The sequence below is a fragment of the Ptychodera flava genome, chromosome 15 (genome assembly GCF_041260155.1).
Source record: "Ptychodera flava strain L36383 chromosome 15, AS_Pfla_20210202, whole genome shotgun sequence".
Taxonomy (NCBI): domain Eukaryota; kingdom Metazoa; phylum Hemichordata; class Enteropneusta; family Ptychoderidae; genus Ptychodera; species Ptychodera flava.
In genome coordinates this window covers 28,379,385-28,501,280 of record NC_091942.1, presented here as the reverse complement: position 1 = coordinate 28,501,280, position 121,896 = coordinate 28,379,385, and the positions used below count along the sequence as shown (strand labels likewise).

Sequence of the window (121,896 nt, the reverse complement as noted above, 5' to 3'; positions counted from 1 at the left end):
ATAGTATGGAAAAAATATAGTAAACTCGGACGAGTAAGGGACTCCCACGAAATACACATGCCTAAATAAGGACTTGTTTTTGATGCCAAAAAACACGTTGAGAGAGAATAGATTGTTTGTCTGTCTGTGTGTTTACGGTGGATCGAGCGATTTCGCAGTTAAACTTTTTACCATATATGGAAGTGTAGAGCAAGATACTGTCAACGATATGTTGAAACCTTGCAAAGAATTATGGGATATACCGGCTTGATCGACTCAGATGGCCGCTGCTTTCCCCCCGTCCGTGATTCGATGGTTTATACGAGCGCATACTCGCTGGTAGTACCATCGAAAAATATTTGTCTTTGAGATATATTTTTTAATTTGAAATTGACAGCTAGCGACAGGAGACGCTCTCTGCCACATGATCAAACAGGTGGTTGTTCCTTACATTTATGATTTAGGTTGATCGGCCAGGTTTGCAAATGATTCACTCGCATATGATGTCAAAGGTCACATCTTGACTCAAGTCTTGCACAATCATTGTGTAGCACGCCACCACAGACTATAACGATAGCTATTATGGCATACACATTGTGAATTTGAAAAGCAAAAAGTCTCTGTACTAACAACATATTTCCATGTCTATCTTTGCGTTCGTCATGAATTTTGTACGGTCACTGTGACAAGTAGCACTCGCTTACCATTTCGAGACCAAAAGACTATTGGTTTATGCAAGTATACAGTTCTAAAAATTAATCCATTGTCTGGGACTTTCTTGCAATTATCCCCCCCCCCCCCCCCATTTTCTACAGTCAATTGAACGAGTGCGCATACTATCTCGTTTCTCCAATTCATAGTACGCCTTCTTGGCCAGTCGTACGTCACTGGCGTATTTTAGCTGTGGTTTAAATTTTGATAAGGATGTTATCGATCTAAATTAAACGCTCCGTTACTTCCAGTCTCTTTTGATCGTCACATGTCAAGTATTGTGCGAAAATAGTTGAGAATCCATCTCTCTTTATGTATTTTTACATTTTTTTAGATTGCGTTTTACACTAAACCGCTGTATCGTTATTTTTTTGGGGGGGGGGGGGGTGTTGACAGCCATCACAGTGTCGCCCAGCCTGTACAGGGTTATACGAGAGCGGCAGAGTCAACGGCCTGCAGATTTGTTTGACAAATTGTTTACATTTATACAATCCAACTCAAATAGATCTAATGTAAAGTTTCCGATCAATATGTTTTTATTTATGTAGCGAAACAGCGGAAACGTTTGCCATATATGGACAAGTCTTGAAAAATGCTCATCTTTGCATAATAAATCGAGGTCTAGCTGAAACAGCAGAGCATGGGATTCTTCAACAAGTAGTCTTAGCTCAACAGTAGTTGACGCTGTAAACAGGAGACCATATACAATTCATCAGGTAAAAAGTTAGCCTATGGATTACCGCTTTAGTGTACAATTCTTTACTCTTGGAATTTCGGTGACACATACTCCCGCTAAGATCAAGCACAATAGTCTCTCCCTTCTTCAACCGTTACCTGAGTGCAGGACGAGGAGTTTCCCAGAAGAAAGTGAAAACCAATCCTTCCAATTTTGATTTATTACTTTATTCATGAAAAAAATACGTACAGCTACTTAAGAAACCATGACAAAAGACGCCCGCGCCGTGGTTTCGCCGTTCGTTACTAGTTTAAAACAAAATAGGTACTTCGTTTTTCACCAGATTGTACGAGGTTCATAGTTTAAAGTTATGAGCAAATGAGCCAAGAAAAATAAATAGGATTAAAGTATGATATATATTGAGATCGAAATGCACATTATTTGGACATGCTACTGTAAATCGAGAATCATTTCAATCTGAAAAACAAGCACTGTACAATACTATAAAGCTTAAAATTCATCATCATTCGCTTTACAAAAAGCATAACTTGGCGCACAGGTTATGCTTCGCTTTGAAACGCAATCAGCAAAAATCAAATACGTTTTCCGTAAAGCTTTGAATTTCACGTCATAATCTGATGTGTCCTTTATATTAAATAGTTATGTTATCACAAAATATGTCCCCGAGCCAACCAGATGCAAAGTGGGACCTTTGTTGCATAGGTTCATAACCCCAAAACGAAAACACTTAATAAAGTCTTGCGTAAGTTTGACAAATGAATATAAGATAAAATGTGAGTCTATCAAAAAAGTAAGTGCTAGCTATGTACAAATCAGACCCATCGTACCTGTGAAAATCATCTTAAATACAAACCTACACCTTAACTTTTTAATCTGTAGAGTACACTATATCTGAATAGTTATGTTACTGGAATAGGTCACACAAATGTCCTTCCACGAGCAAAAATTAAAAGGTTGATTTCTACGAAACATCCTGTAAGGTAGAATTTCAAATCATATTATTTTACCATGTTCCAAAGGGTTGTAAATGTCGTTGTAAATTGAAATATTAAACATTTAATTGCGATCCCAATGTTTTTAAAAGCATTTTCTGTGAACGATGGAAGGACCGCATTCATCGTACTCCTGTTTGCTGATCCACATCTGTTGGAAAGTTGACAGTGAAGACAAGATGGAGCCACCGATCCAGACGGAGTATTTGCGTTCGGGTTGCGAGATGATCTTGATCTTCATGGAGCTTGGCGCAAGGGATGACATTTCTTTATGGATTCTGTCGGCAATGCCTGGATACATAGTGGTACCACCGGAAAGCACAGTGTTGGCGTAGAGGTCACGTCTGATATCCATGTCACATTTCATGATACTGCCGTAAAGTGCCTCGTGTATGCCAGCGTTTTCCATTCCTGTTTGGTTAGAAAGAAGGAATAAAATAGTCATACATTATGGCTTAGAAGGGTAATTTTGTGGATATACAGAGAAAATTCAGATGCTGGATATTTTTAGTGTAGTACTCGAAATTTGTGGTCAAAATGCTGCACCCGTAATGTATTTTAATTTAGTCTTAAACCATATAAGATAATCGCAATCATATCAATCCATAATTCGATAACACTTGGTCAAAATTTGTAATACATAGTCAATAACATAAACACAAAACAGCACAGACCAGACAGTAAAGCACCAAGAACAGAGGTTCTATGAAGCTCCGAGGTTAACCTGTTTATTCGTCGAATTGTGGTATATATTCATCTTTGAGATCGATCTACACGATAACTGCACTTTTACTTGTACTTCTGAAAAATTTTCTAAACAATCCATGTATCGCAATAATTTAACCAAACTGTTCCCTTATCCTACACTTTTCATCATTTTTTATGATGGTAACTCAATTCTCACCTAACAAGGCCGGCTGGAACAAAGCTTCTGGAGTCCGGAACCTCTCGTTGCCAATGGTTACAATATTCCCATCAGGCAGTTCGTAACTTTTCTCCAGTGATGAACTTTGGGCGGCGACTTGCAACTCTCCCTCGTAGTCCAATGCAACGTAACACAGCTTTTCCTTCATGTCACGTACGATTTCCCTTTCAGCTGTGTGATTAATAAAAGAGAATTATTGACCTTAAAATGAGCATAATAAAATATGAATGATGGCGTTCTTACTTTTACGGAGTCGCTCAGCAAAACGGACCCAGACAATTTTCAAATTCAACGTTCAGAAAGACTTCGGTTCGAGTATTAAAGCAAAACGTTTTGCCTGGGATCCTACAGTCCTTTTTTACATGACATTTTGAGCGAATCGGATGCCTGCCACATTTTTCGATTTTCATTTACCTGAAAACTTGTACAGAAACTTAGAAGAAATAGAACGGAGTGTCATTCACAAACCTGTTGTTGTGAAGCTGTAGCCTCGTTCACTCAGTATTCTCACGAGATAGTCTGTTAAATCTCGTCCAGCCAAGTCTGTTCTCTGTATGGCGTGCGGCAGAGCGTAGCCTTCGTATATTGGCACAACGTGCGTCACACCATCACCGCTGTCCAGCACGATACCAGTGGTTCGACCCGAGGAGTACAGAGACAGGACTGCTTGGATGGAGACGTACATGGCCGGCGTGTTGAAAGTCTCGAACATTATCTGTAAGGATTGGCAGTTTATACGATAGTTACTCGACTGAGCGATCTGTCAACTGGATACTGCATGACACAGTACATAACTTGTGCTTATCCAAGTTTACAGATAACATTTTCAATAACTGGTTTGTCATTACCATATATGATCTCAAGTTGACTAACTAACAGCATGGTTATGCAAAGAGCACAATAACCTTCGATGGTCAGTCGATTCAACGATAGTTTTCTCAGAATATGTGTCACGTCAAAGTGATAATCTGTCAAATTAAATTTTTATATTTATGCCAAACACTGGGACCTGCTTCTGGGAACTCTTGCAAGGATATTAAAAATGATATCAAACTTCAGAAAAAAAGGGAATTTCTTCCCCGCCCACAGTAAATATCGATTTTTTCTCCCCGCCCACTGATTAGTTTTTAAATTTGCCTGCCCGCTGAAAAACTGCGCACGAACACCTCTTTGCACGAACAGCTTAGTTCGGCACCTGAAACTTGTAGGCAAAGAGTGAAATTATCGCTCACCTGAGTCATCTTTTCTCTGTTAGCTTTTGGATTCAACGGCGCTTCTGTCAGTAATACTGGGTGTTCTTCAGGAGCGACACGCAGTTCGTTGTAGAATGTGTGATGCCAGATCTTTTCCATGTCATCCCAGTTTGTAACGATACCGTGTTCGATGGGATATCTCAAGGTGAGGATACCTCTCTTGCTCTGCGCCTCGTCTCCAATGTAGCTGTCCTTGTGTCCCATTCCCGCCATTGCAACCTTGAAGAGTTAGAGAAAGAAGGAGAAGACACGATGAAATAGCTGACAGCATTACACAGAATAGTTTACACCAGGAATGCCGTTTATGCTTTATGTTTATATTTATGTTTTATATGACTCCGCATTAAGATGTTGCCAATCACTGAACAGTACCACGTGCCTACACTCGATGACACGAAAACACGGTTTGGTAGACATTGAGTCAACGCGATTTAGGTTGCTGAAGCGATACAACAAACGACTCTCTGGACTCTAAAATATGGACTGTACGAGTCAATGTGCGTTTATATCTTACCTGGTGGCGTGGTCTTCCAACGACGGCCGGGAATACAGCACGGGGAGCGTCGTCACCGGCGAAGCCAGCTTTACACATGCCGGAGCCGTTGTCGACAACTAAAGCGGCAATGTCTTCATCCATCATATTGCTTGGAGGTAGCTTACAAAGAATTCCAGTCGAAGTCTAAAAAGTAGCGAAAAGGCAATTTCCAAAAAGTGTGAGCAAACCAAGAGGCAAACATTAGCAAGTTAATGGTAACTTCGTTATTCGTAGAGGAATATAGCGTTGACGATACAGTGCGAGGGGACCAAGCTTACCTGTATTGTATCAAGTTCCAATTTCTTGCGTTTGTACTCAATATTCTGAGTTCCAACTTCTTTGCGTTCTTGTCGGTGTTTTGAATCGACGACAAACTTTCTCACCTTTATATACCCTGAAATGGGTCTTTCTTATCGATGATGCCAACATTGAAATACGCACAGTGGTGATTCATCGTTGATCACCTTATCGGTGCGATTCACCCATGACCTCAAAATTTGCATATCAAACACGTTGAGTCAATCCATAATCTATCAAGTCAGCAACTATTTCATTGACTTCTCCGCAAGCTTGGATCGATTTGTTATCGTTCAAAAATGAATGAAATGCAAAAGTCGTAATATTTTTCACGTGCCATATGTTAAATCTCAGATGTTGCCATGTTTTTTTTATTTTTCCCTTGATAATAGACTACGATCTGACGACAAAATGTATTTTTGACCACGTATGGTTATTGATTATATGTTTCCATGGCCATTATTAACTCTCACTGAAAATAACGATGGTTGTAACTGATCAAGTGATTGAAAAAATACCATAGAAGACCTGTAATACGAAACAGTTCGAAGTTAAATAGCGCATGCAACTAACAGGCAAATATCTGAGTACTTGTGTGAGGGTGCATTCTTTGCGTTCATGAAAATCTGATTGCTTTGCAAAAGAAATGATGTTTCTGCTTTTTCAAATATTTCAATGCACCATATTCCACGTGATGTCTGCTTTATGTGGTTGCCCTGTCACAAACCTAATAAAAATCTACAAGCATTTGCAATGTAATAAATCGCATTGTAATTGGACTCATGACCTGCAAACATCGGATCGCCGAGCGCTCGATCGATGTAAACTAAATTTGGAAGTCAACAAACGGTTGAAATTTGAAATGAACTTGTAAAGATGTGATTCTTTACCGAGGGTCACTCATGAGTAAACTTTATTTCTCTATGATGCGTGTGCATAAGTGAGAAACTCGCTTTTGTGAATATTATCGCACGCAACTTAGTATTGTCTGTCATATATGTGACTCCTTATTAGACATGATCGTCATTGTCGCTTTGTCAGTGTGTAATCGATAATATTTGGTAATTGATAAGCCTTCTCCAGTAAGAGACTCCCGCGAAAGATACATGTCTAAATATGGACTTGTTTCTGGTGCCACACACGCACTTGAACAGCGAGAATCGATGGTTCAGTTTGTTTGTATCAGTTGTATGCTTTCTGTTGACCGAGCGACACAGCAGTTTTCACTATTTTCCATATAATGACACGTCGAGTGGGATACTGTAAACGATATCTTTAGGTGTACCAGCAGAAGGACCATAAGATAAGAGGGCCTGATAACGGCCCAGATTGTAGGAGAGACTGTGGCTTGATCGACTAAAACGGCACGGGTGAATGTGCAAGAGGCGACTGCCTTCTGCCTTTTCCGTTATTCGAATTTTCATTGATTTATAAGGGTGCATACCTGCTGGTAACATCATTGAGAAAATACTAGTCTTTTAGACACTTTATATACGAAAAATAGCCACTGACAGTAGGGCTGGAGCCGCTTAAGTCTAAATTTTCAAACAGGTGGTTGTTCCTGACTTTGAGATGGATTGAGCCAGGTTTGTAAATGACTCATTCTCGATGTCAGAGGTCACATATTGACTCAAAGGTAGAGCGCCACCACAAACAATAACGATATATACTGTACTGGCACATTCCGAAGTTGCAAAGGAACTCTCTAATACAGCTTATTTCAAAGTTTAAACGAAGACATGGGAAACACAAATTTATTTACATAGTTTTATTTTAAATATTCCATTAACGTTTATGAGGCGGTACTTCCTTTGATTTTAAACAATCAATCTAAGCTCAGACAACCATAAGTCAATTAGTGTTTTCACACTTTCGTTTCTCTTGTGCAGGTATAATCACTGGCATACTTTTGCTTTGATACTGGCCTGATGATTCTGAAGTACAGATAGTTTAGAAATGCACTTGTGAACACTTAGCATTCGCCTGTTCCAGTAGTTTCGAAATAATCAAATGTGACTCAACGATATCGCTGACGTTCAAAGTCAAGTTACGAGGATCGACGTCACTATATTAACAACCATTGTAACAACTCCAACTCGTATAGCGGTAAAGAAATTTACTGTCCGGACGGTTACATCCCCCCCCGCGAGGGACATTCGGCAACAGTCTATAAGAGACAGAAATATAATTGATTTTGTTGTAAATTAAGTTCGGTATAAAGACTGAGCCAAAATACACACAGTACATAGATACCGATTGCGACAAACAATATATGGTATCCTCAGTGTGGAAATACGAATGGTTCTTCCACAAAGTGTTAGATGAATTGATACACTTCATATATACAGAAGCAGTTGCGTCGATGCACAAGACCAGGTTCATTGTTTCAGTTAGCTGAAATAATTGTAGCTGTCAGGCCGTGCGCCGGCTTCATCTGTCGTGTTGACTGCGCAGCGCCGGCCAGTAGGATTCGTTCTGATATCTACATCTATAGGGCCGGCTACACAGCATTGGCTCATGATTGGGTGCTTTAACAGCTTTGAGGTATTCATTATTGCTGACAAAAAGTTAAATTAGGAGTTATGATATTTATGGTGGTATACTAAATCTCAGATGTCGTATACCATAATTATTTTGCAATCCTTAATCAGTGAAGTGGGCTCCAATAACCAAGGGTTACTGTTGACTGTACTTCTGCGACAAGATATATGTTTGACCATATTGTTGTGTATTATGTTTACATCGTCTATCTATAGTACTAACCGAAAAAATCATATTTGAAGACCTGCAATGTGCGACAATTTCAAAAATTAATCATGCGAGGGCACATTATCCTTGACATTGAATTTCTTGAAATACTGTTAGTATAACATAGATGTCGTCTCCTCCATCAGTTATTGCATTGATCCAGTATCTTGTCTTCAGGTACAGACGTGCACGCACCGTACGTGACCTTGTAACTCTATGACTTTATCATTGCTGGCTCAGACTGTCATTTTCTGGTCTCAAGTACAGGACCAGCCAAAAGCTTCACGGACGTCGAATGATAGTAGATTCGCACATTTTATATAAAATGTTTCGCATGTTATCTGCCTTTCCCAAAGAATCGTCTTTTAGATAGTTTTTCATTTTTTTATTATGCAAATTGACAAATAGCCACTGGAGACGCTCTCGGTCACATGATCAAACAGGTGGTTGTTCCTGACATTGAGATTTATCAGTCAAGTTTCCATATGGCTCACTCAAATATGATGTCAGAGGTCACGTCATGACTCAAGTCTTGCAAAATAATTGTGTAGCATGCCTCCACAAACTATAACGATATCTATTGGCGTAAACATTGAGAATTTGAAAAACAAAACTCTCGGCCAACTTATTTCCATGTCTAAATGTGTGTTTTTCACTAATTTTGTACAGTCACTGGGACAAGTCGTACTGGTTAACCATTTGGAGACAAAAAGATCACAAACATTATTGATTTATACAGTTACAGTTCTACAAAATAACTCATTAACGTTTATTAGGCGGGGCTTCCCAGCAAAAACAGTCCATTGAACGAGTGCGCATACTATTTTGTTTCATCAATTCTTAGTACACCTTGTTGACTAGGCGCACGTCACAGGTGTATATTAGCTGTGGTTTAAATTGTGATAAGGAGGTTGTCGATCTTAGTAAAACGCTCTGCTACTCCAGTCTCTTTTGGTCTTCACCTGTAAAGTGCTGTGTTTTTATAATTTTCACGATTGTGTTCTACACTAAAACGGAGTGTCGTTCTTTTTCGGGGGAGAGGTGCTGATAGCCATTACAGTGTAGCCAGCCTGCTCTGAGGAGAGTGGCAGAGTCAACGGCCTGGAGCTGTGTTTAACAAATTATTTACATTTATAAAATCCAACTCAAATAGGTCCAATATGAAGTTTCCCATCAATATGTTTTTTATTTAAGTAGCGAAACCGCGGAAACGTTTACCATATATGGACAAATCTAAGAAAACGCTCATCTCTGAATAATGAGTCATGGTCTAGCTGAAACAGCAGAGTAGGGGACTCTTTAACAAGTAGTTTTAGCTCTCGTAATATAAAACATAATATATGCCGTCGACAGTACTCATATAATGTACGCTGCGCACAGAAGAACATCAAATTCATCAGGTAAAACGACAGCTAACGGAATACTACAATTTGAATTTTGGTGAAATACAGCCAGCAAAATTAAGCACCAACCATTCCCTGTGCAAACGTTATATGAGTACAGGTTGAGAAGGGGTTTCTAAGAAGAAACTGAAAACAATAATGTGATTTTGATTTATTATTATTTATTCATGAAAACATAACGTCAAATTACCTCTAGAAACCATGACAAAAGACGCCCGCGTCGTGGTTTCTTCGTTCGTTACTAATGTACCACAATGTAAATACTTGAAGTTGGCTTTTTCGCAGATTTATACAAAGGTCATAATTTATGGTTAATACATGAGTAAATCAGACAAGACAAATAAATAGGATTAAAGTATGATATAAACTTGAAATCGAGATGCACATTATTGGGTCACCCTACTGTAAATCAAATTTCCATTGTCAAATTTCCATTGTAAAAAAGCGCTGTACAACTATCATCTGAAAAACCTTAAAATTCACCGTCATGCTTTGGAACGCGCGCTTTAGGAAAGCATAACTTAACACACACTGGCCATGTTTCCCTTTGAAACGCAACCAACAAAAATCAAATACGTTTTTCGATAAGCTTCGAATTTCACGTTAGAATCTGATGTATCTTTTTTTATTAAATAGTTATGTTATCATAAAATATGTCCCCGAGCTGACCAGATGTAAAGTGGGACCTTTGTTATTGGGTACATAACCCGAAAACAAAAACACTTGCCAAGGTAGAGTCTTCCGTAAGTTCGACAAATGATTATAAGATAACTTTAAAATGTGGGTCTATCAACAAAGTAAGTGCTAGCTATGTACAAATCAGACCCATCCTACCTGTGAAAATCATCGTAAATACAAACCTAGGCGTTAACTTTTTAATCTGTAGAGGTTAACGTTATCTGAATAGTTATGTCATTTGAATAGGTATGTGAAATATACAATATCACATAATTGTCCTTCCACGAGCAATAATTAAAACGAGAGTTGTTTCCAGATGAAAGATTCATTTCTACAAACATCCTGTGAGGTAGAATTTCAAATCATATTATTTTACCATGTTCCAAAGGGTTGTAAATGTTGTTGTAAATTGAAATGGCAGTATTTTTAAAAGCATTTCCTGTGAACTATGGAAGGACCACATTCGTCGTACTCCTGTTTGCTGATCCACATCTGTTGGAAAGTTGACAGTGAAGACAAGATGGAGCCGCCGATCCAGACGGAGTATTTGCGTTCGGGTTGAGAGATGATCTTGATCTTCATGGAGCTTGGCGCAAGGGATGACATTTCTTTATGGATTCTGTCGGCAATGCCTGGATACATAGTGGTACCACCGGAAAGCACAGTGTTGGCGTAGAGGTCACGTCTGATATCCATGTCACATTTCATGATACTGCCGTAAAGTGCCTCGTGTATGCCAGCGTTTTCCATTCCTGTTTGGTTAACAAGAGGGAGTAACATAGTCATACATTATTATGGCTTAGAAGAGTAATTTTGTGGATATACGGGGAAAATTCATATGCTTGTTATTTTTAGTGTAGTACTGGAAATTTGTGGTCAAAATGCTACATCCGTAATGTATTTTAAGTTAATCTTAAACTATATAAGATAATCGCAATCATATCAATCCATAATTCGATAACACTTGGTCAAAATTTGTAATACATAGTCAATAACATAGACACAAAACAACACAGATCAGACAGTCAAGCACCAAGAACAGTAGTTCTATGAAGCTCCGAGGTATACCTGTTTATTCGTCGAATTGTGGTACATTTTCATCTTTGAGATCGTTCTAATTGCACTTTTATTTGTACTTATGATAAAATTTTAAACAACCCATGTATCGCAATAATTTAACCAAACTGTTCCCTTATCCTACACTTTTCATCATTTTGTATGATGGTGACTCAATTCTCACCTAATAAGGCCGGCTGGAACAAAGCTTCTGGAGTCCGGAACCTCTCGTTGCCAATGGTTACAATATTCCCGTCAGGCAGTTCGTAACTTTTCTCCAGTGATGAACTTTGGGCGGCGACTTGCAACTCTCCCTCGTAGTCCAATGCAACGTAACACAGCCTTTCCTTCATGTCGCGTACGATTTCCCTTTCAGCTGTGTGATTAATAAAAGAGAATTATTGACCTTAAAATGAGCATAATAACATATGAATGATGGCGTATTTACTTTTACGGTGTCGGTCAGCAAAACGCACCCAAATTCAACGTTCAGAAAGACTTCGGTTCGAGTATTAAAGCAAAGCATTTTGCCTAGGATCCTACAGTCCTTTTTTACATGACATTTTGAGCGAATCGGATGCCTGCCACATTTTTCGATTTTCATTTACCTGAAAACTTGTACAGAAACTTAGAAGAAATAGAACGGAGTGTCATTCACAAACCTGTTGTTGTGAAGCTGTAGCCTCGTTCGCTCAGTATTCTCACGAGATAGTCTGTTAAATCTCGTCCAGCCAAGTCTGTTCTCTGTATGGCGTGCGGCAGAGCGTAGCCTTCGTATATTGGCACCACGTGCGTCACACCATCACCGCTGTCCAGCACGATACCAGTGGTTCGACCCGAGGAGTACAGAGACAGGACTGCTTGGATGGAGACGTACATGGCCGGCGTGTTGAAAGTCTCGAACATAATCTGTAAGGTTTGACAGTTTATACGGTAGTTACACAACTAAGCAATCTATCAACGGGATACTGCATGACACAGTATATAAATATTGTGCTTATCCAAGTGACACAGATAATATTTTAACTGGTATGCATTACTTATATTATCTCAAGTTGACGAACTAACAGAATGGTTATGCAAAAAGTACAATAGCATTCGATGGTCAGTCGATTCAACGATAGTTTTCTCACGGAATATGTGTCACATCAAAGTGATAATCTGTCAAATTAAATTGTTATATTTATGCGAAACACTTGTACCTGCTAATTAGAAGTCAAACTTGTAGGCAAAGAGTGAAATTATCGCTCACCTGAGTCATCTTTTCTCTGTTAGCTTTTGGATTCAACGGCGCTTCTGTCAGCAATACTGGGTGTTCTTCAGGGGCAACACGCAGTTCGTTGTAGAAAGTGTGATGCCAGATCTTTTCCATGTCATCCCAGTTCGTAACGATTCCGTGTTCGATGGGATATCTCAAGGTGAGGATACCTCTCTTGCTCTGCGCCTCGTCTCCGATGTAGCTGTCCTTGTGTCCCATTCCCGCCATTATAATCTTGAAGAGTTAGAGAAAGAAGAAGACACGGTGAAATAGCCGACAACATTACACAGAATAGTTTAAAGCAGGAATGCTGTTTATGCTTTATGTTTATGTTTTATATGGCTCTGAGTCTGCATAAAGAAGTTGCCAATCACTGAACAGTACCACGTGCCTACACTCGATGACACGAAAACACTGTTCGGTAGACGTTGACGCGATTTAGGTTGCTAAAGCGATACAACAAACGCCTCTAAAATATGTAATCAATGTGCGTTTATATTTTACCTGGTGGCGTGGTCTTCCAACGACGGCCGGGAATACGGCACGGGGAGCGTCGTCACCGGCAAAGCCAGCTTTACACATGCCGGAGCCGTTGTCGACAACTAAAGCGGCAATGTCTTCATCCATCATGTTGCTTAGAAAGAATTCCAGTCGAAGTCTAAAAAGTAGCGAAAAAGTTTCAAAAAGTGTGAGCAAACCAAGAGGCAAAAATTAGCAAGTTAATGGTAACTTTGTTATTCGTAGAGGAATATAGCGTTCAGCCGGGCCGATACAGTGCGAGGGGACCAAGCTTACCTGTATTGTATCAAGTTCCGATTTCTTGTGTTGTATTCAATATTCTGAGTTCCAACTTCTCTGTGTTCTTGTCGGTGTTTTGAATCGACGACAAACTTTCTCACCTTTATATACCTTGTGATGGTTATTTCTTATCGATGATGCCAACTTTGAAATACGCACAGTGGTGATTCATCGCTGGTCACCTTATCGGCGCTATTCACCCATGACCTCAAAATTTGCATATCAAACACGTTGAGTCAATCCATAATCTAGCGTGCTCAGCAACTATTGCATTGGCTTCTTCGCAAGCTTTGATCGATTTGTAATCGTTCAAAAATGAGTGAAATGCAGCAGTCATCGTATTTTTCACGATGTATATGTTAAATCTAAGAAGTTACCATGTTTTTTAAATTTTTTCCATCATAAATTGATGAAATGTATTTTTGACCATTCATTGTTATGATCGATACTATCATTAATTTTCACTCAAAAATAATGATGGTTGTAACTGATCAAGAGGGTCACTCATAAACCACTCGTTATATTTTTCATGGTGCATGTGCATTCTGGGTGTAATCGATAATATTTGATAATAAATAAGCCTACGTCAAGTAAGGGACTCACAAAAGAAACATGCCTAAATAAGGACTTGTGTCTGCTGTGCCACACACGAACTGAATCAAGAGAATTGATGGGTCAGTATGTTTGTATGTTTACTCTGGACCACGGACTGACGAGAAAACAGAGCGAAGCAGCAGTTTTCACTATTTTCCATATAAGGACATGTCGTGTAGGTTACCGTCAACGATATATTGAGACGCACCTGGGAAAGGACCATAGGATGAGACGACTTGATATTGGTCCTGGAGGGACTGTGGCTTGATTTACTGAAACAGCGCGGGTGAATGTGCAAAAGGTAGCGGCTTTCTCCCTTTCCGTTATTCTAATTCATTGGTTTATAAGGGTGCATACTCGCTGGCAGCATCATTGAGAACATATTTGTCCTTTAGACACTTTTTATTTGGAAAAAATGGCCATATGCAGCAGGACTGGAACCGTTCCAGGCTCACATTGCCAAACAGGTGGTTGTTCCTGACTTTGTAATAAGAATGACTCCACCCGGTTTGTAAATGACTCATCCAATACGATGTCAGAGGTCACATATTGATTCAAGGGTTGCACACTCATTGTGTAGCGCCACCGCAAACAATAACAATATATATACTAGTACACTGTACTGGCAGAGACATTCTACAGAACTATTTACGAGTCTAAAAGAAGACAAGGGAGACAGTAAATTTATTTACAGGGACAGTTTTTTTTAATATTCCATTGACGTTTACGAGGCGATACAATTAGTGTGCACACTCTTTCATTTCTCTTTAATATGCAGGTATAATTATTTACATATTTTTTATCTATGATACTGGCCCCATTATTCTGAAACACAGAGAGAATACCGCCAATAAAGTGCACTTGGAGAACATTTAGCAAACGCCCGTTGCAGTGGTTTCGAAAAAAGTCAAATGCGACTCAACAATACCGCTGACGTTCAAGTCAAAGGTACGAGGATCGAGGTCACTACACATAACGATCATTGTGACCACTCCACCTGGCATTGCGGTAAAGAAATTTACTGTTGGGATAGTCACCCCCGGGACATTCCGTGAAGTCTCAAAAGAAGATGTCGGTTGTCGATAAGATGTTGAAAAAATTCAAACTGTCTTGTGCTACAATGAAGGACATCATGGTAAGTGTTCTAATTGTTGCATAAAATGGGTTTGTCTTGTTTTTAATATCTGGAGTGACAATAAGACGTCGAATTCGTAAGTCTTCCAGATATACCATATTTTATAGTACTCGTTTGAGATGCCGCTAGTAAGGTATTCTGAGAAAAATTAATGGCCAAGATATATTTCTGTACGCATGTTTAAATTTTCATGATTTTATTTTTGCATTTCACAATTATTACCTTGTGTGTCTATTTCTTTGAATGTCACTACGGGGTTGTCTGACCTATAGAGGGAGTGACAGAGTCAACGGCCTGCCGCTGAGTTTCTGACTGCATTTAAAAAAGGCCACCTCACTCTACGATCAGTTCATTTTTTTCGAATCAATATTTGTCTGTTTATGTAGCGACGCTATTACGATCGCAAACTCTATAGCCATATACGGGTTCATCTTGAAAACGCTCATATTTGCACAGTTGATGAGTGGCCGCGTGGACAAAGGGGGGCTGGCTTGGGATTCTCCAACACGTGATCTGTCGTGATCCACACCGAAATGTGACGTCATCAATATTGAGCGACTGTAACCAGTATCAAGGAATAAATACCACAGTTATCAGGTACAAAGATCGGGTATTCGGAAATATCCGTGGAATAAAATATAGAATGAAACACTCCAAACGGTCCATCTTCACCTCTAAATTATTATCTGAATGTACATCTGTGAGAAATTTTCTATCTCAGAAGAAGGGAAAAAGAAGTAATCCGGGTTTGGTTATCACTATTTATTTACCAAAAATTACACAACTTGATGAAACAGTAAAAGAAAAGGTACGATCACAGCATTCGTTTTTCACTGTCAAATACAAAATAAATAGATCGTTCTTTTCATATTAGAACATATTTCAAGCCTCCTAGTAACTAAAACAATAAACGAGACAAGACAAATATATACAAATAATGTATGATACATACGTGAAATCGAAATGCACATTATTTCGTTGTCATGCTACTGTAATTCACATTTCCATTAAAAAAACCCGCTGTAATACTAACATCTGCAATTCGATGTAGTGCTTCGTAACTCGATGTAAAATGTATATTCCATGAAATATCTTTTAAATTATACTTTGAAAATTTTATATATTCCGTTGTGCATAATTTTAAATTTAAATAGTAAATAATTATGATTCCAATGTTTTAAAAGCCTTTTCTGTGAACGATGGAAGGACCAGTCTCGTCGTACTCCTGTCTGCTGATCCACATCTCTTGAAAGGTCGCCAGTGAAGCCACGATGGAGCCACCGATCCAGGCAGAATATCGGCGTTCTGGGGGATCGATGACCTTGATCTTCACGGCGCTTGGTGCAAGGGATGACATTTCTTTATGGATTCTCTCGGCGATGAATGGATACATGGTGTTACCACCGGAAAGCACCGTGTTGGCGTAGAAGTCGCGGTCACGTTTGACATAAATATCCGCGTCACATTTCGCGATACTGCTGTACAGTGCCTCGTGTATGCCAGCACTTTGCTTTCCTATATTTGTTTAGAAACAAGAATGTGAATAAGTTGCTTTCACTTTATGTAACATTGAGGATGAAGATGCAGGAAAATTGCGTGCATTTGATGAAAATATGGTAAAATATGTCGCTAGATTTATCCTCTCTGTGAGAATTTTTCATCAAATATATAACGGCTCTGACACTTTGCAGGGTTTCTATTCTATTTCATTGGCTGGTCCCTGATAATAGAACAAATGATGCAGTTTTGTTTTGTATTGTTTTGTGTAAAAAAAACCAGAGGTTTTGTAAGAGTTTTTATTGGTTGTTACAAATTTGTGGTCTATTACACGGAAGTGTATTCACTATTGAAGAGGCATCATTCGATCCACATTCATATATTGCGCACCAAATGATAAATGACTCATGAATTGAAATCATTTCATATGAATGCTTCCAGTTTACTTCGACGATAGTAAGTCCTTACCTAACAAGGCCGGCTTGAACAAAGCCTCCGGAGCCCGGAACCTCTCGTTGCCAATAAATACAATATTCCCGTCGGGCAGTTCGTAAGTTTTATCTCTTGATGAGCTTTGGGCGGCGGCCTCCAACTCTTTCTCGTAATCCACTGCAACGTAACACAACTTTTCCTTGATGTCATTGACCATTTCCTTTCAGCTGTGTGTTTAATTCGGGAAATTTGGCATTAAAATGTGCAAGATGGCAAAAGACGTATGGCATAGTTATTTTTACAAAATCACATAGCATAACGCATGCGATGAGTTCTTAAATCAGATTGTATTCAACTTCGGAAAAGATGATTTATTTCATACTGTTATTCGTATTGTAACGCCCTCCCTTGTGGAGATTTTATCTCGAAGCGTCCCTCACATTGCCAAGGCGTGTGAAGGTTGGTATAATATCGTACAAGAAGAAGATAGGAGATAACGTCAAATTTTTAATTCATTATTGGTGAAGATTCCAATGAGAACAATCGTATTCCATATTGTGATCTTGTTTAATCTTAAGAAACAATCAAAGACTGGCGGGAAATTTCCACGTAACAATAATGATGATAATTTAGTAGTTATGTATAGGATAATGCACGAGTGGAGTGTAATCGTTCAGATATTTAACGGCGCGAGGGCCGTAGGCCCGAGTGCCGTTCAATATCTGAAGGATTGCACGACACGAGTGTATTATCCGGCTTACAACACGTCAACAACACATGGTGCAAATATTAACCAATCGGGAACGACGTAGCGCTTGTGAGTAAACAAATTAATGACCTTAACATGCACACATGTATTCGGCGATTTTTATTGGTTGAGAGTTGTCACGTGCTAGTCATGAAGAGACACCTTGGAGATTTCTATACGCCACGTCATTCACTTCACGGCCTTCGAGGTTTCAACATCATGTCAGATAGCGACGACGTCGAGTTATTTATAACGCAAAACACATTCAAAATAGAACCTGACAAGCGGGAAGATGCAAGCGAGGATGACTGGCTTTTCCAGGACTTCGATGAACTTCTTGACGGGAAGAGCTTGCAAGAGTCTGCATTGGCAGAAACTGCAATTCCGCCAGGTTTGCCAAAGTCCGCCCCGCTCGCTCATACCGAGCCGACACTGTCTAATGTATCTAATAGTGTTTCTGATACCTCTCGTTTAAATATAAAAAGTGATGCTGAAATACAAGCAATGGCACTCGAAAGAATTCCCAAAAATACCCTGTATAAAAACAAATGGGATGTGAATACCTTTCGATTTTGGCAAAGTGAAAGAAATAAGCTGGCACAGAACCAGTCTTTAAATATAAGTGTAATCCAACCACAGTTAGAAGAAATGACCAAAGATGAGCTAAATTACGCGTTGTCGCGTTTTGTTTGTGAAATGAGAAAGAAGGATGGGAGTGATTATCCTGGCCAAACAATTTATGAATTAATAATGAGTCTGCAAAATCACTTATCTGTTGAAGGTAAATCCTACCGCTTTTTAAATGATTCGGCCTTTAAGGTAAAGGGCGACGAATTCGGACGCGCACACGCTTTAGAACGTTTCTGCGCAGATTTAACTCCAGCCTGTCGCAAATGGGTTACTTTGTAGCGCTTGTATTTAACATCACCATCCATTGTTGAAATTGCGCTTTTACCTAATTTTTTGACCCAGTCTCTTAGAATACATGTGACCTATAACCTTGTCATATTTTGACCCCCTAGGAAGCTGGTTTTTATTCAATATGAGCGAAAAATTAACATTTCTCTCCCATTTACATGGCGCATATTACCCATTCACCTGGAGATATTGTAAAAAGTAGCGTGGTGACACCCTTTTATTAAAAGTGTAAACTAAATGGTATTATGTCAGGATTTTATTCGCCAAGTTTGGTCAAAATGACACCATTCAAAGCGACAGGAAGAAAGTTCGAAAATTATGTAGTGATATAATTTCGATATCGTCATTTTGTAATCGATACTTATGTAAAAATGTCTTTACAAACATCATGAAAACTATACATTCGATAGATATGGATCTTAAGTCTTGGTATTTATTAAAATTAACTCATTTGCTAAGCTTTTTATAATTGCTTTCTTTAGTTTAAGTGAATTATATCATTTTTATTTATTTCTAACGACGCCATTTTAACGTCCGTTTCCATGGAAACGAGCGTGGTGACCCCCATTTTTTATTTTATTTTGCACTTGCACAACTTCCAAGAATATTTGTGCAAAGTTTCAAGAAAATGACACCACAAACTTAATTTTGACGTAATTCGTAGTACTTCACCTTAAACAGCTCCAGGATAGTTTAGACTCTGTTATGAAAACTAGAAGTAGCATGGGCATTGGTATACAAAAACGTCAAGCCGAAGTCTTGACACTGGCTGACGAGGAAAATCTCTGGGAGCAGAAGTTGATCGGGGACAGTACACCCCAAACTTTATTGGATGCCCAAGTAGTCTTGTTTGGCATACATTTTGCCTTGCGAGGGGGGCAAGAACACAGAAATTTACGTCCCGGGCAAATAGTTAAAAAGTTTGGCAATGAGTACACAGAGGACGTGTCGAAAACAAACAGTGGCGGCTTGGCATGTAGGAAAGTGCAGCGAAAGATTACCACGGCATTTGAAAATACCGACAACAAAGAAAGATGCATCGTCCGTTTATACGATTTGTACAACAAACTTTGGTAAGTTATTGTCCAATGTCATTTATATTCTCAAGTTCCTTAATCAAAAAAGTTAAAATGTAAGAAATTGGCGATTTGTTATCAAACATCGTCGGATTTTCTTGAAATTTGGTAAACATAATGAATTTGTCAATACAAAAAAATCAGCTATTTTTTTCACATGACCAAAACCGGCATTTTCCCGCCAAATTGACATTTGAACATGAAATAAATATTCCAAACTCAAGCCATAATTTTGTCTTCATTTTTTGTGATTATTTATAATGTACGGTTTTGGCGGGAAAATGGAAGTTGTAGATCACGTGACAATGCTATTTTCACATGTACCATAAAAGATCATCATTATGAACCAAGATGTACACGGTGGCGAAATTTCAAGCCATTTTACACATAACTCATTGAAAATTACTGCAGTTATTGTGTTAATTCATTTTTAATATCGAACAGATCTGGACCAGTGTATTAACTTTAACATGCGCAACTATTGCTGTTTTCGCCATGTAGTAAATAACTGTTTTGTGTAGTCCTCCAGATCGTCCACAAGACGTATACTACTTGCAGCCAGCCAGGAAGATACAGACAAATTGTTGGTATTCCACTACGCCAATTGGAAAAAATACACTTGCAAAAACAGTGGGGAGATTGTGCGAGAACGCTGGGATATCAGGTTTTTACAGCAACCACAGTTTGAGAGCAGCTGCCGCCACACGTCTTTACAGCGATGAAATAGATGAGGAGCTTATTGCTGAAAAAACTGGTCACCGGAGCGCTGCCATCAGGTCCTATAAGGTAAGCTGGTAGCTAGACAAAATTGAATACGAAATGTCAAACCAACATGGAGTCGATAAGCCCGTAAGGCTGATACTGCGCAAGAACCAGTAACATACGACTGCAAAATTAGAGTACAAGACAACCTATAACTACTGCTAATTCAAATTGTATGCCAAACTATTATAATTTAATGTATTCAGTATCACTCAATAGAATCGAAAGGCTAAGTACTGTAATATTAGTATATTCCATTAAATGTCTATATTCTTTATACCATTACAGCGTACCAGCATTGAGCAGCAGTTTGAAGTTAGCAAGGTGCTTCAAGGAAACTCGAAAATACCGAAGACCTGTGACTTCAAACACAACAAGCAAAACTATGAAGAATGAAGCGTTGAAAGCGAGAGTGGAGAAAATGAAACCATCGACACGAAACACGAAAGTCTACAAAATTACGTACACGTGGAAGCTGTTATCCCAGAAAATGGAAGCTTTTCTTTCAAAATGACTAAAAAATGATCGTGTTTAACGAATAAATTACATGTAATAAAGTCGCATGTCATGCACCTGTTACAAAATATTTGTTTACGCGTGCTTTTTAGTGTTTACTCTGGTGCAGGGCAATATCTAGATAATGCCCCCGTCAGGAGCATTATCTAGATATAGCCCTCCCGGTGATAAAATTTGCATAAAATGGATGCTATATTACTCAGAATGCCCTCTTGAACAAAGACAGTTGACGTGTGTAGTGTTTGTAAGTACGTTAGAAAAGTATATAACTTTGTAGCGAATGCACACTGACGAACAGACATTAAAATTTAAAGTTGTACTACAAACACTCAACATCTTGGTGTGTCGACTTCAGCTACTGAAAGCATTGGCGATCCAGACTGCTACCTCAACTTGTAATTCCCGTAACTACGAGCGCAACAAATTGGTGTGAGAATCCAGAGTATACTGAAACAGCACGACTGTATGATTCTGAGATCTGGTAAAATCAACAAGCGACAAGAAGAAGAGATGGCAGAACAAGTAGAAGTACCACTGAACCCAAAGCACGAACAGTATGATAAGGAGAAGCAATCAAAGTGTCTCTAAGTAACTTTATCAGATAAGGTGCAGAAAATTGAGACGAAACCCTCCATTCACAAACCTGTTGTTGTGAAGCTGTAACCTCGTTGGTTCAGCATTGACACGAGATAGTCTGTTAAGTCTCGTCCAGCAAAGTCCAGTCTCTGTATGGCATGCGGCAGAGCGTAGCCTTCGTATGCGGGCACCACGTGCGTCACGCCATCACCGCTGTCCAGTACAACACCAGTGGTTCGACCCGCCGAATACAGGGACATGACTGCTTGGATGGCGACGTACGTAGCAGGAGTGTTGAAAGTCTCGAACATAATCTGTGAGACGGAAACCGAACAGGTTTAACAAGTGTGACGGGCACACAAGCCTCAGTACCAGAACCTTTGTCAAATAGGTTACAGCATGAATCCTTTTTTTCAATTCCAAATTACAGCAGATATTTTTGACAACATGGATATTAACTGTTGGTAGTACCAACAGTTAAATAAAATCCATGTTGTCAAAAATAATAATAAGTACATGCAAACAATACAGAACGTTAGCTTCCAAATGTGTAAAATAGGTTCCAGACACTCTTTGTCGTGTAATTCTTACATCTATACATGTGAAGCACTGTATGGCAAGCTCCCGCAAAACTCTTACAAGAACTTGTAGGCAAAGAGTGGAATTTCCGCTCACCTGTATCATCTTTTCTCTGTTAACTTTTGGATTCAACGGCGCTTCTGTCAGTAACACTGGGTGTTCTTCAGGAGCGATACGCAGTTCGTTGTAGAATGTGTGATGCCAGATCTTTTCCATGTCATTCCAGTTTGTAACATTACCGGGCTCGACGGGATCTTTAAGAGTAAGGATCTCTTTCCTGACCTGCGCCTCGTCTCCGACGTAGGTGTCCTTTTGATCCATTCCAACCATTCCAGTCTTGGAATTGAAAGAAATTTACAGTCGATTATGCAAAATTCTGCGCGTACACAATGGCGCATGGAGCTCAAAAAAAAGGACATAACCCAAGGGTTTAATTAAGCCTAACCTCTCTGTGGCAACCGATAGTCAACATGTCTCACAGTGGAGTGACCGGTGCATGTCTATATATCACAAATGATAACCAAAACTATGGTGAAAAGGTTAGATAAGTGTGGCAATAGAAAGACGACTTCATTTTGTCATATTGACCTCAAGGCTGCCGATATGAATAATCTGCTATAGTCTGACTTTGATTATGGAGCTACCAAATTCTTTTGGTAGCTCCATGCAGTCAATGCTCTTAGGCTTTCCACAGAGGTGGGGAGACCGTGGCACAGCGGACCGTTTATTCGTCCTTGGGCTTTGAAATCTACTGACAACTTCTTGAAATTCTTGAGTGTCCTACCTGGTGTCGAGGTCTTCCTACGATCGGCGGGAACACGGCACGGGGAGCGTCGTCACCGGCGAAGCCAGCTTTACACATACAGGAGCCGTTGTCGATAACTATAGCGGGAGTGTCTTTCTCGGCCATTTTTGTGGTGGCACGACTACCAAGGAGCTGAAAAAGGATGGGACCTCGGTCTAGGTCCACGGTAAACTATCTCACCTCAATAGCTCCTTCGGTGTGATGGGTCTTACCTCAGACAACCACAACAAGTGTAGTTGTCTGGTATAGTTCTGCAGCGCGGTCTCGTGGCTGCAACTACTGACGGTTGAAATTCTCACAGTGATAATTGATCGTCAATACCTTGTCGGTATGATTTACCTATGACCTCAAAATTTGCATGTCAAACAGGGAAGCGCGATTGTACTTTCACAGAGCAATCATACTCACAGGGATATTCTGATAAGTTTGCTATTCATAATTTTTTGTCAATAAGTAAATGGATCGGATATATTTTGGTCGACATATTTTGTCATGGTATCAAATTTTCTTCAAGTTGTTATGTTCTCATGCAGTATTGGACACAGAAAAGGCGAATGGGAACCTATCGGATTTACTACCCCAGAAAGCGCACGATAATGAGTGAACTTGACGAGAGGGTTCAATAAAATTTTATGATAATTTCAATAGTGACACTGGTCTTTTCCATTTGAGTGCCTAAATTTTACCGTTATATCCTGTTACTTTTGTTTTAAATAAAATGTCGCCTGATGCAAAATTATGTCTGTATGCGGGATTGCACCGTAATACAAGGAAGTTTTTCAATTAAGACACAAACAGTAATATGAGAGGCTAGTATTGATGTAAAGTTTGCTCACACTTTATGATACTTAAATTTTCTCGCTCTCTCTCACATATGGCGCAACGCTTTGAAAACTGTCGTCTGCTATACAGTATGCCCTTTCAAAGGACCATGATGGGACGCACAGTCTCGGCTCTAACAAGGTTCTAACATGGTGACGGGGACTGTGGCAGTTGATGTAACATGCAATCTAATTCGTCTCAGTCGTCTGACTGTTTGTTGCCTGCCTGTGAATTACATTGGCGTGGTGCCAATGCTCTGGTTACGTAAACCAGGACGCTTTCTGGCAACCACATTTTTTATGAGTTTGAAAACACGCCCAGGCTGTCTGTCATTGCTTTCGGTTATATGATCCAACAGGTGGTTGTTGTTGTTTTTGAATGATGGATGTGAAAGAATATCCTCTGCCTATAGCATACAGAAGAGAGTGAATACTAACAACTGCACAAAGTTTTCTATCAGTGTTATTTATTATTTTTTATTTATTTAAAAAAATTGATGTCATCACACGAACGTAAAAAAGGACGCCCACGCCATCAATTCGTTTAGGCGTAATCATGTCTTACATTACAATTACACCGGGACAGCGTGATAAATAAATTCACCCTTTCTAATCCGAACAGAGGTCATGAGTTGTACTTAATAAATAAGCAAATATGATACGAGATAAAATAAATAGATCATAGATTGGTAATACAGGATGTACTTGCACATAGAAACACCTAACTAAATCTATAGTGGCGCTAAGTTACAGCCCTGCCAATGAAAACAAAATTGCTGTAAGACTACCGCCTACATATTAAGTTATTATTTGAATTCATCATTGATATTGTGGGTTCAACCCTTTTTTCAAAATACAGCTCATCGAAGCAGATTTGTTACCTGATAATTGGAGCAGCCAAATCAAATATCATATCAAAAAACTCAAAGAGAAACTTAGTTATCAACCCCAGTGTGTCGGTTGAAGAAAACACTCGGAAAATGAAAAACCTTAGATGCGAATGGTCGGCGTGAAATTGTCAGACCAACGATTATACTGTACATGATCAGTTCCACTATTAAGTAATTCATATGTACAAATAAGATTCTAGAGTCATTCTGTTGTTTGGAACCCCTCATTATCATATATACAAGATTAGTACAACCTAAAATTAATATCATTGCTCAGTGTAAATGGTTGAAACATCGGACACATCTTACATAACATCAAAAACACGCCCCTCCTTAACTTGACAGTGGACAGAAATGAAAGGAAACTCAATGCAAGGGCTCAAGTTCCGACTCTTTGTAAATTTACAGTCACTGTGTAAATTTGTTTTCCTAAACACTGCTTTTGTCTCAAAAGCATTTTCTGTGAACGATGGAAGGACCGCATTCGTCGTACTCCTGTTGGCTGATCCACATCTGTTCGAAGGTTGACAGTGAAGATAAGATGGAGCCACCGATCCAGACGGAGTATTTGCGTTCGGGTTGAGAGATGATCTTGATCTTCATGGAGCTTGGCGCAAGGGATGACATTTCTTTATGGATTCTGTCGGCAATGCCTGGATACATAGTGGTACCACCGGAAAGCACAGTGTTGGCGTAGAGGTCACGTCTGATATCCATGTCACATTTCATGATACTGCCGTAAAGTGCCTCATGTATGCCGGCGTTTTCCATTCCTGTGTTTTTAGAAAAAGGGAATTAAAAAGGTCACACGATATTGCTTAGAGTCATTTTACGAATATACATTACATGTTTCCCCGGTTTGCGAAAGTTTGCGTTTAAAATAATATGTCTTAAGTTAATTTGTTTTTAATACGATGATGCTTAACACCATATGGAAGAAATACACATTATTTCAAGCCAAAAGCTAAGATGATTATAGAGTATGTTACAACGCAGTATCGTAATAAGTTGCCGGACCTCTCCAACGGAGTTAAACTCATATTTGAACTCTCCCAATGGGATTCCTTAAATAGCAGATATTTACACCTGTCCTGCGATTTGAAAACAAACCGCATACATGTAATAAGTAAACCTAATAACTTAAATAACAGATTCTACATCCCTTTAAAATTGTAATAACTATTTATTCTCACCCAACAAGGCCAGCTGGAACATTTCTGGAAATTTCTAAAGTAAGCCTGTTTACTGTCGAATTGTAGTATATGTACATTTTTGAGATCGTACTCTGTAATATCTGAACAGTTATTTACCCATGATGATAACAATTTGTTAAATGAACCATGCATCACGATAATTTAGTCAAACTGGTCCTGTATGCTACACCTTTTGACATTCGTATTATGGTAACTCATATCTAACCTAACAAGGCCGGTTTGAATAAAGCCTCTGGAGTCCGGAACCTCTCGTTGCCAATGGTTACAATATTCCCGTCAGGCAGTTCGTAACTTTTCTCCAGTGATGAGCTTTGGGCGGCGACTTGCAACTCTCTCTCGTAGTCCAATGCAACGTAACACAGCCTTTCCTTCATGTCACGTACGATTTCCCTTTCAGCTGTGTGATTAATCAAAGACAATGACATACGTCAAAATGATCAAAATAGCATAGGGCATATGATGGCGTTTTACTTTTATAGATTAATTAAGCAGTACTCATTCACAAAAGGTTCACAAACCTGTTGTGGTAAGTCTGTAGCCTCGTTCGCTCAGTATTCTCACGAGATATTCAGTCAAATCTCGTCCAGCCAAGTCTGTTCTCTGTATGGCGTGCGGCAGAGTGTAGCCTTCGTATATTGGCACCACGTGCGTCACACCATCACCGCTGTCCAGCACGATACCAGTGGTGCGACCCGAGGAGTACAGAGACAGGACTGCTTGGATGGAGACGTACATAGCCGGCGTGTTGAAAGTTTCGAACATTATCTGTGAGATGGAAACCGAACAGGTACATTTTAGTCAAAAATGTGATGAGTTAAAGGTATACTGTCACCTGTTCCAATTTTGCCACAGTTACCATAGTAAGAGAAAATCTAACCAATCACAGATTTTAAGCGGGTGGCCCCTTTTAAAAACAGCGCCCTCACATGGGCATTTTGAGTACCAAGGAACGCCCCTTTGACCAGATATGGGCATATTTAGATTACAGGTGACTGTATACCTTTAACGAGCTCCTTTACCAAAAAAATCGTCAAATGCGATACAGTATGCATACGGTATGAACCATTTACTGATACAGCATATTGTATTGACTATATAGTTTGCAGCCTGGTGCGCTGATTGTAATATCTTAGGTGTCTCTACAAACTGACGTCATACACATAAGGAACAAGTCACTGCCGTACGGATTTGAGAAACTGACCTAGCAATATTTTTCTCAAAATATGTGTAATGTCATATATTGACATTCTCTAGAATGATTTTTGTACATCTAAATCGAGGCACTATACATGACAAGTATCCATGAATCCTTAAAATACGACAACTTGGAGATCATTTGTATACTAGCAACGACTTAAGAATGCACTCACCTGAGTCATCTTTTCCCTGTTAACTTTTGGATTCAACGGCGCTTCTGTCAGTAATACTGGGTGTTCTTCAGGAGCGACACGCAGTTCGTTGTAGAAAGTGTGATGCCAGATCTTTTCCATGTCATCCCAGTTCGTAACGATACCGTGTTCGATGGGATATCTCAAGGATAGGACACCTCTCTTGCTCTGCGCCTCGTCTCCGATGTAGCTGTCCTTGTGTCCCATTCCAACCATTGCAGCCTTGAAATTAAAGCAATTTACAATGCGATGAATCTGATGAATGCTGCAGCAACATGGGTGATAACTTTTATGATCTTACTTGTCACCCCTATTCCATGTTAACAGGTCCACAATTACCGTTAGTAACCATAGGTTTAGACCAAACCATGATCCTTGAAGGGTTAAAGAACATTTTGACAACGTGAAGCCGTTCTGCCGTTCCACTGTCTATGGTTCATGCAAGTCCTATTGATCGCTTAACTGCTGATACGCATGGCTTAGCCGTGGTCTGAAATATGCCAATTCAACGTCTTTTATTTTCTTCCTTACTATTTAATCTTGAAAGAAAATATCTACTTACAACTTAAGGAAATACTCGAATGCCTTACCTGGTATCGAGGTCTTCCGACGATGGCCGGGAACACGGCTCGGGGGGCGTCGTCACCTGCGAAGCCAGCTTTACACATGCCGGAGCCGTTGTCGACAACTAAAGCGGAAATGTCTTCATCCATCATTTTTGTGGTGGTAAGTAACTAGTAGTTTGTAAGAACGGGAATGTAGTCTAGTGAGCTGAAAAAAACTTTGAAAACAGTACGTCACGTAAGAAACCGCTAATGTTGCAGTTAATCTTCAATTTTTTTCGTGGAGTACTTCAAATTAGTTTCAAGTCATTCTTAGGGACCGTCGATCATAAAATTTGTCGCACTAGAATTTCTCTGTTTAGGAGGGGGGGGAGGGTGGGACAACATTTCGTTTTGCGTGCGTCAAAATCGCAACAAGTATGGATTGTGCTGTAACGAAAAAATATATAAAATAAAATAAAAAAACCCCGGAATTTCATGATGAATACGATACTTCAATTGCTTTACGTAAAAGCAGAACGGAAGGGAGAGAATCAACAGAAGAGAGAGTTTTATCATATATGCACGAGGCATGTATTGGTGTCGGGTTTTAAATGTGTAGATTCTGATAAATGTTATTACACGCGTCCGATTCATTACTACATCGAGGAAAAAATGGGATAAAAATTACGACAACCTAAAAAACCAACATAATTTGAACTCTGACAGAAGAATGCTGACGCCAAGGAACGTTAAAAAAGTGTAAACCTAAAGTTTGTTTATCAATGTTCATGTGTAAAACTTTGCACAAAAGTGTGCGTTGAAGACAGGCTTGCATTCTCCATTCATACTAAACAGCACAGTATTCCTAAAACCAATGTCGCATTAAGGAGTTTCGTTTCGAGAGTTTGACACCAAAATTATGGAATTACGTTTCCGTCAGTCTTTTTATGATCAACAACTCGTAAGCAAGTAGTACCAAAAAAAATCAGACGGAGATGTATAAGAATATTGCAAAACTTACCTGTATTGTATCAAGCTCAGATTTGTCTGCGTTTTTCTCGGTGTTCTGAATCGACAACAAGCTTTCTCACCTTTTATACCCTATGACGGTTGTTCTTTATCGATGATGCCAACTTTGAAATACGCACAGTGGTGATTCATCACTGAACACCTTTTGGTACCATCACCCATGACCTAAGAATTTGCATATCAAAAGGGCAGTACTATTTACACACTGTGGTTTTACAAAGCGGCGCACAGGACAAGTTGGCTCCCGTCGTATTTGTTTGCAAATAAGTGAAGTGCATCAGTTTTAGTCATCAAAAATTCGTCATGGTGCGTAAAATCCCAAAAAGTTGTGACGATATCATGCGATTATTTTCACGGAGATGGAATTCGATCGACACGATTCAGGCAGAGTGTGTAGAACGCTGTACGATTAAACCATACAGTAGAGGGGACGGTACGTGTCGAACGGGAACACATCAAATTGATTTCCCACGACTCCTGAAGCCGCAGGTAGGGCTTGAGTCTTCAGATCGAATTTGTTGATGGGAGAGTACAGTTTATCCCTCGTAGGAGACTTGGCGCGGGAGTTCTTCGATCCCATATCAGGCGATATATTGTATGTTTATTTCAATTTTAAATTTCACCTTTTTATATTTGAGTGCCAATACCGAATTCACTAGTAGTTTCCCGATGTTTTGTTGTCAATAACTACTGATGCAAATTACTTATGTGTGCCGAGATTGCAATGGAAAGGATATGATATAAACATCAACAGTATATAGGCTAGTGTAGATTGATTTCTCAATCCTTGACTATCCAACTAACGATATTTTTGTTTTCTAGGTTTCATATATAGGAAGCTGTTTGGCAAGGTATCGTCTGCGACAGACAAATGACCATGGGACGCGCGGTTCTGAAAGCAAGACTCAAAACGTGGCGATGGAGACTGCCTGTGGTATGATTGTACTTGCTATCTAATCAGAACGGCACTATGTTACCTACCAGTGTTTGTGATTAACGCTGGTTACGTCATCTAGGACGTCATCGGTTGATATTCCTTCATAGCTTTTATGACAATGAAAAAAGTCCAGGGAGAATTGCTTTCGGGTACCTGATCAAACAGGTGGTTGTTGATGTTGACTTTGAGACAACTCAACCGGACTTTCAAATGACTCATTCATACTCGGTGTCAAAGGTCAAGTTTGAGTCCAGAACTGAGCTTGGTGCGCCACCATATCTTCGAACTATCCTATGGGCAATCATAGGCTCGAAATATCAATTGATGCAGATGGTGTTTATGGATCAATGAAGCTTACTGATTGATTTCAATGATCGTCAGGTCGAGCTTGGGTTTCTCTTCTTTACTGGGTCACGTGTCTTTACCAAATTTGGCGTAACAATTGATGGTATTTCACTGAGGAGTTGGCTTCATAATTAATCAACTCAACTTTTTATTACAAGTATTTCGAAAGCTGCCATGAACACCAGAGTGAAGAGGTCGTGTAACTAGACAAAGTAAAACTGTCCTCGAGAAATCGCTCCGATTAAAACTTATAAAGATATTCCGGAGATACAAAATGTGGTTGTACATTTCCATGGAATGAAGAATTTAGGAATATAACAAGGGTAATTAAATTTTGAGGTATCTTTTCTGGAACATTTATCACCATGGTTTTAGGTCGATAGGGACATCATAGTGACACACATAAGGTAAATAAAAAAGGCGATATTTTGGCAATTTAAGGGAAAGTTCAATTTTTTTACTGTTTCGTCTCGCCGCCAGTGACTATGCCATTCTCCTCTAAAACGTACCTTGTAGATCGGTCAAACTTAGCATGAAAAAAGAAATATTGCATGTTTAAGTTTAGATAATGTGTAATAATCGATTTTTATTTTGTTCGTGTTGCTGTTTTGTCATAGCACCTTCAGATATATGAAAAGGACACGCTACACAAGAAAATTTTCTTTAAAATAATGCTGTATTTATATTCTGGCCAGATAGAAAGTCATGATTAGTCAACTACAGTTAACGTACAAACTTTTGTAAATTTCTTGATATTTCAGTAAATTGCCTTCGTCTTTGAAGGGCGATGAAAACGATTCAAATTCTTCGAGTGCAAATGTTGGCACACTTCTCATTGACGTCAGAAACATGATTGTGGGCATGTCGAGAATATACATATTGCCATGGATTTTAGTATAACTGTGTGCTTTTGTACCGCTCTATGTAGTTAATGAGGCATACTCTGGTCACCAAGAATGCTAAAAGCGCCGGGCAAGTAGTACGACAAACTTACGCCGTCTACCATCCGCTACAGACGTTTTATATTTCATCCGTACCTTGAATTCGTGTCCGTCGATAAACATATGTGCTCCGATGTTCGTCTCAGCCTCTTTGCAGAGCACACAATAATTTGTCGACCTACGCTACTTGAAAACGCGTATGGGATTAGAGAAACATGTCAAAAGATACGAGTATAAGAGAAATATGAAACTTGTTTTCATGTTCGTATTTTCAACTGCTGAGACTCGTGGCATTATTGTTTTAACAATGAAAAAACGTCATGAAAAATGGGTTAGAATCTAGATATCAGATTCCAGGTGCATCTTGGGTATTTGGAGGTTAGATGCAAAAAACAAGTCTTTTTTTTAAGTGTGTGTCCTGACGCTTTTGATAACAGAGTAAGTACTTTATAGTGCATGCCAGACACTGGTGTTTCAGAAGCACTTTCTATGCACAATGGAGGCACCATATTCGTCGTATTCCTTTTTGGTGACCCACATTTTTTGGAAAGTGTTTAACGAGGCTAGGATGGACCCACCCATCCAGACAGAGTATTTGCGTTCCGGTGGGGCGACGATCTTGATGTCCACGCCACTCGGGGCCAATGAAGTGATCTCCTTGTGCAGGCGGTCTTCGAAACCGTGGAACATACTTGTACCGCCGGACAGTACGATATTAGAGTACAATTCTCTACGGATGTCCAAGTCACATTCCATGATGCTGTCATGTACCGTTTTGTGGACGCCAGGGCTTTCAAAACCTGCAAATTTGAAAAGTAACGCAAGGTGAGCCATTTGACTTACTTGACGATTTTGAAAGGTCCAGTGAAAGGGACTGCTTGTCATGATTGAAACACTTCAACTGAGAATTTGTTTATTAAGAAAAACTCAAAATCTGTCTATCGTAGGAATTATCTAAGTTTGAAACCTGTGTCAAGGAATCCCATACAAAGATTGCAAGACCAACATGTAGGCGGACAAAGACACGGACAAAATATTTCAGTAACAATCCCCCCACACTGCGGTTCAGTATATCAGTAAAGTTTATAACACAGTCACAGACAGACAGACAAAGAAAAGGACGATTAGACGACCGTCACACAACGAAATACCTAGTCACACAATGACACAAAGAGATTGCAAGTTCGAGAAGTTTAAATTTATAAATTAAAAGTTACAGACAACTCACCAAGCAGGGACGGTTTGAACAACGCCTCGGTTGCTTGGAATCGTTCCTTGCCGATCGTTACAACTTGTCCATCCGGCAGGCGGTACTTCTTTTCAAGAGCTGAACTGGTGGCAGCAACCTCTCTTTCTCTCTCAAAGTCAAACGCTATGTAACAGAGTTTCTCTTTCATATGCTTGATGATCTCTCTCTCAGCTGGGAAAGCAATGTGATGGGAGACGTAATCAACTACACTACCCTGGAGATTCTCGGAGTATGTAAGCTTATTTTGTCTAAGCTTCCTTACATATAAATAGACTCTGAGAAGCCACGGCACTATTACGAAACAATAACCATTTCAGACACGCAGTTTATATTTAAAAAGTTTCCGTCCAATAAGGAAGTCTGGTGCAATGAATACAAATAATGACCAATGAATGCAAGCTAAATTTTATAATAAGAGTTACATTTTTGACAGGGTCTGTTTGCATCTAAATTCAGATCGTACTTACAGAAGTATGTCACCAGCAATATCTGCGTCATATTTCATCATTCAATTTTTATTTCGGGCGTCGCACGTGACATGTATTTTTGTACAACCCAGCTACCTACAAAAAATTGCATTGTCAGCGATCAGAAAACCTTTGTTAGTCTTCCTGGCATGCGACAATAAAACATAACCTGAAATAATTTCTTGATAATTTCTCCGTCAAATTCATCGTGATTCACCGTCAAACTTCACGTCATGGCTATACCATCAGTGACAGGAGATCCCTGATCTCCTATAAAGACTGACCTGTCGTAACAAAACTGTGACCCCTGTCGTAGAGCAGTCGGAGCAAATAATCCGTCAAATCTCGCCCAGCAACGTCGAGTCGCGTCATGGACAGCGGCAGGGAATAGCCCCCGTGTATGGGCACCATGTAGTTGACACCGTCCCCGATGTCGGCGACGACGCCGCAAGTGCGTCCCGATGAGTAGAGCGCCAGCACGGCCTGGATGGAGATGTACATGGCCGGTGTGTTGAACTGTTCAAACATAATCTGTTAAAAAATAATACAGATGAGCTAAGGCACTGAATCAACACTTTTTGTTCAGACTCTCGTTGTTGATAAAGACTCAGTGAATTATCGAAGTGACGGAATCATCACGAATCGCCAGGGCGACAGGATATCTGAGAGAATACACAGCTTGGGGATATTTTCCCACTATTTCAAGTAAACACCGTTGTAGTAGACATGAATTTCACATTCTTCCGTTTTTACGGATCCACCACAAGAAAACTTTCCTAAGGCACCAATTTCAGCACTAATTTCCCCCAAAATGTAGCTCAATATTTTTTTCTCGAAGGTAGACTTGCCCCCAGTATGTGGGCATATAAGAAAACAGTAAATTGAAGGAAATTCTCTCTAGCAGACTGTCGGTGAGGCAGTCGCGAAATAGAAACAATTAACTTAGGCAGATTGTCACCTCGATGTTAGACTGCCCCCCGGTCGCCTGGCTTTTCGGCAGCTGAGTTACTAGCTGGCCAAGCGACTCTGTGGGCTAAGGCGTTCACCCAACGATCTACGCAACAGCCTACCATTTAGCGGGATACTTATATGCCCACAGACTTGGAGCAAGTCTACATAGATGGTTGAGTTAACGCGAAACCCTTCGGCCAGTCAGTAACTATCGCATACGCCTGTGTAGTAAATAGCAAAACATTTATCTATAATGCTATGCCTCCGCCAAATTTATAGTACGAAATGTCTTTGACGGCAGTCAGTGCAAGTTCAAGTGACAAATGCGAAACCTAAAACGTATTAAAATCACCTTGGTCGTTTTCTCTCTGTAGACTTTAGGATTCAACGGCGCTTCTGTCAGTAATACTGGGTGTTCTTCTGGCGCGACACGCAGTTCGTTGTAGAATGTGTGATGCCAAATCTTTTCCATGTCATCCCAGTTTGTAACAACTCCGTTTTCGATAGGATACCTCAGTGTTAGAACTCCTCTTTTGCTCTGTGCTTCGTCGCCTATGTAATTTTCTCTGTGTTCTTTTCCACTCATTATTGCCTGCATGGTAAAGTGACACATCCATTACTTTTAGATGTGGAAATGTACGGATCATATATTAATGGACTAATCCATCTCTCTGTTTCTGTCTATATCTGTCTACACCCCTGCTTGTATGTATGTATGTATGTATGTATGTATGTATGTATGTATGTATGTATGTATGTATGTATGTATGTATGTATGTATGTATGTATGTATGTATGTATGTATGTATGTGTATGTATGTATGTATGTATGTATGTATGTATGTATGTATGTATGTATGTATGTATGTATGTATGTTGTGTGTGTGTGTGTGTGTGTGTGTATGTCTGTCTGTCTGTCTATGTCCGTTGGTTGATAGGTATGCGCACGGCCGTGGTATGCGAAGGTAGAATTGTAAAATAAAGATGGATGTAGGTCTCTGCTCTCAGCTTGACAGGGACACGCCCGTCATGTTTATGGAATGCATGGTGGCCTAGTTAGCAAAATTTAATTATGAATCTCCGTGAAATAATAATTCCTTGTTCCCCCGTCTGTCTCCAAGTTTCGTTGTCAGAATTGCTTGTCAGTCAGTCTCTGAGGACGTAATTTTAAACTACTTGGCGGTATTCGTCATTTATTTTAAATCCTGTTTATATGTAATGTGTATCATAACGTGTCAAATATAAGTTGAAGAACAAATATCCCTATATCGGTCTGTCTATATCATACCGGCCCCTGTCTGCCTGTATTACCCCTATTTGTAACAATCAACCCTATTTGTAACAAAATTTAATTTTCAAAAAAACTTTGCCATATATGTTGAAATATTAATAAAATATGCATATTTGTATGTTTGAGGGCAATTTTCTTCTTTTTTCCTTGTCAAAACTCATTTTTCCGAAAACTGCTTTTGTTACAAATTGGGTTGATTGTTACAAATAGGGGTGACACGTATCACCCCTATTTGTAACAATCAACCCTATTGTAACAAAATTTAATTTTCAAAAAAACTTGCCATATATGTTGAAATATTAATGAAATATGCATATTTGTATGTTTGAGGGCAATTTTCTTTTTTTTCCTTGTCAAAACTCATTTTTCCGAAACTGCTTTGTTACAAATTGGGTTGATTGTTACAAATAGGGGTGACATATGTCAACCCTATTTGTAACAATCAACCCTATTTGTAACAAAACCTAAATTTCAAAGAAACTTGGCCGTATTTGATGAAATCTTGATGAAATATACATATAAGTATGTTCGGGGGCAATTTTCTTTGTTTTCCTTGTTGAAATCATTTGTACGAAAATGCTCGTGAGATTAAATTTCGTTGTGCAGGTTCCTAGGGATAAGAGCCCTACTCGTAAGATATAATCAAGTCGTGCAGATACATGCCAAAGGTTTGTTTCGGGGCAATTTTCACCATTTTCGGTCAAAAATGTTAAAAATCTTGTTTTCTGACCGAAATCATACTAAACCTATATGGGGTTAACTTTTGTTACAAATTGGGTTGATTGTTACAAATAGGGTTGACGTGTCAACCCTATTTGTAACAATCAACCCTATTTGTAACAAAATTTAACCAACTTGAAACAAAACCTAATTTTCTACAAAACTTGGCCGTATTTGATGAAATCTTGATGAAATGTACATATTAGTATGTTTTGGGGCAATTTTTATTTTTTCCTTGTCGAAACTCATTTTTTCCGAAAATGCTCGTTAGATTAACTTTCGTTGTGCAGGTTGCCTAGTATAAGAGGCCTATTCGTAAGATATAATCAAGTTGTGCAGATAGGTTTGTTTCGGGGCAATTTTCCCCAATTTCGGTCAAAAATGTTAAAAATCTTGTTTTCTGACAGAAATCATACTAAACCTATATTGGGTTAACTTTTGTTACAAATTGGGTTGATTGTTACAAATAGGGTTGACGTGTCAACCCTATTTGTAACAATCAACCCTATTTGTAACAATCAACCCTATTTGTAACAAAATTTAACCAACTTGAAACAAAACTAATTTTCTACAAAACTTGGCCGTATTGATGAAATCTTGATGAAATATACATATTAGTATGTTTTGGGGCAATTTTTATTTTTTCCTTGTCGTAACTTATTTTTTCCGAAAATGCTCGTTAGATTAACTTTGTTGTCAGGTTGCCTAGTATAAGAGGCCTACTCGTAACATATAATCGAGTTGTGCAGATACATGCCAAAGGTTTTTTCGGGGCAATTTTCCCCAATTTCGGTCGAAAATGTTAAAAATCTTGTTTTCTGACCGAAATCATACTAAACCTATGTTGGGTTAACTTTTGTTACAAATTGGGTTGATTGTTACAAATAGGGTTGACGTGTCAACCCTATTTGTAACAATCAACCCTATTTGTAAGAAACAACCCTATTTGTAACAAAATTTAATAATTTTGTAACAAAACCTTATTTTCAAAAAACTTTGCCGTATTGATGAAATCTTGATGAAATATGCGTATTTAGGTCTATATTTTGGGAAATATGTCGTTTTTGAAAAAAATATGTTTTCTAAATTGCGAGGTGGTTTGTTTTGAAATTTGGTATACAGGTTTCTGGAGATAATTCTTTCAAGACGTATTGAATTGTGCTGATCTATGCACGACTCTTTTTTGGCAATTTCGCCATTTTTGCTAAAAAAGCAGGTCAAAAATCTTCTTCTTGGAATCTACTCGTCCAATTGCTTTGACATTTTGTATGAAGGTTCCTTGTGGTGACGTTTTACCTAATTTTCAGATAATTCATCACAGATACGGCCTTGGCATTTGTTTGGATTCATTTGAACCCTCAATGCCGCTGCTTTAATTTATACACTTGTTTTTATTGTAGGCTCTTGTTGGTTGTTTCGGCAAAAGGGTTTTAATTGCTTCCCACTTATCAAGTTCTTCCAAATATTTTGACGGGCTTTCTTTTTTATCCTTTGTTTTGATATGTGTTGAGCCTAAATGTTGTTGTGAAGATCAAGTCATTTTATGTTGTGAATGTTTGATTGTTTGTTTTTCTATTTACTTTTTTGAGTATGGTTTCTGTTTGGTTTATGTTGCCGTGCATATTGTGTCTATCAATTTGCTTGTGAAGAATTCTACTTTTTTCTTGAAATCGATTGGGTATTGCATGTAGGCGAGTATCTAAGAATTTCGCCTTTGATGGGTCCCTTAAAGGTGTTTTTGGGTGATCCTCTGAGCAGGCATTGGAACGTTCCGGTTGGTTTTGCATTTGTTTTAATATCAAGAATGATTTCTTAGTTTTGCTTTGAGCCCTGAAATATTCAACGTCGGAAATGTTGTTTTTAGGTATTTCTCAACTGTAAATTTAAATGTTGAATGCATTTCCAGTGTCAGTAGTGTGATGAAGTCTACCACCATTTTAATATCACAATTGAATATTCGTCAGTTTGTATAACCTGCTGTAGGGAGATTTTCACTGACAATTAACTGGGAGACAGAGACACAAGGGTAATTTCCCACTCGATGTTGCTGCCGAGCGCTGATGGATAAGTAACCCTATGACCTTGATGAAGGGATGAGTCAAGTGCATGGCATATTTCGTATCATAAACCTCAAGAGGTAGACTATCATAAACGATGTTATTATCTGCATCGGCCGCACCACTTTTTAGATTCGGAGATTTTCGTTCTGAATACTCTTCAGAATCACGTTTCATCTCTACTTTTTATGTTCATAGGGATCACGATAACATTCAATAAAATTATGATTACTCACTTCCAGAAGTATCTGTCCCTCGAATTCTAAAACAATGCACTTGATTATATTTTTTGTGATATTCTAAACTACTCGGTTATTTGGGTGACCGATACTATAAGGTCAAATACCAGATCGAAGGTATCTGGAACATAAACGACTCCACTATCTAGCTTTGGACACCATATGTGTAGTGTCTCACCTATCTGTGCCTGGCTTGGATTATGAGTAACTACATGATGGGTCCTTTCTGCCTTAATTCCATGTGGTTTTCGGCTGCTGAAGCTTGATAAAATTATCGATTTTACGGCATTGCCATTGCTGTACGGCATTATTATTGAGGTAATATTGAGAAAAATACGACTGAAGGAGGAAAATATCGAACTCAAGGCCGACGTGATTGAAAGTTTTTTAAAATTTAAAGTTTGATGATGATTTAAGTTACTATGAAGCATCCTTTACAGAGGCCGACCAAAGTCTCGGTGGCCTGCAGATGGATAGGATAGGCAAAAGAAAAAAGTGTCGTGTTCCGATAACCCGACCTACCCTACTTTTTTGCCTGCGACCCAAAACTTTTAGCGCAACGTAAACACGGAAGTAACAAAAGGACAGAAAACCCCCCGTAAAATCACGTGTTCGTCACCTGATATTTGATTTTTGCTTGGGACGTCGACGTCTTTTATGTATTTAGTCCTTTAATATGTATGATACGCTTTTTCTTGAAATGTTGTGGTAAGTATTAGATCGCCCTGGACCCCTGAAAAGTGCATATTTAAAAGAAAAAATAGGGGGGAAAAACCAGCCGACCTACCTGCCCTGTTTTGAAACCATGTTATTGGAAGAGCAAAATTTTTTTTGGGGGTTTTACGAATTAAAAATAGCGTTAACTTTTGATACAAATAGGGTTAGTATGACTTCTGTCAGTAAAGAAGATTTGTTTTGCATTTTTGACCAAAATTAGTGACTGATGCCGCCCACCAAATTTTGGCATGTATCGGAAAAACATGATTACCTCTTAGATGGAGGCCTTTATCCCTAAAAACCTGCGAGCCGAAAATTTTATCAAATGAGTAGTTAAATGAGTTTCGACATGGAAAAAACAAAGAAAATGCCCCCGAACATACTAATATGTAAAGTTCATCAAGATTTCATCAAATACGGCCAAGTTTTTTTGAAAATTAGCTTTTGTCAAAAATTGGTTAAGTTTTGTTACAAATAGGGTTGATTGTTACAAATAGGGTTGATTGTTACAAATAGGGTTGACACGTCAACCCTATTTGTAACAATCAACCCAATTTGTAACAAAATTTAACCAATATAGGTTTGTATGATTTCGGTCAGAAAACAAGATTTTTAACATTTTTGACCGAAATTGATGAAAAGTGGCCCGAAACAAACTTTTGGCATGTATCTGCACGACTTGATTATATTTCGTGAGTAGGTCTCTTATCCCTAGTAACCTGCACAAAGAAATTTTATCTACTGAGTAGTTTAAGAAAAATGAGTTTCGACAAGGAAAAGACAAAGAAAATTGCCCCGAACATACTTATATGTATATTTCATCAAGATTTCATCAAATACGGCCATTTCAAAAGTTTTTTTGAAAATTAGCTTTTCTCACAAATTGGTTAAACTTTGTTACAAATAGGGTTGATTGTTACAAATAGGGTTGATTGTTACAAATAGGGTTGCACCGTCAACCCTATTTGTAACAATCAACCCAATTTGTAACAAACTTTAACCCCATATAGGTTAGTAGATTTTGGTCAGAAAACAAGATTTTAAACATTTTTGACCGAAATTGGTGAAAATTGGCCCGAAACAAACTTCTGGCATATATCTGCACGACTTGATTATATCTTACGAGTAGGTCTCTTATCCCTAGGAACCTGCACAACAACATTTAATCTAACGAGCATTTTCGGAAAAAAAATGAGTTTCGACATGGAAAAAAATAAAAATTGCCCCAAACATATAAATATGTATATTTCATCAAGATTTCATCAAATACGGCCAAGTTTCTTTGAAAATATGGTTTTGTTACAAATTGGTTAAACTTTGTTACAAATAGGGTTGATTGTTACAAATAGGGTTGACACGTCAACCCTATTTGCAATCAACAAACCAATAAACAAACAATCAACCTAATTTGTAACAAAAGTTAAACCAATATAGGTTTAGTATGATTTCGGTCAGAAAACAAGATTTTTAACATTTTTGACCGAAATTGGGGAAAATTGCCCCGAAACAAACCTATCTGCACAACTCGATTATATGTTACGAGTAGGCCTCTTATACTAGGCAACCTGCACAACGAAAGTTAATCTAACGAGCATTTTCGGAAAAAATGAGTTTCGACAAGGAAAAAATAAAAATTGCCCCAAAACATACTAATATGTACATTTCATCAAGATTTCATCAAATACGGCCAAGTTTTGTAGAAAATTAGGTTTTGTTTCAAGTTGGTTAAATTTTGTTACAAATAGGGTTGTTGTTACAAATAGGGTTGACACGTCAACCCTATTTGTAACAATCAACCCAATTTGTAACAAAAGTTAACCCCATATAGGTTTAGTATGATTTCGGTCAGAAAACAAGATTTTTAACATTTTTGACCGAAAATGGTGAAAATTGCCCCGAAACAAACCTTTGGCATGTATCTGCACGACTTGATTATATCTTACGAGTAGGGCTCTTATCCCTAGGAACCTGCACAACGAAATTTAATCTCACGAGCATTTTCGTACAAATGAGTTTCAACAAGGAAAACAAAGAAAATTGCCCCCGAACATACTTATATGTATATTTCATCAAGATTTCATCAAATACGGCCAAGTTTCTTTGAAATTTAGGTTTTGTTACAAATAGGGTTGATTGTTACAAATAGGGTTGACATATGTCACCCCTATTTGTAACAATCAACCCAATTTGTAACAAAAGCAGTTTCGGAAAAATGAGTTTTGACAAGGAAAAAAAAAAGAAAATTGCCCTCAAACATACAAATATGCATATTTCATTAATATTTCAACATATATGGCAAAGTTTTTTTGAAAATTAAATTTTGTTACAAATAGGGTTGATTGTTACAAATAGGGGTAATACATCTGTCTACCTGTCTGTCTATTGTCTGTCTGTCCGTTCGCCCGTCTGCCGATCTGTATGTTTACCTGCCTTAGTATCACAGTCTTTTCTGTCACTATATGAACTTATTATCGAACATCAACGGAGCAACTATGCAAATGCACGGCAACACCGTTAACAGTTAACATGCCGATCTTATCATTGTTTAAGGAGATACCAGATAATCGCTTTATCAGTTTGTATATACCTGCCGCCTTGGTCTTCCAATAATCGACGGGAACACGCAACTGGGCGCGTTGTCGCCGACGAAACCGGCCTTGGTCACCCCCGACCCATTGTCGATGACCACTGCGGCAAAGTCGTCGTCACACATGACGCTTCCGTCGGGTTGAGTCGCTCTGAAACGGAAGGAGATAATAACCGTGTCATAAATAAGGCATTTAGAGAGAGCCGTGCCCAATATCTAAGTTATAAGCTTATATGTGCTGCTCATTGTTATTCGATTCAAGGGACATCGAATAATTTTACTTGAAAACGAGTGTGAACAACACGTTGACCGTTAAAGTAAATTACCTTTGGTCATAGCTGAATATTTTAAAAGTGTTTTTTGTTAAAAAGCCCAACCTTTTATCATCCAACTTGCGGTGACATGTCAACTGCGTTTCTGTATTCCAACTATGTGTTAAGTGCTGCCGTATTTAAACCACTGCGTACCGTAGGAGGGGACGTATATCTATAAATCACTGTGTGGTTCAGACAATTATTGCTCCTGGTTGTCCCGAAATTCTTAAATATCTATGCACAAATTATGCTAAAGACAAGTTTTACTAGTTCGTTCAAAATTATAAAGTGAGTCCAACGTCACCGTACAACAACACTGAAAAAGTTTGCTGGATCGCCAGCAACGTTCAGACGGAACGACCTGGAACGCGACGACACTCAGGGCATGGTTTGGCCTCATTTTACCCATGACTGTGTTCATTCAATTGCATAGGTAAATGGGAGAGGTAACGCTACGTACCTAGGTGGTCCTGACTTCAATTCCCGACAGTGCTTCTCCTATGGACCTCTATTGTGTTTCTGTCCGCTAATCAATAAACGTAGTTGTGTATGCATCTGCGGACTCAACTTTGACCCTCGCCCATATCATTCCATTCATCTGACTACCTGATGGTCGCCTTGATTTGCATATCACGGTAAATATTTTAGGCAGGGCACAGGGCCGGGTAAACCTTATCTCCGAGTCCGTGCCCTTGTGCTGCGTCATTGTAGGGCATGGCATACTGCCCAGTCGGTGTTACAGTACGCGGCGGTTTTGTCATTCACAGATGTGTATGTGAGACTGGAAGTCGATGTCGATTGTTATGGGCAAATCGAACCCCTGGATGATATAGTTTACACCGGTATATAAGCAATAAAACTCAAGTTAACAATCAGGTGATACTATAGAGTCACACGCAGTACCGGTAATGTAATCAGCTATCTGAAAACATCTATAAGATATTCCGGCACACAAGCAGGCGCCTTTAACCCTAAAATGTCACAGCTAATTCCAACGGATTATCAGACATACAATGTGGGTGACTCTGATTTGAAGTCTAAATTCTGCTCGTATTCATACTCTGTCTTTTAGACCATGGACTGACTATTAAGTGTCAAATGCTATATAACAATTAAACTTCTGCTTATGTTAAAGCCATCTGTAAAAAAAAGGCATTGCCTTGCCGCGACCCTCGACCACGGGGTCTATTTTTTCAACAAGTTATAACTACACAGTGCATTTCTCGTAGAATAGCATACGCGATACTGCGGCGTTCAGTACAAATACAACAGTGCTTCAGTATTAACTCTACACTATAACAGCGACTCTCGACATTGTTAGGCAAGTCTTTCCCATCCTCTAGGAAACCGAGTCGGGGAGTCACTTTAGACAGTGTTCGTATTTTTCACTGAAAGAAGGCAATCGTCACACTCGACTGAAACCCGGACATGCAACACAACGTGTACGAAAGGTTTGCCGAGTGACATACCTCCAACTCTGTTACATTCCTTGCTCATCAGGTTTCGTTGATTCCACGCTCAACTCAACTCAATCCAAACCAGTGACTTTCACATGTACATCAGATTGGACTGCAATAGCGAAGTTAGGCGTCGGTTCTCCTTGTTTTTCATATCCAAAACTAAAAAAAATGCGGCGTTTTTTTCTAAACCACTTATGACTTGTCTGCCACCGTGACTGCTGACCAACCTTTAGAGTTGCTGAACGCTTCACTGGCCACCAATGAAACCGTGTGCACAGGGAGACATCGATGCCCTACAGTCCAATGACTGTAATTAGCATACATCGGGTCGAAATATTTCAACGGGACCACTCGGTGTAAAGGACCTTCGAATTGTGAAACGTACCATTCATTTTAACTTTTTTGTAGGCATTTTATGCTATTACAATTCTGTAGTAATTAACTCATTATTTTCATGTGTGAACGTGAAATTTTACTGAAGAAGAATAAAAAACTGAGGAACTACCTGTTGCTAATCAAGAGATTTCCATTGACAGTATAATCAAAATTCTACTAATCTATTTCTTTTTTCCATGAGTTCATTTCCTACACGGAATATTTTATATCCATAGGTCTAGTGTACAGCCAAGCCAAAAAACACAAAACAACACAACAACAACAACAACAACAACAACAATAATAACAAGAACACATGTGGTCAGCTGATCCCCCTGTTAGCTGTCATGCACCTCGCGCTGTTCCTTCAATGTCAACAAAATTTCCGCAAATCCGACTCTTATTCTCACATTTGTACAGCCAGTCTTTGGAACACCCGGTTCTTCACGAAAAGCGCACAACGTGCTTGTATCTCCCCTTTCACGTGGTTTGCAGTTTTACCTTACATGGAAACCAGGGCTGGAATCAGATTAGGGTGAATCTCATTTACGTATCGCAGCAGCGGGCGTTTTTGATATCGATCAAATGAGAAAATATTACGAAACAACAGTGACGATAACAGAGATAGAGCGTCGTACAAAGCTTATCATGGATTGTACGATCAGTTTGCCAGCTGAGCCCTGGTTCAGGGCTAGGTTGCATATATACGATTACAACATCCAGTTGCCATCATTACTCAGTATCTGCAGTCTGACACCTTTCTACTCACCAAGGAGTATCTGTGATACTGTAAATGATTTTTACCCACATTAAGAATGCCAACACACAATGTCGCTTACCTGTCATGTTATTCCATTGACCTATCGGTCAAGTTCTGTGCAAATCTTCAGAGCTGAATCTTCATGTAAAGTTTAATGCAGAGATCCAGGCCTGATTTTGTGCGTGTCGTGTCTTGCATTATTAGTATTCGGATTATTAGTGTTTAATTTGAACTGAATTACAATGTCGAACATTTCGATAACTATCTTTTGAATAATATGAATCCGGTAAAATTGTTAGCTTTGATGATATTGACACAACCTGCATGGACGTTGTAGTATCACGGAGATACTTCGGAACAGGGACCTATACATGGTTGTATTGAAGAACACTGAACTGCGTCGATGAACTGCAGTCACAGGGTTCTTCCCAAATGAGATTTAGAAATTAATGAAATCCACCCCTCTTAGTCCGAACAATTTCGTCAGGGACGAGTGTTTCAGGTGTTTTGTCACATAGCGACGGTGTTATCCGTACGAGGACGTCGAAGTACAGGCGAATGGTGCCATGAGGCCATTTGTGTCAGATAGTGAGCGGAATAGTAAAATGATATTATGTTATACCAGCCGATACATGTGATCGACACCGTAAGTTTATGAACGCCGTGGATAGCCCAGTAAATTCTCTCAATATAGTCTTGACGATAATAGCGCAAAACTTCTTGTTACGGAAACTGAAAATGATGAAACAGAGTGTTTTGTCTAACGTTTTAGCAGTCTACCAGGAGTTGATACACAGGTTCAAGTCTGAAAACTACCAGTGAAGTATTCTTTCTGATCGATAAAAAGAAGATGTTATGGACATCCAAATGACATTTTGCCTCATGAATATTCATTTCCAAAGAAAGCTCGCGACATTTTACGTTAGTCCAATTAAGATCAAAATATGCAACATTTGCGCTATCTTTATTGGTTAAAAATACTTTCATAGAGCTCGACGGATTGCAATAGTTGCAAACCATAAATGCACAATACTAATACATGTCTGCACCTGAAATAAAACTGTATTTGGAATGAAATATAGTAAATTTATACTTAAATATGGTAACAAACAAAAATAATTTATGTCAGTCTTTCACGAAACAGTTTTTGAAGACCCTGTGGAACGAACTGTATGAAAAAAAGTTGGCTGTCAAAATGCAAATCTGATGTAAATTTGGTAAGAGCTGCCATATGCCTGGCGACACGTCAAGTAAATATCCCGATGCCACATCATTTGGTTTTTTTGCAGACCGAGCAGCTATCTTCAAGTTCAACAACAAGCTTCGTGTTTCTTGTAGGTTTCTGTGCAGTTTCCGTCTTGACAATTCAAATGTCTGAAAACTTCAGTTTTCGTGTCTACATTTCATATGTTCGACTCGGGTAACCTCGAAGAAGAGACGATGACAGACGCGCCTGCTTAAATAACAGTTTGTCAATAATGCCATTTTCGACGCATTCTCCCTGTCTTTGTTCGGAAAATCTTATAGAGAAAAAAAAAAAGGCAATCGCATGGTCCTCTTTTCTCCGGAAATTCAGGACGAGACCATCAGAAGCATTTTCTGTGCACAATATAGGGTCCATATTCGTCATACTCGTGCCGAGTGATCCACATTTGCTGAAACGATGAAAGCGAGCCGAGTATGGAGCCACCTATCCACACCGAAGCTCTCCGCTCGGGCGGAGCGATAACTTTAACTCTGGCCGAGCTCGGCGCCATTGCCACCATCTCCTTGGTCACTCTCTCCGCAACGCCTCTGTGCATTGTGTTCCCGCCGGTGAGGATGCAGTTCATGTACAGGTCTCGCCGAGTGTCCGTGTCACATCTCGCGATACTCTCGTAGAGCATCTCGTGAATGCCAGGTTCACGAAGACCTGCGGTAGACACAGAGAGCAAAAAATGAAGAGAGATTTCCATTCCATTTATTTTAATACAGTACATGACACAATTGTGCTGCTTATTAATCGCTCTATCATTCTCATCTGTGTTATATAGGTCTCTCTCGGCTTCAAAACTCATGAATAAATGCTTTAAGTGTAAGATATTCAAATTACTTTTTTCGCTACTTTCATATTTTAATTTGTAATTTTCTGTTATATTTTTATATGGTTTCACTTGTTTATTCTTTCTGCCGGCAGCTTTTGTGCCTGCTCTTGTTATCTGTTCTTACTTTAATTCTTTGTTTGTTTGCTTACGATGTAGTGACTGCTGCAATGTCATGTTGTATCATATCATGCTTGTATTGTATTGTATTGTATTGTATTGTATTGTATTGTATTGTATTGTATTGTATTGTATTGTATTGTATTGTATTGTACTGTTTGCATATCATTACATTGTATTGTACATGACATGATCTTGTGCTAACGAATTATTCATACTAGAGAATAACTTATGATCCATGCAACTCATTGCAAGTTGAAATATCTTACCAAGTAACGCAGGTTTAAACATAGTCTCCGGAACACGGATTCTCTCATCATCCAATGTTACAGCAGATCCGTCCGGAAGCTCGTAATTTTCTTCTAGCAATCGAAGATTCTTTGATTCAACTTCGAAGTCAAAAGCCACTCGACACAGCCTCTCTTTGATTTCACGGACCGTTTCCCTCTCAGCTGAAATCACAAATATAGGGGTGAAAGAGAATTTAGTCAATACTTCGAGGATATATCAATTCATGTTAAACGACTGTGTAAATGAGTGTGCAAATATAAGGTACATCTCCGTACATCATATACTAGTAGTACAGATAATTACTCGTTATCACTAGTGGATATTCATGCGCCGCATATAACAGTTGTTCAAAGATATTCGGTAACGTCCTGCGTAAAGTCGGTCAAATTGATGGTTACAGTGAGTGAAAAACTTAGTGTTTTAAGAGAGTTGTAATGTTTGAGTTTTTTTCCTGACTTTACGCCTTGTTGTATTAGATGAAACAGACATATCACTCACTTCACATGTTTACAGGAAATCCGTATAAAAATATGATTACCAGAAAAATTAACTTAATATACATATTCTATTCAGAATCGTTTAATCAACGCATCTCACCTGTTGTAACGAAACTAAACCCCTTCGCAAGCAGCAATCTCGCGAGATAATCCGTGAGATCTCGTCCAGCGACGTCCAGTCGCATCATGGCATGTGGCAGTGAGTAGCCTTCGTAGATGGGTACAGTGTGCGTGACGCCGTCCCCGCTGTCTAACACTACGCCCGTGGTACGACCTGACGAGTATAGAGACAGCACAGCCTGGATGGCAACGAACAGATGCGGCGTGCCGAACGTCTCAAACATGACCTGCAAATGGAAGTAAAACTGTGTTGGTAGAGTAAATTTCACCGCCAACTAGTACTCATCTTTGTTCTTTCACTGTGTCCCTGTCGCATTCGCTTTGGCACGGTACCGTATTGTTCAGTTCTCGAGGGATGCGAGTTGTCCCCGGGTTTGGGTTGCAAACTTGGGTTTGCAGACCTTGGGGGAGCCGAAAGTGAAAGTGGTTCCGCCAGGCCGATGGTGACCATGCACCTTCTTGAATGGGAATGGTAAAGTCAGTCCTTTAAAGGAACAAAGATGCTCTTTTAGATCGATTTTAAAGCAGTTTGTGTTGTCTAACTTCTTGAAACATGTTGAAATGCTGGTCAACTATATCCAACCTCAACTCTGCTGGAAGCAAGAAAAGATTAAACATTCAGTAATATTTAATGGTCTATACCAATAAATCAAGTTCAAAACTTTAAGTGCACAGCTATCACCATGCATAGCTGCGTGAAGATACACTGTTAAATAAGGTTTAGACCTCATGCAAGCTTTTGCAATAAAATCTTATTTAGCAGTGCCTTTCATTTATTTAAGAATAGCTGCTATTCCTAACATTGTGGCCATGTTTATTTGTCATAGAAAAGCAAGTCGGAAAAGAAAAAATCCAAATTATCTGGAGGTCACGAACAAAATAATCTGTTTACATTCAGTAAAGCAATAATTTTTCATCCTTTTGCAGTACGTTCGCCATTTTGCACCCGGCCCACACCCTGAGTGACTTTATTCAAGGCTTCTAAGTTTTCTCAGTATCACAAAAAGATAAATAGGACGACTTTGTCCCTTTAAATTAAATCGTAGACAGTAGAGCGTCTCTAATGTCTATATCGTGAAATGCATCTTTAACAGAAACTGCAAAGATTTTGATCAAAAGTTTTCCATTTTCAAACATCACCTGCGAGAATCGACTTCTAAACTCAGGCAACCATTTTCATGCAGCATGTTAAAATAAAATGGTCAGGCAGACTTGTCGGATTATCGCCCGGAAACATCTTTTCTCAGTCGGAGTCCAATTTCTTTCAGAGAAGCAAAGTAAGTCTAGACAAATGTTGATACTTTATTCTCGTAGAATATATTCCAAACTAGTACATTTAAACGTGGATAGGGTCGTTGTAAATGTTCCCGGGCATATTTATAATGTTTTCGTTATTTTCGAGAAATCAGTTATCTTTGTCAGGACCTGCCATTCGACCATGGAGTGCCTGACAAAACATACCAATGGATCCGCTTTCACAAAGTATTGATAACAAACGATGACATTATCTCTGGTTTGGTTTCATGAGAAGTATACATTTATATGATAATGAAAATTCCCAAAAATCAGCACGGCTGCAAGAAATTTTTGCAATTTTTGCTCTGCCCATTAGTTTTCCATCATTGACCACCCTTCTCACATCAATTGCCTACCCCTTGTTACTGTACACTCCTAAGAAGACATTTGACACATTGGAAAAGGGTAATCTTTCCTGCTCAAGACATGGCACATTTGCATACCATGCTGGTTACAACATTCAATGCCTTGAGTCTTCTCTTTTTGTGAATATAAAAAACGGTATCATGGGGATATTACGTTTACCTGTGCCATACGTTCTCTGTTAGCTTTCGGATTGAGAGCAGGCTCGGTCAGGAGAACTCCGCTGGTCTCCGGGGATATGCGTAATTCGGAACAGAATAAATGGTGCCAGATCTTTTCCATGTCATCCCAGTTGGTCACAATTCCATGTTCAATAGGGTACTTTATCGTCAGCAAATCTCTTTTCCGCTGGGCTTCGTCTCCTATGTACGAATCTCTCATTTCCATTTGAAGTTTAGTAGCCTGTAAAAACAGATGTAGACGGATTGAGACAATTACGCGTGAAATATCCGATTGCATATCTAAGTTTGTCATTCGCTATCGTTTGTAAAGCGTATACACCATTAGATCCTCGAAGAGGGTGGATATAATTTGGTTATGCCCTTTCCGCACTTCCAGGATTTGGCATTTCTCAGTACAGGAAACAGTCCGCATACGTTCCCACACTTGTTTTCCATTTTTCAGTTTTTGGCCGCGAGAAAATATCCTTAACAGTAGTAACAAGACTACGGACAACAATTTTGTTCCCCATACTTTACCACTCGTCCTCCAAGACTATCCACTATACATATCAGCAAAGTTTGAGGAGCATCGTCTGTCTGTCTGTCTGTCTCTCTCTCTCTCTCTCTCTCTCTCTCTCTCTCTCTCTCTCTCTCTCTCTCGCCCCCCAAGCCCTCACACAAGATAGCCTTTGTAATGAGCATCGTTTTACCGTTACCTGATTTCGTGGGGTTCCAATGATCGAGGGGAAAACAGCCCTGGGTGAGTCGTCGCCAGCGAGTCCAGCTTTAATTCTGCCGGAGCCGTTGTCAAGGACTACGGCTTCCCTCTCGTCGTCAGCGTCGAAGTTGTCCATATCGTCAAGGTTACTGACGCGACGGTTACTGGAATCTTCAAGCAAAAGTGACAGCAATGACGTCACGCTGCCCTATGATATGCCGAAATTCAACCTCTATGATTAGCCATTAATAGACAACAACTTAGAATGCCATGATTTCGCAAATTGCGTGTTATCCCTATGCGTTACATTACAACTTCCCCGATGCTAACTTGACACCTATTAACGCCTGTTAATCAGATGCGAAAAGCGCCACCTGTATGCATTTCGCGGTGAAGTGTAAATGAAGTTAGTTTGCTCACAGTATTAGTTAATGAGGGGATTATTGACGATGAATTTTCTGGCCAGCATTATGGCAATGCGGACCATGATATGCTCACCCTCAATCCCTCAACACGATACGGACTATAGCTGACCCTTACCTCCATGGGTTGACCCAGGGAGCTTGAAAAGGACGTCTCTTGCTTAGAGGAGGGACTGTCACGCGTTGATAAATCGATACCGGTTTTGGCCGTGCAATGCAAGAGTACATTGGCACCTGATCATGTGTACCTAGACGTGTATAAATCATCAGTGGTTTATACAGCGGTACAACCATGGATCTATTTTTTACATCCATGGTACAACGTATCGGTGTAAGCATGGAGCCAGATCCGTTTCTAGCTCCATGGTGTAAGACTACGACTTTATTTTTGGCTGACTGCACCAGCGATGGTCCGCATCAAACAGTACTACAGAAGAAAATTTACACCGCAAATTTCCATGGACTTTTTTCCATTTTTTTGAAATCACATTATACCTGCACTTATCGTGAAGGCTCACTTCTCAGCCGTAAAACATTAGTTAAAGCTAGGTTTTCATATCAGTGACGTGTGCATGTGCGCAATTTTACTGTTGCTAAAGAGTGTCGATCGACCTTCTGTGAATGCTAAAACACTTCTCCGAGCCATAGACCCTCGAGGGTCTATGTCCGAGCATAGCATCAATAACTTGCAATGTAGTAAAGTAACATCCCCGGAAGATTTTATTTTCTGACATTTTGATCCTGCATACCCTCTGCTTGTTGACAAGCAATGAAGCTAACGAGCGTCCTACTGTTCACCATATCCTTGCCCCGAAAACGACTACGAGGCAGATTATTTCAATTTTTTAAATTTCCATGGGAGAGAGTGGATGTAATCAGATAATTTTCTGGAACTACCAGGCTATGATCACCTCATCCAATCATTACCCGTTTTCCGAACGATCTCTTGATATTAATTTAGTGTGTCATGATCAAAGTTTCACTTTATTACAATGCTGAACTTCTTTGAGAAACTTAGAAATAAAAATCGATCATTTTTACCATGTGTACACGCCAACGAGATGCTATTGTTCAGCAGGAGTGGACTTCTGATCTGAATAAAACGTTGGGTATCTTTAGAGCGGCAGTGTTTCACCATGAAGGCGCGACTTTGCACAATTTTTAAATATCGGATATTTACTATCTAGTATCAAAGTTTGACGATTTCGGGACAAGTATCGGATACTAGACGATACTAGAATGAACTGCGGTTGTTCCATGGGAAGCTGCGTCTGTGAAATCGACGATATTATAGGATACCCGATATTTTTTCGGCGATTTGGGGACTCTAATATCGATACTAGAAGATACTAGAATTACTTGCCCTGTGCCTCGGCACGTTCGATCTGTGAAATCTCCGGTATTTACCCGATATTTATCGGCGATTTGGGGGACTCTAATATCGATACTAGATGATACTTGCATGACTTGCCTTGTGCCTCGGCACGCCGGATCTGTGAAATCTCCGATATTTATCCGATATTTTTCGGCGATTTGGGGACTCTAACATCGATACCAGACGATACTAGAGAGACTTGCCTCGTGCCTCGGCACGCCGGATCTGTGAAATCCCTGATATGTACCCGATATTTATCGGCGATTTGGTGACTCTAATATCGACACCATACTAGAACTACTTGCCTTGTGTCTCAGCACGCCGGATCTGTGAAATCTCCGATATTTACACGATATTTATCGGCGATTTCGGGACTCTAATATCGGTACTAGACGATACTAGATTCAGTCAAATCGCGCGTAAATATCCGATATATATCGGAGATTTCACCACCTCACAGTTCTGGCCAAACCCGACATCCAAGGACTGACTCTAGCTTCGATACTAGACGATACTAGATTCAGTCAAATCGCAAGTAAATATCCGATATATATCGGAGATTGCACCACCTCAGAGTTCTGGTCAAACCCGACTTCCAAGGACTGACTCTAGCTTCGATACTAGACGATACTAGATTCAGTCAAATCGCAAGTAAATATCCGATATATATATCGGAGATTTCACCACCTTACAGTTCTGGTCAAACCCGACTTCCAAGGACTGACTCTAGCTTCGATACTAGACGATACTAGATTCAGTGAAATCGCGCGTAAATATCCGATATATATCGGAGATTTCAGCCCTTTATAAATCTGCCTACAAAATCTAATTTCGAAATTGTATTATAGTCTAGTAGCCGTAAATATCGGATATCATATAAAAATATCTTAGGGGTACTTTTCAAACATAATGTGTACCACCGGTAAATTGCAGTTTGTAAGCTCTGTTCAAAAAGGAACGCAGTCCTCGCTTCTAGCGTTTATGCGGCTTATGCTGGCATAATTATGTTTATCTAATTTGAATAGAAAAGGCTAACAACGTAAAAGCGAGTTCTGTAAAAAGCATGCGAATCACTACCAGAGGAATAATTTTGACACCTTTTCATGCTCCATGAATCCATCATGAATGTCCATCAAATGTTGTTTCAACAAATTTTGCAATGTTTTGATGCATTATTTAGACAAAACATGATCTAACCTTTCGCCAAGGGCATTTGGCGAGAGATAAGCAGAATGCATGAGCCACGTGATCCACTGCCGTCCGCAGATAGGATTCAAAATTATGGTGAATTCACAGGGGCTCATAAGTGCCTATTTAAGTCAATATTACAGCGTTTTTTTCTTTTTCAATGTTACAAATAATATAGCTGAAGAGCACAACACTTGTGTAGCTGTCTTTTGTGTAGCGTGTATTGGCATGTATAGTGAGTCCTCGTAAATGTGACCTTTAGTTCCGTGACCTCTAGGCCCGGCTCTAGCCATGCCTACTTCCTGCCCTGCCCTCGCTATGCTTACTGTACTAATTTAGGCCGTCTGTACACGTGTACAGAAGGCATGGCCAGAGGAATTGGCTAGAGGTCACGGAACTAAAGGTCGTATTTACATATGATCACATTCCCCATTGAGGGCGCACTATACATGCCAATACAAGCTACACAAAAGACAGCTACACAAATGTTGTGCTCTTCAGCTTTATTTGTAACATTGAAAAAGAAAGAAAAACGCTGTAATATTGACTTAAATAGGCACTTATGAGCCCCTGTGGTGAAGTCACCGTGGTTTAATGACCAGCTCGTAAATACCGCAGTCATGAGCGTTCATCTTACACTTTACACCCTTTGATGCAGCAAATACTGGGTCCGAATCACCACAATTCAAGTAAATCAAAGTCCAAACCGAAAACCTATATCTACTACTGAAACTTAACATCATTCCGTTCGAGGCCCGCTGCCCCCTCATTATCACCGGCATAAAAAAAATCGGCGTCATCAAGGGACTCTCAATTTTGTATTTTTTATATTTTTTGATTCGGATGTAGCTTTACCTACACTTGGCTATTTAAAAATTGAATTCGTTCTCCACTGCTTAATGTAAATGTTCTGATGGGAGTGTGTGAAGACTGTGAGACAATCACAATTATCGCCTGTGTTGTATGCTGAATTAGCAACCTCAAGAATGGTACAAATTTTCATTACGGTTTTCTTCTGACGGAAGTCCTTTTCTTATTCAAAACGTTTGATAATACGATTGTGACTGGCGAGGCTACATCAGGATGCAATGCACTCGAGTCGAATACATAGACAATGTCTCTGTTTTTTCTTGTGAGGTGGGATGAGGTAAGGTATACAGCTGCCGCTAAATTAATACAAAACACAATTGTATAGTAAAGTGCTCAAATCAAACTTTGATGTCATTGTTGTTGATAGATATAAGAAATTTAGAAATGTGTTGTCTACTGTTCTCAGGAAAGCTAAACAAATGTATTACAACAGTATTTTTATGGAAAACAAGGTAATACCAATGTAATTTGGAAAACTATCAAGCAAGTCCTCGGAAGTCATGAGGAAAAGGCTAAAAATACCTTGCAGACAGCCTACGAGTACTGACAAATGGAGTGCATAATACATTATCAGCAAAACCTGACATAGTAAATGCATTCAATAATTATTTCGTCAACATTGGACCTGACCTTGCCAACAACATCAATTCTCCTCATAAAACTTTAATAGTTACCTCACTGAACCCACAACACATTCCTTTTTATGTCCTCCACTACACAATCTGAAGTTCATAATATCATTTGCACCCTGAATCCAAAAAAGGCATGTGGCCATGACAAAATGCCAGCCAGACTTATAATTGATGGGGCAGCTATAATATCAAAACCCTTGGCATATATATTCAATCTTTCATTTCAGACTGGAATTTTCCCCCAATCTCTAAAAATAGCCAAAGTCACACCAATCTTTAAAAAAGGCACAAAAGATGATCCAGGAAATTATAGACCTATATCAGTATTGCCCCTGTTAAGTAAGATTCTAGAAAAAATTGTCAATGCACGCTTAATTCAGTACATAGAAAAAAACAATATTTTATATGAGCATCATATGGATTTCGTCATAAATACAGCACAAAACTTTCAATTGTAAATCTTATCAATTATCTTATCAAACAACTTGATAATGGCAAAGTAACACTTGGTATTTTCCTTGACTTCTCTAAAGCTTTTGATACAATCAATCATGAAATTCTTCTTTCTAAGCTTTCTCACTATGGTATTCGAGGTCTTCCTTTACTTTGGTTCAGAAATTACTTACACAATAGATCCCAACTAGTCTCTGTCAATAATAATGCCTCATCATTCCTTAATGTTACATGTGGAGTACCACAAGGATCTGTCCTTGGACCTACCCTATTCTTACTATTTATCAATGACATTGCCCGTTCCTCCACATACTTCAATTTTAGATTGTTTGCTGACGATACCAATCTATTTCATACTTTCCTGCTAACCAAGTTAATATAAATTTAAATACTGTCGACATTCACCTCAATACTGTAGTGGACTGGTGCAGGGCTAACAAACTTACTGTAAACTACCTCAAAACAAATTACATTGTCTTCAGAAATCATAACAAACATATTTTCTTGAATGGTACTCTACACATCAATAATACAGCTATCAATGGGTTGAAGTGACATCATTTGTAGGTATTCACATGGACAGACATCTTAAATGGTCAAAGCACATTAAAATGATTAATTCTACTATCAGAAAAAAGGTTGGCATCCTTTTCAAATTGAGACAGTTTTTACCACGCAATATCCTTATTCTTCTATACAAAACTTTCATCCTACCACACATCACTTATGGTCTTGAAGTTTGGGGTTCACATATCCCTCACATCTCAATAGTATCTTTCTTTCGCAAAAAATGGCAGTCAGAGCTATAACTTTCAGTGACTTCACAGCAAACTCAGCTACTCTTTTCAAACAACTTAATATTCTCGATATATACAAATTACATAAATTACAGATCAGTACATTCATGTATGATCTTATAATAATAACTTGCCACACAGTCTTACAACATACTGTCAGTTGCCTTCTCATTGCTACAGTACTCGTCATAAAATTAATGGTAACCTTTATGTCCCAAGTGTCAACACTTCCTTGGGTAAATTCTCGATATCATATACAGGCTGCATCTGTTGGAATACATTACCTAATCAAATTAAAACAAAAACCACTAGAAGTTCGTTCAGACACTCCCTTTCAAGTCTCCTCATACACGGTTAGTGTTTTACATGACGAAGAGTTATATTCAACTTTACAAATATGTAATTCATAATATATAAATATATATATTTCACTATACATTTGTTTTTTGTTTTTGTTTTATTTTATTTTACATATTTTCTACTTACTCGTAATGTATTTATTTAGTTATATATTTATTTATTTATGTAGTTGTTCTTATTCACTTAGTTTTTTTTTTTTTTTTTTTTTTTTTTTGTTTTTTTTGTTTTTTGTTTTTAAGTAATGAAGAGTTATATTCACTTTACATATATGTATATCATATTTAAATATATATATATTTTATATACTTTTTTTTTTTCTTTTTTTCTCTTATCGTTTTCTTTTTTACGCATTTCTACTTACTCGTAACGTATCTATTTAGTTATATATTTATTTATGTAGACTAGTTGTTCTTCTATTCACTTAGTTACTTTGTTACAATTAGGTTACTTTGCAATCCCACTACTTTCATGTACACTACCCTCGATATACTTCAGTTTTCTTTTTTCTTCTTCGTTTTCTTGCTTTAACATCAAATGGCTTTGGGAACGGACTAGACTAGCATTTGCTATTTTCCGTTTCCATTTACCCTTTATCACAGCACAACTCAGATGTACATTCATTATTGAATTGTAATGTTTATTATGATTAAGGGTAATAAAGATTATTATTATTATTATTATTATTATTATGTCGTCATAAGTACGGACCGAAAGAAAGTAGGAGTTATACTTGTAAAATATGAACTTTAGTAGCAGTCAAGTCTACAAGCTATAGAAGTCGAGCGAAGTCTGCACGCCACGGTCATTCCACTCGCTTTTGTGGAGTGACCGTGCTTACGTCGTTCGACCAATTTCAGCTTTTGTGCTAGGTGTTGGTACAATCATCTCTACTACCTCCATGGTACAATGAAGCGTCTTTTCAGTTCTTGTGTACAGATGTCGCATCGCAATTGCCATGTGGTGTCAGAATTCGAAAATACCACGAAACCATAGTCCCTTGTAGAGGGACTGTGACGAAAATAATATTCAATCAAACTTTACAGGAGAAAGTCGCGGTTTTCACACACTGCCTTGCATGCAAATGCTGTTCGAGTCGTTTGATTTTGGTATTATCGATGTGTACGTGATTCACACCTTCCGACCGGCTTAGCATATTAACTAACCCCGAAATTTCGGGGTTGCATACATGGCTAGTTAGCATCGGCGAAGTTGTAATGAATAACATCATGCATTTGTTCTGTCTTGCTTTGATTTTCGGTGCCAAACACTGCAAAATTTATGCCTGAATTTGCATAGACAGACAATGGATACGCTCCATATATATCATATATCTATACCGATGCAAGCCAAAGGCAATTTAAAAACTAAGCAAAGCTAATGCTTGGACACATAATGAATCACTTCCGATCCCACATTTAAATCTCGAACAACAACAACTGTCAATGCGCACTATTGTGAAATGATTACCTCATCGCTAAGATGGCTGCCACGCGCAATACATGTACAATGGGCGTCGACAGTTTACATGTACATCTGGTGTTCGGTAATCAGCGAGCGAGCCGACAGCGACGTCGGTATGTAATGCTGTCGATATTGCCGTATTCCTAATTTTGCACCTGGGTGATTTGACAAATTTCCATGTCGGTTGCAGAATCTCCGTAGAAAGAGTTGATACGGCAGCGACACGCCCCATCTAGCGAAAGCGTTCGAACACTCGCACTCGAATCGATGTACTGTTACTAGCGGCACGGTCGAATATGTACACGAACTGTTACGTTACTTACCGGCTAGAGACGTCGTCTAGTGACGGCAACTGTAGTCAGTGTCTCGCACCTTCATCAGTTTTCCCCGTCTCATCCATGTAAAGCGACGATGTACATTTTTAAACGAATGCCGAGATAGGATATGCCATGTTTACAATAACACTGCATGCTGTCCGTGTCAGTACTCGCAACCCAATTTGTATGACCCGTTTTGACCCCGTGACGAGTCTCATGCAAATAAGCAGTTAAACGCAAAGGGTTGTTTGAACCGGTGGCAAAGCACGAATATGAACGAATGGAAAGAATGCTCCGTCATGGCCATAGGCTGTTTCAAACATGATTTTTTAGGTAGAATCGAAGGAAAAAGAGTTTCAAATTCATTTTTCGTAGACACAAAACGTATATGTTTACATTTCCTAATGGAAACATTTCTCAATACAAACTTAAATGTCTGAGGACATGGAGGTAGGGAGAGATTCAGGATGACTCATTCTATGTTAATAAGAATGTCAAAGTTCGCCAGGTGTTCTACGCTCAAGAAGCCAAGGTCGCTTGATACGTCGTACAGTTGAAAAAGTCAAACTCAGTGTAGCTCTCCACACAAAATTATCATTTCAGTTCACGCCACCACAAACAAGGCCGTCAGGTCTTAAGTAAGGCCGGGAACCAGACTGATTGTGCGGAACTGTGTTTATGAATTCCATTGAAGGAGAGCTGATTTGTTGTAAACTTGAGAAAAACATACTCATGGACACAAAAGAAGTCGTAAGCGAGCTAGCGAAAGATTAGAACTATTTACATGTATTTCAGGTGAAATTGAGCGTTCGCATGGTCAACCAACATTGTGGTCCCACCATAGTGAGAACATATCACTTAATGTCCACTGTCGCAGCTCAGTGAAAGTGATCGATCCTTGCGTGGCCTCATGGGATACAAGAATAGCGCTGGCTTGCAACAATGGTTTACTTCGGAATACAGATATTGCATCTCGTCTTCAGGAAAAGAGACATTGATTTAGTTTTCCTCTTTTGTTACGTCAGTAGGGATGCTTGGAAAGCTTTAGATTGAGGAATATTGTCGAGCAGTGTAGCCACCGCGGCATATTTATGATGGCGGGATATTTGTTTGCGTATGAGTTACTTGTTTTTTGATTACTAAACAATATCGTACATGTAGAGAAGATAAGTACACTACATCAGAATACATAAAAATATCCAAAAAGTGTTTGAATTGAGGTTTTTTTTACGATCGGCACTCTGGTCGAACACGTCTCTTCTTCACTGTCTTTGTCATGTTTTTCATGTGCTCAAATTTTCCTCTTCAACTTGAAACTTCAACGGTTATAGGTTGACCGTCTTCCATGTATTGACTACGCTAGTTAAAGATGTGATCGGACACCATAGGTGACTAAAGTCTAGAGAGATTCTCGCAGGCGAAGGGGTGACATCTTATCTCTTGTACAGATTCATTATTTTGGTGCTTTTGACGGATATTCCAACAGTCGTGAATGCTAATAAGTCAAACTCGGTGGCTTTATTTTTTATAGAATATTCACTGGTGTAGATTTTATTGTCATTATTTGCTTGATATGTAACATGACTCTACACATACCAGTCCATGTACATTTCCCCTTCTGGTAAAATTAACTTCATTCATTCATTCATTCATTCATTCATTCATTCATTCATTCATTCATTCATTCATTCATTCATTCATTCATTCATTCATTCATTCATTCATTCGTTCGTTCGTTCGTTCGTTCGTTCGTTCTGTCATTCATTCGTTCGTTCGTCTTTTAACTGCAGAGAAAGAAGGGTGCTCACAATTTATTCGATATTTTATTCAACATTTGCAAAAACTTTAATAAATATATATTTCTTTCTCTTTTTCTTATTGAAAAAAGGCATACAATCAATTGCGCATTCAAGAATTGTGACCACACAGGGTTATATCATGTGAGCGTAAATTGAATCTGCCTATTCGAAAATGTTGAAAACGACAATGTAAAAAGGGGTAACACATTATTTTCGCCAGAATAAATTAGCAATTTATAGCCAGTACAATTTTTATCAGCTCCCTCTATCGCCGATATTGGACATGTTTATCAGGCTATGGAACCATGATAATATTGCAAATAAAACTGACAGATGCGTGAAAAGTTGGAATCAGAGAAAACTTGACAAAGTGAGATGCAGTTCATCACTGCTAATAAGATTAAATTACATCGTGCCAATCTATTTTGATTCATTATTACAGTGAAACAACGCAACGGTTTCCACTTTCGCGTTACCATGATTGACAATTTATGTCCCAGTATTAAAATGGGCTAAACCGCTGCAAAATGCAACTGCATATACTGCACTTGTTGTACATGTATTAACTCATTATTATTGACTGCGTAGAACACATGATTTAAACTTGGACACATCGTTAAAATGGCTTGTACGTGTATACACAAGTCCTATATCTAGGAGAGCATTACATATAAATACCATTACCATAAAATGTCACCGCTGGTATTTTTAAAAGCATTTTCTGTGAACGATCAATGGACCCGACTCATCGTACTCCTGTTTGCTGATCCACATCTGTTGGAAAGTAGACAGCGAAGCTAAGATGGAGCCGCCAATCCAGACAGAGTATTTGCGTTCTGGTGGGGCGATGATCTTGATCTTCATGCTGCTGGGGCCAGTGACGTCATTTCCTTCTGCATACGGTCGGCGATACCAGGGTACATGCTGGTTCCACCGGACAGCACGACGTTGGCGTACAGGTCTTTACGAATGTCCATGTCACATTTCATGATGCTGCCGAAGACAGTTTCGTGAATTCCAGCGTTTTCAAGACCTGCGTTGAAAGAATAAGTTTCAGAATTTAAAATAAGTTTTTTTTGAATTTCCTTGGTTTTCATACCAGAAAGAAAAAGAGGACCCTTTGCTTAGTCAACCGTTTTAACACGTCGATCGCGTTATCTAAACTTTATCGTGACCTTTGACTTCGATAATAATGATCGTCTGCCCTACAGAAAAAAGAATTTAAACTGAAAACTCACCGAGCATTGATGGCTGGAACAGCGCCTCTGGTGTACGGAATCGCTCGTTACCTATGGTTACCACAGTGCCGTCTGGTAGTTCGTAACTTTTCTCCAACGAGGAACTGGCCGCTGAAACTTCCATTTCCTTTTCAAAGTCCAACGCAACGTAGCAGAGTTTCTCCTTGATGTCTCGAACGATTTCTCTTTCGGCTGTTGAATAAGATTTGATTCAGGACGTGAGTAAAGAATTTGTCAATACATTATTTGTTGTTATCATGACGAGTATTTGAGTACATGAACGAGTACAGATACATATAAAAACAAACGAGCATCAGTATCAGATATTGCAATATATATATATATATATATATATATATATATATTTATATTTAAGTACAAAGCATATAGATATGTGTTTCAGTGGTTTTAAGAAAAATTATCAAAATGTATACATGGTATATGGGAGCTTTTTCTGAGCGTATATTTTGATACCTTTCAGTGTCGTTTGGAATGTCAATGGAAGATAGTTTCAACTCCACCTGACCCCAAAAACACGAGCAAACACCAAGCATCAATATAATCAACATATTTTCACCTTAAAAAACAACACCAACACAAACCTGTTGTTGTAAAGCTGTATCCTCGTTCGCTGAGAATTCTCATCAAGTGGTCCGTGAGATCTCGCCCCGCCAGGTCAAGTCTGTCTATGGCGTGTGGCATGGCATAGCCTTCGTAGATAGGTACAGTGTGTGTGACGCCATCACCGGTGTCCAGCACGATACCAGTCGTGCGACCCGAGGAATACAGGGACAGGACCGCTTGAATGTTGACGTACATGGCCGGTGTGTTAAAAGTCTCGAACATAATCTGTAAGAGTGACAAATTCGATGGTCATTCACCAACGTAAAATGACTTCATGTTGTAAGATGTTTAGCGCCTATTTTTCAGCAAAAACGTAAAAAATTTGCTTGTTCCAATTGCTTTTCAGTGAGAGAAAACTCCAATGGGCGACACATAAATCAATGAAAGAGTGAATAAATTGATAAACAGATAATAACAACTGTTTAAATATGAAAATAAGATAATAAGCAAACAGTTGTGCATTACTTGTCATCTGTAACCGTAAGGAACCCAAATAGGCAAGTACTTTATTGTTACTCTGCGGGAAAGTCAAAGGAAATGTTCAAATTTCAACACAGCGTCTCGAATATTTACAGTTTGACAACTTTGATGTCGCCTCACCTGTGTCATCTTTTCTCTGTTTGCCTTGGGGTTCAGGGGAGCCTCCGTCAGCAGAACTGGGTGTTCCTCTGGAGCCACGCGCAACTCATTGTAGAAAGTGTGATGCCAGATCTTTTCCATGTCATCCCAGTTTGTGACGATTCCATGTTCGATGGGATATTTCAGAGTAAGGATACCTCTCTTGCTCTGCGCTTCGTCGCCAACGTAGCTATCTTTCTGGCCCATACCAACCATTATACCCTGTCAAAGAATTGTCGTGCATTAGAGACAGCGCGATTTTATGTTTAAAACGTCTGCAAAGCAGTATGAAATGCGTCATGATAAAATTAGGAATGGACAAGATATTTTGAAAAAGTCAGCTGCATTAGTTTTGTAATGGAAGAACATTTACTGTAATATATTTCAGTAACGTTGGTTGCATTTTAAATTTTAACCCATTCCATGTAGGTTATGTTAGTGCAGCAACGAGATATTCGATTTATGCAAGACAATTTCTTATTACATGAACACGTACAAGATATAGCAGTCTGTATATTTATGCATTGTCTTGAAAATTTCTACACAAAGGATAAGAGATTAACAGAATTTATCTAAATGAAGATATTTAATTGATTAGATGCGTAAATACTAATCTATCTCACACACCCCTGCATATCAGATTAAAGTTACTCATTTTACGTCTTAAGATTGTATTACCTGATGACGTGGTCTTCCAACGATGGACGGGAACACGGCACGGGGAGCGTCGTCGCCGGCGAAGCCAGCTTTGCACATGCCGGATCCGTTATCGACAACAAGGGCGGCAACTTCGTCATCCATCATGTTGTGTGTGTGTATTAAAGTCGTCAAGTTGAATAGAACTGGATGAAGTAATCCGCAGGTACATGAAAGAGAGCAAAACACATTTATAAGTCTTCAAGAAGATGAGCAGTCAACAAAGTTTTCTGTTGTTTCCCTTTGCGATGACTTTGCGTATAGAAGAGCTCCGATGGATTGTGCATATAATTCAGATATTATTTAAAAGTACCATGCGTGTGTATTAAGGACGGTATGACCCCCGTTGGCAGTGTACGCGTGCAACTGTTTGCAAGAACAGATGTTTGAGTTCACAGATAACAGACAAGTAGCTCACCTTTGTTGCTGTAGTCGTCCGTTCGAACGCTTTTCGTGGGGGACTTCGGTGATTTGTGAAAAGTTTGGATGCAACACCACTATTTATAGTCTAGTTGGAACAGTCGATTGACTGAAAGGTAGTCGACCCTCTAAAACTGGCGGAGGGATGATTCATGAATGGCAGCCAGTATTCAGGCCGGTACGACGATCACGTGACCGTCGTTTATTTGCACTTCTCATTAATTTATGCAAATTTAGTGCAAAATTGTTTGGTTTGTGATTGCACAGAAGTGTAGCAATTGCCTTATTAGGCAAGAGAATATCCGATTCATAGTCTGACGACTGTATTTGCTTATATTCATCTTTGTTTATCAGCAGGACGGCGATGGTGCGAGCATCCTCTCGAGTACTACGATCGGAAAACATCGTAAAGTTGAGGACAGCCTGCTTTCTTTTACCTTATACGGTCAAGCAGCACTGATTAGTGACAGGTGAAACGTCGTACTAAGTGAAGAGCTAATGCGTGTGCCCGTTCCGGAAGAGTTCATCGCCTGCTGGGTCACACCGTCATTTTAGAATCATACTGGTTTTATAACGCAACGTGAAATACCAAGACAGGTATTCTTGCGCGATTATTAGTTTTCAGTGTATGCATTTTCAAAATCACGCCCCACCAAATTTTGCTTGTTTTATAGGTTGTGTGATGTTAGGCCAGCAAAAAGTGTAACTTTCCCGAATACAAAATTATTTCTTTTTCGCAAAATTTCACGCGTAGCGAATATTGCACACATCGCCAAGACTGCAGCAGCAGGCAAGTATACACGTCTGTTTTGCTTACCAAATATGGTTATTTTGATTAAGCCGAGCTGTTCAAAGGTCTTCGGGCCGAGGGAAATCTATAAATATTATGAACCTGTCAAAATTTCGGATATAATTGATTTTGGTCGATCATACCCTAGTTATAACCAAATATGGAAGTGACTCTGAAATAACCTTTGGTACTCGAAAATGGTCGCGCTCATGTTTACAGTGATATTTGTAGTCTAGTGTTTTGAAATATTTCAAATAAGTAAAGATAATTTATTCCTCAGTGAGTTTGAGACAAACCGGTGACTTTTAGGTTCAGCTGGAATTATGTATAATGGAAACATGTATTATAGCTTAATTTTACGTGATCACGCGTCTGTGTTCGACAGGTAGTCTCATACTACATGTACTACATGTATAGTTGGCTCTGACGCACTCCGGAATCCAGGTGCTCTTAATCAGATTAGTTCTGTGTCAAAGGTCAAACCTTAGAGGGCGTCGACACATGACTTCGGTCCTATGATTCAACGGTATATCAATATCACAACACAATGGACGGACAGAATAATGAACACGATCATAAATTTTTTTCAATCAGAAGCGTCACTGTACCCAGTTAGTTCCCATGCAACGCCACCAAGAGGACGAAATGTAAAAATGTTTACTATTTACTACCGATAGTATCTGACGTATCGCAACAAAGCTGAATTAAAGTGAAGTAGCGCAGGTGCGTAATGTTGTGTATATTTTAAACTGGAACTCATCGACGAAGGGAGTCGCACAGACGCATGCACGTGAGATATTCTTCTAAACTCCAAGGGAGCACTCCTATCTGCAGATTTTAATAAGCTTGATCTTTCTCAGTTTTCTTTGTTTGAAAGGTAAACATGTACACTTTTGTTGGCATTATATACTGGTATTCAAATTTAACAGTGGTGTCCAACATGAATTACTTTGCTTCTTCTACCGCCAGAGGGCAGGTTTGACCACATGACCATTTCGTTTTAAAGTACATGTAACTCTTCACCCTGTGTATGAATTTATGATAGCTTGTGTATGGACGATTACTGATACGCGAGTTACGGGTCAAAGGTCGGTCTCTACAAATGTTTGTGTACGAGTCTTACTGGAGCTTTACGAGTGCAGTTACAGGGGATAAGGAATTATTAATCATAGCAAGAGTGTAAAAAATTAATATTTTTTATTATGAATACTCTTGATAAAATTTAATATTTCTATCATTCTTTTATACTTACAAAAGTACCCTCCTGCGCTCGAATCGTGAATGATGATCAGTATTTATGCCAAATTCACGCAATTGTAGTACAGATCCCGTTGTTAATAAATAAATGATTATGAATATTCTCGATAAAAAATTGATATTTTTATCATTATTGTATACTTGCAAAAAGTACCCAACTGCACTGAAATCCTGAATGGTGATCAGTATTTATGCAAAAATGTACGCAGTCGTAGTACAGACCCCCAGTTATATGGTCAACATAGTTACAGCTGTAGCAAAGTCACTGGACGAGCGGTCACAGTCCTGCCTCGAGGCAGTCTCTCTGAACAGTATATAATAGGGGACTGTTTTTTTGGTGGAGTGACCGTGAGTCAGTATATCTTTTCCACCATGGCCAATATTTTTCTTACAATGAGGCGACTTCCAAAATCAAATTCGTCCTATAGTGGTATGTATTCTGCCCTTGCGACAACTGCAACTCTACAGTACCGTACCTTGTCGTTCACATGACTATATATGGTATAGGGCTGTTCGCAAATGACGTCATTGTTTTGTCATTAGTATGCAAAAATAAATATTTAGATCACATTGTTTGAAATTACATATAGCCCTGTGACTGCTATTATAATGAATACTACAAACGATATAACAACTCAGACTTCAAGCTGCAGCTGTGCGTGCAACACTGACAAAATTTGCCCTTGGACATTTCTAGCAGCAGTGTCCGATGTCGTGCGTGTGAACTTATATTGTTATTTATAATAAACATGTAACCGCGAATGTTATATAGGATTCTTGTCCTGGTCGATCGGATTGAACGAGTTTGAAAATTACGCTGTTGGAATTGTGTTCGCTGCTGACATAAACCACAGACGACGCATAAGCAGAATTCAGTCAACTCACTTTAGATCTTCAGATTAACATTATTTGTATTGTTATTCCCGCCATTTATGTGACATTTATTTGTTAGTCAGGACAAATATATACTTTATGTATTTTAGTGCCATGTTTGATATCGGACAAACAGTTACTTCTCCTGGATTGCTTCAGGGGGCATTTCATCGGTACAACGTTACTAGAGTTCGAATATATGATCACATGAAATGCATTTTTGGTTAAATTCTGTGAAAAGTGCAAGATGGTGATAAAATATCACGCAGGTTGCACGTATTGCTATAGTTACATGTATTGCAATGAATATCTTCTCCCTGTGCAGGTTTTGTACTATGCTAACCCGTAAGTCACTAAAAAATTAATCGGATGACGTTCATGTTGATTAATAGCTAGGATAGCAAATAAAATATTATCTGGTGGCAAGCAGTTGCCTGACCTTGTGGCACACGCGCAGCAAGTAAACTGTGAATCGTACAATCTCATCGGTGACAAAAAAGACGTTTTGGTCAAAACATAGAAAAATGTCGATATCAAAGAAACAGCTTTCGCGAACAATACCCTTAAACGAGCTTCCATTATTTACGGGGGACGGAATTTAAGAAAAGTAAGTTAACCCCCTAAAAGTTTTCATTCTAAATATGACCCCTAAATTCGTCAACTGTAAAATGAGACTCTCTGGTCAAAATTATTTATCTGATGATTAGATTAAAATAAATTAATGTAGCCATGATGTGCCATGAGAATGTGGTGGTGGAATTTAACACTATTAACCTCATAACTGTGCGCTGTGGACACTGTTCTTTTGGCTATTTTCAGAATTTTGCTCTTTGTACTTACATTTAAAATCAGCACTGTTTCAGATAGACTCCTATTTTATACTTCATACTAAATAAATCGCATTCCATTCCATGTTTTAAATTTTCGGTTCTATTCTAGTAATCTCATGGTTCCATACAAATCGTTTGTAAAATACAATCCCCATCTATTGTACAATTTGACCACCCTTCATAGCCGTACTGTATGACTAAATCCCGCTTTCCACCCCAAGAAAAGAAGGCTGCCAAATATGGATTAGCGGGCGTAGGAAGGCAAGTTTGATCATTTGGCTTGTAATTCACTCAGTACCATCAGTAATATTCCACGTGCCAAAGTTTCATGTAAAGTGAAGCATTGCCGCGATGTCACCTTACGCGGGTACGCGAGATCCACGTAATTTACTGTCGATGACTCGACAGCAGGGGTAGCCAACAGGCCGATTTCGAGACAGTGTAACCAGAGAGATACATCTACATGCGAAGCTGCTGTTACTAGGTATTCTGGAAAGCTTTTTCAACTGCCCCTCATCTGCATTTTGAAACAATTTACCTCACGCCTACTAATTATGTGTAGTTTTTCCTCCTTGCTCTCTCAGCTAGGAAAACCCTTGACTGCTATTTCTCCACCACATGATTTTACCCAAGATCATTTTAGTCCGGGCAAGAATTCATTTTTCAGGAATCACATTTCATATCGTATGCAAAACTTAGTGTTTATTACGAGGCTAATACTTTATAGTTTTAATAATTCATCATAGAGACAATAAGAAAGAACTCGAAATGTGCATGCCAGAACTAAAATAAAGGAAAAAAATGTCATCAAAATTACACATTTGTTTCTTCGATCCTTTGAAGGTCACAAGTTCACTACCGTAACAACTGAATATTTATGGTAATAGCAACCACGTAGACCACAGGTGTGTAGATGTAAATGACTTCTAACGATAATTGTTCATCTATTGATAATCATATTCAATTTTATTTCGATCGGAAAGATCTGGTTTGACAATGCTGCACATAGTTGTCATTGCAACTAACGTCAGTACCACTATATCCCTGATAAGGGAGCCTTCAGTAATTACAGGGGGGTGGGCCGGGGGAATTGGGGGGAGGGTCACTTTTTAGAAAACAGTTCAAGGGGGAGGGTCACTTTTTATAAACCTATCTTGGGGGAGGGTCACTTTTGACAGAAGCTGATATTATGGCCAAAACTTTGATTGTCCGTGTGATATTTCCTGAATAGAAATCACCAACAAAATACGCACACACTTAGAGACTGCCATGCATAGTGAATTGACATTTGGTGAGATTCAAAATCAAATCTCTTACACAACCATAGACTTGTAACCACTCTAGTCTAATCAAGAACAATAATCTTAATAATCAAGCATACATAAATGCACAGATTTATCTAATTTTGTACTGAAAAAAAATTATTCATAGTTTCATCATAGACCCCCATGCATAGTGAATCGACATTTTGGTGAAATTCCAAAATCAAATTTCTTGCACAACCATGGACTTTTAACCACTCTAGTCTTATCAAGAACAATAATGTGAATAATCAAGCATACATAAATGCACAGATTTATCTAATTTTGTACTGAAAAAAAATTATTCATAGTTTCATCATAGACCCCAATGCATAGTGAATCGACATTTTGGTGAAATTCCGAAATCATATTTCTTGCACAACCATGGACTTGTAACCACTGTAGTCTAATCAAGAACAATAATGTGAATAATCAAGCATGCATAAATGCACAGATTTATCTAATTTTGTACTGAAAAAAAAATATTCATAGTTTCATCATAACACCATGTATCGTGAACCAACTTTTTAGATGAAATTCAGAAATCAATTTCTTGTACACAAATGTTCATTTTACTTCCCTATTCAAGCAAAGTACATTTAAATACATTATCAAACATATATAAAATACAGATATAGCATGTTTTGTGGGGGTAAATTGTCAATAATTTGCCTGATAGACTCCATGTATTATGATTTGATATTTTTTGATGAAGCACTAAATCAGCTACATCTTGCCTTCTTATAGTTGCACAAAATATGGTGACCCTCCCTAAACTATGAAATACCATGTCTCTTCAAAAATTCTTGCTTGATAAATTGCGACTGTCCCTCCAAAAACACTAGCCCTCCCCTCTGTAATTTGTCCCTAACATAACATAACAATTGAATCAATTGTTATGTAAATTAGCTGATACTGTTTTAGTTATTCCCGGGGAGAATACCGCAGTGGTTGGGGGGGGAGGGTCAAGTTTTAGAATGTCGGACAAGGGGGAGGGTCACATTTTAGACAGGAGGATTGGGGGAGGGTCACATTTTACGGTACAGGTGTTTGCGAAATTCCCCCGGCCCACCCCCCCTGTAATTACTGAAGGCTCCCTAATGTGACGACAGACATTATTTTCTTTTACTCGGTGACTGTTTCAGTGACGTTTCATTACGTTGATTTTCACCCCAAGTTCATGATGATCATTCAACTATGTAAATAACCTAAGGAACACCTGCAAATTCACTAACCCCAATGCTAGCCACCATCTTTTTTCGGGCAGCTATGACCTTATACAAGGTGACTGCCTTTACGCGTTGTTGCAACCGATTGTTTTGCTATGTGCTATACATGTGTATTATAATTTTCTATACTTCTTTAGCATTCAGCTTAACTGATTGATAAACAGCAATATATAGATAAGATGACCGCCTATATAATCAAGACGTATGTTGTACTCGCAACTTGCCGGATAATTGTAGAAAACTAAGGATAAAATTATAGTCTCCTCGATTTTGCGAGCTAAGATTTTATTTCTTTCTAATTTCATGAGTTGATACAAACACTATTCCTGCCTACTATCTGTATATCGATTTTTGCAATGTTATCTTCCTACAGGACATTGCAGATAACTTGCCACGGTTGTAAGACAATTTCAGGTTTGCTATGAACACTTGCTGTGGATAACAGATGGGCCGGACTCGTCGTATTCAGCTCTGCTGAGCCACATCTGTTTGTTGGCGGCGATCATCGAAGCCACGAGGGAGGCACCGTTCCAGGAAGAGTATTTGCGTTCAGGTCTGGCAACAACCCTTATTTTCGTGTTGCTCGGGGCCAGTGACGTCATTTCCTTCTCCACACGGTCTCTGAGGCCGGGGAGCAAACTCGTCCCACCGCACAGAACAATGTTGTTGTACAGGTTTTTGTGGAGAGTCTCTTGGCATTTCTTGATGCTGTTGAACACTGTTTCGTGAATGCCAGGGTTCTCCATACCTAGATTTAGGAAAAGGGCATACACTTTTAAAGTTTGGATGTAAACGGAACTCCATCAACACCAAGTTATCTCAGAATGTATTTGTGATTCAATTGTAGTTTTGCGAAGACTCATAGTGGCAAGTTTTCATTGGTAACACTATGGCGTCGGGATCTGTGACACGAACATCTTGAAGGATACATTTTGAATTTGAAACTATGAAAAACGACAACTGTAAGTCGTATTAATATTTCACGCAAAGCCAGCACTTTCCATCTGTTTCGGCTCGAATCAGAACACTTTACACTGTTATTACAAATATCTGTGCAATGTCATATGACGTCATTCGTTTTGCTGTTGCCGTATACAACCACTTACCCAAGAGCGATGGTTGGAAGAGGGCCTCCGGACAACGGAACCTTTCATCGCCAATGGTAACAGTCTGTCCATCAGGCAGATCATAGCCATTCTCCGCCGAAGAACTGCCCTTTGCTGATGCAGTTTCTTGCTCAAAGTCCAGAGCAACGGAGCAGAGGTTTTCCTTGACATCGCTGATGATTTTTCTGTTTGCTGGGATGGAATGAAATCATTTATAGCCTGATAGAAAATTTGCAGCATTAAAAGCTTGAAATAACTTGTGATAATATCGGGAGAATTTCCTAAATAAACGTTCAATACACTGGAATGACAGAAACAGGGCAGATGATATTCAGCCATGTGACAGTAAGCTGGTTTATCCTTAATATCAGAAAACCACGCATCTTTGTTACCGCGCTGTAGTAAATGTCATAAAAGTCGTTTAGCAGCCTCTGAAGAAAGTACAAATAAAACGACTCCAAATTAAACTACACGCATTAAAAATGTAGGTTTCGTATGTGAAATGCATTTTCTATCAATTGAAGAATATTGATGTTATTCTGTCAAGTAAAATTACCGAAATTTTCATCTGTTTGATATTGATGTCTAAGCTTACTTGTATTTATACGTTAGCGTTTATCTTTGAATGTCTTCTGATTATTTAGATGTACCATTTCCCAGTGTCAAATACTGACCATAAGGTTTAAGAGCCATCGGTTGAACACATGCATGTCTAAATGTGTGCATGCATAAAACAGGTATCACCAAACTTATGACTGTGTTTTTAGTGCTGAAGGGTTAAAAGCTGTAACTTTTGATAATATGTTTCATAAATTTGTTCCTCTAATTGATTGAATCGCTGGCAACCTCAATAGCTTGTTGGATTAAGACTAGGGTTAGGTGCGGTGTTAGGGACGGCGTTGGTGGGAAAGGGTATAATGTCCCAGAATCGTGAAAATCCGGCGCTAGAGGCCGCTCATTTCAGTCCCAAGTGCCCAAAAGACTTGTATTTCAACCTATCTTTTAAAAACATGGACTTCCATAAAATACCGAATATCTAATAGTGGTGTATCTAATTATATGTCATTTCAATTGGCATTTATTCCCTACCAGTGCACAAAAATCACCAGGCTTTGTTCTAAATATCTTACCTGGCTTTGTAGAAAAGTAAGGATGCTCTGCTGTTAATTTCTTCATCAGATATTCGTCAAGGTCATAGCCAGCCAGGGGTAGTATCGTGATGGCGTCCGGTAGGACTTTTCTGTCTTTAATCGGAACAACGTGGGTGATTCCATATCCGGAATCCACAACAACACCAGAGGTTCGACCTGCAGCGAAGAGAGACATCAAGGCCGAGTGACCTATGTATAGGGCTGGCACGTTGAACTTTTCGAAAAAAATCTGCAAAAGAATTGTTTATGTTTAATGTATATGTTTCATCACAGTTCTTCGAAGTTGCAAGTTGTTGTATTTGTCACAAAATGTTGATGATTCTATTCCTATGTCTCCAATTGTCAGTTCTTTCGTCTGTCTGTCTGTCTGTCTGTCTGTCTATGTGCCTGTTTGTCTGTCTGCCTGTGCCGCGGTCTGTCTATTTATCTCCTTCCCCGCTTCTGTTTGTCTGTATCTGTCCGTCTGTCTCCCCTCTTCCTACCAATATCTGTCCACCTGTCAGTGACTCTTATATTTGAGACAGATCTCCCCTCCCCTCTCTCTTCCCCTATCTCTATCTCTCTCTCTCCCTCCCCCTCTCTCTCTCTCCCTCTCTCTCTCTCTCTCTTATTTCGATGAGGAATCATAGTTTAAGGCACCATCAGTTTGGAGTGTGCGCCACATATTGCCGTGTAAAAACTATTGCAATCTGATCGTTCACCTCGGCAAAAGAAGTTAATTCACAGCGTCCTTTTTCAGGTGCACTCTTTCAGAATATTGTTTTTACGTCGCTGTGTTTACTTTGTTGTTCATTTTGACCGATCAACCTGTGCAGCCAATGATGAGACACAAACTCACTCAAATCAAGCTGGTGTTAGCCAATTAATTTGACCAATAAATTCCAGAATTATTCAAAGTGTTGGTGTTATCGGTGAAACTGAGAAATGGAAGAATGTTCATGACACTAGTGGCAGTGACTGTTACAGCAAGGGAAACGACTTTCTAATACCCTTAAGAATCGCGGAGGATTCTTTTTGAATATTATTCTTAGAAGCGGCGACAATGGGAGATTTTGTGGTTGCTGAGGTATTGTGATGCACCGAAATACCGAAATATTAGGTATAATGCGCCATCCAGTGACGCTGCTCAGAAATAGTGCGCCGGTCCTCCGGCCTGTAATTATCACCTGAATATCCCAATATATGGCCCTGCCCTCCAACTTTGAATTATCACAGAGTATCCCCTTATATGGTTGCAATATATGATACTACCTGAGTCATCTTTTCCCTGTCAGCTTTTGGATTTACTGGCAATTCTGTCAGGAATACCGGGCGGTCCTTTGATTCGACGCCCAACTCCTGATATGCGTGATGCCAGATCTTTTCAATGCCATCCCAGTCTGTGATGATGCCACGTTGAACGGGATACGTAAGAGTTAAGCTGTCTATCTTACTCAGAGCTTCGTTTCCAACGCAACAGCCCTGACTCTGCGAACCAAAGAAAGGCATTAAACGATAAATTACTGTGTGTTGGTTGGTATCTGGTGCCTGTGAAGTCTTACTAATTTGGAGCGATTGCAGTGGAACTTAAATGCACAAAATAGATGAACATTTTACAATATTGGTGTTGGTAAATGGCACGCACATCAAAAAGAAAGTCATGTGCGTATTACTCACAAACAATTTAGTTATCTGAAACACGTATAACAGTAACTTACAATGTCAAATGCACCTATTGTTATTCTAGTTCGCGCAACTCTATTTTACATTAAATAAAGCAGAGAATCAGTTTGTGTTCTTTGCATTTCAAATGTAGTGAAATACTAGTAAGCTAAAGTACATGAATTTCACCGGCCAACTGAGAACATTTTAAACTCCTTAGAATTGCAACTATTTTCATTTTCCTACTTGTTTCTTGCCCAACCAGTCTTTCTAGAGTGGTTTTTGCAGGATAAAAAAGAAGTTTAAAGAACCAGGGGAAGTATCATGCAAACATAGACAATATCGTCTCACCTGTTATGTTAGACAAGATAAATCGATTATATTGAGTGTGCTTGGTTCCTGAGCCTGCCAAGGGTCGATGAACACTCATCGTTTTCCATGGCAAAATAAAGAATTTTTTCACCCTTCAAGAATTTTATGATTTTTATGATTACTCCTCTGGAGAAAATCGGACCTCAAAATTTACTGGAGTAAACTACGAAATCCAGCATACTGTGTGAACTATATTGTGATGACACTGTTTTACAAAGACTTCGCTGGAGAATATTCAAGAAATATTCCTACAACATCTGCAAATATTTGATGCAGTGCCTTTATATTATTTATTGCGTTCGTTATTTGTTTATTGACTTGATACCCACCATCTCCATAGCAAACACTGAACACCAAGTGTATTGATCAACATTTAGCTTGTTCATAGTATTGTGACGATACAGGCCTCTCTCACCTAAAATGTCTCGATCAAAACTTTTGTGCAGAAAAGTTTTGTTTTGAAACAAGGCGGAGAAGTCGTTTATTATTTGCCTTCACTCGATGTTGAGAAGTTACTTGTGCTGAGTTTCTGTTAAGTTAGAAATCAGTATAATTCAAACTTAGAATCTGTTAAAAGTGAGAGAGCTGTTAAAATACATCATTCTGCCATTTTCTCACAATGTTTGTTTTGGGATGCCTGGAATCCATTGTAATAGTTTCTCCTTTTGCCACAATGGTGCAATCTGAATACTAACCAAAAATCGCTTGGCTTTTCTCGGCGGCAGTTACTGGCTGGCTAACGCGTTCACCCCACGATCTACGCAACAGCCTACCCCCAACGCGACAGTCTGCTAGAGTTCGCCGCTTTACATCGTTTATATATCCACAGACATGGAGCAAATCTAGAATCTGAACAGTCTGACTCTGATTTTTGAACACAACATCCAGTAATTGCACGAAACTCACCTACTCCCCTCCTCTAAAAGTGCTAAGTGCCCGCTCTCTTATCAAGTCAACGTATCTTCTACAGATCAAATACTAAGCGAAGAGATCAACAGTTGGCTATTTTATAGCATTGTGACCTCCATACATGAAGATTGAGGGAAAACTTTGATAGACAATCTCACAGGTTATCGTAATGTTGCTTGGATAGTCGTTTGAGGCGGGCGGCCGCAGGTCGCCGTTTACTTGGAAAAAAAAGAAAGGTCAGACACCGATTTCAGACAAGCAGCCAGAAAGAAACAAAAGAAACAATCTGGCGTCAAATAAATGATCCTCGACTATCACAAATACCTTCAAATGTTTATTGCTCCAGTATGGCCGGCCTAGAAACGTTACATGTGCCGAAATTTGGCAATATTCACTTCCTGGGGATTCCGCACACTTGCTCTGTATCCGCCATACTGACTTAATTGGACTTCGCATTGAATTGTGGGTAAGGCAGTTCGAATTCAGTATGGCGGATACAGAGCAAGTGTGCGGAATCCCCAGGAAGTGAATATTGCCAAATTTTGGCACATGTAACGTTTCTAGGCCAGCCATACTGGAGCAATAAACATTTGAAGGTATTTGTGATAGTCGAGGATCATTTATTTGACGCCAGATTGTTTCTTTTGTTTCTTTCTGGCTGCTTGTCTGAAATCGGTGTCTGACCTTTCTTTTTTTTCCAAGTAAACGGCGACCTGCGGCCGCCCGCCTCGAACGACTATCCAAGCAACATTACGATAACCTGTGGCAATCTCATCAAGAAAGCAATCTGACTATGTTTGAGACTTGTAAGACGATCCACATTTACCAAACTGAGTGTAGACCATCGTTTATTGAGATGTCGGAGTTCTAACTTTTTGTGAATATTATCCTCAGAGTAACTGCAAGGAACTGTTGGTATTACAATTCTTTAACTGTAAGATAACAATTGCCTGCCATCACGTTCGTACGGGTTTGACCCCAATGATGATAAAATAGAAATCAACTCTCAAAGTTTCTCTGAAAGTCATCCTTTTCCCTGTTGGCTTTTGTTGCATTATAAATGTGAATACTTAAAGAGAATGTTGAGAAAAGAACGGCCACCGATCTGAAGAATGCCATATTGAGATCGACACTCTGGACTTTGCCCATCCCGGGCCATGGTACATGTAAACGCTTCCTATTAAAGTATTAATAGAGAAATAAACAGGCACCTTTGAAGGTTGTTGTCCAACGACTGACGGAAATACAACATTTGGCTCCTCCTCACGGGCGAAACCAACTTTGCAGGTTGCAGAGCCGTTGTCGATCACCACAGGTGGAATTACTTCTTCGTCGCTCATGGTTGTTTAAGATGTCGACTCTGGAACCAAGAAGAATAAGAAAGTACGATAATATCTGAACTCGTGTGAACTATTGACCTTTGACCTCAGGAACACCGCGTTTGATGGATGCTGCTGTCAACTGTTTGATCGAACGATGCAGAGGTATGAATTATCAATGTGATAATTCATGTGTGTCTGAGTCAGCACACACTCTGTCTGGACGCAGGCGACAAAGGAGGCAAAATTTGCCTTCTTTTCTTCTGTAATGGTTTGCTGTTGCAAGTTGATACAGTTCCAAGACTTACCACACTTTTGAAACTAAGTTGATGTGTGAAGTGCGGCCGTGTTAATATAATTTAATCGTTCACAAAGCATAAAATTGTAAACAGACGTAATTTCAACTGCAAAATGTCACTTCAGCTCCAATAATTGTCTTCCGATCAGTTTGTTAGCCTCGGTTACAAATAAAGCCCGGGAAAAGGCGTTCAAGTGACCAGTTAGATACATCTTCGCTTGCCAAGGTCTCCGCTCCGGGCAGCTGGATGCTTCCCGAAATCAGACCTTGGCTGATAGACCCCCTAAATCGTGTTTTTTAAAGCGCCACCACACGACTGTATGTGACTAGTAAATAGCCAATCAGATAATCGGTTACTACGAATGTAGTAGTATAGGTCTTTTCCCACTTTTTTCTCGTGTTACATTTACAAGTATTCGTGGTCGCTGTTCACATTTCATGCTACTGAAATCTACTGCTGAAATCACTGATGTGTTCAAAACGTTAAAACAAGGCCCAGCCGCCAGCGCGTCGTACAGCAAGATATTCCCAGCTGTCGCTCAACTTGTAATGTGAAAACGTCAACCCGCCAAACTCAAAAGATCGCAGCGCGAAATAGAAAAGTTCTTTCACGATAAACCCATTAATCAGACGTTGTTCAGACATTGTGGTCCTGTCAAGTGGCGCGGCCGGCAGCTATTCTGTTGTTCATATCTTTGGAAAATTGTAAACATTGTGAGACGATGAACAGGATTTACCAGAACAGAAAATCGACACGCCGCGGGAGAAACAACTAGGAAGCATGGCTCGAAAACATGGACTAGGACTGAAATAAGCTAGAACTGGAAATCAAAGAACCGGATTTTGTTTGGGTGTTGTTCAAAAAAATTGACCTATTCATCACAGCAAGCAATATACTCATCGGTGAATTTTTCATTGACTACAAGCGTCAGCAAGCAATATTAGCTTAATCATCGATGAATTTTTCATAGACTACAAGCGTCAGTTTTTTCAAAGTCATCTTCTGCACTATCGCCATATTTATTCGTCGATTTTTTTTCTTTGGGAGATATCTAACGCTTCACACGATACAAAGCGTTGCCATACATTTCGTAACCCACGATCACTGAAACGGAACTTTTCGCCACCTCTCTGAATGACGAGAAAATCGCCTGTAACTTTATCCCCACCACGCAGTAAGATTTCCCCATGCATGACAATCAAATCCTGTTTTAAACTCGGGCAAGATTGCCTTCCCACTCCTAAATCTCCGTTTGAGCCACTAGGGTGTCACAGGACGAAGGTAAACCAGAGACTTGGTTCAAGTCGGTGAATTTTCAAAAAATAAAATGATTTGTAAAAGTTCCTCGTGTAAAATTTGGTAGCGATCGAACGCGTTTTTATTTAGTCTGTGCAGCTATAGCAGTAGTGAGTTAGTTTGTGCCGGGTAAAACTCCCCTGTCTCGCGTTCACCCACTCAACGCGTTCACATAATCCTACTCACACATTCACAGGAAAACAGAACATATATCATTGCATTCCAGACGTTCACACAACTCACATGCTCACAATCACGCACTTGAACCAAGTCTAGTAAACCAGTAAGTAAATCGAGAGAAAAGCTGTGCACAAACAGTGCGGTGGTCGGCGTTTGGAAGGTAGGCGTGGTTTTCTCTTTGAGTGTAACGCGTGCTCTGATTGGTCCGCCTGATTTTCTAATTCCATCAAACTCCCTAACGCAAAATAGTGGGGTATCCCGCACGGCGTGGTTTAATAGTGGAAGACTCCTGTCTGGCTAACGAGCCGTGCGAGCGGACGATGAGTTAGATATTGCGATGTGACGGTTGCAGTTCCGCATACTTATAGTCGATTTGGGTCACAATAACCTAAACCACTTCAAGATTGAGACGATTCACTTCAAACGAATATAAATTCTGATTTAAATTTAATTATTAGAGAGTACACGTCATGCTACATGAGACGTTTGGAGTTATGTATTTTTAAATTAACAAAAGGCATGAAATTGGCAAAAAAGGTTTATCTTACCTATAAAATGTTATTTGGTTTATGGTCGACACGCGCCGCAAGTGTAACGCTTTGAACCAATTTATGAGGACAAATCCTAGTTTGGACTGGCTCATTGAGAACGAGGGGTGTTCAATTACACATCACATTGGTAGTTTGGCGGATGGTCTCAAAGTTTGACCGATGCCGAATGCGCTTAAATGTGAAGTTACCTTTATTCTTTGGACCGTACGCGTTTCTATGCCGATGGAAATTTTTTCTGTCGTTGACACCGTGCAACCCTCCCACCGACCCTTTTGTGAGTGTGTAATGTCTCTTACGGCCACTGCATTTCCATATATGGTAATTAGGAGACTCACCTGAGCTATACCTGAATATTACCCAAATACAAACAGCGAGAGCACATGTACAGTTCACCAGATGACCCTCATGCCTGAGGGAAACAAACAAGCAAACAAGCAAACTTGACCGGACCAGGAGCACATGCCGCAACTGTTTATGTACAGCCATACGTATTACTGAGTATTGGATCGCTCAGGCTATAGACCCTAGAGAAATAACTTGGCCTGAGCTACAGGCCTACTCTTTGACGTCTTAGGGAAAACGTATTGAGAGGAAAGCCTAGCCAGCTCATCGCTTTTCAATGATCATTCTCCAGTGTCGATGGATGTTTGTATTTTAGTTTTAGTTGAGAAGAAATTCCAACATGTAACTGGAGTACCGAAAGTTTCCAGTTTTGGTCATGTGAAATTTATCAGAGTTCAAAGGCAAGAATGGCGACCATTTATGTGATTCACTTCTCTAATCAGAACATGATATTTATTCCGCGTTGTTCCTTTTTACATATTTATTTTTCCATTTCCAGTAATTTAAACAACATGGGCACTGATCGTATACCCTCTCTGTATTGCCACCTCATAATGTGTATGTGTGTGCGAATGACTTCGATGACAAGGGTTCTGCCAATATAATTACATCAATCTTTATTTCTCTGTCAAATAGAACTTATTCACCACATCACATGAATGATTGCAGTAAATGTTATAGTAATTGATGTATAATACTGCCTAAGCTTATCTCCGACAACTTTAAAAGCTCCTGTCGTTTTCTGTAAATGTCTTAGTAATGGTTTATTGCCTTGATTTGGTTAAATTTCATGACTGTCGTCTGTAGGCAAAGTAATACAAGTCTATTAAAGTCTGCACATAATTTGACTTCCAAGGTTGCCACCATATCATCTTTGTCGGGCAGCCATATTGGCCGTATAAGTCGGTTACCTTTAAGCTTTGGTGCGATGCTAGCTGCACATATTGCAAGATGGAGTATTTGCTATGTATTAAATATTCAGCCAAACTGTCGAGCATGTTCAGAAGAAATAAAACATGTTTGTCCATGCTCACATTATGTACACAATCTGTTCATGTGTTTGCTATTTTCGGAAACTGGTATCGGTAAGCCGAACTTATAAGAACGATACAAAAGTAATAAAGTAAATGAGAAAGTTTTTTTTCATTTTGAGATTTGTTTGAGCATGACATCTGTATACATGCATTGATGCGGACTTCTTCGCATGATGACGGTGTCGGGACTATTTTGGCATTTAAAAGTTTGTCCTTTATACTCCATGTAACTTGCCATAGGTATGTAAAAATCCGGGTTTACTGGTTGTCCCAGCATTTACTGTGGATGATGGACGGACCAGATTCGTCGTATTCAGCTTTGCTGAGCCACATCTGTGGGTTTGTTGGAGCGATCAAGGAAGCCACGATGGAGGACCCAATCCAAGAAGCGTATTTGAATTCAGGTCTGGCAATAACCTTGACTTGCGTGCCGCTGGGGGCCAGTGCTGTCATTTCCTTCTGCAGGCGTCCTTCTAGGCCCGGTAGCAGGCTTGTTCCGCCGCTCAATACGATGTTGGCGTACAGCTCCTTGTGGACACTGGCAGGGCATTTCGCGATGCTGGTGTTCAGAATTTCGTGGATGCCGGGACTTTCAATTCCTAGGTTAAAAAAGAGAAAGAATATTTTTTCATAAAGTTCTAGGGTTAAAATCATGAATCTCATACACAGCTGGTATTCATGTCAATTTTAGGGACTGGTCAGTTTCTTCGGCCTGGGGGCGGTGGATTCATGGGGGGGGGGGTCACCCTGTTTCTGACTTTGGGAATATGGGGGTCACCATGTTTTTGAAATGCCCAATAGGGGGGTCAGTGTGTTTTTGAATTTCGACACGGCTCATACTTGCGTAAAATGCATTGTGCCAGCCACAAATTGCATCATTCAGTTGCATTTTTCAGCATGCCCTTCGGGCGCATAACTTTAATAATAATAAGACATATTTTCAGAGCCCCGTAATAGTGCAAAACTTTAATATATCGGACATATATATGACATATATATATCTGAGATATCTGTATGTTTAAAATTTTTCGGCGAGCCCTTCAGGCGCATTTCTTTAAAATGTCAAACAATATTTTTCAGCATGCCCTTCAGCTGCATGACTTTCACCCCCCCCCCACACACACACACAACACACACACACACACACACACACATATATATATATATATATATATATATATATATATATAAACATATATATATATATATATATATGATATCTGGATGTTTAATATTTTTTGCACGCCCTTCGGGCGCAGTAAATTAATATATCAGAGATACATGTCAGAAATATCTCTATGAGAATTCAGTATTAGGAAGCTACATGCACTAATATTTCACAATCACATTTTCTTACAACAGTTCTGGACATCTGGTTATGCATAAAAGATTTGAGTACATTCACAGCTCATTCAAAATGCTGTATTTCAACTTCAGAATTGACACTTTTAAGTTCCTATCTTACAACTGAAATGACAACAATTTCATTGAATGACTGAATGACAAGAGAATGACTGAATGTTTAAAATATACCCCAAAAATTATATATATATATATATATATATATATATATATATATATATATATATATATATATATATATATATTAGACACACACACTGAATTATTCAATTTATATTCCACCTTTTGTTTTACCTTTGGTCACCCTGTTTTCGAAAGTTGGAATGGGGCGGTCAGCCACTTTTTGACGTCGGCAAAAAATAATCCATCGACCCCCCGCCCGGCCGAAGAAACTGACCAGTCCCTTATGATAAAGTGCGCAGAACTACAGCAATCGTTGCAAACTCCACTTTCGGAATTTAGGATTGGAAGTTATCGAAAGCAACAGTTAGTATGTCAAGCTCATTTAAAACTTTCCATTGTTTGTTCATGTGTATTGACTAGTGCTACAATGATACTTTTGTCATTAAGATCTCTGTCACATTCATATGTCGCCATTACTCTTTCCGACCTAGACGTAACCACTTACCCAACAACGATGGCTGGAAGAGGGCCTCCGGACAACGGAACCTTTCATCGCCGATGGTGATCGTCTGTCCGTCCGGCAGTTCATGGCTCTTTTCCGACGAAGTATTGGCTTTGGCCAATTCCTGTTGAAAGTCCAGAGCGACGGAGCAGAGATTTTCCTTGACGTCGCTGATGACTTTACTGTCAGCTAGAAGAAGGATAATTGGCAAATTGAAGGACAGGTAACATTAAAGATATCATAAGAATATTTCCAGCCTCCGAAGTTGCACCAACATACAGAAATCAGGAATATATATTCAGGCCAAGGACAGATCCAGTGTCAGGGAAAACGAGTGTGACCTTAAGTTTGATGTCAATTTATGATTGATGCCTCGCGTTGCCAAACTTTGGGTTGTCTTTCAATTTAACATTCGCAAATCTGACCACTGTTTTACATTTGAAGCGTTCGATTTCCGTTACTGTAATAATCTCAAAGCAGCTATGGATCCCATCTCCTTTCAATAATATCTTACCAGGCATTTTTGAGAAGTAAGGATGTTCAGCAGTTAATTTCTTCACCAGATAGTTGTCGAGATCTCGGCCGGACACGGGCAGCTTCACTATGGTGTTCGGGACGATTTTCTTGTCGTGAACCGGTACAATGTGCGTGACGCCATAGCCAATATCCACTACGACACCACTGGTTCGGCCTGAGGCGAAGAGACACAGCAAGCCCGTGTTACCTATGTACAGGGCCGGTACGTTGAACTTTTCAAACAGAATCTGTAATAAAGTGAATTTTTCGTAAACATTCTTGTTAGTCTGGTTAGTAAGACGTGGCAAGTTGTAGAATTGTAGCAGTCGGAACACTTGTTCAGCTCTCTCTCTCTCTCTCTCTCTCTCTCTCTCTCTCTCTCTCTCTCTCTCAAACTCGGTGTAAATTTTGATCTTCTTTACATTGTTACAGTTAGGCTGTTTTGTGGTCCAGAACATCGGCGTCTGCATGAACTTGTCACATGTGCATTCCTAGTTTGGGGCGGCCAGGCACTGCACGAATATCGACGTGTTTCGAAAGCAGCGCAGTTTGTTCGTAAACTCGTTCACCGAGGTCATAAAAAGTGTTTCCGATCTTTTCATAAATGTTGCATTGTTTCAGAATTATACATATAAATCTTTATGTCGACTTTATTGTTGCTGACTGTCTGCAATTTGAAATTTTATGGAGACTTTCGTTGAAAATTTGATTGTTTGGATTATATAACCTTTAAACAGGAAGTCTCCAACTGCATGAACTGTAAGTGTCGTATTATAAGTCTCGCACAGTCTCACAAAGTAAATCTCGCACTGTCAGCGCCGATGAAATGCAAAGGCACTGCCATGACTGACAACAGATCATGGTGGGAGTACAAACTGACAATGGGTGATTCTGAGGTAAGCGAATACGGAGAAGACCCTGCGAGCTTTATTCAAAATTACTAGTATAAGCAGTGAAAGTGAACGTTGAAAAATTATCAAAATGATAGGTGATGATGAGAGAGGGAGCCAAGGTAAATTTTACAGATTTCTTCGGTTGAGGAAGGATTACTTTTAGAGTGGGCGATAATTAAGGTCATCTTATTTTACTCTGAGTGTATTTGGTATCTGTAAAATACAACGGCACAAATTTTAATGTCCTATCCAGTGACTTTTAGAAAAGCTGAAATCCCAGTTATTAGCGCCCGCGAAAGAAATTGACGGAGAAAGCCCTAGTCCACAGTTCCAATTTAAATCGTTGTTACCTGCGTCGTCTTTTCTCGGTTGGCTTTTGGATTAAAGGGTGATTCTGTCAGGAATACCGGGCGGTCCTTCGATGCGACGCCCAGCTTCTGATATGCGTGATGCCAGATCTTTTCGATGCCATCCCAGTCTGTGATGATGCCACCTTCAACGGGACACGTCAGAGTTAAGGTGGCTCTCTTACTTAAAGCTTCATCTCCTACCAAGATGCCTTGATCCTGGAAACCATAGAAAATAAATAAAATAGAATGAAATAATGGTAGAGACGATATTTTCTTGTGGTTCCGACAAAGCATGGATTATATGCAAATTTTATCCAAGTTAATCCAGACTATTTGCAGTTCCGTTCACTTTCGTCCAGCGCATGACCAGAATCAGTATCTGTACCTGTAGAAAGTGTCCATTTGAGCACACTCTGTGAAGTCCTTCCTTATCAAACAGGTTTATCTGATTGCTTTGCTGCGCACAGTCTCAGAGTCTGAACTTTGCTCATTTCGGGTTACGCAACCCGCCAACGATTCCTGAACAAACGATACAGTAATAAACAGGTACTAGGTACATATACCTCGGAAGGTTGTTGTCCCACGACTGACGGAAATACCGCTTCGGGCTTCTCCTCGCCGGCGAAACCAACCATGCAGGTTGTGGAGCCGTTGTCGATAAGCACGGATGGAATGACTTCTTCGCCGCCGCTCATAGTTTTAACTCAACGCAAGTTTTCAAGATGATAGTTCTAAAAGTGAAGAGAAAGAAATAATAGGAAAAGGACGTCTGAACTCGGGTGAACTTTACCCTATGACCTCAGAGGCACCGTATCTGGAGAATATTGCTGTAAGACTGTCGATGCATGGGTATTGATTATCGCTGATAATTCTTATCTATAGCTATCAATCAGCACGCGCCACCAGAGTGCACCAAACGCTGATAACAAATGAGGCATATTCAGCCTCGAAATTTACATAAATTACCACAACTTCCGGGGTTTCTTCGCTCTGCCATGGTACAGGTCTAACAAGTCATAGTTACGCTGATGATGTACACATCACAACAATGATTGAATTAATCTCAAATGCATTGCACATTGATTTTTAAGAGAATATTATCTCATTTTAAATAATCAAACAGGTTATAGCAATGTGTCTTCTCACTAATTTCAAAGCCTCGGCTACAAGGCCAGTCCGAGAGAGACTTTTTACTGCAAACAAAGTGCAAGCATTCAATATCTTAACACAGCTGAACGTCTGCACATTGTGCAAGCAATATTGAATACAGTTTCCCCGAGTCTTGACAAGTGGCAGCCGTAACTTTGAACGAAAGTAGCGCACGTTTTGATATTACGTCATTTGAAAATGCATAGCAATCAAATTTGGAATTTTGAGCAGTGCAGCTTTACAAAAAGAAGTATAAGCCGTTCAACCATAGACCATCGAGAAATTTCTCGAGGGTCTAAGCCGTTCAACTCACCGATACAATGATATATTGTTTAGGTCGTTACGCTCTGCAAGTGTCACCCGTTGTGTTACTCCGTGAGGACAGACCCCATTTTTGTACTCGCTCTTTGTTGGGCGAGCTCATTGAGAATCGAGGGGAGTCAGGTCAACCCAGATCAGTAAATTGATGGGTGATCACAGAGTTTTAGCGGTGCTGCATGTGCAGTATTTATGTATTGAGTTAAATTCTATTATCGGCGCCGTACATCTCGATGCTAATTAATTGCCGTTTATGACATAAAGCGGATAACTAACCACCCCATGCTATGATAGTACTGTCTCCCGTTGCAGCTGTAATTCCTTTTTTGGTAATTTGTAGACCCACCTTGAATTATACCTGAGAAATTGCGTGAACGCAAACAGTGAGATCATCTCATAGCTGACTGGACGACACAATTTCCCGCGCAAAACAAACAAGTTCCCTTTATCGAAAGGGGCCACACGTCCGTTGACTCCCCGTAGAGGGCAAATTCGTGTTCTGGACATATCGCGACGATATTCTGATAATATAGTTTAAACTTTCCTTGGACAATATAAGCGAATGTTTTAAAATGTCATGTTCAAATAGCACATTACACAGTTTGCACAGTTTAGTCATATTCTCCGAGCCGTATATGTTTCTATGTTATTTGCTCATTGTCTGAATGTGACCCTATAGAACAACACCCATCCACTCCATACTGTGTTAGCATTGCCTCCCTCCTTTGCCGTAGTATTTCCTTTTTTGGTATTAAATTAGGAGAATCGACTGAAAGATACCCGAATATAAGTCGAACGAAAACAGTGAGATCATAGCTGACTAGATCACACCTATTTCTTGGGCACAACAAACAAAGAAATCAGTCACTGAAAGGGGCCGCACGTCCGGTCACTGCCCGTATAGAGTGAATTTTCTTTCTCGCGGCGATATTCGTGATGATGGAAGACTATGATTTAAACCCTTCTTAGGCGAAATCAAGCATTAATGAAGATATTAAAATGTCATGTTCGAGTAACGGTGCACACTACCTTATCTGCAGCTCAACTAAGAAATTTTCAAGTGCACATTTTTACTATTCTCATGCCTTTTATTCTTATTGTATTCCAAGTAGCTTGGAGATGGTGTCTACACTCTGCGAAATCTTGCGAAATGGCGAGTAACGCACATTTAATATACTTGCTGTGCTTCCTAAACGAAAACAATGCATTTACTATCATGCTGTCGCATCGCGATTTATGCAGACTGGTATGTCAAATTGTTCTAACGCTTATAGCAAGATCTCTCTAGCTCTAGCGACGCTCACGTCGTTTAAAACGCTTAAAAACGTTCCTGGTTCACGATAACTCACAGAGGATATTTTTCACACCTATACTGTTGCCCTGATTGCCACGGTGCCATTGCCGATACGTGGGATGAATGGTTGGCAGATACGCAAGAGATAGCGGAAATTTTCCCTGACCTAAACATGAAGTCCAGTGGTTATCATAAAATATTGGTAGAGTTTATTTATGTGACATTTTGCTATTTTTTAAATTTCCACCTTAGCGATGGCTATGTTTTTTTTACCCGTTTTTAGTCATCATAGCCTATCTTTGGTCAATGACCCCGTCCAATTTTATGAAAACGTGTAAGCCTTGACATATTTTTGACATGACGTGGTACTGTTCTCCGTGTATGCTTATCAAATTCACACTACGAATAGGAATCCATTGAAGTTAGTTCCTCGTTAAAGTTCTTCTAGCTTACGCATCTTTTATCGGCTTCAAATTTTGATTCGTTTACGCCGAGACAGACCAGACACTTCACAAGCGCCTGGTAAGCAAATAACGCCCGAATATTACACGAACGTAAAAAATAATTTGAACAATGACCTGAGCGTGACGAACGACTCAAATGCAAACAAATAAGTTTGAAAGCACCATAAATTATTCCACTGTTTCAGCAATTATATTTAAACGGATGAAAATTAAGAACCCTTTACGTACGAATAAATTTTCACAAACCACATTCCCGACTCCAACCAGAAGGACTGTGCGCAAACAAACGCTGGTAACTGCCTTGTTCGAAGGCCATGCTAATAATCCGATGTAGGAACATAAATCTGTTGTCAAGACTGAAGCGATATTCATTGTCATATTGGCATGTGCCCTTATTTGGTAATTTCCTCGAGATGAACAAGTCATATCGCCTCATGCGACCTGTTGATTTGCATATTCTAAATGCCTGACGCGCGCCGATATCATAAGGGACCGTCTCAGATTGTCGCATAAGTTCAAAAAGCGAAATTCGTTCGTTTACGGGGGGAGGGAGTTTGACCTCCATTCAATTAGCGAACTTCACTTTCGCACTTTTATTTTTAGATTACAAGTACTCTTTACATTGTGTGTAAAAATAACAAATAATGTACACTTGTACCAACAAATTTTGTTGTAGGCCTGTTTGCAACTCGTTCGTGTCATGCTAGGCTTAGTACTCAGATCGATTACTTGACGATGTAATGTGGTCAGGGGAAACATTCTCAAGTAGCTATAGCAAAATGCTACAATTTCAAGCAGACATCAACATTTCGCACTTTTGAACTTTCGTTTAGGGGAGGGGGTTGATGTAAACGAAGGAATTTCGTTTCTTTAACTTATGCAACAATCTGAGACGGTCCTTAACGTATAAAATCTAAACAACTGCAACTGTCTACTTACAGCTGATAGAATGTGTTTGCTTTGCTCACAATAGTATAACTGAACACTAACAGTGATCTAGAAGACGAATACTCAACAGGTCGCACGCTGGATCGGGACCGACCTTGGAAAAGACATAGCAAAATCGCTGCCATGTCAATCTCTATTGCAGACGACAGACTGTTGGCCATACCGATCTGCATTGCAGACGACAGGCGGTTGCATGCATAAGGCGTCTATTTTTTAAGCTCTCAAATTTATGGAATAATCAACGCCGCAGGCGGCTATACACCGATGGTTTTACTTTTTGGTCGTAAACTGACAAAAATTAATATATAATACGGTGGTTTCAACAGGGTTCGAACTCACAACGTACGGTACCCAGTCACCTAGCGGAGAAGCCAATGACAAATTCGCTCGGCCAAATCCCAAATCTCAAAAAGATTGGTTCAATAACCGAGCTAAGTTGTTACAATTTTTGACCGCGACCCCTCCACTGGCTGTAGAGTTCATGAAGCACTTATGCTCGTACGCTCACTATCATAAGCTTACATCGCACACAAACTTTTTCGAAGCGAAGTTATGAATACATACATCGCTTAAACTGGGCGAAAGACAGCCTCGGGGACAATTCTGTCCACCAGCAGAGCTATCAACCCAGGGTAGAAAATATGGTGGTTTCAACAGGGTTCAAACTCACAACATTACAAATAACGTACGTATAATGAATGTAACGAAATCTGTATGTATGTGCATCATCGCATTTTTTTTCGTTTTCAAGAACACCTAGCTGCAATAATTGTAGCCTTGGTTGTTGGTGGGGATTGGCTTCTGTCGTGCGGCTCGCGCTTGGGGCAAGGCGCGAGCCGCACGACAGAAGCCCAATCCCCACCAACAACCAAGGCTACAATTTTTACAGCTACAGAACACCCAGCTCCGTTGGGCTCTCTTTGAGCGGTACGATTTTTTTTCATAAGTACAACAATCCATTGTCATTGCGATCTTACAATGAAAAGCTAAAAAGAGCCATGTTTCATGTGAACGTAAACAGTTCTGTTCTGTTTTTACTCTCAGTAGCCATGCGTTTGCGCGATATGCACACTACGAGTTGTGGTGGCTCTTCACAGAGCTTCCTCGGAATATAACATATTAATATAGCTGGCCAATGTGATTGATTGTTGGTTCAAGAGCCAGTACCTCTAACGTTTGATGATTTTTTATATTGTTGTTTTGTATGTCAATTGCAAGGTCTTGTTCAGCTACTACCAAAAGCATTTTGAAACACCCGCTGTTAACACAGCAAGCACGTGCAAAATACACTGTTATTGTTTGCATTTGAATTCTACGCCGAATTTTCCGGTCAACACCAACAATGCAGTTTACACATGTACTGGCTGCGTTGACAAACTCAACACTGTGTCTCAATATGTTTAAGGGAGTAGAATAAGACGCCATAAAAACAAAAAAACGGTTAAAAACTCATCAAAAGTTACAGTTACTGGCCTTTTAGTAATTTTTAATAATTCCTTATATTTATCGCAATAAAATGTTTTATTCTCGGGATAGGCATCGCTATATCCTACAAAGATTCTTGGTCGATGTCACCGCCTCACTGGTAGTTCATGATCGCCACTCATGTGATGCGGCCCGCAATCACCACACTCGTGGCCACATGGACCGACAAATCGTGATAGCGAGAAATACTCACAATTTCCTAAAAATTCGCGCTTATTTGAATGGTCTATTTTTCAGGTAGCCATGAAGAGCTAGAAAAGTTGTTTGAAGGTAGATATCGGCGATTTTCGGCCCGCGAAGCGGGCGAGTTGTAGACTCGATTCGAGAGCGGGTCACGCAGAGTATAAATTCGTTAAAATTTTGATGTTTTTACTCGCAATTCTGATGATTTTGACGTATCGGCTGTGCTACGCCGCCGGCATACGTTGTACGTACCAAAGTGAAAGTCTAGTACAACTCGCCCGCTTCGCGGGGCGAAAATCGCCGCTCTCTATATTACCGTGCTAAACCATGCACACGAACACTTACAAGAGCTAGTCCCATGCACCACTAGGTGTTTTCTTGTTATAGCATAAGTATGCACTTCGTATTTTACTTTTTTCGACCGAAAATTGCACCTTTCCGTGTCAAAGTATAGGAGTCGTCGCGTCGTATGTTTTACCGCACTTCCGGTTAGTATTTTCCCATAACTCCATGCCCCCTCGCGACAGGCGCAAAGGAACGTGTATCTGCTTTCAGGGCCAGATAACTAGTACGCGCGCACAGGCCGTATGTCATGTGAGTGCAAACCTGTCACAGGAGTGAGTGTGTGACGTACGCCCGAACACGAGTTAGCCTTGAACTTACAGTCCTTACCGGTGAAACGTCTCGTGTTTTGCCTGAAAAATGACAATAATTTTTCTGTTTTGGTATAGCATTGGGATGTGAATTCATTAAAAGGTTAAAAGGACGAGAGTGAATAAAATCAACGTTTTCCTGTGGTAAAAAAACCTACTTATGTTAATGACTCTAAAAGATCCCGCAGAAATATTCTTGATGGCCTTAATCTAAATTTGTGAAGAAAATGTAAAGTAAGTGTTGTCAACTTTTATGCAGTCTTGCTGATGCATTGATTTTTATGGGGCTTGAACTCACAATTTCTACAATGCTAGTTGACCTAACTTAGCAGTCAGTTAACTAAAACACCCATAGCTTTTTCAACAAGCAGCCTGGTGGCTGATTTAGCTGTGCTGTGATATTCAAGAGAATCCAGAGGATAGCTAGGTGTGTGCCTGATTTACGCAAAAAAATACAATAATAACATCAGTAATAAATATTAATTTGTGCAAGCCATTTAAAAAAATACCACCAAAGACACAGTGTTGCTTCTATCTGACAAACAAAAAGAGGTATTCCTATTGCCACAGTGCTATTGTGTTTGCAAAGAGTTTGAACTTTCAATTTTCTTAGGCAGAATTCAATTTTAACAGCCAGTTTTCAATTTTGTTGATCAATATTAAAACTTTGATGTTTCTAGCTTGAAATGTTTGGATGATTTACTCAGAGTTAAGTAATACACAGATGAACCAAAAATACAATGTGCAATATGCACACCAAATAAACAACTGGTGAGAAGGAAACTTACGACAGCTCCATTAACCTTTTGAGCGCTGTAAATTTTCCATCAAAATTTTTGTGCAAAATTTTACCAATGTTTGATTAATTTTCTTAAATGTTTTTGACAATTTTGGACCAATAGACAGTACTTTTCACTGGCTACTGTTTTTGATCAAAAGTTTGTAAAAAAAAATCTGAAAAAATTGTCAGGGTTACATTTTATAAAGGTGGCAAAAATTGACTCTGGCGCTTAAAGGGTTAACTGTCCAATGTTGGACGTCAGAGAAAAATTGAAAGATTTCAATTACTTCCTAGTTGTTCGAATATTATATGTACCATTATATGTGAAAACTTCTTGGTTTTAGATAAAAATGTACAACTATATTTTGACAATTACTGCGAGCAAAATATACTGTAAGTCAACATTGTCTACTGCAAGTTCAAAGTTGTTATCAAAAGCAGACAACAACTGGTAATTGGTCGATGATAACTGATAAATTCGAACCTTGGAAGGAGTAAATATATGCTGTGTACTGATTAAAAATCAATATGGTGTCAGAGGGATAGGTAGTAAACGTTTTTTTATTCAGTTTGTGTGGTGAAGTGACCTGATATTATCCTTCATTACTCATCTTATTCATTCGACACATGATTTCACCTGGCTGGCCCCATCATTGTAATGATTTACTTAATCAAGTGATGACATGACAGCTTTTTTATGGTGTGAGCCAATTTGACCTGGCAATACCACAATTATTCAAAGTGTTGGTGTCACCGGGGAAACTGAGAAATGGAAGAATGTTCATGACACTAGTGGAAGTGACTGTTACAGCGAAGGAAACAAATTTCTAATGTCCTTGAGAATCGTGAAGGATTAGTTTTGAATATCATTCTTAGAAGTGGCGACAATGAGAGATATGTGGTTGCTGAGATTTTAACAGTAACTGTGTATTGTGATGCACCGAAATGCCAAAATAGTAGGTTTAGTGACGCTGCTCAGAAATGGCAAGCCTTTTCTCCAGCCTGTAATTATCACCTGGATATCCCCATATATGGCCCGGCCCTCCAGTTTCGAATTATCACGGAGTATCCCCTTATGTACGCAATATATGATACTACCTGAGTCATCTTTTCCCTCTCAGCTTTTGGATTTACTGGCAATTCTGTCAGGAATACCGGCGATCCTTTGATTCGTCGCCCAACTCCTGATATGCGTTATGCCAGATCTTTTCAATGCCATGCCAGTCTGTGAAGATGCCACGTTGAACGGGATGTGTCAGAGTTAAACTATCTATCTAACTCAGGGCTTTGTTTCCAGCGCAACCGCCTTGACTCTGCGAACCAAAGAAAGATAAACGATATATTACTGTGTGTGGGTCTGTATCTGGTGCCTGTGAAGTGTTACTAATTTGAAAGTGGAACTTGAGTGCATAATATTGCTGTTAGTCAATGGCACGCACTCTAAACAAGAAAGTCATGTGCATGTTAGTGACAAACTATTTAGTTATCTAAAACACGTATAACAGTAACTTAAATTGTCAAATGTACTAATTGTTATTTTAGTTAGAGCAACTCTAGGAGAGAATTAGTTATGTGTACGTTGCATTTCACACGACTCGTAGTGAAATACTAGTAAGCTAAAGTATATGAATTTCACCTGGGCCTACTGAGAACATTTTAACCTCGTTAGAAGCTTAACTATTGAGTCATGCAAAATATCATACAAACATAGACAATATCGTGTCACCTGTTATGTTACAAGATAAATCGATTATATTGGATGTGCTTGGTTCCTGAGTCTGCCAAGGGTCGATGAACACTAATCGTTTTTCATGGCAGAATAAAGATTTTTTTTAACCCATCAAGATTTTTATGATTTTTATGATTACTCTTCTGGAGAAAAGTGTACCTCAAAATTTACTGGAGTAAACTACGAAATCCAGCATACTGTGAACTACATTGTGATGACACTGTTTTACAAAGACTTCGCTGGAGAATATTTAATTATCGTCCAACAACATTAACGTATATATTTGGTGTAGTGCCCTTATATTATTTATTGCGTTCGTTATTTGGTTATTTTATTGATGATCATAATCTCCACAGCAAACACTGAACACCAAGTGTATTGATCAACATTTAGCTTGTTCATAGTATTGTAACGATACAGGCCTCTCTTACCTAAAATATATAGATAGAAACTTTTGTGCCGAAAAGTTTTTTATTTGTTTTGAAACAAGGTGGAGAAGCCTTTTATTATTTGCTTTTAATAAATGTTGAGAAAATACTTGTGTTCAGCTTCTGTTAAGTTAGAAATCAGTATAATTCAAACGTAGAATCTGTTGAAGTGAGAGAGCTATTAAAAATACATCATTCTGCCATTTTCTCGGAATGTACGTTTTTGGAATACTCAGAGTCCAATGAAATGGTTTCTCCATTGCCACAATGGTGCAATGCTGAGTAGACTGGCCCCAATCTCTTGGGCTATTCTCGGCAACAGTTACTGTGGCCAAGGCGTTCACTCCACGGTCTACGCAACAGCCTACTAGAGCTTACTCCTTTTGATTGTTTATATCCACAGACATGGAGCAAATCTACAATCTGAATAGTCTATTCTGATGTTTGAACAACATCCCTGTAATTGCGCAAAACTCACCAACTCCTCTCCGGTAAAAGTGCTAAGTGCCAGCTCTCTTTTCAAGTCAACGTATCTGTCTACAGATCAAATACTAAGCGAAGAGATCAACAGTTGACTAGTTCATAGCATTGTGACCTCCATACACGAAGATGGAGGGAAAACTTTTATAAATCAATCTCATCAAGGAAGCAATTTGACTTTGTTTGAGACTTGTAAGACGGTCCACATTTACTAAACTGAATGTAGACCTTCGTTTATTGTGATGTCGGAGTTCCAACTTTTTGTGAATATAATTCTCCTCAGAGTAAGTGCAAGGAAATGTTAGTATTACAGTTCTTTAACTGTAAGATAACAATTGCCTGCCATCACGTTCGTACGGGTTTGACCCCAATGATAAATAGATATCAACTCTCAAAGTTTCTCTGAAAGTCATCCTTTCCCTGACGACTTTTGTTGCATTATAAATGTGGATAATCAATGAGAATGTTGAGAAAAGAAGGGCCACCGATCTGAAGAATGCCATATTGAGATCGACACTCTGGACTTTGCCCATCCCGGGCCATGGTACATGTAAAGTACAGAAATAAACAGGCACCTTTGAAGGTTGTTGTCCCACGACTGACGGAAATACAACATTTGGCTCCTCCTCACGGGCGAAACCAACTTTGCAGGTTGCGGGGCCATTTCGATTACCACAGGTGGGATTACTTCTTCGTCGCTCATGGTTGTTTAAGATGTCGGCTCTAGAACAAAGAAAAAAGAAAGTACGATAACGCCTGAACTCGTGTGAACTATTGACCTTAGACCTCAGGAACACCGCGTTTGATGGATGTTGCTGTCAGACGATTTGACCGAACGATGCAGAGGTATGAATTATCACTGTGATAATTCCCCTGTGTGTGTAAGTCTGAGTTAGCAGACACTCTGCCTGGACGCAGACGACAAAGGAGGCAAAGTTGGACCCGAAATTTGCCTTTTCTTCTGTAATGGGTTTGCTGTTGCAAGTTAATACAGTTCCAGGGCTTACCGCACTTTTGAAACTAAGTTGATGTAAGTTATTCTGCACAAAGCAAAAAATTGTAAACAGACGTAACTTCAATTGCAAAATGTCACCCGCTTCGAATAATTGTCTTCAGATCAATTTGTTAGCCTCGCTTACAAACGAAGCCCGAGAAAGGGCGTTCAACCTGTGACCGGTTCGATATTGCGATGTGACGGTTGCAGTTCCGCATACTTTACAGTGGATTTGGGTCACAATAACCTGAACCATTGCATGCTTGAGGCGAATTCACCTCAAACGAATATAAATTCTGATTTTAAATTTAGTTATTTGAGAGTACACGTCACTCTATACGATTTAAATAGAGACGTTTTGAGTAATTATGTATTTTAACAAAAGGCAAGAAATTCGCAAAAAAAGGTTAATCTTACCTATAAAATGTTATTTGGTTTATGGTCGGCACGCGCCGCATGTGTAAGGCTTTGAACCAATTTATGAGGACAAATCCTAGTTTGGACTGGCTCACTGAGAACGAGGGGTGTCCAATTACACATTACATTCGATAGTTTGGCCATAGACAGTCTAGAAACTGTCTATGGTTTGGTGGATGATCTAGGAGTTTGACCGATGCCGACTGCGTTAAAACGTGAAGTTACCTTTATTCTTTGGACCGTATGCGTTTCTATGCCGATGGAAATTTTTTCTGTCGTTGACACCGTGCAACCTTTGTTTAGTGAGTAATGTCTCTTACGGCCGCTGCATTTCCATATATGGTAATTAGGAGACTCATCTGAGCTATACCTGAATATTACCCAAATACAAACAGCGATAACAAACAAGCACACTTCACCGGAGCGGGCGCACATGCCATAACTGTTGCTTATATTGGATCGCTCAGGGCTATAGACCCTAGAGAAATAATCTATGGCCTGAGAGCCACAGACCTACTCTTTAACGTCTTAGGGAAAACGTATCGAGAGGAAAGCCTAGCCAACCTCTTCGCTTTTTAATGATCATTCTCCAGTGTCGATGGATGTTTGTATTTTAGTTTTAGAGAAAAAATTCCAACATGCAACTGGAGTACCGAAAAGTTTCCAGTTTTGGTCATGTGAAATTGAATATTTATCAGAGTTCAAACACAAGAATAGCGGCCATTTAGGTGATACACTTCTCTAATCAGAACATGATATTTATTCGCGTTGTTCCTTTTTACATTATTTATTTTTTCCATTTCCAGTAATTTAAACAAGATGGACACTGGTCGTATACCTTCTCTATGGCCACCTCATAATGTGTATGTATGTGCGAATGACTTCGATGACAAGGGTTCTGCCAATAATTACATCAATCTTTATTTCTCTATCAAATAGAACTTATTCACAACATCACATGAATGATTGCAGTAAATGTTATAGTAATTGATGTATAGTACTGCCTAGCTTATCTCCGACAACTTTAAAAGCTCCTGTCGTTTTCTGTAAATGTCTTAGTAATGGTTTATTGCTTTGATTTGATTAAATTTCATGACTGTCGTCTGTAGGCAACGTAATACAAGTCTATTAAAGTCTGCAAATAATTTGACTTCCAAGGTTGCCACCAAATCATCTTTATCGGGCAGCCATATTAGCCGTACAAGTCGGTTGCCAGTAAGCGTTGGTGTGACACATAGTCGCACTGCGAACTACACATATTGTAAGATGGGGTATTTGCTATGTATTAAATATTCAGCCAAACTGTCAAGCATGCTTAGAAGTAATCAAACATTTTTGTTCATATTCACATTATGTGTTCATGTTTTTGCAATTTACGGAAACTGGTGGCGGTAAGCGGAACTGATAAGAACAGTAAAAAGGTTAAAAACTAAATGAGAAAGTTTTTTTTTTCATTTTGAGATTTGTTTGAGCCTTGTATCTGTATACATGCACGAACGCGGACTTCTTCGCATGTGTCGGGAAAATTTTGACATTTTAAAGTTTGTCCTTATACTCCAGGTAACTGGCCATATCAGAAAATCCGGGTTTACTCGCTGTCCCAGCATTTACTGTGGATGATGGACGGACCAGACTCGTCGTATTCAGCTTTGCTGAGCCACATCTGTGCGTTGGGGGCGATCATTGAAGCCACGATGGAGGACCCAATCCAAGAAGCGTATTTGCGTTCAGGTCTGGCAGTGACCTTGACTCTCGTGCCGCTGGGGGCCAGTGCTGACATTTCCTTCTGCAGGCGTTCTGCTAGGCCCGGTAACATGCTCGTTCCGCTACTCAGTACGATGTTGGCGTACAGCTCCTTGTGGACACCGGCAGGACATTTCGCGATGCTGCTGTTCAGAATTTCGTGGATGCCGGGACTTTCAATTCCTAGGTTTAATAAGAGAAAGAATACTTTTCATAAAGTTCTAGTGTTTAAATCCTGAATGTCATACCTAGCTGGTGTTCATGTCGATTTTATGATAAAGTGCGCAGAATCACAGCAATCGTTGCAAACTCAACTTTCGGAATTTAGGATTGGAAGTTATCGAAAGCAACAATTTTACATTTCGATAATATGTCCAGCTCATTTAAAACTTTCCATTGTTTGTTCGTATGTATTGACTTGTGCTACAATGATACTTTTGTTGTTATTAAGATCTCTGTCACATTCATGTGACACCATCAGTCTTTCCGACCTAGACGTAACCTTAAAACCACTTACCCAACAACGATGGTTGGAAGAGGGCCTCCGGACAACGGAACCTTTCATCGCCAATGGTGATGGTCTGTCCGTCCGGCAGTTCATGGCTCTTTTCCGACGAAGAATTGGCTTTCGCAGATGCCAATTCCTGTTGAAAGTCCAGAGCGACGGAGCAGAGATTTTCCTTGACGTCGCTGATGACTTTACTGTCAGCTAGAAGAAGGATAATTGGCAAATTGAAGGGCAGGTAACATTAAAGATATCATAAAATATTTCCAGCCTCTGAAGTTGCACCAACATACAGAAATCAGGAGTATATATTCAGCCCCAGGACAAATCCAATGTCAGGGAAAACTAGTGTGACCTTAAAGTTTGATGTCAATTTATGATTGATGCCTCGCGTTGCCAAACTTTGGGTTGTCTTTCAATTGAACATCCGCAAATCTGACCACTGTTTTACATTTGAAGCGTTTGATTTCCGTTATTGTAACAATCTCACAGCAGCTATGGATTCCATCCCCTTTCAATATACTTACCAGGCTTTTTTGAGAAGTAAGGATGTTCAGCAGTTAATTTCTTCACCAGATAGTTGTCGAGATCTCGGCCGGACACGGGCACCTTCACAATGGTGTTCGGGACGATTTTGTTGTTGTGAACCGGTACAATATGCGTGACGCCATAGCCAATGTCCACTACGACACCGCTGGTTCGACCTGACGCGAAGAGACACAGCAAGCCCGTGTTACCTATGTAAAGGGCAGGTACGTTGAACTTTTCAAACAGAATCTGTAATAAAGTGAATTTTTCGTAAATATTCTAAGAGGTGGCAAGTCGTAGAATTGTAGTAGACGTCAGCCTTGTAGGCCTTGTTCATGTTACTCTTCTCTCTGCCTGTCCGTCTGTCTCTCTCTGTCTGTCTCTCTGACTGTCTCTGTCTGCCTGTCTGTCTGCCTGCCTGTCTGTCTGCCTGCCTCTCTCTCTCTCTCTCTCTCTCTCTCTCTCTCTCTCTCTCTCTCTCTCTCTCTCTCTCTCTCTCTCTCTCTCTCTCTAACTCGGCTCGGTATAAATATTCAATCTTCTTTACACTGCTACAGTAAGGCTATTTTATTCCGAAAATCACGGGTGTGGTCCAGTACATCGGCGTTGCATGAACTTGTCACATGTGCATTCCTGGTTTGGGGCGGCCAGGCACTTCCAACTGAATATCGACGTGTTTCGAAAGCAGCGCAGTTTGTTCGTAAACTCGTTCACCGAGGTCATAAAAAGTGTTTCCGATCTTTTCATAAATGTTGCATTGTTTCAGAATTATACATATAAATCTTCATGTCGACTTTATTGTTGCTGACTGTGTGCACGTTGAAATTTTATGGAGACTTTCGTTGAATATTTGATTGTTTGGATTATATGACCTATTACTAACAGGAAGTCTCCAACTGTAAGTCTCGCACTATAAGTCTCTCACAGTAAGTCTCACAAAGTAAATCTCGCACTCTCAGCGCTGATAAAATGCAAAGGCACTGCAATGACTGACAATAGATCATGGTGGGGTACAAACTAACACTGGATGATTCTGAGGTAAGCGAATCCGGAGAAGAACCTGCGAGCTTTATTCAAAATTAGCAGTATTAGCAGTAAAAGTGAACGCTGAAAAATTATCAAAATGTTTGGTGATGATGAGAGAGGGAGCTAAGATAAATTTTACAGATTTCTTCGGTTGAGGAAGGATTCCTTTTAGAGTGGGCGATAATTAAGGTCATCAAATTATACTCTGACCGTATTGTGTATTTGGCATCTGTAAAATACAATGGTACAAATTTTAATGTCCTTGTTAGAAAAGTTGAAATCCTAGTTATTAGCGCCCCACGAAAGAAATTGACGGAGAAAGCCCTAGTCCACAGTTCCAATTTAAATCTTTGTTACCTGTGTCATCTTTTCTCGGTTGGCTTTTGGACTAAAAGGCGATTCTGTCAGGAATACCGGGCGGTCCTTCGATGCGACGCCCAGCTTCTGATATGCGTGATGCCATATCTTTTCGATGCCATCCCAGTCTGTGATGATGCCACCTTCAACGGGACACGTCAGAGTCAAGGTGGCTCGCTTACTTAAAGCTTCATCTCCTACCAAGATGCCTTGAGCCTGGAAACCACAGAACATAAATAAAACAGAATGAAATAATGACATGACAGAGACGATCTTTACTTAGTCTGGTGGTTCCAATATTTTAACTTTGTGGAACCGACAGAGCATTGATTATATGCAAATTTTATCCAAGTTAATCCAGATTATTCGCAGTTCCGTTCACTTTCGTCCAGCGCAATGAACAGAATCAGTACCTTTACCTGTAGAAAGTGTCCATTTGAGCACACTCTGTGAGAAATAGTCCTTCTTTATCAAACAGGTTTCTCTGATTGCTTTGCTGCGCAGTCTGAACTTTGCTCATTTCGAGTCACGCAACTCGCCAACGCTTCCTGAACAAACTATACAGTGATATAAAGAGATATATACCTCCGAAGGTTCTTGTCCCACGACTGACGGAAATACCGCTTCGGGCTCCTCCTCACGGGCGAAACCAACTCTGCAGGTTGCGGAGCCGTTGTCGATAAGCACGGGTGGAATGACTTCTTCGCCGCTCATAGTTTTAACTCACGCAATGATAGTTCTAAAATGACGAGAAAGAAATAAAAGAAAAAGGACATCTGAACTCGGGTGAACCTTTACCCTATGACCTCAGAGACACCGTATATGGTGAATATTTCTGTCAGACTGTTTGATTGGACAATGCATGGGGTATTGATTATCGCTGATACTAGTAATTCTTATGTATAGCTATTAATCAGCACACGCCACCGTAGATCCAGAGTGGACCCAGACGTCGATAACAAACGAGGCATATTCAGCCTAGAAATTTACATAAATTACCACAACTTCCGGGGTTTTCTTCGCTCTGCCATGTACGCTGACATGTAAACATCACAACGATTATTGAATTAATTTCAAATGCGTAGCACATTGTTTTTTAGAGAATAATATCTTATTTTAAATTATTAATCAGGTTATAACTATCTGTCTTCTTACTAATTTCAAAACCTAAGCTACAAACTCAGTCCGAGAGAGACTTTCTACTGCAAACACTCAATAAGAGCTGAACTTCCGCACATTGTGCAAGCAATATTAATATTGAATACATAAAGTTTCCCCGAGTCTTGACAAGAATGGCATCCGTAACTTTGAACGACAGTAGCGCATGGTTTGATATTAAGTCATTTGAAAATGCATAGCAATCAAATGGAGAATTTTTGAGCAGTGCAGCTTTACAAAAACAAGTATAAGCCGTTCAACTCACCGATACAATGATATATTATTTAGGTCGTTACGCTCTGCAAGTGCCGCCCGTTGTGTTACTCTGTGAGGACAGATCCTACTTTTGTACTCACTTCGTTGGACGAGCTCATTGAGAACGGAGGTGAGTCAGGTCAACCCAGATCAGTAAATTGGTGGGTGATCACAGAGTTTTAGCGATGTAACATGTGCAGTCTTGATGTATTGCGTTAAGTTCTATCATCGGAGCCGTATGTGTCTCTATGCTAATTGTTTGCCGTTTATGACACTAAGCAGATAACTAACCCCCCTGTGATAGTATAGTTTCCCGTTGCAGCAGTATTTCCTTTTTTGGTAATTTGTAGACCCACCTGGAATATACCTGAAAAAAAAATTGCTCGAACGAAAACAGTGAGATCATAGCTGACCAGACGACCCTATTTCCCGCGCAAAACAAACAAGTTCCCTTGATCGAAAGGGGCCGCACGTCCGTTGACTCCCGTAGAGGGAAAATTCGTATTCTGGATATATCGCGACAATATTCTGATAATGGAAGGCTATAATTTTAACTTTGCTTGGACAGTGTTAGTGAATGTTTTAAAATGTCATGTTCAAGTAGCACATTACACAGTTTGCACAGTTTAGTCATATTCCCAAGCTGTATATGTTTTTCCATGTTATTTGCTCATTTTCTGAATGTGACCCTATAGAACAGCACTCATCCACCCTATATTGTGTTAGCATTGCCTCCCTCCCGTTGCTGCAATATTTCCTTTTTTGGTATTAAATTAGGAGACTCGACTGAAAGATACCCGAATATAGCCCGAACGAAAACAGTGAGATCACAGCTGACTAGATGACCCCTATTTCTTGAGGAAAACAAACAAGTCATCCGTAATCGAAAGGGGCCGCACGTCCGGTCATTGCGAGGTGAATTTTCTTTCTGAACATATCGCGGCGATATTCGTGACAATGGAAGACTATGGTTTAAACTGTTCTTGGACGAAATCAAGCATAAGTGAATATATTAAAATGTCAAGTACGAGTAACGGTGCACACTACCTTGTCTGCAGCTCCACTAGGAATTTTTCAAGTACATTTATACTATTCTCATGCCTTTTATTCTTATTAATATTCCAAGTAGCTGTGGGTCCATAGCTGTGGTGTTTTCAGACGGGATTCCTGCCTTTTACGGGCCGGTTTTGACTTTTCCGATTTTTAACCCCGCCACCACAGCTATGGGATATTCCATAGACTAGCGTCCAAATCCGCCGCAAGCACCCTTTGCGCAAGTTTGCTCGACGATATTTCGAAAAATTTTCCATCCAAATTACAAATTGCCAACACTCATCGACAGCTTGGTTATTAGGGACTCACCAGACCAGAAATCCGCTCAAAATTCACTGAAATATCGCCTTTTTTCTAAGTTTGCGCGACATGACTACACGCAGACCGCCATTTTGCTAGCGTAAAACTGTTGGTCGAGGATCCCTGCAGTACGTCACTACAGTGACGTAGGGCCGTGACCTCTCAACTTCTGAACACAAACTAACTTACGGCCAGCATCCGCGCGGCGCGCCACGAATAATTATAGATCCTAGGACTGAATTTTTTTCCCCCAAGTAAAAGTTTGGTTTCAGTTTTGTGAGACTGGGAATGTCCATAAGACGAACGATGGTCATCGATATCACACGATGAATCTCTCAGTTTGTGTTTAGAAGTTGAGAGGTCACGGCCCTACGTCACTGTAGTGACGTACTGCAGGGATCCTCGACCAACAGTTTTACGCTAGCAAAATGGCGGTCTACGTGTAGTCATGTCGCGCAAACTTAGAAAAAAGGCGATATTTCAGTGAATTTTGAGCGGATTTCTGGTCTGGTGAGTCCCTAATAACCAAGCTGTCGATGAGTGTTGGCAATTTGTAATTTGGATGGAAAATTTTTCGAAATATCGTCGAGCAAACTTGCGCAAAGGGTGCTTGCGGCGGATTTGGACGCTAGTCTATGGAATATCCCATAGCTGTGGTGGCGGGGTTAAAAATCGGAAAAGTCAAAACCGGCCCGTAAAAGGCAGGAATCCCGTCTGAAAACACCACAGCTATGGACCCACAGCTATATTCCAAGTAGCTTAGAAGTGGCGTCTACACTCGGCGAAATCTTGCGAAATGGCGAGTGACGCACATTTAATATACTTGCTTTGCTTCCTAAACGTAAACAATGCATTGACTATCATGCTGTCAACATAGCGATTTATGCAGATTCGTATGTCAATGAAATTCTTCCATACACTAACGCTTATACCAAGATACCTGTAGTGCTAACGACGCTCACGTCGTTTAAAACGCTTAAAAACGTTCCTGGTTCACGGTAACTCACACAGGTTTTTTTATAAATACGTCTTATAGTCACGATTGCCACGGTGTCAATTGCCGGCACGTGGGATGAATGGTTGGCGGCTAGGCAAGGGATAGGGGACAGTATCGCTAAACTAAACATGAAGTTAAGTAGTTATCATAAAATACAGGTAGTGTTTATTTATGTGACATTTTGCTATTTTTCAAATTTCGACCTTTGCGATGGCTAATGTTCGTATTTCCCGTTTTTAGTCATTATAGCCTCTCTTTGGTTAATAATGTCGTCCAGTTTTTTGAAAACGTGTAAGCATATTTTGACATATTTTTGTCATGACGTGGCAATGTTCTTCGTGTATGCTTATCAAATGCAAGTTTATTACTCGCCTAAGCTCCCCTAGCACACTCATCTTTTATCGGCTTCAAATCAGTCAAATTTTGATTCGTTTACGCCTAGACAGACCAAGTAGTTCCAGTTTGTTTCTCTGGTTAACAATAAATAAAACACTTCACAAGCGCCAGGTAAGCAAATAAAGCCCGAATATTACACGAACGTAAAAATAATTATTTGAATGATGACCAGAGCGTGACGGACGACTCGTATGCAAAAAAAAGTTTGAAAGCACCATAAAATATTCCACTGTTTCAGCAGATGTATTGAAACTGATGAATACATGAACCCTGTACGTAAGAAGTATTTTCGCAAACCACAATGCCGACTCCAACCGTTGGGGGGGGGGGGCGCTGTGCGCATACAAAGGTTGGTAACCGCCTTGTTCGAAGGCCATGCTAATAATTCGGTGTAGCAGCATAAATCTGTTGGCAAGACTAAGGCGATATTCATTGTCATATTGGTGTATGCCCTTATTTGGTAATTTCCTTGAGATGAACAAGTCATATCGCCTCATACGACCTGTTGATTTGCATATCCGAGCTGGCTTACAAATCGACGCGCTCATACAACGTATAAAATGTAAACAACTGCAATTGTCTACTTACAGCTGACATAATGTGTTTGCTTTACTCACGATAGTATAAGGTAGTTGTCATTATTTACGGCCTGGGGGTCGGAGGAATGTGAGGGAGGTTACTCAAAAAATTGAAAGCTGCAAGGGAGGGTTACTCAAAATGGGGAGAGAAAGAATTTTTGGTACAAAATGGACAGAAACATCTCCAAGACTGCACCATTTCACACATTTCTCAAAATTTCCGATGCGAGAGGGGGTGTCCTCTCCCCCTTTGGACGTTCTAACAGTTTTACGTTGTAATGACAAAAATTGAAAAACACCTCTCACATTGCACCAGACCGCACCGTTGCCCACATAAATTTCTCAAAATTGTCCACTCAAGAGAGGGACACAACCTCCCATGTGTTCTCCCCTGTACTTTCAATTTCTGCCCTCTCAGATATCTTAGTGAAAACCCTGTCATGATAACATCCAAAGTAAACAATACTATATGGTTGGATACTGGTTATAGCTTGAGCTTTTTTATACCTACATTTTGTTGCAACTTTGAATTTCATTTTGTTGGTTTCACCTTATTCAACCGTAATGAGATAACCGATGATACTCTAGCTAGTAGGGTACATCAGGATTTAAAAGGTCTTTACTATTGCTTATTTTGTGAATTTTACAAATACATGTATTGGTATTTAACTTTTCTAAATTTGGGGGGTCATTTAAAAATTTGAGAGGGGGTTTACTCAAATTCATCATAGTTGGCAGGGGGTGTGTTACTCGAAATTTCAGAGTTTCCGATGAAATTCCTCCGATCCCCCAGGCCATATATAATGACGGCTCCCTAATCGATCCCTAACAGTGGAAAGCTTTGATAGCAGACGAAAATTGAGGGTTGATTGGCGAAAAACAGGCGTCAGATATGACAAACTAGAAATCTAACGTACAACTCAACAGGCATAAGACGCCGGTTAAGGAATATTCCTTGGAAAAGACTTAGACGACAAGCGGTTGTATGTATAAGGCGTCTATTTTTTTCAGCTCTCAAATTTATGGAATAACCAACGCCGCAGGCGGCTATACACCGATGTTCTTACTTTTGGGTCGTGAACTGACAAAATTAATATATAAACCTAACTGAATCCGTATGTATGTGCATCGTCGTAGTTTCGTAATCGTGTTCCAGAACACCTAGCTCCGTTGGGCTCTCTTTGAGCGTTACTATGTTTTTCATAAATACAACAATCCACTGTCATTGCGATCTTACATTGAAAAGCTAAAAAGAGCTATGTTTCATGTGAACGTAAACAGCTCTGTTCTGTTTAGTCTTCAATAGTTCCGTAGCAGTAGCTATGCGTTTGGGCGACATGCTTTCTACAAGTTGCACAGGTCCAGTAGGCATAATTTGTGATGATTTTTTCCTATTATTATTATAAAAAATAATATGAATATTAATAAATTATTAATATGAATGTTACAGAATATTAAAACTTTTTTACACACAATGTCGTCTACTTTGTGTAAATGCCATCTGGAAACTCCATTGTTTTGTTAATTATGATTACGAATAAATTATGATTATGATTAATAAAGTCATATTTTACACATTGTAATGTGCTTATGTGAACAACCCTCTGGAAACCCTCATACAGTTTCACAATCTATGCCAAAATATACAAGTGACACCATTGCCAAGGTTCAGTCTACGGCCAGAGTTACTACACAGTGTATATAATGAGAAAGGTAGCCAGCTCCACTCGACAGTAAACTGACATACCCATGAATTACCTCCGTTTTCTTCACTTCTGCATGTTGATTCTCAAAATTTCTCCCGGTGTTGGCAAGTCCATAAATCAGCCATCAAATCTACCCAGTTTTGGCCACTTAGACGGAAAATTTGTGAAGTTTGGGGCTGCGAGAAGGTATATATCGCCAATGAAATGATGCTGCCTTAGCGGAATCGACAGCATCCGGGAACTTTTAGGGCCGTTTGCGAAATTTGAATGTAGCCGCCAAGCGGGGCCGAGGGCGGAGCCATGGTTTAACGTTATTAGATATGCTGACATAATTGATCGTACGGCCAATGAACGCTCGTGACCTTTGATTAGACCTCTCATCAGTTGACCCGAATGTACATGTGTCTGATCAACATCAAAACGTGGAATGAGTTTCATTTCTCTAGTTGGACGATGTATTTTTCGAACTTTATAGCAGTTGTAAGGTTGCTCCAAAGCAGCTTACTGGGTATGCGATCAATGGAGGTGGTAGCTTCAGCGAAACGGGGACAGCATCAACTGAACAAACACCGCAGCAGGCAGCTCAATATAGATTGCTGCGATCGTGTTTGCCAGCATTATATACACCTTATCCATATTATTTGATGACACCGTCATCACGTACGTCCATTACAAACGTCCAGATGAACTTCCGACGACAGTGAGCACACTGTCATCAACTGTGACCGACTCCTCTGCCCCTCCGCCAAACGCATCAGCGACTAATCCGTAGCAATTAAAATGTTTCCACTAGCTGTGATATTTGACCGTGGCGGTGACCTTTGATTTGAACGCGTTCGCCGCTGCGATATCACAGCTAGGTTTCCACGGTATCCACCTATTCCCGAAGAACCTCCGCCATGTGCACACCGTACCCACAAATACCTTGAATAGCAAGGAACACGACTAACACTTCCAGGCTTACAAACGTGCTGACATTTCTTGCCCGTTCTCGTTTCAAAATTTTAGTGTTTTTTCCATAGACCCTGCTGCATCCGTGTGTAGCGTCAATTGTTTTTCCCGAAGACAGAAAGTCCTCGCTTCAGTTTCTGAGTGTGATAAAACTGCAGAGCTTCGGTTAGGATTTCCAAATCTGCGTAAGGCTGTTCGCAAATTGTTTTTTGTATTTGCGTAAAATGTACCAAAAAATGCGTACAACATGACTACATGTAAGTACCTATATGTAACAGCTGTCTACGCGATATCGAAAACCGGTTCAAAAGTCAATGAATAAAGTGTTCAATAAACAACATCAGTGACAATGTTTTTTCTTTGATATTAGTTTCACAATTTGTTCTGTTCTATTTTCTGTCGACGATTTTCATTTCTTACTAATTATTTAGACTACAACTTCCCACTATTGGCTTCGCTGCTTGACCTATCATCGCTGCTCTGAAGTCAAATTCACTTAGTCTCGGGCCTTCCATGGTTATCACCATCAGATCATTTAGATCAGGCAAAGTCACTTAGACAGTTACGTTTCGATTTTGTAATCCTGTTTTGGGTACTGAACCCACGCGCTCACACGGGACAGATGAGACTGGAATCACGGCTGCAATTATGGCCAATTTTGCAATATCTGGAATAAGTTTGCAGACCGGCATAAAACTATTATTTTTAAGTTTGCGAGCATTAACTTAAACTTGATATTCGACTAGGAGATCTTCAGGGTTTACAAGTATGCATTGGGCGCAGCGGAAAAAAACATTTTTTTTGCAATAACGACGAACTCTATTGAACTTGTTACATTTTTATTGGTACAGACTTGAAGGAAAACGTGATTGACAGGATGTAGGACAAAATATTGCTAAATTATGAACATTTTTATCAGCAAACAATTTATTTTTAGTCCTGGATAAACTTCACATTGAAGGGAAACTACGTGTGCTCATGTCTTTGTTACAGAGACTGCGCTTTTTAATGCGTATCGGATTACGCAGACGTCATTTTACTTTGCGTACTTCAAAGTAATAACATGCTTGAAATACGCAGGATTTTGCGTTAACGGAAGCTCTGTAATAAAACTATTGATAATATTATTAAAATTTTACTTTTTCTCAGTATTTTTTGCAAGACATGGATATATTTGTCTAACATAGTCATAAAAAAGTAACAGGTCCTCGTAACGCCAGTACGCGTACGCCTTTTCAATAAAAAAGATATCGATTTCAAGGTACATTGTCTGTGCTTTGTCTGTAAAACACGTCCGTGACTGTGTTTTTAATATTTTGCTGAGCAGCAAAATAGACGACAGTCAACGCTGCCTGTATTTTCATTGTAAATCTCTGAAAATCACAAGTTCAATTGGAAGGTGACTGCGTGTTTGTACATACGTATGCTGTTTTGAGGTCTCCTCGCCAAGTCGCTGAACTTGACATATTTTCACAATGTCAACCGGGTATCTATCATAAACAAACGCATCTGCAACCCGTCATCCGTTTGTAATCACACATACATAGCTTGGACCGTTGACTTGAGGCACCTCCATCCTTGGACAGACCATGAAGTAATCGTACAGTGTAAGTGTAACTTTCATGTGTAAAAAAGGTCACGAGCGTTCATTGGCCGTACGATCAATTATGTCAGCATATCTAATAACGTTAAACCATGGCTCCGCCCTCGGCCCCGCTTGGCGGCTACATTCAAATTTCGCAAACGGCCCTAAAAGTTCCCGGATGCTGTCGATTCCGCTAAGGCAGCATCATTTCATTGGCGATATATACCTTCTCGCAGCCCCAAACTTCACAAATTTTCCGTCTAAGTGGCCAAAACTGGGTAGATTTGATGGCTGATTTATGGACTTACCAACACCGGGAGAAATTTTGAGAATCAACATGCAGAAGTGAAGAAAACGGAGGTAATTCATGGGTATGTCAGTTTACTGTCGAGTGGAGCTGGCTACCTTTCTCATTATATACACTGTGTAGTAACTCTGGCCGTAGACTGAACCTTGGCAATGGTGTCACTTGTATATTTTGGCATAGATTGTGAAACTGTATGAGGGTTTCCAGAGGGTTGTTCACATAAGCACATTACAATGTGTAAAATATGACTTTATTAATCATAATCATAATTTATTCAGAATCATAATTAACAAAACAATGGAGTTTCCAGATGGCATTTACACAAAGTAGACGACATTGTGTGTAAAAAAGTTTTTAATATTCTGTAACATTCATATTAATAATTTATTAATATTCATAATTATTTTTTATGATAATAATAGCAAAAAATCATCACAATTATGCCTACTGGACCTGTGCAAGTTGTGGTGGCTCTTCACCGGGCCGTCCGATCGATTGTTTTTTCTGAACCGACGAATGTTAATCATTGGGTCATAATCTTAAAGCTTCCCAATATTGATAATTATTTAATAAGTAAAGAAATATCTTATTTCTGTGCACACACATCAAAAGGTACATAAAGCACATTTCAACTCGGAGAAATTGTAAAACATGTAAAAATGAAGGTACAGTCATGTTGACCTTGGAGATGCGAGCCTTGCACTCAACTTCATTCTCTCAAAGAGGTTCAAAATAAGCACTTGAGTGGTACACCAGTAAAGAATTGCAAAAATCTGAACGCCCAAATATTTGTTAAATGATTCAAAATACTAGCATACTTGCAATTAACCGAAATGGTGAAAGAATCACAGGCGGACCCTTCTCCTGAGAACAGCGCAGCCAACGGTAGAATGGGGCCGCGTCGCCCGATCCAACCGTTCAAACTGCTGAGGGCAACACTTGAGGCGCTGTATATCCTCCGTCGCTCGAGCGAAGAATGAGGACACACGCACTTTATTTGCGTGCAATGATGTAAGAGAAATTTGACAGAAAAACTTCTTACCTTGATAGAAAACAACAAGAACATCGATTTAAAATAAATAGGCCACAGCAGGAAGTGACAACCACGACAGTGCAATAATACACATGATAACTCTATCACTTCCTACGGGAAATACGCAATTTACTGAATTTAATCACGTCACCGTTTAATCCAATGAGATGCAACTGTATTGCTATTTGTCTTCATGGATGAATAGTTTGTACTTTACTGATAATGTGAATAGCACAGTTGATGATTTTGTGGTTATATTTTCAAGCCCAGCGAGACTTAACGGGAAAGGATGCAGCTTGAACTCAAGTCTTTATATTACATGTAAATATTTTTTCTTTCACACTGACAGTTTGCATGCCATTTGCCTTGAGGCTTTGTACACTTTTAGTTTACCTTACGTATTCATAATTATGCACACTTAACGCTTCATGTTACTGGTGGACGTATCTGCAATCAAAATTTTCATTTCGTAAATAAATTTAAACTTTCAAATGAAAAGAACAGTTAGAAAACGCCGCAGGCTATCTCCTAGGCTTCAAATTGTGCAAATTACTTCTCGCCATGTCTGGAGCAATCGTCTTTCTGGTGCGGAAACCTCGATAAGATGATGTTTATACTGTTGCAATTTATCACAATTGATAAACTATCATCTCACATGAAATTTCAAGTTTAACATCACGGACAATCCGGAGGAAAGTTGTTAGTTCTTATGCGAATAGAATGATGTCTGTTGTTGATCCATGCTATTGACACCATGGCTAACCATAACCGAGGTATTGTTCCGTGAGCGTGGTTGATTTCTTGCAAGGCATGCGTCTAGTTTGTTCACATGACAAGTACAAATTGTTCAACAGCTACGCAAAACAATATTATCATCAACAGCGTCACCTTTATGCGGAAATTTCACCGAAACACTTGACTACAATGAGACGACCTGATAATGATACAACTTATCATATCTATGAGGACTTAATAAAATGTACGTACGCACTAAGGTATGAATGGTTTTGGTAAATTAAAGTTTATGACTCACGAGAATCATACATACTATAGTATCTTATAGTGAGCCTTAGTTACCTTATCGCACGGCAGTCATAAGTTGTCTGACGATCAGGTTCAGCCTAAAACTCACGACTGCGAAGAGGTGAGAAGAATTTTGTTGTTACCAGAGGCCACTCGAAATTCTTTCTCTTATCTGACACAACTTATATTAGTCAAACATTAACAGTCATAAAGATTTTTAAAAAATATTAAGATGTCAAAGGTTACGAAATTAATCACATATATATCTATATGTGAAAGGTCATATGAAATGCGCAAGTGGCAGTCCTGGTCGAATTCTCACCAACATGTCTGAAAATTGACCTGTAGAGGGCGGTAATAAACGCAACAATATGTTGAACAGATATGAATATTTATAGTGTATAACTGTACACTAACATCATACGTACGCTGTAAATCGAGCGGGTGGCTTTCACAAAGATAAATCTGTCGGCAATTATGTCGTAAATGTCACACACCAACTTTAAAAGTTCTGTTAATGATTAAAATTCGAATCTTTACTTTGTCACCGGTCATATTTTGTAGAATTTCAATGGAGGCTAAACGTATTTGAGGCAGGTCGTTCATGGAAGTCCTTCTCCTTGACACCATAAATGCCCTTCTCAAGGGTCAGATGGGTCTCTAAAGAGAAAGGCTATTTGGATTTTGAGCAATGTTTCTAAACTATTTTCCGTTAGCTGCAGAAGTCTTGGATTTCGTGGTTTATTTATTTTTTATTTATGAAGTAACAGCTCCTATAGCAAAACAACAGTGCCAACAAAACATCTGCCTATCAGGTATTTTTTTAACTCGGTACCTTTGAAGAAGGCTGCCATCATTTCCTTCAAAGATTCTTCTCTTGGCGGCACTTTCAGGGATGAACCATTAGATTTTGGGCGTGGTGGTCAGCATGATGACGTGTTTTTTTATTCAAAACTTTGACAAAAAATCTCTTGACAGATGCATGCAATTTTTTCGAAATTCCATAGTCTATATTTGTCAACCTTCACGTGTTTATTTCTCTGTAAAAATTACCGTGGCGGCAAAAAAACCCTCCAGGAGTTTCAGTAGATTCTTTTTTATATATTGACCCCTCCGTGATCCGATGGTCCACCCCTTTTCACCGAGTGATCATTCTTGGTCAGTGAACAGACACACAAACAGATTTATACATCATGTAAATATTTCCCGATATAAGCGACGAACACAGATCATCGATTATGTAAATACATTTAAGGCATGGAAACATAAGCCAAAAAGCGTTTTATTTCTTTTATTGTATGGCACAATCATATTGTCATTATAAAAACAGATAAAATCAAAAGGGGCATAAATAAAAAATGATATACCTTTATTTTAGTTCGTAATATAAGTATAAAATATTTCTGCAATATCTTTTTAAATCTAGAATTTTAATACGTAAACAAATCAGTGTCAAATTGTAGAAGAGATTTGCTTTATATTTTCTTTTTCTTCGTCAATACGTTCCCCGACCTGACACCACTTTGGTAGTAGTGTGTAGTATGGCTAGCTGTCCACGGAATGTGGATTTTGTTGACTTCCTACTGTGTCGTAAAATCTCCGGCAAGAGTCTTTGGCACTTTCTGGGTTAATATTATACAGTTCTGCGTGTGCTTTAGAAGCACTTGCGATGTACAATGGCTGGTCCAGACTCATCGTACTCCTGTTTGCTGATCCACATCTGTTGGAAGGTGGACAGCGAAGCCAAGATGGAGCCGCCGATCCAGACAGAGTATTTGCGTTCTGGCGGGGCGATGATCTTGATCTTCATAGTGCTGGGTGCCAGTGACGTCACTTCCTTCTGCATACGGTCGGCGATACCTGGGTACATACTGGTTCCACCGGACAGCACGATGTTGGCGTACAGGTCTTTACGAATGTCCATGTCACATTTCATGATGCTGTTGTATGTAGTCTCGTGGATACCGGAACTCTCCATTCCTAAATTTAGCGAGAAGACATACAATTTTAAATCAGTTTCTAGAAATATTAAGTTATAATGGCGACACACTGCCGCACAATTTTAAGTTATTAACAACGGGTCAAAGAACTAGAAGATTCATCCAAAAATGATAAAAATTAGAAGATTGAAATAAATTTGGGAAGCCATGTTTTGATAGTTTCATAGAATGTTGACATTTGCTATGTGTACCAAAATCGACAGCAATTATTGCCTGTCAATTCAAATTAATTATCTGTTTCCACTCAAATACCGACAGCAATTGCAAAACGATAATTATCAAAAAAACCAACCATTTTTATGGCGTATTTGCTTGACATTCCATCCCCATGGTAACATTATAGGCATATCTGCAAGCACTTACCCAAGAAAGAGGGCTGGAAGAGAGCCTCGGGACAACGGAACCTTTCGTTGCCCACGGTTACAACCTGTCCGTCGGGAAGTTCATAACTTTTCTCCAACGAAGAGCTGGCGGCGGCTGTGGCCATTTCCTGCTCGAAGTCCAGCGCGACGTAACAGAGTTTTTCCTTGATATCGCGAACGATTTCTCTTTCGGCTGGAGAGGTGAAAAAAAATCGCACAGAAGTAGAAAAAATCAAACATGACGTTTTGAAGATAGTAAGTGTGGTTAAAGTCTTGTTAGAATTTATGGACTGAGGGGGAAACTGAATTCGAAAGTCGCAAATGATAAGATCCAGGAAGTGGGTAAAGCGTCATTTCTCTGTTGTGTACGTATTTCGCAGCATGAGGATCTTGAATGCAGGAATCTAGGACAGTCACTTCCTCCACTAGAACTATCTGAATTCCACAATATCATTGCATAAGATAATTGCTAGACAAATATGTGATATCATTACGATCTTTACTCCTAAGGAACTCTGGCAAAGGCCAAGCTGATGACGCGCGGAAAAGTGTTGATAATTGTTCAGAGATGTCATGTTTAATATTGTTTGAAGAGTCGATGACGGTATTTTTCAGGTTATCCTTTATTACATGAAAAAATCTTGTTGTTGTCCCATTCGTTTAAAAAGTACTAAATAATCGTGTTCGGGAACTGATGCATGATCTCGCCCAGAGAGATGATTTTTTTCAACTTTTAACAATTATAAATTATTTATCGATTGCCGAGTGCAGCTAAACAGAAGTTTGTTCTTTACTTTTCTTCCTCGAAGACATTGCCATACCAGGTCCACAATTGGAAATAACTTGTATCATATTAGTGTTATCAGCGTGGTTTACCCATTTTCGTTAAATAACAACAGTACAGATTTGGGGTCAAACGGCCGCCATGTTTGTTTCAGCGGAAATCGGAACTCCTGGATAACATTCGTCTTATAATGAGACCGCGATGATAAGACACTATTATCATAGAGGAACGGATACTTTATCCCTGCTAAACATTTTAGAAAAGGAACTAAATCTATCAGCAGAGTCAAAAATAACTTTAGATTAGAGTAGGTACTTGACAATTTAATATTTAATCCTCAATATTATGGATAGCTTACCCGTTGTAGTGAATGAGTAACCTCGTTCTGTAGCTACCTTCATTAGATAGTCAGTGAGGTCACGGCCGGCAAGATCCAGCCTCATTATGGCGTGGGGCAGGGCATAGCCTTCGTAAATTGGCACAGTGTGGGTAACTCCATCGCCGCTGTCCATCACGATACCGGTGGTTCGCCCCGAGGCGTAAAGCGACAGCACGGCTTGGATACCCACGTACATTGCGGGCACATTGAATGTTTCGAAGGAAATCTGCCAAAGAAAACATGCCATTTAATTTTTTGTGTTAGAATTTTTTTTCCTGATAAGTCGGTCATGTTTATCAAACTACCACAATAGTGTGATGTATTAATGCCAACTTAGTAGAATTTACGAGGAAATCATAAATGTTGCAAGGGTCGCCAAACTTTTTGATGTCACCCATTGAGCCCTGAATTGCCATCCCTACCTGTGTCATCTTTTCTCTGTTTCCCTTCGGGTTCAACGGCGCCTCTGTCAGTAACATTGGGTGTTCTTCGGGAGCAACACGCAGCTCGTTGTAGAATGTGTGGTGCCAGAGCTTTTCCATGTCGTCCCAGTTTGTGACGATTCCATGTTCGATGGGATATTTCAGAGTAAGGATACCTCTCTTGCTCTGCGCTTCGTCGCCTACGTAGCTATCCTTCTGTCCCATTCCAACCATTATACCCTGAATTAAAGAAAGTAATTACAGTTTAATGGGCAGTGAACAACGTTTGCAAAATAGCGGCCTACTAATGTCGGCCATATTTCGATGCAGATTATATAGTAAAGACTCGTACCTGATGACGTGGTCGTCCAACGATGGACGGGAACACGGCACGGGGAGCGTCGTCGCCGGCGAAACCAGCTTTGCACATACCGGAGCCATTGTCAATCACCAAGCCAGCAACCTCGTCATCACACATTGTGGTTCAGTTAAGTATGTGACTCCTACAGACTGCACAGAAAGAAAGAGAAAAATAACTTGTGAACTCTGAACGTCGTTTTGGAAGAATGGGTGTGGACTATACCATACTAGAGATGACCCTGGTCACCAGACATTGATCCAGGATCCCTGTTCGGCGGTTTGTATTGGGTTTATCAGGGTGTGGTTATCAAGTAGTGTCCACAGACCATCTCCTCCCATTAATTAACATTCTCTCAAAGGCAAAAATTGGACAAAAAATATAAAATGGTGAAAATGCGATTTCAACGTTTATAGCGGCGTCGGAGGTACAGTCGTCTATTGACATAACCTTATCTACACTCTGGACAGCAATTACATAAAAAGAACATATCGATAATGCCTGTTGATACAAATATTGGTTTTAAACCCGCTGAAATGCTTACAGCTTGAGCTGCTCATTGCAAAGGCCGTAAATATACATCTCTCGACTATTGTTTTGGTATTACAATATCGGTAAACACAGACATTTTCTCTCTTGCTGTTCTAGTATACGATCAGAGGAAAGCTCTTCCGCATATTTTCTGGTCAATTTACAGCATCTCTGACCGCCAACAGAACCGAAAAGACACATTCAATTCGAATATGTAAACTCCGATTGCATTAAACATACAAGTAACGTAAAAAAATACTCCGAATTTTAAGAGGTCAAAGTAACATATAATGCCATTTTATGCGAAGAAACATTTAGGATTTTTGAGGTTAAAATAATAATAATTCTACTCACCAACAAATTGATGTATTTGAGGTTGATGTGTCGCGCGGTTTCCACCCTTTGTACCAAGTGATGAGGACAACTCATGTTTTGTACACACCTGTTATCGGAATCGTTCAATATAAACGAGGGGTGGACGGTACCTCTATTGTGGGGATATTGTGGAACAACTTTTACGTATGGGTTTTGACCAGTCATATTAGAGTATTCAGTGGCATTCTTATGACACATACTGCAACGCGTTTATATGACGCTTGGATTATTTTAAATAAATATTTCATGCAATTACACATCCACCCTATACGACTCGAATGACATCGTCCGCGGCAAATGAGGGTCCTAATTTACTGCTGATGTGTCCATATATGGTGATACTAAAGCTTCATTTAGACTAATTCGGCACTACTGGCTTTACTCATTGAAGATTCTATGGGGTCACAGGTCATCAGATGACACGGATATCTCCGGGGACAGGCACAAGTACCGGCTGATAAGTGTCAATTTGTAAAGATCAATCGACCGACTTAGTTCAGATGCCCAAATTAAGTGAAGGGTGGGGCATAATGGGAGATAGGAACAGACAAAATGTATTTTTCTAATTAGTGTACCAAAAGTTGTGCCGGATCGCAAATTGACTGGATTCTCCGATAAACTAATAAAGGGGAAAATACTGCCCAAAATCAATGGATGTTACTCAACCAATAAACTTCTAACTTATCTGATACACTTATTATTACTCGGTTCTTACCACGAGACAACTTTGGCATGCATACATTACTTAATCGCCTTTGATATAATAACATATGATGTCGGACTGTGGTACAGTTGCTACGGATGTAATACGTATGTCGCTCCATTAACTAATCCGGAGTAACTTATGGTCTGATATGGAAGGAAGTTTTTCCTCAGCGTATTTCCCATTTTTGTGCTTCCTGCTGTCATTGTTATTGTGCCATCGCTGACCGTGGAACGTTGACAACCCTGTCATTGCATCGCCAACACAACCATTGTCTTCATTGCCAAATGTGGACTTCAACTTGACACTACTTCCAACACCAACACCACCACCACCACCACCATCACCATCACCATCATCATCATCAACAACAACAACAACAACAACAACAACAACAACATCATCATCATCATCATCATCATCTCCACAACACTCAATCATTTTCATTGTCAGTAGATCATCATATTTGAAATCTCTTAAAATCGGGACGATCTGTAAAATAACATTAAATGCAAAATTTACGCATAACTTTCATGATATCCAAGTGTTTCAAACATATGCATATGAAGGATTACAAAAATTTACATGATTGTATTTTGGTAAATATGAGGGCAGTACGGCAACACTGAATCGGACGTACACACCAAAACTTGTCATCAGGCATAAATATATAGAAAATATTAAAAACTTAAAACACACAATGGAAATGTTTTGGGAGTGTTTTGTATGGCGATGACAGGGAAAACAAATCTTAAAAGTTACTTTTCATCCTGTCTTTTGTCGTATCAGGCACTTTTTTTACATTTCTATGAACACGGTGATTAGATGTCAGTCGTAACCCTTACCATACGGGTGCAGCCAGCTGGTAAAGTTCGTCAATTTTACAAAATCACAAAACATATTTCGAAGGCTGATACACTGAGTTTATATATTTTTGACCTTGACATTGAAATTTGGAGGGGGAAGTGGAGCTGCTCGCAACTGGCCTTCCACCAGCATATGTGGAAAATATGCACTCCCATTGAATTATGATACCCACTGTCCTCCAACATCTAGCCTGCCCGCTCTCCACTTCCCACGATAGTTAAAGATCCCCAGTGTCCTTTCTCCACAACTGAAACTTCTCCATTCCTCTTACACTAGTTGTACATTTTCTCACGTGTACATTTCATTTATGCAGCTATTCATCAATTATCCAGTGTGGGTTCGTTCAGTGTATGGGAGTAAGCTGGGGGACTGTTATACTCAGCATCTCAACATTAAGACGTTGCTTCCCTCTAAGTTAGGCGCTTAAATCTTTACCGAAGTTCTATCAATTACTACATTCCTCTCCATCTCGCTCTACCTATTTTCCGATACCACTGTCATAAATTTTCTCCCCGCCCACAGTAAAAACTGAAATTTCTTCCACGCCCATTGTAAAAATTGACCTTTTCTCCCCGCTGATTAGTTTTTAAATTTGCCCGCCCGTTGAAAATCTGCGCACAATCACCAGCTTCGTTGGCTGGCGGTACCGCGAGTAGATTTCTAAACAAACAGAAAGAACGCCTCTCGCCTCGACTTTTATCGTGAAATGGAATATAAAATGATTTCGGAGAAATACTACAGGAGACAAACAATATAGATATACTTCAAAGATTTTCAGTATATCATCTTTGGTGTACATATTCTCTTCTAGGTTGTGTCTTATGGCAAATATACGTCACCTATAGACGGACAAGACCGTCTTTGATAAGCAAAGTGGATACTCCAATTCCCTGGCCTAACGATGTAGGGAAGGGTTGACCAGTCAGCATTGTGTAGACATATTACATCCCTTTATCTCTCGAGTTTCGTTCCCTAATTCCCAATTCCTAATAAATGCTGATACAAAAGTTAAATACTCGCCGAACAATCAAAAAGGGGGAAATTTCCGTTCAATCCATACGCTGATAGCTTTAATGTGATATTTCCCAAATTATCGCTTGAATGCAAGGTTTGTCGGGATCATTACTGTAAATTTCGTGGGCAATCATATCTTACGAGGGTGTCTCCGCGATAAAAAAGCGCGCTGCCCTTGCTACGGACACTGAAAATTACAACTCTGAACACGAAAACTAGCCATAGCGATATCATTGTCTTGCACGATGTCAAAGATGATATACATCAATATCACGGGTAACCTACGCCCCCTAAAAGAATGAGTTTTTTTAAAGATCAAGTTGCCAAACGACATTTTCAGTATTTCAACATTTGTTTTTCTGTTTTCGATCCATTGTAATGCCATTGAATTGGCGATTTAATCGACAGTCACGAATGATAAATCAATGATTGTCAGTTGGTTTTCAGTGATAAATTTAGAGAAGTTGACAGTGCCCTCTATCGGCTCAATTGATTCTAACTTGTTTCGTACACGTGACGACTCTAGATATATATCCGTAGGACTCTAAAATGTCACATTTCATGACCAAGCGGGTTGCTAAGGGTAATCTGAGAGACTTCTTAAGAATATGGGTTGATAATTTCTCACATACTGTGCACTGGGAATGGGCTGTTTCTGCATTTGAATACGTTGACTCACGATTTCGTTATCGTCGTTGGCATTACAATCACACAAGTGATAACATTTGGACGAACCCATTTCCTGAAACAGACAATAAACCCGCTTAGACTAAATATTTACAAATGAAAACATCGTATCAAAAGCAAGAATGTAAGAGGTTCATCTATTCACCTGTCTCGTCAAATTAATAGAAAGCAGATACAGATAAGGTCGAACTTCCTAAACGTCGCTTTCACTATATGCTGCTGTACGGTCAGTGTCTGCGCTCACCTATAGAAAGCGGAAGACAGTAGGCGCTAACTGGCTCACAACAAACGAAGTTATAGACGGGGATATCTTTCCATAAACCAGTGTACCACAGACTTGTCCGTGAGTGTACTAACCAATAAATTATCGGAATTAAACCATTACATATATCCGGAACATCGAACTAAGCTTAGTTCCCTGTCGAGGACTTCCCATAGGCGACCAAAAGCACAAAAACTATTTTAGTAGGAGTCGGTGAAATTTTACCTTATTCAAAGTGAATGCAATAAGTCACCTCACAAAATGTGCCAACTTTCTTATCACGTCATAGTTTCTTGAATACACGCTGTAATAAACGTATTTTTGTCTAAAATCATGGCCATTCAAGCTCAAAATCTCTTTGAACCTTGGAACAAAGTGATTGCAGATTGACGCATAATACGTGAAACCACGTATTATATGTATGTATGTATGCACGTATCTACATGTGTATCTATGTATCTATGTATTATTCTATGTATAACAGTGCGTACGCACTTTCTTTCCTCTTGTCAGACTGTCTGTCTTCATGTCTTTCTGTCTGACTCGCTGTTTGTCTGCCAGTGTCTGTCTGTGTCTATATCTGTCTGTTTTCTGTCTCTGGAGCTTCATTTAATACCTTGACCCACCTCCCTCCACTCAGGTGCATGTAATTCATATGGAAATTGACAAGCAAAATTATTGAATCCTTAAGTGGCTTCTTAAGTTGGTATTGCTGTTGATGGACAACGATAGCAACGCTGAAATTTGTTCACAGATTCTGTGAATTTAATGACGCCAAATTACAATGTCTGTCTGATACAGATACCAGGGTTTCTGTACAAAGTCAGTAGAGAAAAGAAGGGTTATTACCACGCGAACATCTTGATATAATGTTAGGGCTCAGTTGCTCCAAATACAGTCAGGGGTATTGCGGCTGTATAACAGGGCCAGAATGACAAATTGATTCAAACTTGACCGACTCTGACTTGACAATTGTTCGTGAACCTGTCTTCGTAAGGGAGACCTACATGAGCTCGGATTGCTCAGTTCATCACACAGACTCCTTGCGCCTGCGTTGGATTAGTAGGCTGCTTTCTCATCGGCGTAGTATACCATGATCATCGCAGGCTCCACACGAAGCCAAACGGAAGAGGGCCGCGAACATAAAACATTGATTATTCCTGAGTACATAGTACACAAGTACACGGGCTGCGTCGATGTGAGATTCGATATTTCTATAGATTACTTAAAATCTGACGCGGCAAATGCCACACACTTTAGATTTGAAGACTAGCCACTGAGGCCAAACAGTGCTACAGATTCACCACTATTGTTACAGTATAGCCATGAAGTAGAGGAAGTACACACAGTGCCACCTATACAGTGATATTAAGGTAGAATGCGCCTCGGGGGACAGATATTCGGACTCTCAAACTTTTACAATTATTTTCTGATATACCACTTGTGGGGTTCATTTTAAAGGTCTTGGTGTGAGAAAACTTTTAACTGACTTAGTTTTTCGAAATTCGAAATTTTTATTTTTCTCTAATATAGAGATAACACAATGATGGAGGCCATTTTGAATTTCAAATATCGGTAAATCTTGGGTTATTTATGTATCTGTACCAAAATTTGCAAGTTGACGTCCGAATTTCATTCTCGGTTTTTAAAGAATGTGGTTGAAAGATTTCTTGAGGAAAGTTTGAGCAAAAGTCTTTCACTTTCGAGGTGCAAACTATTTTAATACCAGGGCACAGGGAAACTAGTAATCGGTTGTTGTATAATGTTTATGTTGTCATTTGCCAATAAAATTGAAGAGCATGTCGTAGTTGTTCTTTCAATCATATTGATGTCTCGCACATTTTTATCAGCAAAATTAACATAAAAATAAACATCATTCTGCAGCAAAAAGATTGCTAAGTTCCCCGTGGCAAGAATCGAAAGGCATCGCGAGACAGAATTAAAAAGACGGTATCTTCGACATGAATCGCCCTTGTTATTATCTCTTTGGATATAGGTTGTAAATCGAGCAAAACAACAGTCTATTCGCTGATAATATCGTCTGTCTGAGAGCATGGTGCGAGAACAGTAGGGTACAAAGGCATGGAGCAGCTAGGGAGATTACTGATGATCAAATGATTACCTGCAAGTGACACTCTTTGTAGGTCCTAGACGTTAAGGTAGTATGCTCCTCGAAAGTGAAAGGCTTAAACTTTTGCTCAAACTTTCCTAATTGAAACTTTCAACGTTCTCTTGCTAAATGAACAATAAAAACGGGGGGTCACCGTGCAACGTTTGGCACTAGAGAAACTAATTACCCGACATTTACAAATACTAGAAATTCAAAAGGTCCGCCATCCCGTGTTAGCTGTATGGGAAAAATAAAACACTCGATTTTCCAAAATGTAAGGCAGTAAAAAACTTTCTTATTTCAAGAGCTTTGAAATGAGCCCCCACAAGTGGCAGATCAGAAAAGCATTGGAAAAGTTGAGAGTCCGAATATTTGTCCCCGAGGCGCGTTCTACCATTTTTGAAGAATTCTAGCTTGGAAGTGAAGTTAATAATACGACACAGGATTTTGATGCTGCGAACGATGCAAACCTGAAAGTGAGATTTCATACGAGCTCGCTGACTATGTGCACAGACGTGGAGGCGCTATTTCCCATTGATATAAAGGGGAAGCGATGCCTGGATAAACTGCGACATTGGAGAAGAATGAGGCTGTTCACACCTTGGAAAAAAATTAAATATAAAAATAGCGGAAATGATTAAAAGAAAGTTACTCTGTAGATTTGTCACCCAGAATGGATATCGGAACAAACGCGTGGACGGAACTCTAAAAATAGACGTACTGCCAGTCTACAGAAAATAGTTACCATTTCAGAGATATGAAACCCATATCATCCAAAAGAACAAGTACTGGAGGAATAAAGGTCAAGTG

At 39.5% G+C, this 121,896-nt stretch overlaps 10 protein-coding genes and 1 pseudogene across 15 annotated transcripts; all 11 read right to left on the bottom strand.

Annotated features, from left to right (window-relative positions):
- Positions 1-1,575: 1,575 nt before the first annotated feature.
- LOC139151776 (actin-2-like) lies at positions 1,576-5,500 on the bottom strand. 2 transcript variants are annotated; one of them, XM_070724760.1, is made up of 6 exons: positions 5,371-5,500; positions 5,072-5,236; positions 4,471-4,776; positions 3,773-4,019; positions 3,284-3,475; positions 1,576-2,790 (listed from the first exon to the last, which is right to left on the bottom strand). In XM_070724760.1, exons 2-6 carry the CDS (start codon positions 5,195-5,197, stop codon positions 2,465-2,467), a joined length of 1,197 nt encoding a protein of 398 aa, XP_070580861.1. In that variant the 5' UTR covers positions 5,198-5,236; positions 5,371-5,500; the 3' UTR covers positions 1,576-2,464. The 2 variants fall into 2 exon arrangements, with proteins under 2 accessions (XP_070580861.1, XP_070580862.1); XM_070724761.1 differs by having other exon boundaries at positions 1,579-2,790; positions 4,537-4,776.
- A 4,181-nt stretch (positions 5,501-9,681) lies between these two features.
- On the bottom strand, positions 9,682-13,483 carry LOC139151778 (actin-2-like). The gene is made up of 6 exons (XM_070724762.1): positions 13,328-13,483; positions 13,037-13,190; positions 12,527-12,766; positions 11,937-12,183; positions 11,459-11,650; positions 9,682-10,970 (listed from the first exon to the last, which is right to left on the bottom strand). Exons 2-6 carry the CDS (start codon positions 13,160-13,162, stop codon positions 10,645-10,647), a joined length of 1,131 nt encoding a protein of 376 aa, XP_070580863.1. The 5' UTR covers positions 13,163-13,190; positions 13,328-13,483; the 3' UTR covers positions 9,682-10,644.
- A 1,209-nt stretch (positions 13,484-14,692) lies between these two features.
- Positions 14,693-23,273, bottom strand: LOC139151775 (actin-2-like; annotated as a pseudogene).
- Positions 23,274-24,361: 1,088 nt separating this feature from the next.
- On the bottom strand, positions 24,362-29,275 carry LOC139151774 (actin-2-like). Its single transcript, XM_070724759.1, has 6 exons — positions 28,848-29,275; positions 27,872-28,015; positions 27,264-27,503; positions 26,412-26,658; positions 26,099-26,290; positions 24,362-25,452 (listed from the first exon to the last, which is right to left on the bottom strand). The coding sequence occupies exons 2-6, from the start codon at positions 27,995-27,997 to the stop codon at positions 25,127-25,129; spliced, it is 1,131 nt and encodes a 376-aa protein (XP_070580860.1). The 5' UTR covers positions 27,998-28,015; positions 28,848-29,275; the 3' UTR covers positions 24,362-25,126.
- Positions 29,276-30,265: 990 nt separating this feature from the next.
- On the bottom strand, positions 30,266-43,379 carry LOC139151773 (actin-1-like). Of its 2 annotated transcripts, none has more exons than XM_070724758.1 (6): positions 43,140-43,379; positions 41,357-41,507; positions 34,098-34,337; positions 33,079-33,325; positions 32,307-32,498; positions 30,266-31,878 (listed from the first exon to the last, which is right to left on the bottom strand). In XM_070724758.1, exons 2-6 carry the CDS (start codon positions 41,480-41,482, stop codon positions 31,553-31,555), a joined length of 1,131 nt encoding a protein of 376 aa, XP_070580859.1. In that variant the 5' UTR covers positions 41,483-41,507; positions 43,140-43,379; the 3' UTR covers positions 30,266-31,552. The 2 variants fall into 2 exon arrangements, with proteins under 2 accessions (XP_070580859.1, XP_070580858.1); XM_070724757.1 differs by lacking the exon at positions 43,140-43,379 and adding an exon at positions 42,131-43,125.
- A 1,812-nt stretch (positions 43,380-45,191) lies between these two features.
- Positions 45,192-57,985, bottom strand: LOC139151772 (actin-1-like). Its single transcript, XM_070724756.1, has 6 exons — positions 57,794-57,985; positions 49,911-50,083; positions 49,196-49,435; positions 47,355-47,601; positions 46,736-46,918; positions 45,192-46,177 (listed from the first exon to the last, which is right to left on the bottom strand). Exons 2-6 carry the CDS (start codon positions 50,046-50,048, stop codon positions 45,852-45,854), a joined length of 1,134 nt encoding a protein of 377 aa, XP_070580857.1. The 5' UTR covers positions 50,049-50,083; positions 57,794-57,985; the 3' UTR covers positions 45,192-45,851.
- Positions 57,986-59,707: 1,722 nt separating this feature from the next.
- Positions 59,708-63,333, bottom strand: LOC139151771 (actin, cytoplasmic 1-like). Its single transcript, XM_070724755.1, is given in 7 exon segments — positions 59,708-60,461; positions 60,464-60,619; positions 60,825-61,016; positions 61,427-61,673; positions 62,049-62,288; positions 62,745-62,908; positions 63,181-63,333. Coding segments are annotated over 6 exon segments (1,128 nt in total). The 5' UTR covers positions 62,871-62,908; positions 63,181-63,333; the 3' UTR covers positions 59,708-60,294.
- Positions 63,334-69,337: 6,004 nt separating this feature from the next.
- On the bottom strand, positions 69,338-78,504 carry LOC139151770 (actin-2-like). The gene is made up of 6 exons (XM_070724754.1): positions 78,284-78,504; positions 75,853-76,001; positions 72,971-73,186; positions 71,699-71,948; positions 70,569-70,760; positions 69,338-70,210 (listed from the first exon to the last, which is right to left on the bottom strand). Exons 2-6 carry the CDS (start codon positions 75,979-75,981, stop codon positions 69,882-69,884), a joined length of 1,116 nt encoding a protein of 371 aa, XP_070580855.1. The 5' UTR covers positions 75,982-76,001; positions 78,284-78,504; the 3' UTR covers positions 69,338-69,881.
- Positions 78,505-79,219: 715 nt separating this feature from the next.
- On the bottom strand, positions 79,220-91,798 carry LOC139151769 (actin, cytoplasmic 3-like). Of its 4 annotated transcripts, none has more exons than XM_070724751.1 (6): positions 91,782-91,798; positions 83,972-84,139; positions 83,409-83,624; positions 82,164-82,413; positions 81,653-81,838; positions 79,220-80,261 (listed from the first exon to the last, which is right to left on the bottom strand). In XM_070724751.1, the coding sequence occupies exons 2-6, from the start codon at positions 84,101-84,103 to the stop codon at positions 79,921-79,923; spliced, it is 1,125 nt and encodes a 374-aa protein (XP_070580852.1). In that variant the 5' UTR covers positions 84,104-84,139; positions 91,782-91,798; the 3' UTR covers positions 79,220-79,920. The 4 variants fall into 4 exon arrangements, with proteins under 4 accessions (XP_070580852.1, XP_070580851.1, XP_070580850.1 ...); XM_070724750.1 differs by lacking the exon at positions 91,782-91,798 and adding an exon at positions 86,862-86,877; XM_070724749.1 differs by lacking the exon at positions 91,782-91,798 and adding an exon at positions 84,871-85,099.
- Positions 91,799-95,627: 3,829 nt separating this feature from the next.
- On the bottom strand, positions 95,628-100,397 carry LOC139151768 (actin, cytoplasmic 2-like). The gene is made up of 6 exons (XM_070724748.1): positions 100,314-100,397; positions 99,476-99,629; positions 98,891-99,106; positions 97,507-97,756; positions 96,992-97,183; positions 95,628-96,657 (listed from the first exon to the last, which is right to left on the bottom strand). Exons 2-6 carry the CDS (start codon positions 99,602-99,604, stop codon positions 96,320-96,322), a joined length of 1,125 nt encoding a protein of 374 aa, XP_070580849.1. The 5' UTR covers positions 99,605-99,629; positions 100,314-100,397; the 3' UTR covers positions 95,628-96,319.
- Positions 100,398-111,508: 11,111 nt separating this feature from the next.
- Positions 111,509-115,511, bottom strand: LOC139151767 (actin-1-like). Its single transcript, XM_070724747.1, has 6 exons — positions 115,423-115,511; positions 114,532-114,689; positions 114,180-114,419; positions 113,737-113,983; positions 112,596-112,787; positions 111,509-112,212 (listed from the first exon to the last, which is right to left on the bottom strand). Exons 2-6 carry the CDS (start codon positions 114,655-114,657, stop codon positions 111,887-111,889), a joined length of 1,131 nt encoding a protein of 376 aa, XP_070580848.1. The 5' UTR covers positions 114,658-114,689; positions 115,423-115,511; the 3' UTR covers positions 111,509-111,886.
- Positions 115,512-121,896: the final 6,385 nt, after the last annotated feature.

Coding starts and splice junctions, on each gene's coding strand:
- LOC139151772 (XM_070724756.1), bottom strand. CDS start 50,048: ATGGACAACTTCGACGCTGACGACGAGAGGGAAGCCGTAGTCCTTGAC. Junction 47,602..49,195: donor ACAGAGAACGTATGGCACAG/GTAAACGTAATA, acceptor TTCCATTTGCAG/GTCATGTTTGAGACGTTCGG. Junction 46,919..47,354: donor GTTTAGTTTCGTTACAACAG/GTGAGATGCGTT, acceptor TTGTGATTTCAG/CTGAGAGGGAAACGGTCCGT.
- LOC139151768 (XM_070724748.1), bottom strand. CDS start 99,604: ATGAGCGGCGAAGAAGTCATTCCACCCGTGCTTATCGACAACGGCTCC. Junction 99,107..99,475: donor TGGGACAAGAACCTTCGGAG/GTATATATCTCT, acceptor TGTGGTTTCCAG/GCTCAAGGCATCTTGGTAGG. Junction 97,184..97,506: donor TTACTTCTCAAAAAAGCCTG/GTAAGTATATTG, acceptor TCCTTCTTCTAG/CTGACAGTAAAGTCATCAGC.
- LOC139151773 (XM_070724758.1), bottom strand. CDS start 41,482: ATGTGTGACGACGACTTTGCCGCAGTGGTCATCGACAATGGGTCGGGG. Junction 33,326..34,097: donor ACAGAGAGAAAACGACCAAG/GTGATTTTAATA, acceptor ATTTTTTAACAG/ATTATGTTTGAACAGTTCAA. Junction 31,879..32,306: donor GTTCAAACCGTCCCTGCTTG/GTGAGTTGTCTG, acceptor TCAAATTTGCAG/GTTTTGAAAGCCCTGGCGTC.
- LOC139151778 (XM_070724762.1), bottom strand. CDS start 13,162: ATGATGGATGAAGACATTGCCGCTTTAGTTGTCGACAACGGCTCCGGC. Junction 12,767..13,036: donor TTGGAAGACCACGCCACCAG/GTAAAATATAAA, acceptor TAACTCTTCAAG/ATTATAATGGCGGGAATGGG. Junction 10,971..11,458: donor GTTCCAGCCGGCCTTATTAG/GTGAGAATTGAG, acceptor TTAACCAAACAG/GAATGGAAAACGCTGGCATA.
- LOC139151769 (XM_070724751.1), bottom strand. CDS start 84,103: ATGAGCGGCGGCGAAGAAGTCATTCCATCCGTGCTTATCGACAACGGC. Junction 83,625..83,971: donor TGGGACAACAACCTTCCGAG/GTATATGTACCT, acceptor TATGGTTTCCAG/GATCAAGGCATCTTGGTAGG. Junction 80,262..81,652: donor CTTCCAGCCATCGTTGTTGG/GTAAGTGGTTAC, acceptor TTTTTAACCTAG/GAATTGAAAGTCCCGGCATC.
- LOC139151767 (XM_070724747.1), bottom strand. CDS start 114,657: ATGTGTGATGACGAGGTTGCTGGCTTGGTGATTGACAATGGCTCCGGT. Junction 112,788..113,736: donor TTACTCATTCACTACAACGG/GTAAGCTATCCA, acceptor TCACCTCTCCAG/CCGAAAGAGAAATCGTTCGC. Junction 112,213..112,595: donor CTTCCAGCCCTCTTTCTTGG/GTAAGTGCTTGC, acceptor CGCTAAATTTAG/GAATGGAGAGTTCCGGTATC.
- LOC139151774 (XM_070724759.1), bottom strand. CDS start 27,997: ATGATGGATGAAGACATTTCCGCTTTAGTTGTCGACAACGGCTCCGGC. Junction 26,659..27,263: donor ACAGGGAAAAGATGACTCAG/GTGAGTGCATTC, acceptor TCCATCTCACAG/ATAATGTTCGAAACTTTCAA. Junction 26,291..26,411: donor CTACAGACTTACCACAACAG/GTTTGTGAACCT, acceptor TTAATCACACAG/CTGAAAGGGAAATCGTACGT.
- LOC139151776 (XM_070724760.1), bottom strand. CDS start 5,197: ATGATGGATGAAGACATTGCCGCTTTAGTTGTCGACAACGGCTCCGGC. Junction 4,777..5,071: donor TTGGAAGACCACGCCACCAG/GTAAGATATAAA, acceptor TAACTCTTCAAG/GTTGCAATGGCGGGAATGGG. Junction 2,791..3,283: donor GTTCCAGCCGGCCTTGTTAG/GTGAGAATTGAG, acceptor CTAACCAAACAG/GAATGGAAAACGCTGGCATA.
- LOC139151770 (XM_070724754.1), bottom strand. CDS start 75,981: ATGAGCGACGAAGAAGTAATTCCACCTGTGGTGATCGACAACGGCTCT. Junction 71,949..72,970: donor ACAGGGAAAAGATGACTCAG/GTAGTATCATAT, acceptor ATTCTTTTGCAG/ATTTTTTTCGAAAAGTTCAA. Junction 70,761..71,698: donor TTACTTTTCTACAAAGCCAG/GTAAGATATTTA, acceptor ATTCCATCCCAG/CAAACAGAAAAATCATCAGC.